The sequence below is a fragment of the Mytilus californianus genome, unplaced genomic scaffold (assembly GCF_021869535.1).
Source record: "Mytilus californianus isolate M0D057914Y unplaced genomic scaffold, xbMytCali1.0.p SCAF_6, whole genome shotgun sequence".
In the NCBI taxonomy this organism is placed as follows: domain Eukaryota; kingdom Metazoa; phylum Mollusca; class Bivalvia; order Mytilida; family Mytilidae; genus Mytilus; species Mytilus californianus.
In genome coordinates, this window is record NW_026262712.1 from 66725802 (window position 1) to 66869980 (window position 144179).

Sequence of the window (144179 nt, forward strand, 5' to 3'; positions counted from 1 at the left end):
TGTTACATACACGAGACAATCGAACAAGTTGAGATATATAAACACCATAATATGGTGACAAGGTAACGTCACCATCTAAAAATGGATAATTAACAATAGGAAATGAAAAATCATCTCTTTTATCATAAATTTTGGTATTAAGCTTCCCGTTAAAGATATAGATATCAAGATCCAGGAATTGGCAGTGTTTATTGTTAGTATTAGCTTTATTCAAAGTCAGTTCGGCAGGATAAATCTATTTAGTGTACATATTGAAGTCGTCATTATTGAGAGCTAATATATCATCCAAATATCTAAAAGTGTTATTAAATTTTTGAATAAGATGTTGTTTCGATTGGGTCTTTGCTGATTTTAGTCACAAATTGTAACTCGTAACAATACAGAAGCAGGTCCGCAATAAGTAGCGCACAGTTAGTCCCCATGGGAATTCCGATAACTTGACGGAATCTCCATTGCGAACAAAAATGTTATCTAGTAAAAATTCAAGGGCAGTTATAGTATCAAAGCAGGTCCAATTGACATAGTTCTTTTGTTTGTTGTTACTTAAAAATGACATAAAAGAGTTTGAACATATATATTCGCATTCTCATTAAATGCCCATTTATCAGGTGTGTGAATTTTTTCTTAATAAGATTATGAGGCAAAGTGGTATATAAGGTAGAAAAATCAAAACTTTGAACAGATTCGAAATCACCAAGTACTTCCAACGAATTTTTTACACTCCAAAAGTAATTAATTCCATTATTTTCAAAGGCCTTATTTGATCAATTTAGTACCAGGTTTTTGATTGTACCAAGTGTACTAGTAAGTAGAATAGATAGTTTAGTAGTGGAACAATGGCTTGAAGACGAAATAAATCTATATTTGTAAGGAGTTTTGTGCAGCTTTGGAAGCCAGTACATAGTTGGAACTTTCATTGTATTTGGTTCTGCTTGTAAAAAGGTAGCTAAAAGTTTATGTTTGTTACAGATGTCATTTCCCGAAAATGGAGTCAGTTGAAATGTTGATGAATTCTTGATTTCCTTTTTCAGAACCTCAATGTAAAATTTACGTCAAACAATAATGATATTATTAGCAGCCTTATCAGCCGGGACAAAAACAAATTCCTTTGGGAGTTGTTTTAGCTTATGTTTGATACGAGAAATAGGGCTATTATGGTTGTTGTTAGTAGTAAAATGTTCTTTAAAATGTTGAATACGTACATCAAATATGTTCATTACCGAATTAAAAAAACAATCTAATGATTTCTTGTCAGCTTTTTCTCGTTTTATCCATTTAGAGCAGTAATTACGGTGTGAGTCGTGGGTGATAATTAATAATTGACGGGGGACGATATTTAGGTCCTTTACTGAGGAATGATTTCAATTCTCGGTCACGAACGATGTGAAGGTCTCCTGTTATAACATGGGAACTGGGGCCATAAATGTATTCGGAATTACTGCAATTTTATGACGTAGGTGTATTGTCACTGATATTTACATCTTTACACACTTTGCTGTAATTAAACACATATTTCCGGGTAAACTTTTTATAAACATAACAAATAAGAGGGAGTTCAGTATTATCAAAATAGCCAGGAATTTGTTCTTAAACAGAATAATCATTAAAAATACCGGCAATATTTACAAAATCAAAACCTTTATTGACATATTTAATTTTAATAAAATGTTTTTTGTGATCTTCAGGGCGATCAATTTTGTGAATAACATTATGCAATTATAATTTGGACGATTTCATACTTAGGACTGCAGTACGGAATTGTGTTGCATTCCTCTAAAATTTGATGTAGTTTATTAACAGGTAAAGAACAAAACTTGGTTAATAGATAATGTCTACCGTTGTTTTTTCAAATAGAAATTAGGTCTGAAATATTTGTATTGTTGGTACGAAATTTTCTTTGATTGCGATTTATTCTAAGCCCATGAGAACGGTTTTTACGAACTGTATTAGAACAGTCAACTAGTACGGTTATTACAAAGTGGTACTGATTTAAGTGTTGAAACGGATTTCAGTGAGTATAAGTATTTTTATTTCAAGATAAACTTACAACCCCAATTAAGAATCTGTCTGACAAATGGGGACACGCTGCGCAGATGAAAGTATCTCATTGTTTCAAAACAATTGAATTTGACACAAGTTTTTTCAATTCTCAAGCCTTTTCGTCAGTATATAAAAATATTTGAACCAGCATTTGAAACTTAAATAGATTTTTTCTTTTCCTTTTTGCTACGTATAATAAGTGAAACATCTGAGTATTTGTTTTTTCTTTCGTGCTTAGTACGTGCTGATCTTTAATTAAAGTTAGTGTAAACCCTACATATATTTGCTCTAGATTAGGGGAATATTTAAATCATTCGAATTCTATCGAGAACTACGGAGTAATCATAGTCTTTGACATATTTATTAATATGTTTCGAGATCAAACATTAAAAATATTGTGTTGCTATACTGTTATCTATTGACGTTTACGCTATATATATTATTCCAGCGTAGAAAAAGGAAGAATATGTAATACCAAGAAAAAAGACACATATAAACGTTTGCTGTGTTTTAATCGGGAAACTGTACCAAATTTGTGGTAAGTAAGTACTAACTGTAAAGTCGTGATGAAATATGAAAAGCAATAATGAAAAGCAATAATGAAAAATGGACATTAAAAAATTAGGCATGGCAGAAAATGAAAAATGCTTTTCTAAATACACAACTTTAATCATTCCATATTGCATTTACGATTAAATTGATTGAAATATACTTTGTGACGGATAAACGTCATGCTAGCACACGGAAAGTGCACTTGACATATACATATATACATTATATTTAAAACATTTAAATGCTGTATCCGACTTGTTGCTGTCTTGATCCTAATGCTTATGAATAATTTTTTTTATAAACAAATGTATTACAAAAAAAGTAAAATCATAAAAATACTGAACTCCGAGGAAAATTCAAAATGGAAAGTCTCTAATCAAATGGCAAAATCAAAAGCTCAAACACATCAAATGAATGGATAACAACTGTCATATTCCTGACTTGGTACAGGCATTTTCTTATGTAGAAAATGGTGGATTGAACCTGGTTTTATAGCTAGCTAAACCTCTCACTTGTATGACGCATCAAATTCCATTATATTGACAACGATGCGTGAACAAAACAAACTGACACAATAGGTAAAAATGTTAAAAATAGGGGTACAGCAGTCAATATTGTGTTATCATCTTAATCACTATAAAAACAAACAAATGTAAAGAAGAAGCACAAAAGGCATACATCAAATTTAACATCCTCATTTTGCTTTTTTATTATACGATTTTATTTATCTATGTAAAATCAACCCATAAAGGATGGAAGGTTTTAAGTACTGGCGTAAAATCGCGCATTTAAAATTCGCACAGGTAGACATAAAATAATTTTGTCGTTCAAAGTATGACGGGATACATAAATACAGAGTCACGTAAAATGAATATCACAAAAAAACAGACTTAACAGTAAAAGTAATATTAATAAAATAAAATAATTTTGAGGTTCAAAGTATGACGGGATACATATGTACAGAATCACGTCAAATGGATATCTCAAAAAACAGACTTAACAGTGAAAGTAATATTAATAAAGACAAATAAAAGAATACTATAACACGTTATTAAGATGATAAATAACGTCAGTACGCAGAATCTATACTTCAAGACCATCGTGTATTATTTGTGTAGTTGATACGGAATATTTATCAACAAGGTCTTGGTACCTTCCGATGAACTTTTTTAGAAAAAGGACGAGACGTTCTTTGACATACCCCTAGTTCATCAACTTTCTGCTCAGACACTGGTGACGTTTTACAAAGTCTGAGTAGGAGCTGCAAGCTCTTGAATACCGAATAAGTTGGGAAATGTATATCCGATATGCAGGTGAAGTTGGTATATTGCTATTAAGGTGGGGGAAATTGATAATTTCAAAATTAAAATCGTCTCCTTTGTCATAGATTCTGGTACTGAGATGACTGTGTATGTCAAATTCGAGATATAAGTCTAAAAATGAGGCAGAGGAAGCCGTGTCTCTTGTTTCTTTAATTTCTAGTTCTGGTGGATATATTAATGGAACCCAATCAGAAAAGTTCGGATTGTTAATGGAAAGAACATCATCAATACATCTGAAAGAGAAATTAAATAACCTGGCTTCTTTGATCGTCTTGTTTTTGACAAAAGAGAGGCAAAAGATACCAATGGGACATTCAAACTCATAAGTCGAAAATAACTGACAACGGCATGGCAAAAAAAGAAAAGGACAAATAGACAAACAACAGTATACAAAACACAACATAGAAAACTAAAGTTTGAGCAACATGAACTCCATCAAAAGCTGGGGGTGATCTCATGTGGTAAGGAAGGGTAAGCAGATCCTGATCCACATGTGGCACCCATCGTGTTGCTCATGAAAGTACAAATCCGGTGATAAGTCTTATTCGGTAGGTGACATTCGAGGAAAAGAGGATGGGATTGTGGTTACAATGGAAAGTTCACAATTGGGAACAATACAGGTGTTTAAATATTGTTGCCGATCTTGCATAATCATAAAACGTATATCATTATCGCATACTACCCACTGTCAATTTTGATTTTTTTCATACAATTTGTGCTGGTGAAACAATCTATTTTCTTATACTTTACATATAACCAGAATATGGCATCAAGTGAAGTTGTGCAATGTGGACAGTGCAATTCAAAAGCAAAAAGCAAAAAAGCTGACATCTGGTGTGACAACTGTGAAAAGGGATTATGTGCATCATGTTCTAAGAGTCACAGGAAATCGAAATTAACACTACCTCACAAGACTGTCACTATAGAAACTTATATCAAAATCCCCAAATTCATCCGTTCTACCAGCACAGAATGTTGTAAACATCGACAACTTCTAATTTCTTACTGTCCAAATCACTTAAGACCTTGTTGTAAAGAATGCATATCAAGTGATCATACGAAATGCACTGGAATTGAGAGTATAACAAACACTCTCGAGAAAACTAATGTAGGAGATATAAAGCAAGCGTTGGAAAAAGATTCTAAAACAATTTTATGTTCCTTTGACAAAATCTCAGACAAAATAATGGACAATATGAAAAAGAGGGACAATCAATATAAAATTATTAAAGAGTCAGCTAAACAAATTCGAAAAGAAGTAAATGCCCAGATAGACCGATTAGAAACGAGACTTTGCCATGAAGTCGATTCTTTGATGGACCGAGAAAATGTGAAAACAATCGATTTTAAAAACCAAGTACACGAAGAAAAGCATCGAGTTGAAGAAATAGTAAAACAGTTACAAATGGTAGAAACTCATCATCCTAAGATGCAAACTTTTCTGGCGGTACATCAGATAGAACAACAACTACATCAATATCAACTATCCGTGCAGGATAAAGCAAAACACGACACATGTATAGAATTTGAAATCAGTGTTAAATATGACAAAATGTTGGAACAGGTACTATCCAGTTTTAGATCATTAGAATCATTCGGTGATATATCGGTGTGCACACAAGAGATTTCTACCACTGATATGGCAACGTTTGAAACGAAAGAGGCACAAGCACAAACAAGAGAACAAACGTTGATTCATAAAATGTCTTTGAAACTAGAATCAAAATCTAGCATTAAAGGTATTAAGACTGTTAGTGACATGATTTGCTTGATAGATGGTCGTTTCTTCGTGGTAGAAGAAAACGGTAGAATTTCTCTCCACTCGGCGGATGGAAGATTTCAGAAATATCTATCCGTTACTGGTAAGGCTTTCAGTGCAGCACGTATTGATCAAGACACCATCACCACCAGCTTTCCCGATGAGAAGGCGATTAAATTCATTAAAATATCAAGTGAAACTGTAACAAAAGTGATTACACTGGACAAACCTTGTCGTGGTTTATCTTATTGTAATGATACAATCGTCGTAGCATTATCCCATAACGATGATGAATATAAAGAAATACGAAAGATTAATTTGAAAGGAAATACTCTGAGTTCAATGTACATTCAGAGCGAATCAAACCTATACTATCTCACTCATTCGAATGATAGAGTATTTTTTAGCGATTATATCGACGATGCAGTGCGATGTATTGATATGTCGGGAAATCCAATCTGGGAATTCAAATGCGATGAAATGAAAGGTCCATGCGGACTCTGTAAAGATAATTATGGTAACATTTTTGTCGTAGCATTTGTTTCTGGCAATATTGTATTTATGTCTGTAGATGGCGGACAGAGCAAAGTTATGTTTACTGACAATGATACTATTTCAGAACCGCAGTGTATTTGTTTTAACAACAAAGATCGTGTTGTGTCAATTTGTCACTTTAGAGGGGAATATTTGGCGAACTACAAAGTATTGTTCAAATAACATATCGTTCGAAATAAAACAAAATATTGAAAAATAAATACTATATATTAATAATAATAATAATCTAAACACTAAACACCTCCCCCCCAAAAACAACCTTCTGGTAGGATTAATAGATTTTTTTTAAATTTTAATTTTATTGTATTTTTTGTCTCCAGTACATGTTCAATTCCAAATAAGAATCGGACAGACAACTAGACTAATATTATCCTGCAAAACATTGTTATAGAAAGATCCTAAATACAGCCGTGAAGAATACATTTCTTTTGGAAACATACTTTTTATGAAATATTTGTAGCAATTTATGCACATCGGAGAAGTGTTTTGGATACGGTTTTTTCTACTTAGTCTAAGAATGAAAAACAAAAATGTGCGCAGTGTCATGCTTAGATACACCAACACATAATTAAGGTATATGTAATCTAGAAGAAAGTGTCTGACACATAAGAAAAACTCCCCCAAATTACCACTCATCACTGCCAAGCTGTTGGCTAAATTTGAAGTTATTCTGGTCAGTGGTACTTTAGAAAAATGTAACGAATACTTTTTTCAGCTCCATCAATATATTGAAAACTTATATTGACTGAATATGAAGTTATTCTGAAAAGTAGTAGTACAGGAGAAATATGAGACAACACTTTTAAGTTCATTCAACACATTGAAAAATTCGTAGTGTAGGCATGCAGGAAGTATGTGTTTGGCAGATCAGAAAGTGATCAATGGCTTCACCTTATCATTGTCAAGCTGTTGGCCAAATATAAAGTCACTCTTTCAGTGGTACCTAAGAAAAGGGTGACGAAAATATTTGTTGGACGAACGGACGGACAAGGTAAATGTCATATACATGTAGCTTCCATTTTTAAATTGGGATATGTAAATTTGTTAAACTGACATACAGAACATACATTTTATTAAAAAGTAGATGGAAGATGCGGAAGTGGGCATAAACTGAATTGCAAAAGCTATTTATTGCTACTTTGACTTTCAACCTTAAAATAATTTGATGTATTTCTGTCCACAATGAATAGACTTCGTCCAGCCATGGAGAATATTAAATAAATAATTCAAGAGAATCCAGAGGAACAACAACATTTTTTTTTATTATATCCATATAGGTATTGTAACCTTTGACCCAGTGATCTTGATTTCAAATACGATCTGTCCTTTCCAACGAATCGCCAAATGGTTAATTATTGGATCTAGAAGTAGGATACAAAAGTTACCTTATAACGTTTAACAACAGGGTTAAACTATATTTTTGTTGCGAAGCAGTTATCCGACCGAGTGAACTTAAATTAAAAAGAAATGATAAAAAAAAGATATTGTTCAGTTCATGTTATTGTGATATCAATATGAGTCTTGAAGTGTAGAGTTTGTACAACAACGTCTTAGACAGTACTGGAATATCAGCTTTTCTTTTATATCCAGTTTTAAACTTTCATTTGTTTTCAATAAATAATAAGATTGACACAATAATAACACATGTTATGATAGTAATCGTAAACCATACATAAAAATCTGCATACTTTCTTTCTATGATAACCATTTTGGAAGATGAACAATGCGTCTAATTTGGTTATAATACATCAATGCCTTCTGGGATTACTCTTTATGAACCCTTCGCTATTGAATCAATTGCTTAATTTAAATCAGTGGAACAATCAACTGTCACATTCTCCTCTATTTTTCTGATATCAGTTGTGTTTAATTACCTGAGATATGTGATAATTATTTCCAGAAACATCAAGCCACGATAATGAAACCTATTACAAAATCTAAATGAAGTTACCTCGCTTTGACGACAAAGTATCATATATTATCCAAGCTTTCAATGAAGTACAAAATAAACAAAAACAGAGGTGTTAATGCAACACATTGCCACTAAATCCTGAATTAGACAATAATATGTAGATGCAACTACAGCCACTGACGAGATTTCTGGGTTAGGACAGCCAAATAAATATGTGTATGTCAAATAATTTTTTTTACAAAGACAACAAAATACAAACACGACAGAAAATAGAAACGTTTCAAAAGTCTTCGTTCATATACGGACATAAGATGAAATATTCCTGTTTTGCTGGCTTTTACGCTCCCAATAATACCTCAACGATAGTGTTAATCAAAAAATATTTTCTGGAACTCTCATCCGTTCTTATGTGTACACTTTCCAGTTTTTCATTGGATATCTGAAGCCTTTTACTAAACTTTGCAAGAACAATGTAGAGACTGTCCTTTACTCTTACAAATGATCTTCATTTGGTTTCTATCGAATTAAAACATGATGCCATCTTTTATTCTAATCGGTCAATTTTCAAATATCTTCTAAACTAAAAAGAAAAGGAATGAAAATAACACTTTATAAAGTGTATGCGTTCGTAGCCTTTCTGGATTTACCTTCATCAGAAACGCTCTAACCTAAATATGTGAAAGCCAAGGATGTAAAAAAATGACCACGTTAGTAGATATACTCTGTCTGACCAAAAGGTCACTAAAAGAATAGTCAAATTCTTCTAAGATCAAATTTGCCTGAAGAAGTTGGGACCTTAGTTTTGAAATGTACTGAAACTATAGAGGATTTACAATTTGAAGGCCCTCTACAAATAATCACAATTTGATATTGATGAAATGGTAATGAATACTACATTTGTGACACATAGTTTCCATTAAAAACTACAATTTCTACTTCTTCGTTAAAACTACATGTCTAACTTTATTCCAACTTGGGAGGATGGTCGTCATTTTATTTTGATAGGAAGAAAAACATGGCCACCTGAGGCAATATTTGGATTTTGATTGACCAATTAATAAATAATCATCTCCTAAATACCAAATGAACTTTACGGGACTGATGATAGGAAGACCCTCTATAAATGGTCCTTATTTAAAGGAGAACGAGTGGCAATCATAATGGTATTTTTATCCATATGAAAAATCATATTTGCAACTGCATGTCTGCAAATATCGCCAATTTTAACCACTGTAGGTAGGAATGAAGTACGGAAGTTCCTGTACGCAAACTATTCAATAGGTTTTGAAGAGAAGAACAAAACATATAAGTGACAGAAGTAATTATTACTCAAAAATAATTGACTCTATATCAAACTGCTGAATCTACCAATTTGAAGCTTAATTTCCAGACGTTATTTTCTAACGAGCAATTAAGGGGTAATTCTAACAGGTGAGCGATTCAGATTCTTAGTATTATCTAGTTTCACAATGTTATGTATTACCACTGCACTTCAAACAAAGTTCCATTTACATCTTTTACATCTTACTAATACTTCAAACATCCTCATTTTTCTGTATAACCATTACTGACATGGCAATGTGCTAGCTCCATTGTTTTGAAAAATACTTGTATGTTCTTATTCGTTCGTATGAGATATATGCACATTTTTCCCACAGATAAGGGAATAGATATTCTGTGAATATTTGTCTATCAATAAGGGAGGTTTGAACAATGCCATTATTAATTACATGTATCTGTTTCAGATGTTGAATACCTGAAAATATAGACGTGTTCTCTGCTTTTGGGTTTTGCAAAATAACCAAAACAAACAGTCAAACATAAAGCTTGTCTATAGTTTTAGGTATTCACAGGTTTTGTTTAATAAAACAGATGCTTTTGATAATTGTCGTTTTTAAAATAGATTGAAATAGGGGACGATTTTGCAGTCAATTATATATTACATGATAAGAGTGGAAATTCGACAGTAACACTAAAAAATCAAGCTTATTACACAACATTACGGATATCTTATAATTAGCTTTATGTTGTCTTGTTTATAGATGTATTTTCACTTGACGTTCATACCGTTTACAATGATAAGTCTAAACTGCACACATAGAGACTTCATGTGCCATCATTGCTTGGTTCACCACTATGAAAAATGTATGCCACAGAAGAACGCAGATATGTTCCATTGTCGTAGTCACAATATCGTCCTCCTTGCAAACTTCCGATACAATTGCATTCTATTGATATTTTATAGAATTTTTATTACGACGAATCTATCATTTTGAAAGGAGATGCGAGGTAATACGCCAAAGTGAGACAGCAACCGATCAAAATTAACATTTCAATTTTGAAGTAAAACTAGCACTGACTTCCAACTGCGATGGAATGAAACAACAAGACTAGAGAAAATATCGACAACCTATTTTTTGAAAATTGCAATTAGTTGTAATTAATTTCTGGCTTATTTCAGCAAATGATACGAATCTTCAACCGAAGACTGACATCTAAAATATTGTAAATAATAATACATGTTTTCGAAATATTTTGTATTACTGTAAAAGTCTATAAATTACGTTATTTCAATATCACATCCAATATCAATACGAGATCTTCAATAAGCATAATGTCCAATTTCATGATTTTATCTTAATTCAGAAAGAAATTAAAATATTTTGATTTGCGTCACAAGAATCATTTACCAGTACTGCGAAAGTGCATTAATTGCTATTTCTGTTTATTTTTACAGTTGATATCAGTAAATATAACATTTATTTTCTCGACAGTGTAATTTAATAACATTAACTCATTATTTACACGACAACAATTGTCATAAACAACTTACAAACAATGAAGTTTAAATTCGAAATTAATGCAACGTTTTTAATGTAAGTTTGATAAAAAAAAATTGTTCATTCATAACAATGATTTTTTTATTCACAGGTTTTGCCAGGTTCCTAAGTGGAAATACTATCACTTTTTTTTGAGTGTATACATTATTCATTTTTTCTCTCGCTCTTAACAGTATAGATCTTTCGTCTTGAGGAAAACCACAACGATGATGTCATGGATGCATGTTCGCCTCTAGTGCGAGAGGTCGTTTAAACGATATCCGACCGGGTAAAACTATAGGCTTTAAAATTGGAATGCGCTGCCTCTCCAATTAGCACGCGGCATTAGGAGTAAGAACTTAGTTGGCCGGTTCGTGTTCAGCATAAGGTGTATGTGGCCGTGATGTCTCAATAGATTTACCCATTTAGGTTATCCCCACTTTCATATAGGTTCAGGGTATTCTCAAGTCATAGAAAATTATAATGTGTACTCTGACTACCAGAATATTATATTGTTTGGCGTAGCGTCTGTATGGTTTCCAAAATCAATTGTCCCGTAGCCTTTTCCGAAGTTTCACCGACCGCCCTCACATTAAATAACTGCATATTGTTGTAAAACCATTTAAAGCTCAACCCACGATTCATGAGTGGTATATTGGTGATTCTTCCGATAGGAGTGATTCAGATCAAATATTTGTTCCAGTTGTTCAAATCTAGAAAATCTCCCATCTTGCATTTACTATTTGAAGGTTCGTTTCTTCACTTAGCAAAACTGTGTTCATCAGACAATTTATAGAATCTTTTAATACCCACTCCCCCATTTTCTATCGTTTTTTTTTTTTGCAGTTCTCCAATTCTTTTATCCCATCATATAATGCATTAACATTGTTTTGCAGTAAATATTACATAAAAACAATTTTGGGTGAATAAATGCCATTAATTGTATAATAATCTTGAGAAATAGTTGAGATAAGCATGTCCTATTTTATAATAAAACTGTAAAACCACAAAATGAACCACCATGAATATAATTACTCAAACTTTTCTCGTCTGTTATACCCTAGTTGTGATTAAACAAATTTTCTATAATATTTGAGTAAAATATGAAACAGCTATGTCATCGTGCCAACTATGGTAATCTTGCATGTATATGTATGCCATTAGCCTTTCGTCTATGTATTAAAATAGATTCTTCTTATTCTATATGCATTTTTCCTTTAATCTACATTATGTTCAGACACCAATCATCGTTTGTAATATTCTAAGATTGTTTGCAGACATACATCAAGCATTGTTCTCGCTGTATTTGTTAGTCGACGTCAGGTCCGAGTACATCAATCAAATTCTCCACGATAAAAGCTAGTGTCATTTTCTCACAAACAATTTGAACGCACGGATCTGTCTTCTTTTATACTCTTGATATCAAAATTCTTCATATTGATAAACACAATCTTCTAGTTTTCCCACGCAGAAAAATCGTTTACAGTTTGTATTTGACGTGAAAGCATGTACTATGTCTATTCTATGAATTTTTCATCAGACTGATAAATTTCCAGTTACCTTAATTAGAAAACTGGTTATTCGCCAAAAATTCTGATTATTTTTTTTTTTAAAACAGTACTTTTAACTGAAAAGGTCAAAATTCTATCAATAAGTCATCATGGTCATGTTCAGAAACGTTTATCTAACGTTTAGAAAAATTGATGGTAAAAAAATAATAATAAAAAGAACATAATATTAGATACCTAATACAGAAGATATAATCAACCAAAGGACAATCTAAAACTATAAGTCTAACATATAACACCAAAACAAATGGCGAAAAAAAAACCAACGGAAAGACTTAACCATTACCCACACAACCATCTTGTCTGTGGTCGTCTTTAATATCTTGATGTTTTTGTCCTTAAATAAATTTGGTGGTGATGGCAGATCTTTGATAGATTCTGTAGATTTGTTGACAGGATGACTGTGTAGACCTCGAGCGATTGATAGATTCTGTAGATTTGTTCACAGGATGACTGTCTAGACCCCGAACGAATGATAGATTCTGTAGATTTGTTCACAGGATGACTGTCTAGACCCAGGACGAATGATAGATTCTGTAGATTTTTTCACAGTACGACAGTCTATACCCCGAACGAATGATAGATTATGTAGATTTGTTTACAGGATTACTGACTAAACTCCGAACGATTGATAGATTCTGTAGATTTGTTCACAGGATGACTACATCTAGACTCCGAACGATTGATAGATTCTGTAGATTTTTTCACAGGATGACGGTCTAGACCTCGAACGATTGATAGATTCTGTAGATTTGTTCACAGGATGACTGTCTAGACTCCGAACGATTGATAGATTCTGTAGATTTGTTCACAGTATGACAGTCTATACCCCGAACGAATGATAGATTCTGTAGATTTGTTCACAGGATGACTGTCTAGACCCCGAACGATTGATAGATTCTGTAGATTTGTTCACAGGATGACTGTCTAGACCCCGAACTATTGATAGATTCTGTAGATTTGTTCACAGGATGACTGTCTAGACTCGGAACGATTGATAGATAGCCTTGCATAATGTATTATGATTAAACTACATAGACACTTTTCATTATGCGTTTTACGTTTCGCTCATGTAAAGGATATTAATGGTTATATTTAACGTGCAATGATAAACCATGTTGATAAAAAGGAGTTAATTCTTAAACTCATTTGAAATGGTTTAGTACAAATTGAGTTTAAATATTTCTTTTTGCTAAAATATGCAAAAGGGATAATACACAAGCTGATCAAACTTATAAAAACTTCTCCCAAATAAAGATCCAAATAAAGACAAGGAAATTGTTTGAGTCACAGGAAAAATTTTGAAGAAACAATGTTTATATTGTGGGACTCTCTCATTAATACATGTATCTCTTCTTATTTACTAAGTAACATTTAAAAGAACTGGCCGCAATATGATTATTATAGACACATTAAGATGATAGTTACATGTGTCAGTTTTATATATTTTATCATTTAAGAGAGGCAATCAAACTTTACGGATAGGTTTCAGTACAACTTATTTTGTGTCAGCCAATTACTTGTTAATATTAATCAGTAATCGAGTGCAATGTAAAGTTATATATCCTAGTATACAACTCTACATTTTGCAGTTTATATTATCCTCCGAATTTCGATTCATCTGCTCTCTCAGCTTAATGAATTTGTTTAATTAAAAATACTTTAATTGATGGCGCAATAGAAATTGGCATTTGAATCTGGAAAATTTGTGGACATGTTTGTGTGTTTAAATTATTTTTGTTATACATATGTGACGGTGCTAATAGACGTGTTACGAAAAGGTATATACTCGACGCTGAGGTTGACAAATTAGACTTTAAATATAGGGACTGTGTCAAACATTTATTATCGATTTAAACCGGCAAAATTTAAATCCAATGCGTGATGTTGACCAGCTATCCTACACTTAAATTATATTTATTTAGAACATCTTGTTTTACATCGAACATGTTAATTTTTTTAATAATAGCATTGCTTGTCATTATATGCCGGCAGAGATGTGCGTGTGGGCGGGAAATGCAAATATTCACTTCTAACTTGATAAAATTTACATAGTAAGTCAGTTTGAAATGTTTTATCACAGTTTTATGAAAAGTTAAATGTGTCACTCCACTAAACCCGCACATAGCACTGGAGTCTGGTAAATTTTTGTTTTGCTCTCATATTTCTGCATAGGCTGCCAATAACTTTTAAAATCTTTAAGGACCTACATATACCCGACACTCCGATAATAATATAATCTTTCTGCTCTTGCTTTGGCTCTAAGTTTTTAAATTTTGCATGACAATGGTATGTGTCTAGCCTGTATGTTAGTTTTATGCTTCGTGCTGATCTTTTGAGTCAGGTCATTTCCAACTAATTTTTACAGTTTGTTCTTACGTTGTGCTGTCACACCACTGGCTGCCTGAGGTTAGGTGAGGATTGAGCGCTCACTACCATGTTTAACCCAGCACTGTTATTCAGTCGTAGACATGTGTTTGTGTCTGATATTTGCTTTCTGTTTATTGTTTTGTCACAAATCAGGCCGTTTGTTTTTTCGTAGTTTTTGCCTTTATAACTTTTATTGTTGAAGGTCGAACGGTGACCTTTAATTGCTTTAATAAGCTTTATTTGGACTCTGTTGGACAATTTTTTCATTGGTAATTATACCACATCTCCTTATTTCATATATTAAAAAATGACAATGACAGGAAATGGCTTCTTCCACTTTTTTAAAGCTTACGTCTGGGCTCAGGATGGCCAAACCGATTTAGAGAAAAAGGCCAAAGACAAATGTCGATCAAGAAGAAGGGAAATTAATAAACAAAGACAAACCAAGTCATATAAACTGACATTTCCTCACTGAAACGAGAGACACATGAGAAAAACTGACCTCGTAAAAACTGGAACAGACATTCTCAGATATTCTCTGAAACTGCAATGCACCAAGTTTTAGAACACGGATCCCGCAAAACCTTGAATGGACGTTCTGAAACATTCTCTGCAATTCTCAATATCTCACGTTTAAACTGGATAAAAACTATTGAGTAGGTCCTTATACCAAAATATAGAGATATAATTTACATATACTCAATTCTTTCTTGTTATTAACATACATGTATGTAGTTAATGGAAACAAATATTGCAGATATATTCCCGAGTGGGTATTCAACAGGTTTTTATACTTTTAAAATAAGTTATATTTGGGTCATTTGCAAAGTCTAATAAGGACTCGCGGGTCTCAGAGTTGTTATATTGGTCATATGTTCATTTTAACCAAAAAATCACGAAGTTTCAAATTCTTTGCAAAATATTTCCAAAATGAATCGAATAAAGGCGGGTGGGCATGTTCTGTGTGTGAATATAGTACATTTATTGTGCAAAGTTTGAAAGCCGTTAGGTTAAAAACTGTGAAAGGAGTTTACTACACAAAATGGATACCATCTTTTACCGCTCGCCTCAATGCCTATCGGCCCACCCGCAAGATCTACTTTCATAATAACACATAAAATGTTTTGCATTTTTTGCAACTCGCTAAAAATTTTGTCCTCAAGTTAACCCCTCTTAAAATGAAAAGGTACGCCGAAACTGATTTGGAAAACGCATAAATTAAAAATACCAAGTACAGTGTATATATAGTTTCTAGGATTTACAAGGGTGGGCAGGATTTTGTTCTTTTCACTGACTCCATTCTCTCGACGTCCCTTCTCTCCTTTCTTAAGGACCTATTTCTTTTCTACGATCCGCTTTCCCACTGTCAGTGTTCCAAATGGAAAAAAAAATATTATGAAATTTATAATATGCATCCTCATGGATTAATCTTTCCATAAAAATATTTATAATGAAGTTGTCTATAATAATATTTCCATGGGGATATCCGTTATAACAACTATACGTTGATATCAGTACTGTGCAGTTAAAACACAAGATTCAATTTGTACACAGGTAATTTAAATCAAATCAAATTTCTGTTTTGATACGATACCCACATTTAAAGTCTAATTTGTCAACCTCAGCGTCGAGCATATACCTTTTCGTAACACGTCTAATTAAACGAATTCTTTCGGAGAACACGAGATCTGCTCCGGTTTTTTTTATATGATTCGTGTTGTTCAGTCTTTAATTTATTTTTCTTTATTGTGTTTTGTAGACTTTTTATCTTTTCCTCATTTTTCCTTTTTTGTCACTTTTTTTTCCGACTAATGAGTTTGAATATTCTTTTGGTATCTTCCGCCTCTCCTTCGCGCCAGAAAAATCATAATTTCTATATGTTACTTTAAAATGAACTGAAACTAACATTATCGCAATTCTAATACAGTTTTATTTAGATATTCACCTGTTGTTTCTAATCCGTTATAACCAATTATACAATTCGTTATAACGATTTTAATTCGTTATCACAAATTACAAAAAAATGTGATAACGTATTTAATTCGTAATAACGAATTACAAAATCTGTTATAACGATTTCCACCAATTCGTTATCACAAATTTAATCTGTTATAACGAATTATACAATTCGTGATAACGATTTAAATTCGTGATTTCGAATTCAAATTATATTTTTGGGGAGGTCCTAAATGGGCTTCCGTAGTTTCTCCTATCGATCAAATACAATAAAACAGAAAATGAACATTATTAGATCTATATGAAATGAATACTACAAATGTAAAAAGGCGTGATTCTGGCTTTCAGTAAGCATAAAGTTTGGCAATTAGTCAATAGGCTTTTAAGGTAAAGGCAGCAACCTACCTATTTTGCGCAACAATTACGAATATGACAAGCCTTAAAGATCTATCACCACTCAGCACAAGCCTTTGATAGAATTTCAAGTAGATGAAAACATAAAAGATAACACAAAAATTAACCGAGTATCAAGTCCACGAAGGACAAAACAACACCATGGGCAACCCCAATAAAGACGACAATACAAATAGGAACACATAAAAAAAAACTCAAAAAGAAAACAAAATATTGAGCAATAAAAAAATTTAAAAAAATATTAAAATTTCGTTTAACCAGGTTACAGCTATTAATTTTGAGATAATAAACACTGGGTTCTTTTGGTTCTATTGGTTTGTACTCTGTTGGTTTTCTTTTGAAATATGCTCCATTCAATACTGTCACTTTGAATTTTTATGCCTCATTTTTTTGCATTCTTAGTACTTTTGACAAAGTAATTTGATTATGAATCACAGATCATAACGTGCAACCGTATGCATTTGGTAATTCAGATCATGTAAGGCATGATTCAGCATTATGTAATACAAATTCCTTCAATTTACTGCACAGAAGTCCAATTAATGAAAAATGTTAAAATTATGTTTATCTAAATTCAATATCACGATTTTTAATTAGATTAAAGAAGCAAATAAAGTCTTCGATAATTTTAAATAGCGTTCTTTAAGTTGATGCTATTATGGAATTTAACAATGTATGATCATGAATGACGCAGGGTTAACCCGAACACTTGCTTAAAGGTTGCAATTCTGTAAATATAGATAATGAAGGGAATTCGCATAGAAACTCCTTCTACGACTAAAACTGTGCCACTTTTACTATGACGTTTCGTAAACAATTATATCCTGGAGTGGAAAGTTCACATGCACTTCTACTTTTGGCACAGGTCAAAACAGGTCTGTGCGGCATATTTTCAACGTGTATATGCCTTGAACTTGTAAGAGTTCAAACTGATACTAAAATTCTGCACTTCCCCTCGCTTTACTTTGAGTCTTTTAGAGAATTCAATTTCACTGCTATCCAACTGTATTTATACTGGTAACATTCCTAAGTTGTGTCGCTAAGAGAAGAAACAGGGAGATTATATCTAGGAACCAGTATGTAAACAAAACAAAATACCTATGAATATTAAGTATCTCCCCAAAAGAGCCGTGGTTTGTGATTCAGCTGTATTTACAAAGTGCAACTGAATACTTTTTATTTCCCTATATATCTGTCATGTCAAACTTTACCAATATGAAGATAACAACCACTGACCAAAATCTGGTCCTCAACACTTTGGAACACAAAATCTGGTCCTCAACACTTTGGAACACAAAATCTGGTCCTCAACACTTTGGAACACAAAATCTGGTCCTCAACACATCGGAACACAAAATCTGGTCCTCAACACATTGGAACACAAACTGACTTTATCTCAGATGTATTTTGGTTATTACATCTGTATCACTTTGATAAAAAAGTTCTGTTCAGGTTGTTCAAATTCGAGAGAGAAAAAACTCATTTGCCGGTAAAGCCAAAATCCAAATATGGAAAAATTTCCCTATATCTCTGTCATGTCAAACTTTACCAATATGAAGATAACAACCACTCACCCAAATCTGGTCCTCAACACTTTGGAACACAAAATCTGGTCCTCAACACAACGGAACACAAAATCTGGTCCTCAACACATCGGAACACAAAATCTGGTCCTCAACACATTGGACACAAACTGACTTTATCTCAGATGTTATTTTGGTTATTAAATCTGTATCACTTTAATAAAAAATTTATGTTCAGGTTGTTCAAATTCGAGAGAGAAAAAACTCATTTGCCGGTAAAGCCAAAATCAAAATATGGAAAACTCTACAGTGTTTGCAAAAAATAATGAATTTATTTCAACTTAACGCCATGGTGGTTTTAAATTATATCATTGTAAAAGTCCCTTGTTTCCTCAGACATACCATCAACACTTGTTTATGTCGTTTGAGACAATTCAGTATTTGTCTAGAAAAAAACTACACCTTTGATATATGATGATTTTAAATTATTACCTATGTCATGTACTGCATCATTTCTTTAGTTGACGAATGGGGATTTCCTTTTATAATTGTGGATACAGAATAAGGTTTCACCTTGTTTGGCCTGTATGCTATTTATTAGGTTTTAGTTATTAAACATTTTTCGCTGGGTCGATACTACTGCTAGTGGACTATTAGTCAGCGGGGCTATCATCAGCTAGTCAGTACTGACATGATTTACAACAAAGCTAACCTTTCTAGAATAATTTAATTGAGAATGATATCACTGTTCACTGTATTTTATATTGCCAGGAGTTACACGACGGGAACACGTATTTATCGTTATGTATCACGTGTGTTTACTCCCGTCAGTTTTTTTTGTAGAGCTCATGTTGCTCAGTCTTTAAGTTTTCAGTGTAATGTTTTGCGAAAACATCTTCTTTTGAAAAAAAAAACAAATTGGCCTTGTCGTTTGTCTGTAATGGCTGCCTTTACCAAGTTAGGATTATGTCAGTTGTTTTCCATTCGTTTCGTTTTTTGATAACGTTTGATTTTGTCAGTTTTTATGGACTTCCCCTTTTTGAATATACCTTGGAGATCGGTATTTTAGTTATACTTTATTTCTTCTCCGACATAAGATGTTACGACTATTTTGATACCATCTTATTTTTCATTTATTACTTCCGCATATGTATCCTCGAACCTGTTTGACGGTTATCAACGAGTTTCAAAGAATAATCGTAAAGATGACGCTATGGGTTGCAGTAAGTTGTAGACATTGAAACTCATTGATAAATACCTTTTAGCTTTTATAAGGATAAAGAACAGCATTTAAAAGCAAAAAAAAAAAAAAAAAAAAAAAAAATGAAAGTGTTTTCAACTACATGGACCGGCATGGTTTATTATTATCAAATTGATTGACTCTAAATTTCTTAAAAAAATACTTTGATTCCATGACTGTAAATTTCTTAGAAATACTTTGATTTCAAATAAAATAAGGGGAGGAACAATAATTACGACTTTGAGATTGGGTTGTTTTTTCTTGTTCCTGTATATATTGAATTTGTTTTTGAATAAAGTCGAACAAATTGTTTGTTCCGAAAAAAGACCTCTCCCTTTTCCGGTGCCTTATAGAATTCATTGACATTTTGATATTCTGAACGTATAAATTAAACAAGGTTTCATCAACTTTCGGGATTTGTGCTCCTGATGCAAACAAATTCAGGGGAAATAATCGTACTCCTTTTTTATAATAACCCCAAATAAATCTTCAGACTCGTCATGCTGAAGTAAGTTTTTTTAAGTAGGTATTCCGTCTGTAAATCAGGTTATTAACAATAAACTAACCATAGACACCGCGACTGAAATTTTGTACGCCAGACGCTCGTTTCGTCTACAAAAGACTCATAAGTGACGCTCATATAAAAAAGTAAAAAAAGTCCAATCAAAATACGAAATTGAAGAGCATTGAGGACCTAAAATTCGTAAGCTTTTGCCAAATACAGCTAAAGTAATCTTTTCCTTGGGTAGAACATCCTTTTTATTTCGAAAAATTCAAAGTATTGTAAACAGTAAATTTATAATTATGGCCATATCGGTGATAATTCATGTCAACACAGAAGTGCTGACTACTAGGCTGGTGATGCCAATGGGGAGGAAACCTCCACCAGCAGTGGTCCCAGCTGTTTTCATGGAATGACATGACGAGATCCATTCAACCATTTTTATTTTTCAAATCAAAATACCAACGTACTAGTATGTCGTTTCTGGTGACTAAACGAGGTCATTTTTGGTATTGACAATTTTTACTTTTGCATGACTGAAGTAATGGCCCTTGATTGATTGGAAAGTTACACTTTATTAGTTAATGTCGATTTCATGTGATAACTTGAGAATGCTTGGTCAAATCCTTTCCAAATTTCAATTTAGAATTAAGAAGATGTGGTATGATTGCAATGACTGAATGAGACAACTATCCAACAGAGACAAAATGACGATGTTGTTTCTAAGGAAAGATGGATCAATAAGTAAATTGCTGTTTGTTGTCTTTTGACAGCCTCTTGTTTTAAATGAATTGAAAAACAAAGTTGATAATTTTGATGAATTGTTAAAAGGATAGATCAAATGTTCAAATATATATATAATATGAAAATATGTAAATTATTTCTAATTTTAAAAATTTAGTTTTTTTTGCTGGTGAACGAAGATAGGGATGAAATTGACTGGATTTGTTGATATGGCACAGTTCGTTATTTATCAATCTTTGTCATTTTTCAATGGGACCACTGAGTGGAAGTTGTTGAACAGACTGGCTTCTCACCTTTATCATTGCGATTGATAGAACAGAAATATTCACATGAAAGCACATGGAACCATGACCCAATTTGGGTGTGGGTAAAACCTTTATTAAGCGGGGCACCAGCATACGATGTCCTTATTTGACGAGGCCGTAGACTAAGCATACTTTCCAAGTTCATTACAGTTTCTTACAAAAATTACATTCCGGCATGTATCAATTTCAAAAAGCTTTTTCTTACTTGAATTGTTAGTTACATAGTGTGAACCCCATATGGAATTTACTGACCCCATATATATTGTATTAGGTCACTAGCACACTGTTTAACGAATTTATCTTACCGACAATCTTAATACATTGTGTATGTGGCATTTAGACTAGTGGCCTATCAAAGTGATCAAGTCTTCAATATTAAGAACCAACTTCCATTGGTCTATACAAACACAAATTCCAACAATAGCAACTTGTTAGCTTTAAATGTGTTTTCTGCTTTTATTTCAATCGTTCATCATCAATTTCTTCGTCTGTTGACACCTTTCAGATTTTTTCTCAACACCGTGTTGTTTTGACAAAGGGTCTTACACCACTACTAATCGTGTATTGAAATAAACCACGCCTACTACCCCCTTATGAAATATACAAGGTCTCCAAGCGGTTGCTTTTAACCAATCATATCCCTAGAAATGTATAGGAGTTAACTTGAAGATAAGATATATTACCATTTCACTAACATTTTCTTTTAAAATTAAGGTTAAGAAACACATCTAAATTCGAGTCAGTAACTCTACATTTGTCTTGATATTTTTATTTAACTTATGACCAGGAACACAAAATTAAACGAAATCACAATAAGAATAAAACAAACTACAACAATAAAGACCGAATACTGTGTCACAAAAAAAACACTTTGATTAAGTAGAATTTGTATTAAACTTGACAATTATTGTACTTCTACAATAGGAAGAATATGCATATGTCGACCGGAAGTTTATAAAAACATAGAAGCCACGGAAATGGGTCGATAACAGTTTATTTGATAACTGAAGATACTTAGTCTAGTCAATATAACGTGGCATTTTTATGGATACAGCTTATATAGAAATTTGTTTTGCATGCACACGTATAAAAATTGCGGTTTTTATCCAACGCAATCATAGGTTTGAACGTTGTTTTCAATTTAGACTTATTAATATATATATATATATATATATATATATATATATATATATATATATATATATATATATATGTACTAGAACACACCCGCAACATCGCAGGTCCGTGAATAAAGTACCTACGCCTTATTTTAAGCCATGAATTTTAGTATTCGTATTGTCATCTGATAAAGTCATGCTGATTATAAGATACACAGTTTTCTGTGCTTTCAAGATCTTTCTGTTTGCACCCGTCCTGGTTTTCTTCCTACAACTGGAAACTACATGTAATATATTCTATTTGTATCGGTATCGGATTCGACCCGGAACTTGTTAATAATTGGTAATATTAATTATGTGGAAAACAAAAGGGCCTGGAATGGTGTAATTTGTAATCAACACCATTGTCCTATATTAGTTATATATAAAGTTGAATTCTTTGATTCGTCGTTTTTGCGTCATGTCAGCTAACAAATTGAACCTCGTTATTTACGTAGTATAGATATATGTTCCTCTGTTATGTCTTATTTTTTTAGAGGACAAATAAAAAAAAATATCCATAGGCAAATAGAAGTTGAAGTCAAATGATGGCATGACTATCTTCTTATGGAACTTGTTTTAGTATCCATGGCAAGCGTCGTTTAACATCAAATTTATGAAAATTTGGAAGCTTTTCGAATAATTTGCAAGAATTTTTTTTCCATGTGTTTCAAAATTTAAATTGTAAATATGCACACTTCAGTTATTCATAAATAAATTGAAAAAATATATATTATACCCATACATCCAATCACAACTTTCCAAAGTTAACTTCCATCTAGAAAAATGAAAAACTACTTTCTTCCTATAGTGGAGTATTGCGGAACACGAACGGAACGGATATGAAGTGTGTTCTTTCCACATGCTCTGATGTTACCAGGTTTAATGATAGCTTACTTATAAATATCATCAATAGCCCACTACCTGTAATATTTTAAGAATTTACGAACACATGTTTCTCCCTTCATGCTGCAAAATAGCCACACCTGACATCAAAATATGGATTATTGGATGATTTCAATTATTTAGCGGATTATTTTACAAAAGACAGTAAATGATTCTCGTGCTCATATATTCTAAAATCAGTACATTACATACTATCATGTCAGGCTATCTGTTTTTTGTTCGTGTGTTCGACTATTTTCTCGGAAACTCGATTGTATGTGACTGGTATGATGTAGTGTGGACTGCCCAGTATTTTTAATAATTTATGCTATCCTTTTTGATAAATAATTACTCCTTCAAAAAACGGAATTTCTACATCACTAAATGAAATTGTTGTAACATAACTGTTATTTGTATATTTTTGTTCACGGAATAAAAATCATTACAGAAGATCGGTCGTCACCAATTCTACAAGTTATTAAATCATTTCACATGCAGTGCAGCAGACGTGGAGAAATAGCAGCAAATCAGACCAATAAATACATTAATTCAAATGGTATTTGCATACTATATTATTTATTATTGTTTTTCTGTGGATGGAAAATCTAAGTCTCCCGCAAAATAATGACAAACATATGATCTTTCCTCCAATTTAAATAACAAACGACGGAATATCTGTTAAAATATTCAATTTTGCAACAAAACAAACTTGAAATCAACAACTGCAAACAGCTACACGAAGCAGTTATATACATTTCAAATTTTCTGAAGTGTAAAAAGCTTTGAAAAAGTAAACCCACGGGAATGTGACGAAATGTAACAGATAAATTTTGTACAATGTGCAGTTTTATATCATATATTTTGTCAGAGTGTTGTTTTTAAGAAGGTTTACATAGCAGAACACGGACTTTGTCATTTCTATACTCGAGCAACTTGATTTAAAATAAATGCTGTAGTTTGTAATTTAGTTGGAATGAAAATTCGAAGACATTTTTGGGGTGTTAATTCAATCTATTGAAATCTCAGATTTTTAACTGCAATGATATTGTGTATGCCAGTTTAGATTTATAGAAGTTGCATTATACAATAATTTGATTGCAATCATTTTATATGTACTTTATAATAGTTGTTTTATCTTTTCATATTGTTCATATTTTTATGCCCCACCTACGATAGTTATGTTTTCTGGTCTGTGCGTCCGTTCGTTCGTCCGTCCGCGCGTCTCTCCCGCTTCAGGTTAAAGGTTTTGGTCAAGGTAGTTTTTGATGAAGTTGAAGTCCAATCAACTTGAAACTTAGTACACATGTTTCCTATGATATGATCTTTCTAATTTTAATGCCAAATTAGAGTTTTGACCCCAATTTCACGGTCATAACTCATAAATATTTGACCTTTAAATGGCATAATACATAAAAAAACGATTATTGTTTGACCAGCTATTATCCTTGAACATGTAAAACATTGCATAATGATTATTTTGAGTTGTTTTAGAGAAGCTATTTGAAGATTGTAACATCATTCGATAAATGTCCTACAGTGAAAGAAAAAAAATATAATTGATAAATTTGCATACAAACTACATGCTTTTGGTTGGAGAAACCTCTTTGTTAAGTAGAATTTGTCATCCACATCACAAAACGGCAACTGCATTGCTTAGAGCTAGCTTATTGTGGGCATAAAAGAATAAATGCCTTAATATATACATGTCAATTTATTCAACATAATTTTTGATTTGATATTTGTTATAATTCGGTTATTCAAAGTACAGGCATCTCAAATTTGTACTTTTGTAAACGATTAGGAAGCAAATTGGATAATTGGTGAATATTTCATTTGTAATTACTGTGAGGAAAGTACAAATATAATAGTATTCATTAAAAATGATTAATATATCTTTATTTATAAATAAGATTGTCTTTTGATAACATTACATTAAAGGGTGGAAGAAACCAAAGGGAAATAAAAATTCATAAAGTGAAAGAGAGACAGACGAAATCATGCAAAAAAAAAAATCAACTGAAAAGCGACCAAAAGACAAACAGCTCTCTACAAAAACTATACAAAAAATGGAGACAGAGTAACACAAACCCTTCTGAAAACAGGGGTTGAACTTAGGTGCTCCCGCAGATTTAACAAATTATTTTCTATTTCAACTCTCTGTTATATATGTTTTCCTGTATTTAAATTACAAGGACGATCGAATTATAACTTATTCGTACGGTTTTCAATATATAAATAAGAAGATGGGAAATGATTGCCAATGAAACAAGTATCCACCAGAGTTCAAATGAAGTGGATGTTAGCAATTATAGACAATAATGAGAAAAAACCCATACAGAAGTTGCTTCTCAAAATTTCAGCTAACAAAGTATACAGAGCAAGCTTTTCTATATTTATGGAGATCATAATTGTCGTTTAAAATACAAGATTAGTTCTTATAGGATACAATGATAACAAAAAAAAAACAAACAAACAAAAAAACGATACTAGTCAATTTTTATTTTTTTTTTGTCGTTTTGCCTCATTGACGTATACACTACATCTCCAATAATTCGAACTACTTGTAAAAGACGATAAACATTTCACAATATACAGAGACAAAATTTAGTAGTATGTCCAAGCTCACAAAGTGCAAAACGTGTTCTAACTGGAATCATCAAGGTTTTCGTCTCTCGATTGAGACAATTGAGAAACGTGTTGTTAAGTCTTGTCCTGAATTACCCTCAATGTTGATTTGCAAATTTGGAAATCAAGTTATGAGGCAGATTTTACTGCAGCTGTTGTATGTGTTGTTTCAAGTTCGTTAGGATAGATTCAGTCACCAAGTTTAAGTGACTTGGCACGGGAATGCTTGTGTGTTTGAATGACACAACTTTTGAAGTTGTCCCCTACTGTCTGTTGGTGAGGGTATGTGTGTCTCGTAGGTAGTTTATTTACGTTAAATGTCATCTATATCTAATTGAAGATTTAGTGTACAGACTTTTAAAACAAGGAGACTTTTGAAATGATTGGCAATGAGACAACTATCAAACAGCGTCAAATTTAAGTCGATTTAAGCAACTATTATAGATCATCGTAAGGCCTTCAACAATGAGCAAAATATATACCGTATAGTCAGCTATAAATGACCTGACATGACAAAATGTGAAACAATTAAAAAAAAAACATACGGCCTGATTTTTGATAAAACAATATAAACGAAAAACAAATATGAATAGCAGCAACCAACATCAACCACTGAATAACAGGCTCCTGTCTCAGTTCATATACAAATTTATCTTACCTCCTATACACTTCTTGGAGTATAATTGGTTACAAGCGAACACGTGGAAACCGCGTATATTTAATATTTGGTCAGTGGGCGTGTTTTTTATGCCCCCGCCGTAGGCGAAGGGGCATTAAGTGTTATCATTGACCGTCCGTCCGCCGTCCATCCGTCCGTCCGTCCGTCCGTCCGTCCGTCCGTCCATCCGTCCGTCCGTCCGTCCGTCCGTCCATCCGTCCGTCCGTCCGTCCGTCTGTCCTTCAAGCCGTCCATTTTAGTTTCCACACTCTTTCTTAAGTTTGCCTCATGCAAATTTAAAAAAAATCATACACTATGCTCGGAACCAAAACTTTGCATTTAAGGATGTTCGCTACTCTGTTTCAAAATAATAAGCTTTTTAAAAGACTGTTATAAATTGATAGTATATAGATAAAGGAACTAAAAAAGCAGATAAAAATGAAGGGTCCGTGTGCTTGTTTTCGAGATATAAGCCATTGAAAATTTGGCAGGAAATGACTCTCTCTAGATTTTTCATACATTTAACATTGGCACCTTTTTCTTTCAAAAACAATGAAAAAATAACAACGAAGGATTTTATAAGATTTTCAAATATGGCTTTTTAAACTATATATAATAAAATTATGAAAAGAAAAGAAGGGGTTAGCGGGCAAAATTGTTAATGGCACTACATGTACATGGATAAAACCAGAGAATTCCGAATATCTAGCAAAAAATCAAAAACAAGAGGAGCGAACATCCTTAAAACTAAATCAAGAGATTTTACTGTATTTGAATCTATTGAAATAAGGCATATATGATGCATCTCGAAATTTAATTTCGTTCAAAGATGTTCATTCACTAATCTGTCTGTGATGGTAATTTTACTGGTGCTTAGCAGCATCTTCTGACTACATTTCCTTTAATATAATGATTCTTTTTTGTCTTAGTATCTTCGCAAATTACAAAGTTATAGCATTTTAAATGCCACCACCTTCAATTATTCATGAATTCTTGAATAACTTATATCCTATAACACCACATAAACGAAATTCAAATGTTAAAGTCAACTTTCCTTAGTGCAGTAAGTTAAATTAGTTAAATGATGAGTGCATGCAATTTTGAAACCCATAAATCCTTGTGACTTCATAAAGCAATCACTGCCGAAACAGTTTGTGTAGTATAAATACAACAAAGCTGTAACGTTTTGTTAAACAATTAAACATCTGTGCGGTGAATAATTTCTAAAAGTTGACTCTTTGAGACATTTTTGTAAACCACTTAGACGGATGTATATATTCCGTCAAGATGGTTTAGAAACGACGTTTTAATCAAATCAGTCATCGTATATGGTAACTTGTTGCTGAGCAATCACAACTATTTGTGTACAGGCTTCCTTTAATTGACTAACAGTTACAGGTTACTGACACGATCAAAAAATCGAAAAACACAAATTTTCCGACCCCTCTCATCCTTGATCTTGCTGGAAGTCGCTTTTAACACAAGTTGATTCTGTATTAGTCTTTTCTTTTGTCAAAGATTCGTATGTAGCGTTCTGTGCATTCGACGATACGATTTTCCATCCGATTTGATACCGTCGCCCATATAAATCGTACAGCTTTCTGTGCACTCGACGATACGATTTTCCATTTGATTAACCAAACGACAACCGATTTTAGTGTTCACATGACGCGATTTTTGTCGAAACGACATTATAGGTAAACATTCGAATGGAAATCGGATCGAAAATCGTACCGTATAAACCCACCTTTATAGTGTTATAAGTTGTGACGACGTCACTGTAGGCAGCCACTAGGTTTTCATTTTCCGCTAAGTTTTTAACTTATAATGGATATAGCTGAAAACTAGCATGGTTGCTAAAGATTTTCTTTTCACAAAACAATTCGATTCGTCGTTCATTTTTGAATCGTGTATCAATAAAATAAATCTGTCGACAAATAAAAAGGAGAATTCTGAAAATGTAAAATTTTCCTTACATATTCTTTGTATTGTTGGCATATCATGTCGTTTATTTCAACAGCTGTTAACTCAAAATCTAAAACGGTTACCCCTTCTTTTTATTTTATTTTATGGTGTATTTTTACAAGCAGGATTCATATGTGAAATTTCATCATATAAAAAGGGAAGTTTGTTATGACAAAGTTGGAATCGTCCGTATTTTTTGTTTTATTTTTTTTACATTTTGAACCATCACAGTTATGCCTAAAATAGACTAAGTAATGTTGTTTTTGCATCGGTTTTGTTGTCATTTTTGGGTATTTCTTGTTGGCTTTAGTTATTAACTATTATTTTAAAAAAACATTGAGGTAAAAAAAGGGGGTTGAGACCTATCTTAATAGACAATTCGTAATGATTATTGTGTCTTATTGGTTGATTTACTTCTGATATTATTTCAATTTTGTTATCGGTTCGGTAAAATTCTTTCAGAATATATTTCTAAATATGATTAAAGCTTTTCCCCCCTTGAAAAGGACAAAAATGAGTCACTTTAAAATATACATAATCAATAACCCTTTAACTTTATTTTGAATGATTAAATCGTCAAGTTTATCATATCAATTGCAAAATAAGACATTTTTCTTCTGAAAATCGGAAATTGCTGTATTTAAGGGTGCACGTTTCTGATTCGTAGATTTCGATAAATATGATGATTGCTTTACGAATTCAAATAGTAAATGAAGATAGTATGTTGGAATAGAAACAGACTGATTTATAAACAGGACTGAATGATTTGGATTAATAAGATTACCATAAAAGGTAAAGATGACATATTTTTGTATTTTGTAACTATAGATGTTCAATGCTAATATCTTCAATGAATTGTCACTACATAAAACTAAATAAAAGTTGTAAGCTCTTTTCATTAACATATTTTAGAAGCATATTTGTATTGTTGAATGCAAATGTAATGAGTAAATCAGATATACGATATGCGTTAATTTAAATTGGTAATCAGTTTTCGTAAAAACTTTGAGAATTATACTCTTATACAAAGTTTCAGTCTAATTTTACCCAATTTTCTTCAAATGTAGGTATTAATCTACATCCGCAGTGATTACTTATTTGCTATTTAATTTATGACCGAATCGTTCTTCATGCTTAGGACTTTCGTAATTTCATTTGACGGCGTCTTGCCAATCTTGCAATAGCTGACCCCATGCAGTATTTTAAATCAGAAAAAATCCATCTTCTTACTTATGGATACCCTCATATCGTGTGATTTGTACTAAACCAGATTTGTTAATGACTAATGAAAATGTTGTAATATTACAAGATTCACATCTATGAAATGACAGTTTACACAATGTCATTGTTGCAGTATATTCCAGTTTTTTCCTCAACAATTGACCTCATTCCAAAGTGTTCAAACTAAGAAAAAACTTTCAAGAAGCATAAAAATTGTCTCCTTTGTGGAATAGGTATCGAAAAAAAAGTAAATGTGATATTTGTGATATTTTCTTTAAAGAAATTCCAATTATTTTATAGATTAATGACGATATGTGATGTGGCTGTCAGCATATTAAAATGTTTTTCTTAACATTACCATTATTTAAGATCGATCCCATGGGCGTTGACTGTCGGACAACATAATCCGTTTAGTCCAGTTTCAAATGAATATGTCACTTGTAAATAATAATGTTCTAATACATTGAAAAACGACAGAGTGGGTAATTATACCAATGTGCTCATTCATCTATATACAACACAGAGTTAGAGTTTTTGTTTCTTTTTGCTTAGATCTGTCCGGAAACGGCTGTGTCTATATGCATCTACGTATAAAAGTAGTCTCGCGAGAAAAAGATATATCTGCATCAAATATTTGGATTATTAAGCGTATTGCCAATTCTTATTAACTTATTGTACATATACATCAATGGCTTTTGTAACTTTTTATTGTTAGCGTTCTTAATAAGGTAATTCCAGAAATGGGTATCGAACTCATTAATATGTTTTAATTTGATTTACATACAGCTGTAAGCCATGACATGATGCTCTGTGACCTTTGCTTGCTTTAATCCACGTCATTTGGCCTCTGGTGGATAGTTTTCTCCTTGATAATCATACCACGCTTCCTTGTTTTTTTAACAGCAAACGTCTGTCCCTTGATAGAATTCCGTGTGTAATAAATCAACGGGAACTAATCACATTTAATTTATAAAATTATTTAGATGCATATTAAAATCCTTTATTACCTTAACATTGGATAAATTTGATGGAATATAATTTATTATAGCGGATAAAAGCTCATTTATTATTCTTTATACCTTCCAATAAAAAAGCTGATGTGTTTACTTAAAATAGCAAAATGTTTTCAGGTGAAAAATGATGTCACATCAAACGTTCATTTTGATCAGTGTAATCGGAACGTAATCTTTAACTGAAACTGTGTATCCACCTTTCACGTGCAGTTAAAAAAAGCCCATACTTTTCGGATATACCCTTTTTAAATTAAAAAATACTCAAATAAAAGTATCCGATCTGATCAATTTTAATTGGAATTGAAAATTATTGTAAACTGGTTCCCTGTCCTTTATCTGTTTAGCTCTGATAACAAGGCTGACTCAGATACCCGTATGTTGCAAGGGAAAGAACCAGTCTGGAAATTAGTGTAACAACAAATAATTCATAGTCTAAAACAGAGGTAGAAGATACTAAGAGAGCAACCACAAGACAATACCATGATCAAGAAGAAAAACGACAAAAAAGAAAAAAAAACATGAGGACTGTTTAAGTTGTGTGGGACAATCGCTCAACAGGTTGTTCTAGAGAATCTCGTTCCCTTAAACAAACGATTGATACCGTCGGGCATTTTACAATCAGCCTTCCGGATTTTAGAAAAGCTTACATACAATGTATTGGAAGACTAGAGAGTAGTGTTGATTTTATCTGTTTACCAGACACTATAGAATAACATTCACCATGACAGTGGAAGTATAATAAAAAAAACTTGTTTTCAGCATTTTCAGAAATATAGGGTATATTTAGTGCTGTCAATTTCGAAAGAAATCGTTCATTTTTTTTATTTTGTGTTTTACTCGTTCGGAAGTCTATTCCTTTGGAGGAGTCGGGTGTTGGGAGTTGTTGTGGTTTATGATTATTTTTGATAATTCCTGTAATTCTTTTATTTAGTTTTCTTTACAAAAAGAAAAAAAAATGTGATATGATAACAAACGAAACAACTATCCACCAGAGTCCATCTGAAATAGATGTAAGCAATTTTAGGTCACCCTACGGCCTTCTGCAATGAGAAAATCCAATACCGTATAGTCGCCTACAAAAGGCACCTACATTACAAACTGTATAGAATGACATTAGTTCTTATTTACCTTTATTATAAGAAGGTTTTTTTTAACAAACGCAGACACTTTTTATATAACAACTCAATTTATTTGATTTATCATGGGAAGCAATATATTCCAATATAAATTTAACAAGCAAATAGCCCGCCATAGATGGCAGATTTCTGATAGTTTCTGATTAATTTATTAACGACTTTTTGAAACTCGAGACCATTTGGAGGTTGACACCTGTATATATAAGCGTTGAAGCCTGTATGTTATCATGTATATGTTGTACGATTATTTTTTTCGTTTGGTTGCTGTTCTTATCACGTATACCCCTTACCTTCTTTTATTCAGGCAAAATAGAAACAACAAAAACAAACAGACATAAAAATAAGCAAATAAACACATAATCATAATGCGCAAAAAACAAAATGTATGAAACTAATTTAAAAATAAAAACTTACACAACTGTATGATTTATTACCCTAAACGAAATCCGTGTTGAAAATGTTCATTCTTTTAAATTACTGGAATTGACATTAGTGAAAACTTAATATAGGAAGAACATGTTGATAGTATATGTGAGATAATCTCTTAATAATATGTAAAATTATCTCATAATATCATGTTAGATTATCTCATAATATCATGTAAGATTATCTCATAATAATATCTCTTTTGTATAAACTTAAAAGTAATACTATGTTTGCCAACTCTTATAAAATGTATATTTTTTACCTGACATACGGTTGCCTATAATTGCTAACATACATTTCATTTGAACTTTGGTGGATAGTTGTCTCATTGGCAATCATACCACCTTATTTTTATACAGACTATTGTAGTAAAGTTTAGGGGAATGCATTACAAAAAGATTATGAAAGATTCACAAAACTTCAGAAAAGAGCAAGAATTATGTTGGAATGCTATATTTTTGTTCCAACAAATTAAGTGTTTTTTTTTTCTTTAAAAAGTGTCATCTTTAAAAATCAAAGAAGAGTGAAATACCAACGGTCTGGTAAATTCTAACCCAGCAATAGGTTACCTCAGCTGTATTTAGCAAAATCTTTTGGAATTTTGGGTCCTCTATGCTCTCCAAGTTCGCACTTTATTTTACCTTTTTAATGTTTTGGTACGAGCGTCATTGGCGAGTCTTTTGTAGTCGAAACTCGCGTCTGGCGTACAAAATTTTAAGCTTGGTATCTGTAACGAGTTTACTCATTATCCTGAAGTCAATGCATACGGAGGGATGTCACAATACAAACATTGTCGTAATGTAGAATTATTCAAGTCTTAGAACACATTGTTACAATCATTTTCTTAGAAATGCTATGTAACACAAATAAAATCCAATGATATTACTTTTTTTTGTTGAAATACGTAAACTTTCATTATTGTAGCCATTTTGATAAATGAATGATTTTATTTATGTAGGTTGTATTTTTCTTTTGAATGCGTACTGAATGAAGTATTTGTTCGAGGGCTCCAATGGAAATTGGACAACTTCTAGTCAAGTTACCCTACTAAAATAAAGAATGCGTTCTTCTACTTCTTCCTCTTTCTTTTACATTTTCTTTCAATATTTTGGTCAGTAAGGTTTAAAAAAGTGATCTCTGAAGTTATATATCAAACTTCTTTCTTTTCACGTAGTAGTGCTTTTCACAAGGTAAAACCTAATTGTGTACAAAAGAAGGGAAACTTTAAGCAACTTGTTACTAAAAAACAAACTCTATAGCAACTGCTTTAGAATATAATACTTCGATTGAAATACAATGCAGTATGACGTAATTCACATTTTTGGATTTTTGGCAAAAGTTCTAAAAGTTTTGAATTCCGATTCTCGACCATTTAAAGCGTTATTGAAAACCCCACTGAAGTGGCTTAATTAGACTATGGACCAATCAATCGGTCCACCTCCACAGTTCCTTTAACACAATTTTAACAATGTTAAAATTCTAAAAACTGTTCTTTGTTTACCTATATTTCAGATGACTTTGAAAGTTAATGGTTTTGTTACGGACAAAACTTTCCATTATAATACATCATTGCGCTATCAATGTTTGCATTGCTATTATTTTTCATTCGATTCCCATATAAAGTGTACATAATGTAATATATTTTGTTTGTATTTTATTTTGAATAAGCTATTTTTGAAATCCTATCCGACGTCTTGTGTGCAAAAATAACTTCATTTTAATACATTTCCTGCAATAGTTCTTCAAATATTTGGACATTAATGCATCTTTGATTATATATAGGTTTTATTTCCCCCTATATCCCGTCGTAAATATTTATTTCTGCATCTGCCTCAAGCAGAATGTAAATCTATTGTCGGAAATTTTGCAATGATTTTCATTTATTAGAACATCATTTTCATGACCGTAATGAACATCATCAAGGAAACCTACAACATCGATTTTATTAAGATATGAAATGAACTTTTGCATGCGCAAAACTGTTTTTGTTATCATTTTCTATGGTTATATTTAAAAAAAATTAAATCAATAAATTTCCAAATTTATTGTTATTAGCCAATACTCTGTCACTTTTTTACATTAGAATAAGTTTATTCTATAAGACGGGGAACCGGTGTAAACGGTTGCCATTTTGAAAGTAACTGACAAATTTTGTCAAAGAAAAAATATATCGTGTCGGTCTTTCATCCAAATCACCGACTGTCGATACAAATCGTTTACTTGACGCGATGGCGGTAAGTTGAAGGTTTCTTTATACGTATAGGTATGTACTTGTAGTTCTATACTTTTATTAAGAAGAACCGAAATCTGCTTAATAATGTCTTTCATCCAACTGCTTTAAGTCGATTTTGAGATTCATTCGTGTAATCAAACACTGTTTTATCTTTATTTGCTCATCCATTTTCTCGAAGGAGTCGATTGTTCGTGATTGGTGCGGTCTGTTTGACCGTCTATTATTGGGAATTTATATTATTCGTTTTTAGGGAGTATTATATTGTTAAAAATAATCGTTTTATCTCATATCCTCAGACATGTGATTTACATAGAGGTTTTGTTTCAAGCAAAGGAAAACAAAATATGTATGATAAAATATATAATATAAAGGGAGAGTTTATACAAGTATAGTATTCTTATAATAAATGAAAACAACACGTTATTAATTTCATGCGTCCGAACCGCTTTTCTGGATTTACCTTCGTTCAAAGCCGAATATTTGAAAGCAGAGGATATATGAGAACCGAAACATTTGAAGAGCTATATGACAAAGAAGTACATGAAAAAAAGCTAATTTCATCTAAGGTCAACTTTGCCTGAGGGAGTTGAAATCTTATAGTTTCTTTATAATTTCAAAATTTATAAACGGACAATTTTAGAAAGGTTTGTTATAAATCATGTATGTACCGAAGTACTGACTACTAACCTGCTGATACCCTCGGGGACTGATAGTTCACCAGCAGAGGATATCTTAATGATAGGATATAGCCTACGATATGGAAAAAAGTATAAGAAAAATACCAAACTCCAAGGCAAATTCATAACGATAAACTCTATAAAAATTGACAAAATCAAACGTTATTTATCAATCTCAAGTAACGAAACAAGTGAAAAACAACTGCCATAATCCTGACTTGGTACAGTATATGGAACCCACGATATTAGAGAGGCATTCTGTTTTCTGGTCTGCGCCTGCGTCATTAAGTTCGTCCGTTCAGTATCATGGCAGGTTAAATTGTTTGGTACGTTTGAAGTTAGTTTACGATAAATTTGTAGTCACTATAACTTGAAACTTAGTAATATAGAAAAAGGAGATGTGGTACGATTGCCAATTAGACAACTATCCACCAAAGTTCAAATGAAGTGGATGTAAGCAATTATATGAAGCGTACGGCCGTCAACGACGAGAAAAAACCCATACCGTATAGTCGACTATAACATAACTGACAATTTTAAAACAATTCCAACGAGAAAACTAACGGCCTGATTTATGTACAAAACATTGAACGAAAAGCAGATATGATATTCAGATAAAAAAAGACAACACTGAATTACAGACTCTTGACTTGGGACAGGCGCAGACAGAATTATGGCAGGGTTGAACATGTTTGCTGGTGTCACCCCCCCCCCCCCCTTTTACCTGGGACAGTGGTGTAACAGCACAACAAATGAACAAACTATAAATATCAGTTGAAAAGGGCTTAACTTATCAGATTGAATGTTTATCATGATGTGAACATTTTAATTGTTTTGGCAAATAACCAGTATGACCCTAGTTTCTTGGTTTACAGAACATGTAAATGTGATAGTATATGCTGTAAGTTCAACTTGAAAATTATAACGCATGTTAAAAATCTTTCAAAATTATATACCAAATTACAGTTTCCCCCCTATTTCATTGTTTATTGAACAAACAAATGATAGTGCGAGCAGTGCATGGGGTCATGTGAATACATATTCTTATCAAAATGAATCTCAACGTATATAATGTACTTTTGCTTATTGCTTTTAAGAAAAATATAAATGCAGTGGTGAATGGAATGTTCAGTTATAATAATCAATTGTAAACTGTAATCAACAAAGGGACACTTTTAAGTTCACCGAACTTGAATATGCAAAATTCAAAAAATATAATATTAATGATTCAGTAACTTTTACCATAAAGCTTACTGGCGATTAAACACGTTCCTAAAATCCTGTGTATAGATTGAAAATAATTATTTGTGCTAACTGTGAAGGGAATGGAGAGTAAGAGAAAAGTGCATTAGATATTCTATATATTTTTTTCAAGAGCAATGTTTCAGGCGTGATATTTATTCATTAATGTTAAATGCTCATCATTGTCCATTTGCTAATTGTCTGTCTGCATCATTTTGATGAGACAATCTTGCATTTGAAGTGATAGATTAATATGACAGAAGTATATAGGAGACAAAGAAGAATATTGCATTATGAAGGGATAGATAACCATTACACGAGGAAACAGGAAACGGCTACAGATAGGTGTAGACTGAACATTCATCTCCGTCATGAACTTTAAATGCACTCTACAATCAATTCCTTGGGTTGATGTTTGTCTATTTGTTAATTACGATATGTCTTGTTCTTGTGTATATTTCACAATCTATCTAGTGTTGTTGTACTTGTAAGAACTATCAAGAGTGCACATACACCAGATTTGTATCATTGGTTCGAAAGTGTTAATATGTTCGCCGACATCAATTTGTGAACAATTACTAGGTATTTGTTTCACAACTTTATGAAGTTACATGCAAAATACCTTCCGTTCAGTTACTGGAGTAGACCAATCATTGTCTATGACTTCTTAACAAATATAAAAAGCGCATACGAGGCAAGATATTCTAGCCATTACAGAAACATATGTATCCCGGTTATAAGGCTGTTCACACTGCTCGAGCTAAACACCCTTTAGTGATGTTTTTATTGACACGGATAATCGAGTATAGTTTGTAAATCTGTTCTTATCTGTATTCAGATTGATTGCTTTTGAGTTATGTAACTTGGTTTTGATTTCTGACACTGTCTAATTCTGCTTCATTTGAGTAAATAGAATCAGTCAGAAGGGTTGTACAACTAGTACCCATTGGTACATCTTTTAATTTTGTTTGAATTGATTGGAAAAAAACTGTTCAAGACCTACATGTAATTGCTATAGAAATTTTACTGCGGTATATTCAGTTATTGAAATATATATGCATACGATACCAAAAGGACAATAAAAAATCATCCCAAAAAAAAATCGAAAAAAAACTGACAATACCATAGCAAAAAAAAAAACAAAAAAAAAAACAAAAAACGACGAACGAACACACCAGTCTACAAAACATAGCAAAATACGAATAAATTTGAAAAAAACCCACTTTATAAGGTTCATGCATCCAAAGCGCTTTTCTGGATATTTCTTCAGTGAGTTGAAGAGCCGCTATATGACCAAAATATGACCTAAAAATAATAACCAAATCCATCTAAGGTCAACTTTGCCTGAGAGAGTTGAAACCTAAGTGTCTTTATAATTTCTAAATTTATAAAAGGAAAACGACGAAAAGACAAAACAATCTATACACACTACTCTTCATAAAAAGCTAAAGTCTTGTGAATTCCCTTGCGGAGTAGATTAGTTCAATTTAGTCACTGTAATGAGATACCATTATTTACAGTGCTAAATAATAGGTATTCAATATCATGGAAATGACTGTACAGTTTTGACTAGAAGGCAAGGAAAATGTTAGAACACACCGAATTTTCCAAAATTATTATATTTGTACAAAAAAAAAACCGTTTACAAATCGCATTTAGATCAAAATGACCATTTCAATCTTAATATCATTTACTAGTGTAATTATGTAAAACTGTACACTGTAAATCACATTAAATAAGACTTAAAATATCACATTATAAATGGTAACTGTTACTGAAATTTAGCTCAACATTAATAAATTTCAGAAACATCTCTAATGGGTTATTGACAAAAACGTCGATCTATTAATTATTTTGGACGTCATAATAATTAATCATTTTGCAATTGCTTATTGTCTGGTTTTGAATGGAATAACTGATGCTTTTTGACAATTCAATGGACAAACAGGAAACAATTTCCTCCAAACATTGTATGTTAGTGGTCTTGCTTATAATTTTCCGATTTATTTGGAAGATTAACGTCTGTACCAGTCTGGACAACATCAACGTCTCATTCAGGATGTTGGTATAACAAAATATTAATATCGCTACAACTTGGTTGAAGAAATTAAGATCTAAAAGATTAATTTAAAGTCAGTCCATTGAAGTTATAAATAACTAAAAATTAAATTCCAATTAGAACACACTTTAATGTGTGTAGAAGTATAAGATTTAAAAGATTAATTTAAAGTCAGTCCAATGAAGTTATAAATAACTAAAAATTAAATTCCAATTAGAATTGCATTCTAGTGTGTGTAGAAGTATATAAAATATTGAACCTAAACAATCTTCATTGTATATTATCAAGATCATTCAGTTCCTATTATCTCAATTTATAATATATTTGTCATAAAAGTGTAAATGTTGAAAAGGTAAGCGAAATAAAATTATATATGAAAAAAATGGCATTTGAACATCGATCGTAACAATTTTTTTTTTTTTAATGTTTTCCCTTAATGCCAACGTGACTGCATTGTATTCCCTTGTCGAATTGATATACATTTATAATAAAATTTTAATCTTTTCGTTATTTCGACAAGTTGACATTTTATGACAGATGAAGGAGTATAAATTGGTAAAAAAAGGAAACATCCGAAGAAATCAACAACATTAATCCCTTCTAACGCTGGAGTTTAGAATATTATCTAATCTGAGAATTCCACAAATGTTAGTCGACCTCTTAGTACTAATTTTATGTCAAATATAATAAAAAACATTAACAGATTGTCTAAAAACCAAAGTGCAACAATAAGATATTTAATATAGAACAGCCACAATGCAACATGTTATTTTATACGCAAATGATATAGAATTGGCAATAATTTATAGTCTAACATAAAAGAGCAATCGATTCTATCAAATCATTTACAACATTCAAATAGGAGGCAATTTCATGGAACCCGATTTCCACTATTGTGTGTGATGTACACTATAACGCACAATTTAACTCTCAATTGAATTATATTAGATGAAAGTTGTCAAAATGAAAAGAAAACAGAATTAGATTTTCTTAAATTTACACAGTTTACATCTTACAGATATTTTGAAAATGTTTGAGGAAATTGCAACTCTTGATTTCATTCGAAAATGAGATTTGTAGAAGATTTATCTACTGCGATCGCTTTAAATCTAATACTTTCTATTTTAAACTAATATGTTCCTGACAAGACCTGCCATATACACATCAACAATCGTAACTAAGACTAGCTTATTGTTAAGTTGCTTAAAGCTTATGCAGGAAAACATCATATTTCTACTCGTCAAAATTGTTTCCCTTTTAAGATTATTTATTATATCCAGAAAAGTATAACCAGTATAGAAATCAAATATGAGAATCTGAGTCAAATCAGTGAAAATGAATTTGACAGCTAATGCCCCTTTAATGACCATGGTAACAGATGTAAATAATCCAAATCTAATCATTGCTGCTTTTAACCATTTCTTATAACGCCCGTCTGATGACTCAATGGCATTAGTTTGGTAAATCAAATGTTTATAGAAAGATCGAATGGTGTTGAACTCCACTTCATGGAGGTACTTTAATATGTTGCTAAATACAGCTTGATTAAATCAGATTTAGGAAAAAGAAAGGCAACCAGAACAACACATTTAAAAAAAAAGGCATTTAAAGATTTACATACCGACCTTCTTAAATAGCACGTTCCCGTATCCTGCCTCAAATAGGCTACCAAGCGCAATATCATTAACACTGTAAACTTAAAAAAAAAATTCCGGAGAAGGCGAAGTAAGTTTTGTGTGCAGAATTCGTGTTACTCAATCCGTAGTTTTCCGAGTAGTGTTTTGTAGACAGTTATTTGTTCATATTTTTTCGTATGGACACACTGTTATGTGTTTTATGTCTTTGTTCAGGTAATTATTTGTGATTTCCTGTAGGGATCTTCTCCTTTTTTGTACATATATTTATCTAAACAATGATGGAATCGTACTAACGAAGTATAACTGATCAGTACATCTCTTGTTGGTATTAATTGGAAAAAAAATAATTAGATAAATAAATTGAACATTTACCCTTGGGAGGAATCCCCCCACCCTCCCCGTTTTTTTTGGTGATGTTCGTGTTGCTCAATCTTTGGTTTCTATGGTTGTGTTTTGTATATTGTATATTGTCGTTTGATCGTTTTTATTTCTTACCATTTGTCATGTCATTGTCAGTTTGATTTCGACTAATAAGTTAGAATGTTCCTTTGGTATCGTTCACCTCTCTTTTACACTCATTGAATATACACCAATGTCATTCTATCGTCTTACTACGTATCGCCAAGCAATGAACTATTCTCCAAAAAAAAATGTCCAACTTTCGTTGGTAACTACATGTAATTAACAAATTTTCGATGAAACATCGTGGGTCATTGAATTTCAGCAACATTACAAAGAAAATATTTCAATTAATAACAAATAATTTCAACTGGTTCTTTCTTACCATTGGAACCACTTGCCAAAAGAAAAAAAAATGTTGATCTGTTTAATCTTTGAACTCTCAGTGGAATTTTCATATTTTTGTATATTTGAGATAAATATGCAGTGAACTTCAATTCCTGTTACTCTTTGTATTTGGGTTATTGTCTCAAGATCATCTATCCTTTATCTTTTCCCTTACATGTTCATATGATGTTTTTACTTATTTTTAACTATGGTTTGCCAGTATAAATGACATGTAATAAAAATAAATATCTGAAAAAGCTGAAACCCGCGTCCGGGTGCGGGATTTTCTCGCTGTGTTGAAGACCCATTGGTGGCCTTGGGCTGTTTTCTGTTTTTGGGTCTGGTTGTCTTTTTGACGCTTTCCCCGTTTCCATTCTTAACTTTACATTGTACCTGAATGCATAAAACCTTTTTTTTTGTGAACGAAAATCTGTTCATTATGATGAAATAATAAGTAGAGGAAATTCAGCCAAAGTCAATCTCTTTTTATCTTTATTTTTGATTTTTTACTCTGTAGTATATTGTCACTATAAAAAGATGCAGGTCATACTTAAAACATTTAAAACTTTTTAACCTTAGAAGTTATTATTAATCACTATAAAACATTGCAGAGCATAATAAAGTTTTATGTCTTTTTCATAGATGTAAACGGGAAATTAAAGAATGAAGTTCTGATTAGCCTGGATTTTACATCCCACGATTCTTCTTCATAAGAAAACCGCTTTTTTGTGCTTTGGATTATTTTTCAAAGAGATACAGTATTTAATTACAATTGATATCTCCCACTAAAACATACAATGCAATGTCAGACTTTTAATAAAAGACAAAACACAATCCCACAGCAACGTCATAATGTGTTCCACAAATTCCTGTAAAGTCGGTTTTTTTTTTTATCTCAGAAAGAATGCATTAAAAACTGTGCCCTGTTTTTCAAACGTGTCTAAGGACTATGACCTATCTAATTCGTATGTGATGTTTTGGAATGTGTCTTAATATAACAATAATAAGATGTTGTATGGTTGTCAATGATACAACTCTCCATCAGAGAACAAATGAAGTAGAAGGTTAGCAACCAAAGTCAAGTCATCGTTTTGCCTTCAACATTGAGCCAAACCATTACCGGATATCAAGCTATAAAAGGCCCCGAAATGACAAATGTAAACCATTAAAACGAGAAAACTAAATGGCCTGAATTATGTTCAAAAAGTAAGCTAAATATAATATACAAAAACAAACGATAACCACTGAATTACAGGCTTCTGACTTGGGACAGGCACATACAGAATGTAGGGTTATAATATATTAAGCTATGATAAATTGTAAAATGTATCGTAAAGTTAGAGCAAGTCTTAAGATAATCTTATGATAATCATAGAATTATGTCCTTTACCTTTATAATGATAAGACATTTGTTTTGCTTCATTCTGGCTTTTTGTGCTTTTAATGTGTTTTAGTATACTAGATCTATAGTATAAACAGACTGCCCTTTGATGAAGGTGTTAGGGTAGATTAAAACACGAGGGAAAAAAATATCAGCCAGGACGAAGTTTTCACCGAGTGTGTTAATCAGCCTAACACCTTCATCCGAGGGCAGTATGCTTTTTATTATACTGAATGCCTTATGATTCAAGTGTGCATTATGCTATTAGAAGGACAATTGTAGTCATAAATCAATATAGATTACTAATAACAACAACAAAATGACGGAAATGATGTAGATATAAGAATCGGTAAACCTCGGCCGGAGCGGGTATTAATTGTTCCGGATCGGCAAACTTCGGGCTCAGCGGGTGTTAATTGTAGGCATTAACTCCAGTTGCTAATATCACATGTTGCTATGGGTGGGCGGGGCTTATGAAAGGTTAATGAAAATTAACAAATGCCGCGTGTCCAATGAAATGAATGGATGATATATATAGTATATTAATTTGATATAGAAGAAGATAGTCTAAAATCATCTTAGGACAGCTTTGATTTACAACCAAAAAATTGAAATAACACTTTATATTTTTTTTTCGCCTGAAGTTCTGTTCTGGATTAACATTCATCAGGAACACTCAAAGCCAAATATTTGAAAGCAAAATATGGAGAACGTGAAGAACCGTTTGATCTAAAATAATAGAAATATCAATTTATGGTCGACTTTGCCTGAGGGAGCTGGAACCTTAGTTTCATGAAAAAACGTTAAAGACATATCATATGAAAGTCTGTCAAAAGATATATTTTAGAACATGTCTTTGGATACTTTCGAAAACAAGCCCACGATGTACAAATGTATACCGTTTGTTTCACACTGTCCTTGTCGTATATGTAATCTATTGAAATATAAACCGACTGTCTTAAATATTTTGCAATCGCAATTTTCGTTCAAAGAGGATGGATTGAGGTCAGAGTTCTTTTGCATCCGGCGAAAAACGACGATAAGAAAAACAACAGTACACAAAACACAAAATAAAAAACTAAAAACTGACAAGCAACACGAACCCCACCAAAAACCAGGGGGTGATCTCATACACTGGAAGGGTATACAGATCCTGCTCCACATATGGCATTGGTTGTGTTGCTCATATACAGGCTAACCCGGTAATACGTCTAATTCAGTAGGTCACATCTTGTGTGGGAGGTCGTGTTTCGATCCTCAGCCAAACATGCCAAACATGCCTCATTTAGAAGTAAGTTTTGTTTCTTATGAATTGTTAACTTTTTTTTTGTTTACAATCTGTTAGCAATAACAGATTGTTTTATCAGTGAATATACTTGTAATCTCGGAGATTAAAGTCTGTCAGCGGTCTGTTTTTTAGTTGTTGTTTGTTATTTTTCAATTTTAAACATACTTTAATAATTATCACCTGAAACATAAACCCTAAGTTGTCCAGGGAAGCAACTTATGGGTCCCCGCATTATTACAGTCTCATTTGTCAGTGAAAATGCAAATGAGAGAAAAACTCCCATTAAAAATAATCATCATCTGACTATATATCTATACATTACGCCTTCCAAATATCGTTTCGATCCCTAACATCACTGAAGAGACATTAATTGTCGAAATCAGGATATGGTGTACAAATTTTTGCACCTCGTGTTTGCGGTATACCATCTTCTCCGCAAGTTTGTTTTCTGTTTGGTATTAAATCATTAATTAAGATCTATGTTACATCTCGTGATCAATTTATTTGGCAATCGTCAATGGCAGTCAATAGGGGTTAAGAACATCAGTTGTTCGACCTGTTAGTCAAATGCGTTTTGTTAAAATATACTTTTCACTTGTTTTGTTTTTTGGAAAATGTTGTTTGTGCTATATTTAGACCCCTACCAAGAAATTTGTTTTACATGCACACGTATAAAAAATTGCGGTTTTTATCCAACGCAATCATAGGTTTGAACGTTGTTTCCAAATTAGACTTGTCTATACATTACGCCATATATAATCATTTGAAAAAAATACTCATTTTATCTGTTTATTTCTTCTCATAAGAGCTACCTGTATATTAAGCAGTTCTGATTAAAGCACTTCACTTCGTTCTTTTGTTATCATAATTTCTATTACATTCCGGTCAAATGATATTTTGCCACGTGTTACAGCGGTCAGTTCATTGACAATGAATGTCCTGCTATCGCTTCATAAGTTATAAACAGAGCAAACAATTGTAGGATCTCATAATAAGTGTGCAAAGAATCCTTGTCAAGAGAAATTAAAGACGGAATAAAAAAGTGAATAACCCTATGTAAAAGTTTCTACTGGTGAAACACAATTCATTAAAAGTGTGTAATTGTGTTCTTGTTAATTGACTTGTAGATTTTTCGTTAAATCTTTTCGGATATAAAAAATGTCATGGTGAAGCTTTTTGTCAGTTAATAAAAAAGAGGGACACACACAAAAACCTTCAAGAGATTATTTACATGACTGTTTTGTTTAAACGGTTGCTATATTTTCTAACTGTTTTTACGTTAAAATTATGGACGCATTTCTGGCGATCAAACTAAACAGATGGTCTCTTTTCATCTGCCAAAATGTAGTTTCTATAAAGTGATATCCAAGTGTAATAATTTATAAAATATTTGACACTAATCTTGTTTGAAGCTACGGCACATGCACAGTTTCATTCTTTGTAAACATTTTACAGTAACATTCGGTAAAAAAGAAAGTAAAATAGATAATAGAATTTTGAAATAGTATACAATTGGATGGCTTTCATTTGAAGTTTTTAGAACATAATAATGAAAAAAAGAATAGATAACCATCATCTGATCTTGCAACCTCTTATACTACATAATTTGTGTTTTTGTTTTTTCAGACACATGCACTGGTAATACTCATATTCGTAGCTAGCAACTTACGAGTATTAGCGGAATATATTTTTGTCGTACATAAGATTTCTGAGTATATTATATAAATACCACATAGCTGAGAGGGTGATAGAGCAGATTGTTACCCCGAAAAAAAAACATTGTCAACTGAGGCGAAGCAAAGGTTGACAATGTCTTTTCGAGGGGTAACAATCTGCTCTATCACCCTTTCAGATATGTGTTATTTAATTTATTATACTGAATGTTCTGTAGTATCTGTCTATTAAATTTCAAATTCAAAGTAATAAACTATGACGTCTTGAACCAAGTTCAATCCACCATTTTCTACATAAGAAAATGCCTGTACCAAGTCAGGAATATGACAGTTGTTGTCCATTCGTTTGATGTGTTTGTGTTTTTGATTTTGCCATTTGATTAGGGACTTTCCGTTTTGGATTTTCCTCGGAGTTCAGTATTTTTGTGATTTAACTTTTTTTTTTGTACATAACAATCATCCGTATTTAATACAGCGCACACTTCATCAAGCGTCTCCGTGAATGGTAATAGAGTATTTGCCATGGGATAGAGTAAATTGTCTTCCTCGTATTAACCAATCAAAATCTAACATTTTGACATGAAGTATAATAATTTGTATTGTATTCATAAATAATATTGTTTTGACGCTAAAAAGGTTTTAAAATTGTATAAACAGATTTATCGTTGGGGGCAAACTTCTTTAAACGTTAAATAAAACGCAAAGCAAATTCTATTTGTATTTTTATTTGACTGACATAAACTTATTGTTTAGTTAATAACTTGAGAGATTTTGTTAATTGTAACATTGATATATAGGTCTCCACAGTACCTATAACCCAACCGCTGGGTATCGATCGATAACTGGATCTCCAAAACGGATCCGCAGAATATATATACAAATGTGCTTTTCAACGATATATATATATAATACCTCGTAAAATGAGGAAGAGTATGGCATGGTATTGGTTGCAAAAATTTGATATTTTTCATTTATATGCAATATTTTTAATTTAATTGATATATTTCTTCATTTAAATCCAATATTTTTTTATTTGAATGGTATAATTTGTCATTTAAATGCAATATTTTTTATTCAAATGGTATAACTTGTCATTCAAATGCAATATTTTTTATTTGAATGGTATATTTTTTCATTTAAATGCAATATTTTTTATTCAGATGGTATAATTTGTCATTCAAATGCAATATTTTTTATTCAATTGGTATAGTAGATTTTCTATTTATATGCAATATTTGCATATGGGTAATTTTTTGACGTCACATGGTCAAATTTGCAACAACGTTTGTGATTGGTCGGTAATTGTTTGGATTTCTCCCCTTTCTTTCTAAACATGAGTGACCAAGAATTAAAAAAAAAAAACGCGTCGGAATATCGCCCCTCTAACTTAATTTGGCGTTCGTGCTGTTAATGCCAATAATGGCCAGGTCGAGCAAAAAATGCGAGTGACAAGTAACAATAATTAATTTGACAAGTAATAATAATTAATTTGACACACAACCTGTTCATGGATAGAAACAGATGCCCCCCTCTTTCCCCCTCTAAGTTCAGATACATGTAATCATGACGTTCTCTGATGCTATATCATGTTTTACTTTTCTTGATCCTCAGAGACGTTGCTGCAGGAAGGCAAACATTAAAAAGAATAAAAAGCCTTCCAGGACGTTATAATTATTTGGACTAAGCCCCCTCTTTTGTGCTATTTGTAGAAAAAAAATCACCTAATTACGACAGCAGAACCAGAGACCCACAAGAAGAGACCTGAGCTGTGATACTCCGGAACTAATTCTTCAATAAAGACAATTCGGGATAAATTGGAACCAGTAACTAACCCATGTTACAACAATAGTCCTATGACATAGGACGTACACTGTATAAGGCGTGAACTTCATATTTTGGACTATCTATAATATGTGCTCTCATGTCATATGCCGCAAATCATTTTACATTTAGGATTCGTTGCTGAGCATTTTTTACTGTTCCCATCTCCGAATCCCTTAAATAGATTTTTTTTTTCAAGCCCCACAGTAGTTCAATAGTTACTATATGTCTTTGCATAAATAAGTATGCAGGGCATATTTCAAAACACATTTTTCTTCAGGACTATTAAATGATTTACTTTTCAATGCTGCATTGGGAAAAGGGGGGGTATACAAGTTTATTTTGTGACACAGTATATAATATAATTAGATACAAATCTCTAATGATTTGTAATTTTGCATCCAACAAAGATCGTTTCTATAATTCTATATCTTTTAGTTTTTACCATTTCACTCTTTTCTTTATTCTTTGATCTCTATTATATTTGTCTTAAACATGCGTGAAATATTTGCCACTGGAAATAAGGTAACCAAAAAACAATCAACGTACTCTTTATATTTCATCATTTTTTCATTAAGTTATCTATAGGTTTGGTCCCGCCCCTTATCTATTTTTTTGCACATTATATTCTCTCTATGTGAACCCAATCCTGTCCTGATAAATGGTGACTCATGCATAGCATCATATGCGGTTATTAAAAATAGAAACATATTCATATTATAATAATTTACTGTATGCTTGTACTTATAGATAGATGTCATTAGTCCCAGATCATGTAATAAAGTAGATCTTATAAAAATACAATAGCATTTTAATGATGATTATATATATGTATATATATTTAACAATGCCATTTTTTTGGAAAAAAATGGTAGGGGCAAGGCGTTTTTAAAACATATTAATAGGGCGCGTTTGTTTGTTCTTCGGTAGTGAGCCAGAAGAAGTCCATTTCTGTTTTTCACATCGAGATGACCGTGAGAGTATTCCGATGTATTGCTATCGCCTAGATTTGCACACATAACTTTCGTTTTGGGTTTGTAACCGATCTATAAACATGATAAATACGCGGAAATTAACTAGTGCAAACTAACATTCCTTATCGTTTGTTATAAATACATCTCTTCAATGAATACTGATAAAAATATTTTTGTTTAGAACATAAATTAATAATATGAAAATGTATTGTCGTTAGATATATATATATATTATATATAAGTAAAAAATCATTAATAATATCTATGCACACGTACCTCAAAATTGTGTTAAAGCATGCGGAAGAATATCTCAAGAACGTTTTTGCGACAATCCCGGCAAGGACCGGTAACTCTGTAATTGTTTTTTACGGGAAAATATGAATGCCTACTCAAATCTAATCTTTTAGAAAAATCGAATTTTTACAGAAGAGTGTCCACCATGCACTTGCACTGCACTATTATTAGAATAGTTGAATAGAATGATATACAAATGGATGAAAATTATATATACATGTAACTGTTATATTAATATAATATATAACAACAAACCAGTGTATACTGATTTGTATCACCACAATATAATAGTTATTACTGTACGGTTGAATTTCATGTCATTTATTCATCATCCACGCACGAACTTGTCTCAGAAAAAAATATATCTCTGTACATTTACCTCAGTTTTAGGTATAGAGATGTGATCTTTTTCTGTGACTAGTGCTTTTGACCATCCACAAGAAATTGCAGTCATCCGATGTTCAGTACTTCAGTACTTTGATTTGCATTGGGAAGATGTTCTGGCTCTCTTCCACCTCTTCTGTTTTGATAGGTTGTTTAGAGGCACATAACAAACATGGCGTCGTTTAGCCTAAATGACGTTAATGAATTTATGAATGCTGATATATTAGAATGTGAGCTGTGTTATAAACGTTTTTATGGTATGCCAGCCTTAGTAGGATATCCCTATAGGACGATAAGCTGGATAAATATAAGAAGTACACGAACAATAAGTTAAGGGACGATTATTTGATATTCTAGGGAAGGGGTTTTGATTGATTGGTGTTTAACACTACTTTCAACACTATTGGGCTATTCCGTGGTGGTCAGTTTAAATTTATAGATGAAGGATGGGGAAGGGAAGAGAGGGTATTATTATTCATTTTAATCTGTCGCTAATCATGCCTATTTTCAGCTCTTTTACCAGGCAACCATATTCATATATTAAATCCTTCTGTCCCCCACCCCAACAAATAAATAAATATCAAATGGTTTTCCTCTTATTTAACACAAGTTTAAATTGATTGATTGTTTGTTGCTTTTTAACGCCCAGTGACAAATATTTCATGCTTGTTCAGGAAAACACGAGTTTAGAAATCATGTATATAATATAAAAAACGAAGAGATGGGATATCATTACTAATAAGGTAACTATCCACTGGATTTCAAATATGAAGTGAAAGTAAGCAATTATAGACAATCGTAAGGCCTTCAACAATGACAAAAACCTATTACTGTAAAGTCGTCTATAAAAGGCCCGACATGAAAAGTGTGAACAATTCAAACGAAAAACTAACGGCCTAATTATACATAACAAAACAATTTACAAAATATCAAATATGAGTCGAGACATGAACCAACGACAACCACTAAACTACAGGCTCCTGATCTTGGACAGGCAAATAAAGAAGATGGCAGGGTTAATATAAAAACGAATATGATTTCAAATGAGACAAATCTCCAAATTACACAGAAATCAACAGCTATAAGTCACCGTACAGCCTTCGACAATAAGCAAAGCCTACACCGCATAGTCAGCTATAAAAGGCCCCGAAATCACAAATGTAAAACAATTCAAACAAGAAAACTAACGGCCGAATTAATGTACAATAAAATGAACGAAACACAAATATGTATAACACAGAAACAAACGGCAACCACTGAATTACAGGCTCCTGACTTGGGACAAGCACATACATACAGAATGTGGCGGGGTTAAACATGTTAGCGGGATCTCAATCCCCCCTAACCTGGGACAGTAGTGTAACAGTACAACAACATGTTTGTGAGCACTCAACCCATCCCGAAGCTTGGACAGTGGTGTAGCAGTCCAATAAAAGAACAACCTGCACTTATCAGTTGCAATTAGATTAACTCAAAAGATCGGCACGAGACACACAAAAAAAAACTAACATTAAGACAATAGACACAAAGCATCGACATAAGAGTATTTGCAATTACTGGAAGTTTGCTCAAAGCTAATTACAACTAGTACTGAAATAAATCTTGTTCTCCCAGACTGAAGTATCAATCAGTACACAACGCGCGGCAAAGGATTTATTAAAAAAAGAAAACAATCTAAGAAACGTCTGGTTTACGTTGTATACAGATATAAGAAGATGTGGTATGAGTGTCAATGAGACGAATCTCCATCCAAATCATAATTTGTAAATGTAAACCATTATATAGGTCAAAGTACGGTTTTCAACACGTATTCTTTGCTCACACTGAACAACAAGATATAAAGGGCCCCAAAAAATGACTAGTGTAAAACCATTCAAACGGGAAAACGAACGGTGTCTAATCTATTAAATAAATAATGAAAGTTTTTGAAAAGTTGTGGTCAGAACGTTTTGACCATCGACATTTTGCAATAGAAATAATAGTTAGGACCAGAAGATTTGAACAGCCAGTGCAGAACTCGCACGAACGCCAGATTTAGTTAGAGGGGCGATATTCTGACGCGTTTTTTAATTCTTGGTCACTCATGTTTAGAAAGAAAGGGGAGAAATCCAAACAATTACCGACCAATCACAAACGTTGTTGCAAATTTGACCTTATGACGTCAAAGAATTTCCCATAATGCAATTATTGCATATAAATAAAAAAACTACTATACCAATTGAATAAAAAATATTGCATTTAAATGAAAAAATATACCATTCAAATAAAAAAATATTGCATTTAAATGAAAAAAATATACCATTCAAATAAAAATATTGCATTTAAATGAAAAAATATACCATTCAAATTAAAAATATTGCATTTGAATGACAAATTATACCATTTGAATAAAAAATATTGCATTTAAATGAAAAAAATATACCATTCAAATAAAAAATATTGCATTTAAATGAAAAAATATACCATTCAAATAAAAAAATATTGCATTTAAATGAAAAAAATATTGCATTTAAATGAAAAAATATACCATTCAAATAAAAAATATTGCATTTGAATGACAAATTATACCATTTGAATAAAAAATATTGCATTTAAATAAAAAAATATACCATTCAAATAAAAAAATATTGCATTTAAATGAAGAAATATACCAATTAAATTAAAAATATTGCATTTAAATGAAAAATATCAAATTTTTGCAACCAATACCATGCCATAGAAGAGTTTGAATGTGCTTACAATGGTTAAAGTTACTACTTACATTTCAATTTGTATTTTGTAAACCGAAATGTGCCTTATTCAATTAAATTAAAATAAAGCTTTATAATGGATAAAAAAAATCATAAAATATCATTTTAAGATTTAAAAATATAAATGGCCTTGCAATTTTTTGTCCCCAGCGTGCCATACAAAGGATATTCCGGAAACACGTGTAATGCGTTCAAAACTCGATAATATGCATTTTTTCACTATCAATTGATGACTCCTATTGATCGTTAATTTTTTTTTCATTGACTGCAACCACGCGGATTTAACATTTTGCAGGACAACCACGTGTATCAGAACTTCAGTGTTGACATGAATTATCATTGATATGGTCATGATTATAAATAAACTGTTTACAAAACTTGTAACTTTTTTGGAAATACTAAGACTTATCTATATCACAGGAATAGATATCCTTAGCTTTATTTGGAAAAACCTTCTGGGAGTTGGGGTCATCAATGCTCTTCAACTTCGTACATTATTATGCCTTTTTTCCTTTATTTACATCACTTCAAGGGTCAGTGATGAGTCTTTTGTAGATGAAACGCGCGTCTAGAGTACAATTTTTAAACCTGGTAGCTCTATGATGGGTTTATTAGAAAGTATGGATGCTTCCTAATTGAAAAGATCCAAAAACCGATAGGTAACCTCAATAACTCAGTTTACAATCCTTTTCAAGAGTTAATATTCCATGCTTTTGTTTTCAACAAGTTCCGTGTGCTACAGAATTGAGAATATCTTATATTAAATATTACAAGAAACAAAGCTTTAATCAAAATGAGGAAACAACTCTATATTTGTGACTGAGACTTGGGAATAATATGAATATAAAAACATATATTACAAAAAAAAAAAAAAATTAGGAAACAATTTTGAAATAATTGAAGGACGAGCGATCTTTAAAATAAACTTACAGTATTTACTACATTTCTTTTTTATAATAAGTTTGTCTATTTGAGATTAGAGATCGGGATAATTAGTATCCTTTATTGTTTTTTGTTTTGTTTGAAATATATGTCTGAAGTTTGTCCACAGAGCTTTGTTGATACAGTGATATATCCGGCTTTGAAAATGAAAATTCATACTATTTTCGGAATTTAAATATTAACTATAATTATGTTATTACTTTCCACAACTCATTTACTGGTTTTGAATATTATCTTTACCGTACATATGTATGTATTGTCAATTTAAACCTTGCCTTTCTTTATGTTCCGTTCAAATGTTTTGATGACACCTTATATGCTTCTGTATTTGTTCCTAATGCTACAACTCTGAGCTTTTATATCGAGTAAAGATGATATAGTTTAAGGAAGTTTTCAGTTGTTATTAATGTCAATTGGGGATAGTTCAAACAGTTCCCCCAAAGACGTCTATATGTTATAGATGAAAGTAAAAAAATGTGGCTATGGACGGTATTGTAAATTAACTGTTCATAAGATGTAGAATTGTTCGAAGTTTTTCTCCATCCCCGTACCAGACATAGATTGCCATAGCCATATTTAAAAATAGTAAAATAACAAAATTCTGAACTCCAAGGGAAATTGAAAACGGAAAGTCATTTATCAAATGGCAAAATCAAAAACTCAAACACATCAAACCAGCGGAAAACAACTCATATTCCTGACTTGGTATCGGCATTTCCTTACAGCTGTTTTGAATTTTTGGTTTTCAATGATAATTTTCTGAAAGCAATCACTAAATTTTAAAATTGTTATAAAAAACTTACACATTTGAACTTACTTTGAAAAAAAAAATATCTAATGTATGTTTAGATTTCGGTTTAATTTTTATTTCTTCAATAAATTCCATGTAAAAATGCAGAGACATTAATGTATTTTAAAGTACTTGTATATCAAAACCAAATATCGAATGATTTTTATTTTAAATTTTCGATATTTTTTTGCTATAAATGATATATTGAAAAACAATGTCATTTATGAAAAGTTCTTTTAATTGCAAAAGCAACCATTGCAGAACGTGTAGTTCCTATGCTATATATATCGGTATAGCTTGTACTTTTCTAAAACTGTCAAGTTTATTTGCCCTTATATATATCTTACATATATCTTTTATTTTACAATTGAATTGTTTATAACCATTATTAGTTCAATACGAGTACGTGTACTTTGTATCCTATCAAAAGAGTTTTAAGTAATTGAAGCGGTTTCTGGTACAATTAAATCCTGTTTACAGCTGAAATTAAAACAAGACACAAAAAGAAATAGGAGGATGTTTCCATTGAATACAAAAATGACCATTTGATCCCATTGAAAGCAGAATAAAAGCAACCATTAATTTTCCTGACTTTTTGTCCATAGTAATACCGTATGGTATACATGGTATAGATTTCATCAATTTGTTCATTGAACACGTACACTCATGTCATAAGTCTGCCTATACTTAAAAGTTTAATTTTGTTATAGTAATATCTTATGGTAGGTCTTCTTTAACAATTTTTTCCTGGGTTTTGCTCTAAATGCAAGTCTTGATCAGTGTACATAGACTAAGTAAATGCATAGGTTCATGCTTAAGTATACAATACAATGAGTTTACCTCCCACAGTTTTCACATTTGCAACGGGTTTTACATGTTTGAGGTAATCATGTGATCCACGTGTTATGAAATACTCTGGAAAGGAGACGAGGATATACGTCAAGAAACAGGAAACATAAAAACTAATAAGACATTACCGGACTTAAAACATAGACAAGTGACTATATAATATGTAAATCCCTTACTTGCCTTGGGTCTAAAATGTTGTTTTCCTTTACAAATGTCAATCATAAAATAAACAAGAAGCTTATACACCTGGTTGTTCCACGAAATTTAGTTTTTGTAATATAGCAACGCTAATTTGTTTTTCAGTAATAGAGCTGTAAAAATGCACTAATCGGACATGCAAGAAAACGATTGAAACTATTGTTTTTTTTCTTGATATCTCTTTAATACGTTTTGAAAATAACGTTTAGTGTTATCTTGATGGGAATTTACTGGGCTCTTCTCATTAATATTATTTTTTTTCCTTTTAATACTTACCTCCATGAAAACCAATTTAAATATAACTTGGATATTTTTAAAAACACCTGCAGATATATTCTGTATTAATAGAAATTATGATTCAGCATGAATTCGGTTACTAGTATAAGCATATTTGAATTTTTTGCCGTTTCTTTTCTTGTCAAATGTATGCTATTGGTAATCTCATATACAATGCGAGATAGGACTACACATTCGACCTCTTTCCTTCCTGTATTAGAAAGATACAGAGGATTATTATTAATTGATTGAAAAAGATTGAATTCACATTGTTCAGGTTTGGTATTACTCTTCCAATATCGGAACTCAGGTGGTATGACTAGAGTCCCCCCCCCCCCCCCCCCCCCCATGAACTTCAATTTAACCCATTAGCTAGAGATTGGACTAAAATATACACGAAATGCTGATATATATTATCGAATCCGTGCATTGTTAATTGTTTATTTCAGACTTATTGTAATTTGGATATACGTTTTAGTATGTTATAAATCAAATATGAGAATTTGAGTCAAATCGGTGAACATGAATTTGACAGCTAATGCCCCTTCAATATGTAAATGCTTGTTTTGTTTTAAATTTGTGGAATTTCCTTGTTTTTGCATCTGCAAGCATATGAATGATGTCTGGTGAGAAGCGGTGTGTGATCTAATTCATTATGACAAGTTACGTGCATAATGTACGGTGCCCGGTCTGATGATGGCAGATATTTAAGTGTGTTCAGCATATCAGAAACTGGTTTTGTCGTTCTTTATAGAGATACACCTAGCAGCATGCTTCTGGGGCTTATTGGGTATAGATTATGTGTTTGGGTCCAAAACTAAACACAATTTCTCAATGGCGAACCAGTGCTTGGTATGCCTGTATCTATATACTGGTTATGCAACTTTATTGAAGTCCGTATAGTGTGAAAATGCCCGAGAGCGTAACGTATCAATTAAGGTATATCAACGCCATAGGATTAGGAAATATAGAGAAAAAGGAAAATATACTAAGGAGGATTTTTAGTTTCGGTATCATCGTTAATCTTAAGTTCACTATAATATATGAGATGCAAGCACTCTCTGAAATGTCGGTCATTTAGTGACAGAGTATCATTAATTTATACATGAATGAAAGTGAAATTAAAGATTTTTACAGTATAATTTTTACTTTTTGTCTTCGAGAAGCTTTTGCATGAATTATGCTTCAAATGCGGGCAAACACAAGTCGCCCAGCAGGGGTGCACAATTAGTACTCATTGGAATACCTACTGACCGTTGAAAAGTCGAGCATTTTTAGGATTTCATCTTTGATGTATTTGACAAAAATCTAAACTAATGCAGAATTTGTAGTTTGCAATATATTCTTGAAGCAACGTGGGAGCAAGTTGGATATGTTTACACTAGAAAATCTAATCGCCAACACTTTATCCAAGTTGTTTAATTACACTCTAAATTACTAATGATACTAGCAAACCACAGAAAACTAATTTAAAAATTAACGCCACTTGTTAAAATTTTGAAAATCAATTGATTGGAATAATGTTTATTACAGAGGGTTCTTTAAAAAAGTATTCAGTATTCAAATTCTGCAATATAATGTCAAAAACTTGATCACCATCTAAAACCTGATGCCTTCAAATTCGTCTTTATCTAGTGACTTTCTGATTTCAGCCTCATAATTAAGGTATCAAAAAATAAATTACCTGTTAGAATACAAATGAATTCGATTTGAAAATGAAATAATTTTTGTTTCTCTCTTTAATCAGCTGTTATTAATACCATCCTTCAGTGTGTAGTAAAGGGTTAAAGCTCATAAAGATGTGACCGTCATTTGATTACAAATATTTATTGACGCGATTTGATTATTAATATTTGCTATCGCTAGAGTAATTTAAAGGGATCAATGTGCTGTGAAAGGACGTCGCTGGATTAATTTAGTGTGATTATTGTTCTTTACAAAGACTCTGTATTGAACGATGCATTTGTAGAACGTGTTACAGAACACATTTTTTTTCATAAAATCAATAATTACTATAGCATATACATATCTATTGCAAAGGACAAAAGAAGACTCCCAATTGTCTCTCTGCATTCTAAGAAGTCGTACGTCAGAGATAGGTAGCCCATGAAAATAAACATGTAAATAATTTGTTATCTTACCACGATTGGATATAAAATTAATACACGAAGCGTCCGGATTTTGGTGGGGTCCGTGATGCTCTGCCTCAGTTTTTTATATAGTTTTTATGGACTGTTGTTTTTCGCTTTTTCAATGATATCGTTTTTTTTCAATTTTTTATCTCTTTTGTGTCCCTTGTTTTGTTGGAATCAGTGGTGGAGTTCTTCCCAAAGTAAGATAAGATCAGATAATATTTGTTTCTAATGAGATAATAGTCGTTTTAGAGTGACATAACTCCGATTGTTCATATCTGTTACATGTAATCTCGCCTCGACTGAACACTAAACGTCACTCAGACGGTAAATAAAGATAAAGTCTACTCTTGTTCTGAGTATTAAAAAACACTAAAAATATGTATATAAACATAATAGGCATACACTTACAATGAGATTTGATTTAAAAACATACCATATTGAAACCTTAACCTGAAATACATCTTTTAAATTTAAGAAAGTATTTTCATTGAAAAAAAAAAAACATTGGTCAGAATGCTTCTACATACTGAGGATTTTCTAAATATAAAAATAAAAAGATGTGGTATAATTGCCAATGACACTACAAGCTGCATTTATATGCATTTATATGCATTCAATTAAGTTGAGCAGGAGTAACAAATGGTGGATTCATACAATGTTTCCCTTAGATGACGATAAAAATTTCAAATTGGATTTCGAAAATGCTATTAACATTTCAAAAATTTGTTCATCAGAAGAAATATTCCTGCATTCTAAATGTGAAATTGAATTGTCGGGAATTTTGCTTGGAAACTCAATAGACATATTAAGGAGACAGTAGTTTACCGATGCTCAAAAAGTCATTACTCTTATTATATTTTTATAGTGAAGTTTACTCAAGTTCGTTCACTTATTCAACATGAGTTACTGATGCTGGATAACTAATCAATAAATCAGAGAAAAAGGTTATGCTTTGGTATGGGAATCCCTCAAACATCTTTTTGATACTAGTATACAAAACTAAATGCTTGATTCATTGGGGATTTTCTTTTAGTCATCAATGAGTTTGAAGTGGATTTTTAAATGAGATGTATATTTAAATTTTAAACAACAAAAAGGTATTGGAAAAAAAAATCTATTTGAAAAAAAGACGTGAGAAGCACAATATAAAATAAGAACTAAGCGGTGAATGGGTAAAATTGAAGAGAAATAACAATTGTTTCTCTTTATTGAAACTTGAATTCATCAGGCTTTTACCGGATTTAAGGAAGATTTCATGTGCTTTTTTGGATGTGACGTAAGGATTCTCCCAAAATATTTTAAAAAATGACTGTTTGTTGGGCCATTAAAAAAACATGTGTTACATAACGCCTGATATCAACTGAGTTACTTTATAATATAATAATAAACGAGCCTGTCACGAGTTTATAACTGCTATAAAAATTAAATAACGAGAGTTGATATCAAGCCATATCAAATTCTCAAGAGTTGTTAAACCCTTTTCTCTTATGGAAAGCATTCCCTTTGTACGCGACTCGTTGATCTAGTCTTTTGCACATACCAGTATGACGTCATATGTCCTATTCCGGTGTCAATCGTTAACATCAGTCAAAATGTGTTGTACGTTTCAGAATGTAATAAATTTGACAAAATCAGATTATCAGTCAAAAAATGTGAATGTTTTGTATATTATTGAAAAAATCACATATCTCCGTTTCCATGAAAAAAAGTACATTGTTCTGACCTTTGAATATCATCAATGACCTAACGAATAACGAATGGAAATATTACATTATCTTTTCATAATGCTGGATAAGCCAATCAAATTAACGAATTTTTCATATTACTTTTTTGTAGCAGAATCCTTTGTGATATGAGAAATATCTCTTCATAAGAGAAATAGATAACAGTCTACAACCTCAAAGGAAATAGGATTTCCATGTTTCCTTTGTGATTATAATCTCTGTATCAATCAATTAAACCTATTTACCAGAGAACCCCCTTTTTTTCTGTTTCAGAAAAACTACCCGAGATAATATGTTTGAAAATCAAAATCTGAATTGAATGTTAAAGAGCTGATAAGAAATAAAAATACCAAACACAGGGCACGAAATCAGAGCTATACAAAAAGGAACTACATTTCTTAATTCCAAAATTCAGACCAGCAAGTTTTTAATAAAACAATATCCATATATGCCGCAGATCTGGTTATAAGGCTGCTAGTACCCACAAATATTGACAGCCTACCAGCAGACAAATGGACCAAATGGTAGTTAAAACATTAATGGGACCATTTTTTCTGCACCAAATGCGCATTCCGACAATTAATGTCTCTTAAATAATGCTCGAGGCCAAAACATAAATACTAAATACGGTAAAGATCTTTCATCTTCATAAAAGGGTCTATCTCAGTTTTGAAGTAAAAAGCAACTGTATAAAGTGGCAAAAAAGTGCAATCGTTTAATTTGTAAACAGTACAACCACTTAGTTTGATAAGGGGAATCCCTTTTGAATTTATTTTGCCCTTAATTAAAAAAAAGTCTTAAAATCGTCTCTAATTATAACAAGGTTTTTTAAGCTCAAACACCTTTAGGCGTATTCCTAAACATGTGATCAAAAGATAAAATACTTCAAGATGGTTAAAAAATTAGCTTTTCTGATTTTATCAGGAAATTAAGGTAAAACATGCAATATTGATGGCTTTGGAAACATTTTGAGTATGAATTCATAAAAGGTGAACAAGAAAAAGATTCTTAACCAATCACTATTCCTTTTGGGTGTATTGTATTCTAAATATAGATTAATTCCTTTTGTTAACTGATAACCTTAAATGCACAATTTTACAAAAAAACTGTTTTCAACAGCAATATTTACCTTTGAACACGATTTCTATTTCTATTAGATATATGTAAAATTATAGGAAGATCATTTATTTTAACATATTCCAATGTTCAAATAGCAGGGAGTTCTGTCAAATTTATGATTTTTATTATTTGAATGTAACAATATACTCTCTTCAAAAGTCGTCATTTGACGTACGCTTGTGGTATTGCATGATATAGAATAAGATTTATTTATTATATGATTTTTATGAAGTAATCATATAGATTGATCGAGTTAATTTGATAATGACCCTTATTGTAAGTGCAAGATCATTGGTTTATATTTGTCTGTACAATAAATGCCATATATATTGCAGTATTCTTTTCAACGGGCAATATAGTTTATTATTTACCAGTCATTTGATTAACTGAAATGTACTTTTTCTCCCACATTTAAATTAATTTGCAGATTGCATAAAACTCCTACATTAGTTATTTTTTCTTCCGGGGTCTTACATTTAGATTTTTGTTTGTGTTGAGTGTTTTGAGTAATACTAGTGGCTTCTACTGCAAAAATATGCCTTTAGTTTGTAAATCAGTTAAGGCGTTGGAGGTTTTCTACCCCGAGAATAGCTTACCATATCTTTATTTGGCAAAACCTTTCGAAATTTATGGTCCTCACTGCTTTTTAACATCGTACTTTGTTTGGTCTTTTAAATGTTTTTGATTCGAGCATAACTGATTATTTTGTAGACGAAACGCGCGTCATGCGTAAAATTGTTTTTAAACCTTGTACCTATGATGAGTTTATTTCTCACTAAATCAGGGGATGCTGTTTTCAATTTTTTTTTTTCAAACTGGAGATATTTTACATGGTACAGTTCTGTAAAGGATTTCAATACTTTGCATGATAATTTCAATGAGATAGCACATAACTTTAACAGTTATATTTTCTTGCTTCCGTTCGATAGTTTAAATTTGAATATATTTATACATAGGTCTATTTTACGCATTATAAGCTCAGAAGTTAGTGCTTCGGTATTGACATTATTTATAACACATTTAAGTGTTTATTTCATATGCAAATTCTAATAGAATTGATGAATCCATATTCTTGTATTTTTAGGATTATTATCTATTTACAAATCTAAAAAAATCCTTAACTACTTTCTATTTTCTTAATTGAATTGATATACATTTATGGACTTCGAGCATTGCAACATGTGGTGCTTATCAAACACTATTTTTTTGTAATTGTTTTTTTTATACAAATAGACAGAAACAGACAAGAAGCTTGAACACGTGTGTAAAGTTTCAAGTTGAGTTTTGAAGTCTATTCTATAACATCAACTCTAAGTAACAAATAAAAAGGAGTAGGTAAAAAGATCATTTTTATAACCAGTTATGCACTAATTTATAACAATTTCTAAATCGGCTCTTCTTTACACTAGCTATAGGAAAATTCACCACAGACAATCATGTATCAGTATTCTGATGTCTAAATTTTGACATTTTAAGCGTCATCTCAAAAGGCTGTTGGTTAATACATTTGGATAATAGCAAATCAAACAAACGTGTTATGCACATTGTCAATGTTTTTTTTAAACCTCTAGATGTCAAAATACAGTTATCATGCCGTATGCCAAACGTTAAATAGTCCTGAGTGAAGACAAATTTTTGAATGAATCCATAGAGATCACATGATACCTGTTATTAAAAGCAAGTTCCCAAATAAACACTTAAACCTCCAATATAATCCCAATCAATAGGAGAAGAAACTTATCATAAAAAATCTGTTGAGAAATGTACTTCTATGAATGATAAAGATTTTAAATGCGTCCAAAGCATCCAATATAAGAAACTTAACTTCTAAATAGATCTCTAGATAAATTAGTAAGGTGCATATTGAAATAACATTAAGTTCATTTTTGCAAAAAAAAACGATAATGACTCTAGTGGTATCTTGGTGATTAGTCTGAACGCCCCATTGCTTTCCGAAATTTTTAATATCTATATAGATATAAGAAGGTGTGGTATGAGTGCCAATGAGACAACTCTCCATCCATGTCACAATTTATAAAAGTAAACCATTATAGGTCAAAGTACGGTCACACCGCACAGCAAGCTATAAAGGGCCCCAAAAATTACTAGTGTAAAACCATTCAAACGGGAAAACCAACGGTCTAATCTATATAAAGCACGAGAAACGAGAAACACTTATGAACCACACCAACAAACGACAACTACTGAACATCAGATTCCTGACTAAGGACAGGTGCAAACAATTCCAGCGGGTTTAAACATTTTAATGGTACCAAACCTTCACCCTTATCTGAAACAATAGTGTAACATCACAACATAGAAAGACACACTATAAAATATCAATTGAAATGGCTTTACTCAATCAAAAGACATATTAACACAAGTGAACATACACTGAACGAATAAATTTGATCTATGATACAAAGTAAATACAAAATCAATAAAATAAGGGATGAATAATTAAAGTAACAGTATTATACCGCTGTGAAATGTTAAACAATTTCTGAAAAACAAACAATAACCTTAAACAAAAATCCGCCATTTACAATAATTTTATACACATAAATGAAAATAATTTTGTTGTTAGGTATACAGTTTAAAAGGAGAAAGGAAATATTTTTACAAAATAAATAATTTTAATGTTCATACTTCAAAGAAGTGAAAATTTATAGTAATACCATTCACTTATCAAAGCTGGTATATAGACCAGATATAATCCTGAATAAGTAAACATTAAATAACATAAAAACATAACAAATAGTATCAACAGGTCAAATTAACAAGTCAAATTAACAAGAAATTAACAGTTTACTTAGAAAATATTGTTACAAATGCCAAAGCATTAACTAAACCCCTATTCAAAATAATCTATATTTTATATCAAACATGCATGACCCTTACTATTGGCACAGTCATTTCGTAGTGCATTTCTTTTAGACAATAAATGAAAATAAAAAAAATCCCACCTCCGCTTTCTTAATAATATTTTTACAGTGTGGTGTACTACATTTGGGACAAATTATATCAAAATTATAGAAAACTTCATCACCTCTATCTCAAAATATGGACAATTTTATGTTAAGGGGGTCTGAATTCTTTGGACAACTTCCGAAATGCTAACTTTTAACCTTTTTAAACTGGACCAAATCACTACTTTTCTTTGAAATTCATGACCCAAATTTTTTTAAATTATAATTTCATCCCCCTACTTGCTATTTGAGGCATACATCTTGAAGAATTACATTTAGAAAGGGTTTTAAAAAAAATTGCAAGTAACAATAGGATAGAAAGACTTTACTAATCTTAATAAAACTTGGTATGACCAAAGCTTAATAAATTATAATACTGTTGACAAAGTTTCATTGCAATAGCATATATATCATAGACAATATGATTAATTTTATATTCAACTTTACGTGTTGAAATTTGACGTTAAAATTGAAGAATTTCAACTATCAACATTTGGGGCTCTAGAAATTTAAATATTGCAAACAATTCCTTTTTAAAAGCCCTAATATTTAATATATCATGTATTAAAAGCAATAAAATACTCATTTGATGTATCAGATTTATTAAAATTATTCAAATGTCAAATTTATATGAGCCTGTGCCTGAAAATAGAGGTTATCAAATGAAGGGGGGCCTTACATGAAGATGTAATATTTTCAGGCAATATTAAATTTTATAAGTTTTTTTGTTATAAATAATCCTTCCATATGTATTTAATGTACTTTAAATAGAAAGAAAAATTACAAATAGCATATCATATGAGTATAAATAAAGACAACAGTAGTATACCGCTGTTCAAAAGTCATAAAGCGACAAACTAAAACCGAGGGGAAACACATCAACTATGAGAGGAAAACAACAGAACAACAGAAACACTGAAGTGCAACAAAATCAAACGCCAACATACATAGAAACGGACTATTTGATAACAACTGTCATATTCCTGACTTGGTACAGGACATTTTAAGATAAAATGGTGGGTTGAACCTGGTTTTATGGCTAGCCAAACCTTCCGCTTATATGGCAATGTTAAAAATATCCCTTAAATGACAACACTACGTGACAGGAATACAGTACAAACAAACACAAGAACACTCAACACAGAAAAATGCATATATAAAAAAAAATCAATTAATAAGTTGAAGAACATTGAAAACAAAAATTCTCCAAAATCAAAAGCCATAAAAAGGTATCCAAAATCTGGCTAAGAACATTTATGCCTGGGATAATAAAAAACTTATTGTTTTGCATAAATTTAATCATTTTATGAGCGACGACTTAACGGAGAATAACCACATCGACTATATGTCATGTCAGTATAGAAGTGTAGACTACTGGGCTTGAAATACCTCTCGAACGAAACGTCCACCTGCAATTACATTCGCCAAGTGGTTGTGAAAACTCATCAAAGTTATGAGGCTTGAAATTTAGAATGCAAGACGCATGGGAAATATTTCAAGACACTTTTTATTGCTAATAATTGTATAACTACTTCAATTTTATGGCCAAATTATTGTATTGTTCTAGAACATTGCGGCTATTATTTCTTTGTATATTCTGTGCGCTAGTATTTTGCTTTACTTTTACATGAAATAGATATTTCTTCTTGAAAATTGTATTTCAAAATGCAAGGTATATTCACAATTATGTAAATGTTACTCTGAAATACTATGCATAAAAGCATACTTTTCATTTGTTTACTTGTACATATTTCATTATGCTTAATCATAGCAAAATCAGGTGTGCGTTAAAGAACAAATTAATTATTAATATCACGAAGTGTGGTTTAATGTTATTACTTTTGAATTATTTTCATATGATTTCAACGTTTTTTCATTTATTTCATCGAACTTACAATCAACCATGTTAACATTACTACAAATATAATTAGCACCTCGAAATTTCATGATGTATTCCTGTATTAACCAGAAAGTTCTTATTAACAAAAAAATCATAAATTTCAAATATAACCAAACAAAACAAAACAAAACAAAAACATGAACACAAGTAAAAATATCAAAGTAAGCAATAAACAGATTTATCATGTAATTCATTATGTTATGACTACGGTGAAGTCATTGTAGGTTGAACGGAATTAAAACGAAGAAAGTAATCGTGGGTGTGCATCGTACCAGCAACCCGTGCTTTATACTCTATGTTTCGTACTAACATGTTAATTTGTACTCTTATTATCTTGAGATCATCCTCCGTTTTTGGTGGGCTCGTGTTGCTCAGTCTGTAGTTTTCTATGTTGTGTTTTGTTTTGTCTTTATGTTGTTTTTGCCAAGACGTTGTCAGTTTGTTTTCCACTTATGAGTTTGAATAATCCTTTAGTATTGTTCGTCTCTCTTTGATCAATATTTAGTAAGGAACAGTATATACAATAAATGTTGAATACCAAAAGCTATATTATAGAGTTATACTTTTGCCGATTTCTGTCGCAATTAATTGTTTTTTGTCAGTTTTATTGATTTAAAATTTGTTAAAAAAACTGTTGCCTTCAATTTCTACATTATCTAATGATTACTTCAGTCTTACATACTTAAAAAAAATATAACAAAAATACCGAACTCCAAATCAAATTCAAAAAGGGGGAGGTCCATAAAAACTGACAAAAATAAACACTATCAATTAACGGATAAAGTGATAAACAACTGCCATATTCCTGACTTTTTACAGGAATTTTCCAAAGAAAACAGACGTAAAACTGTCTTTAAATGTGTTCTGTTCCAATATTGGAAAAGTTTAGTTATGACACTTGACAAATCTTTTAATCTAAATGAAAAAAAGAGCACTCATTACGTATTTATGACTAAAATGAACATTGTCAAAGTTATTGATTACACTGGTTAATAATTATTGTTCATTTAAAAGCCGTAAAAATGTTTCAAGTATATCCTTAATACAATAATCGCTGAAACTGTAACCGACAAATATTATCAATTTTTTGGTAAATAATTACCGGAAGTTGATGTCATTTCCTTAGTTTCTTTTCAAGCAGTATTATGAATGTCATAATGATAATTAATCATACCATATAAATTGTCCTTCCCAATTAAACCATCATGGGTTTGGCCGATTTCAGGAACAATTAATTGTTATGTAATCTGTTTTTTTATTGTTATTAACTGAGTAGGTACATGTTTGATTGATATGACCATGAATTAAATGTGGCACAAAATCGAGAAATCAAACTTTATTCCTACTCTTCCTCTTTCAAAGACAAAACTGAAATCTAATTGTAAAAGGCTTTGGATTTTTGAGATGCAAAGAAACTTTCAGAGTACTCTCAGATCTGTACTTCGTGTCGTTTTGTTGTGAGATGTATAAGTACCCTGCCACGTCCACTCTGTGTTTATGTTAGATGTATTTCTGCTTTGTATATATCTGAAAAGTTAAGCCTTTTTCAACTGATTTTTATAGTTTGTTCTTATGTTGTACTGTTACACCACTGTCCCAGGTTATGGGGAGGGTTGACGCCTTCAAACTAGTTTTGTACTGTTACACCACTGTCCCAGGTAAGGGGAGGGTTTACGCCTTCCAACTAGTTTAACCCTGCCACTTTCTATATATACCTTCCCCAGGTTATGAGCCTGTAATTCAGTGGTTGTCGTTTGTTGCTGTATATCATATTTGTTTTGGTTCATTATTTTGTACATAGATCAGGCCGTTAGTTTTCTCGTTTGAATTGTTTCACATTTGTCATTTCGGGACCTTTTATAGCCGACTATGCGATATGGGTTTACTCATTTTTGAAGGCCCTACGGTGACCTATAGTTGTTTCTGTGTCATTTGGTCTCTTGTGGAGAGTTATCTCATTAGCAAGCATACCACATCTTCTTTTTTTATATTTAAAAAATCGTACAAATAAGTTGTAGCATCTCATAAATAAACAATTCTTACACATAAATATAGATAAGGACATGTGGTATGATAGCAAATGAGATCATCCAACAAAGTCCTAAAGATGAGGATTTGTACAACTTTATGAAACTTTTACGGTCTTCAACAATGACAAAACCGTTTACGTATAGAAAGCTATAAAAGACCCCGAACAGAAAACCAACAGCCTAATTTTAGAATAGATTTATTTCAATGCTCCTGACTTTGAACAAGCGTTTACGAAATTCGGTGGGGTAAGACTTATATGCGGCTGTCATACAAGCGAGAGGTTTTGCCAGCTATAAAACCAGGTTTAATCCACCATTTTCTACATAAGCAAATACCTTTACCAAGTCAGGAATATGACAGTTGTTTTCCATTATTTTGATGTGATTGAGCTTTTGATGTTGCCATTTGATAAAGGATTTTCCGTTTTGAATTTTCCTTGGAGTTCGGTACTTTTATTACTTTACTTTTTAAACATGTCCTTCCCTAACCTAGGACAGTGGTGTCACCTCTCAACATAGTACAAACTATAAAAATCAGTTGGAAAAGGCTTGACTCATCATACAAGCATTTAGTTTAAAAAACTATAGTAAAAAGGCTAAATACACATGGTTCATGTATATAAAAGAAACAAAATCGATGTTTGTACCGTTGAAGGTGATATTCAAACATCTCACTACATTGTTAAATTGTACCCTTTAGGAATAAGTTTATCCAAAATTAGAATGGGATATCCCGTTTTTTGATAAGTTTTCGACAGGAACAGCCAAACTTCCAAAACATTATTTGTATCTCTGAAAGAATTTAGTAAAAGTACATGCACGTATTTTTTAAAGATTCAACGTAAATGTATGATCTATGCAAACATATTCTATAGCTTTTTTTCCTGCTTGGTTGAATTGGAGTAAAAAGCAAGTCACTACTTATTCGATATACCACTTTTGTGTACTGGCAATGACGATTCGATAAGTCAACTATCATAATGTCATCTTCATGTGATTTATGCCCTTGGTGGTTGCTACAATTTTTCACACACACCAAATATGACTTATCGATGTCAATTTATTAAATATATGATTGTGGTCAACAGGGGCAGTGCGGAAGCGGATATATCAATGAAATTAAAAAATAATGAACAAATTCCAATAAGATGAAGGGGGCATTAGCTACGCTTTAGAAAAAAAATTAAAATAAGATTCTTTTTGTTTCAAGCATAACTAAAAGCGGAATGTTGAAACAATATTTCGTAATAAGCAGTTAGTTTGGCCCAAATGTGTCAAAATAAATAAACCAATCATAGATACTAGGATTATAATTTTCTAAATAAGACGCGCGTTTCGTCTACAAAAGAGTCATTAGCGACGCTCGAGTAAATTAATTGGCCAAATGCTCAATAACATTGCTGATGTATTTAGTTCAATTTTGTCAAAATAAGCTAAGAAACATCGCTGATGAATTATTCACTTGCAAGTGAATAATTCGACTTCATATGAATCCGTATTCATGTAAACTTCAATTAAAACCCTTAGATTGAGATGGGTTACGCATGTACTAGGCTTGTTCAGCTATTAAAAGGAAAAATGTCAACATTGAAAGTGAAGAAGGGTTTACCATTTGGTTGACTGATTTAATCCACGAAAAATCATTCTTATACAGGCAAAAATGATTAACATATTTCTTTACCTAATAACATGAAATCAAGCAGACCTAGAAAAATCCATTTGCACGTGGTCGCTGTCTTTTTATATTTATTTGTACGACTTTGCCCCCAGCAGAGCTATAGAAAAACAGTACATTAACGGGTGTTACACGGACACTTTTTAGATGATACACGGACACTTTTTAGTTGTTACACGGACACTTTTTATGAATAGAATCACTCGTGCATGATCAGTGAGTTCATGGGCACTTTAAATTTCAATTAGATTTTAACTTTTTGTTTCACCGACATATTTCCTGTCTTTTTAATTAAAAATATTTACGTTAGCATCAATAACTATATTTTTTTTCAAACAATTCCAGTAACTATTCATATTAGTACACTAAGGGGTTGACCATTTAACTTCAAAAGGCCGGTTATGGTTTTTCCTAAAAAACACATTTTGATCCCCAATTTTATGGGAAAAAATATATAATGGTCAAGCAGATGACACTGAAAATAATGTTCTGGCTCCTGATTTTCCGAATACCGTATCTAATAGTGCTGATTTCGAAAAAAAAAATATTTGGGCGATAGCGTTGGAAAACTAAATAATTTTCTTACTCAGAAAAGAACACACCTCCTTTTGAAGCTAAATGGTCGGTCCGTAAATGTATTTTTTTTCAATATATGGACATGAATAGTATTCTGGACAATGCTGAAAGAAATGCTGGTACCAACGTTTATATTTCAATAAAAAGACAGGAAATATATATATAAAAATCAAATCTAATCAAAAGATAAAATCCCTATCAACTCACCAATGCACGATTGATCCTATAAATAAAAAGTGTCCGTGTAATACATGTTCAAATATGCAGCAAATCTTAAAGAAAATCATTCAACTTACGTCATCAATTTTGGACGGTAAGCTCTGATTGGATCATATAGTGACACGTGTTTAATCCTGATCAACACTATCAGAGACATAAAAACCTATAAGCATGAACATTTTTTTTTAATCCAAAACATATGCCTATATATATATATTATAACAAGACATGGACATGGCACATCCTGCATTTTTTCAACAAAAAAAGGATGAAGCCTGTTTATTTTAAATTTATTTTAACCCCCCCCCCCCTCCCAAATAAAATCAAATGGTAGCTTGCTTACCTCTGAAATCTTTTTTATACATTACTTACTTGCGAAGTTGCATTTCAAAAAGTCTCAAATGTGTATAACATTCACCTTTAACTTGAAATGGTTCTTTTTATAAAGTTATTAGATTCTTGAATTTTTTGAGAAAAAACTCTCGGCTGAAGGGAAGTGAGAAAAAAAATTGAGTTTAAACTGTAACTTACATTAACTGGTATATGGCCATTTAAGTTTCTAATATCTTTAGTTTTGCTACCTCTTCTAAATGCAAAATGTACTTCTTCCTTCTTGAAACGTCGTACAAGTCAGATACAAAACAAAGGTAACAAAAAACAGGCCGGAAACAACCTGCCGTATAGTTTGTCTGCACTTGTAGTCAGATCAAGGTCCTCGGCTATCGCCTCGGACCTTGACCTGACTACTCGTGCAGAAAAACTATCCGGCAACGGTTGTTACCGGCCTGTTTCTTTGTTACCTTTGTATTGTATCTACTACATGTATGTTTATATCGGGTTATATGACCGTCGTCAGTCTTCGGGGGTAATCTCGATGGTTAATTAGATGGCGTTTAGACTAAAATGCACACGAAATCCTGATATATATATTATCGAGTCCATGCATTGTCAACTGTATATTTGATACTTTTTGTATTTTGGATATACGTTTTAGATTGTTATAAATCATATATGAGAATTTGAGTCAAATTTGTGAACACATATTGTACAACTTTGCCCCTTTAAACAAAAAAGTAAACAGAAGGATCACCAGATATAGACATAAGTACTTTAGACATATAAACATATTGTTTATCCAATAAACAAAAGTTTTGAAACTCATAAACCATGGTTATGCCCTTCAAAAGTTTCACATTTTAGCATTCCAAATTTTGGTCTTATACACGGAAATCAATAATATTTTATATTTTCATTTCTCAATGTGTTAATAGATTATTCTGACTACGTGGAATTTTCAACTTCGACAGAGTTAAGTCTATACATACCATGTATTAAATTATTAAAGACGAACATTATATTCCCGTTTATCATAACGAACTTTACTTATTTAGATTACTTGTGGGTCCTAACGACAGGATTTACTACCATACGTTTAACAGTTTCCCTGCAAAGATCATGATAATGTGATAATGCTATATACAATAGATTATCCTTGTCAGGAATTTAATATTTTGTGTGTGTGCATTCAGTTATATTTTTATGTAATTGACTTATAAAAAGTAGAAAAAGCAATAATGATAATAATAAACTCTTCTTATTTAAAGGGTAAAACGATGCTCACAAATTGTTGTTGATATATTGGAATTATATGCGAATGTCATACAAGTGAGAGGTTTAGATAGCTATAAAACCAGGTTTAATCTACCATTTTCTACATAAGCAAATGCCTTTACCAAGTCAGGAATATGACAGTTGTTTTCCATTCGTTTGATGTGCTTGAGCTTTTGATGTTGCCATTTGATAAAGGATTTTCCGTTTTGAATTTTCCTTGGAGTTCGGTATTTTTGTTACTTTACTTTTTAAACATGTCCTTCCCTAACTTAGGACAGTGGTGTTACCTCTCAACATTAGCACAAACTATAAAAATCAGTCGGAAAAGGCTTAACCCATTATACAGGCATTTAGTTTAAAAAAAAATATATAGTAAAAAGGCTAAATACACATGGTTCATGTATGGGTGTACTCGCTTTTACTGAAAGAAGTTAGGTATAATTAAATTACAATTTATCAATAAATCATGTTTTTCTTGTAACAACAGATTGAGTGAATACGTCATATACATTATGAGAAGAGCATGCCTTTTTGCAATTTCAACATATAAGTATCGAAAGGATGTAGGACTAACAAAGTCCGGTATTTTTGTTATTTTACTCTTTAGAACCCTTAAACAAATACATGCATACTGTACAAAAACAATAGAAAATATATAACATACATATATAACATCATTCATACATTAAAATAGGAACAGTATTTCAAAGTCTAACCAACTAATTATTCTAACATTAGATTTTATAATGCATTACATAATATGGAAAAGTATCCCATTTACAGGATACATGCACATACACAGTACCCACGAATAAAGCCCTTTGATAAATCTACCATCTTTTAAATGGAATAATCTACCGAGACAAAAATTATGTAAAGGTTCTTAAATTTGTAGTTGATTTACCTTTCAACTTCTATTACATTTTGTGTGATTTTGAAATGTATATGGTGGATGATTGTCTGGGTAAATGGTCCAAATGTCATTTCCTATTAAACCAGGGAAGAACAAAATTACCATATTAATACTTGAAACAGTATTGCGTTCTAATTAACCTTTTAAAGATTCTTCCTAAAACCATGAAGGGGACTAAAACTATTAATTAAAATTTGGCAGTCAGATATTGGAATAAAAAGTCTTCCCTTCAATTAGGATAAAATTGTAATGGACTAATGGGGGAAACAATTGGGTCCCTGTTCTATATTTCCAAGAAAATGATGGAAACAGTAGGTCTTCAAAAATTCTACATTATGTCTTGTTTTCATTGTAAATGGTAAATCATTCAATTCTTTAAATGTCCTATATGTATCGCTATTTTCATTTTGACTTAAAAAGGGAGAATAAACATGTATTGTAGCAGTAAACCTTATATTGAAACTGTACAAATTAAAAGTTGAATTTCTGTATCTTTTTGTATCTTTTTGTCGTTTTGTCAAGAATAAACAAATTATTCAAATATTTTTTGCTACACGTTCTGAATTCTTTTTTTAGTGCAACCTAATTGTCTTTTTGTCAAGAATAAACAAATTATTTAAATGTTTTTTGCTACACGTTCTGAATTCTTTTTTTTAGTGCAACGTAATTGTCAACTTCTTGACAACTAAGTGCATCCATTGGTGAATGAAGTCAAAGGACTGAAATAACAGGACAGTTTTCATAATATTTGAAAAATAAATTTGGTTTGTGTACTGTACAATCAACATTGCAACTAATATATTAATAGCATATTAAAAGCATTTGTTATTATAAATTTTTATCTGAGCGTCACTGATGAGTCTTATGTAGACGGAACGCGCATCTGGCATATCAAATTATAAGCCTGGTACCTTTGATAAATATTGTCATATATTCCTTCAATAGGGAAATAAATATATGAATCTTCATGATCTTAAGAGGTGAACTTTTTGCATACGAATTGGTTCTTATAATAAATTACAAAAAAAAAAGTAAAAAAGAAATTAATTTCTTTTTGCTTGCATAAGGTATCATTTTGCTTTACGATTTAAAAAAATTCGTTATGTAAATTTTGCTAAATTGTGTGTTATAACATGACATCATTACACATATGACATCAATCAATGACCTTTAAATGTCAGATTATTATCAATAAAAGTGATTCGTTCAAAAATGTTTTATTAGAGAAAAATGAACATTTTGTATTCACTTTTAAGTTTCCTTTGCAAGCGCAACAGTATCATTATATAACTCAACACTTATAAATCCATAAAACTGTTGCTTTCGTAATTAAAATAAAACGGTCATATTAATTATTGACAAAAATACACCGTATAATTTTTAATTTCCGACACCCGGAAACACTTTTCCCGCCATTTTACAATGAAACAGACCATACTTTTAAATGATGCTATCGATACTCTTATCGAAATCTGTTTCCATGTATTGTTGCGCAAATAAAACAATTATTTAGCCATTTTCACCTCGTTTTTGACACCTACTTAATCTAATTGGAAAAAGACCGAATAATAAAAATGAGAAAATGATACGTCAATAGATGGAAAACATGGAACAAAAAAGTCAGTGTTATAGTTATATACAGCGATATCTTGTATCACGCTGTTATTTCGATGCAACGCCCGTGATATTCACAAAGCTATTGACATCTCTTCTGTTAACTCAATGAGTAATTCGTCTATACAAGTAATTGCTTGAAGAAAATTATTTTTACACAAACGAAAGTATGCGCAGCTGCATAAAAATTTTGCATCATCATTCCAACTTTTTTTGTAGTGGTAAAAAGTCATAATATTTGTTAACGGGTTGTTAAAAGAAATTGAACCGATGTTTTTGTCTTAATTTAAATTTGTATATTCATCGAAGTTAAATTTAATAGAATAACAAAGGGTTGCTTAAATGTTCTTATGTTGCTTACATTTTAATATTGCTTCATTAATATGAGTATGATTGGATATTTTTTCCTTATTATATTTAACTGGAGTGTTATACTTATAATACACGAATGTAAAAGTAATAGGTTTAAAGGAAATTAAAAAAAGTGCATTTGATGAGATACCAAGGCATGAAACAATGAAGAAACTAGTTTATGTTGTAAAATGTCATTATTTGTCTTGTTTTGTATCAAATTTCGAGTATATTAGAATTGAAAAAAAAGTGAGTGCACCAGAATGATAACTTTACAATTTGTAAATCTATGTAAATAGATATAGGAAAGTTTCTCTAAAAATTTGATGCTGTTATTTGCCAAAGCATAATGTTTCTACCAAGAAGATGTTGATGGAAAACTTTAAAAAAAAACAACATGTTCTTCTATTTCTTGAAATGTGCAGTAGCAGAATATGAGGTTATTCCTACGTTATAACTTAGTAAATCTTGTCTAATTCATTTGTGTGTCTTAATTCTATGCATTTCACTACATTATGTGAAAAACGAAGTATTTTTTAGAGAACTTCATTTTTGGGGCTAAAAAATGGGCCTTAATGTTCCTTCTCGTTTGCAAACCATAATACATTTGTGTTTCAACATTGTTTATTAGATGAAATATAAGGATGATTTCTTTGGGGAGGCATGTTTTAACGGTTTATGAGATAAAGTCAGGAATGTCGTCAGTGTTAGTCTCTTCTTCATTACGTTTGTTGCCTTTTTGTGAATTTGATTCTGATTTCGATCTTTTGTCGTCAATGTTGATTAAGTGATTGTGTCGGTGATTCGGAGTTCTTCGGTGTTGGATTTTGCGTTTTGTCGGTCGTATGGTTACAATGGATTAAAATTTTTATTTGTGTTACAGTAATTTGTGATGTTGCCGTCTTGTTTATGTTCATCCTTTGTTCATTAGTAAAATATTACATTTTTTACACGTTCCACGATTGTTTAATTGCCTGATGCCACAGGACTCACTGTTAAAAATCAGATTCTCAATTATAAGGACGGCTATGTAAAAATAATTTAAGATTAAATTGTTTCACCTAACCTGTTTATTTTAACTGGATTTGTTTGGATCATTCCTTTATAATCAGGATTCAATCAATCTTGACGAAAGGAAAAACAAGTCTTAAGTATTTCAGTGAAGCTCAAATGAACAGGAGTAAAAATTGTCTGCTTCTTTGAAATCGGAAGCTTAATTGCATAAAATGATAAAGCAGGTTTAACCCGCTGCATTTGTTTGCACCTGTTGTTCAGTGGTTGTCGTTTGTTGATGTGGTTCATAAGTGTTTCTCGTTTTTTTTTATATATATTAGACCGTTGATTTTCCTGTTTTAATGGTTTTACACTAGTCATTTTTGGGGCCCTTTATAGCTTGCTGTTCGGTGTGAGCCAAGGTTCCGTGTTGAAGACCGTACTTTGACCTATAATGGTTTAACTTTACAAATTGTGAATTGGATGGAGAGCTGTCTCATTGGCACTCATACCACATCTTCTAATATCTATTTACTTTTTGTTTGTGTTATTATTTGCTTTAAGATTTTAAACAACGACAGTCAAACTTTGACAGCAGTTTAGAAGTTCTAATTTGGAAGATTCCTTTGGTTACATTTAACTATTAATAGTTAATCAAATTTCTACCTGACCTATTTCTAAAGCTTATCTCTTATGCATACATGTATCATTATTGTTTTAACCTCAAATGTTTTTAAAATGTAAAATTAAGCAGTGTTTAAAACATATAGTCTCCAGCCCAGTAGTCAACACTTCTGTGTTGACATGACTTATCATTGATATGGTCAAAATTATAAATTAACTGTTGAAAAAACTTTGAATTTTTGAAATATTAAGGATTGTCTACCCCAGGAACAGATAACCTTAGCTGTATTTGGAAAGCCGTTCGGAATTTTGGGCCCTCAATGGTCTTTAACTTCTTACTTTATTTGGCCTTTCAAACTTTTTTGATTCAAGCATCACTGATGAGTCTTTTGCAGACGAAACACGTGTCAGGCGTACAAAATTTAAATCCTTGAAACTATGATGAGTTTGTTTTCCACAATGTATACTGACTTGAAAAGTTTAATATATCAGAAATCAGTCCTCCCCTTTTATGCTAGGTTACACATAAAGATATATAGGAATGATGACGGTCAGACAAAACATCTTTCTAAAGTGAGTACCAACATTCTTTCTTTAAAATATTGTGATGAGGTATATACAACAAGCGTTGTCAATCAAATTTGGATTTTTAAAATTTCTAAAGATGTACTCCAAAAATCATCAATCACAATCATAACAATTTTCAGGTTATATCAAATATTTAGGTTTTTCTACGCTTTACTCTTATTTTCTCCATATTCATTTGAAAGATCGACATTAAAACAGAGCTTTTTCTACAAAAATAGGAAATATTTTTTAGGTCATGAAAAATATTACTTTGTGATGAATCACACTGATTCTAACAAGTAGACCGAAGATGATATCATTCTTGTTGTATGGATCTGAAATTTGGGGTTATATACCATATAAGAAAGAAACACATATGGATAACTTTATATCAAACGATTATCTTGTACTAGAGAAAATCCATACTAAACTTTGTAAATTTTCACTTGGAGCTAACATAAAAGCATCAGATATGGCATGTGGAGGGGAACTAGGTTCACTCCCTACACTTTTTTTTATGTAATTATGAATATGATAAAATATTGGATTCATCTTCTGAAAGAAATTGAACCTTCAAATGTAATCCTATGGGAGGCCATAAATCTATCCCATTCTATGAACAAATCTAACCAGGAATCTTGGATAGGAAACATTAAACATATATTTAAATTCCTAGATTTAGATTATCTATTTGTAAACAGTCAAACTTTAAACAAAACCATATATTTAAAAAAAAAAGTAAAAAATTCTTTAACAATGAAATTTAATGAAATTTGGGTAGCTAGTTTAGAAAGCAATTCTGGGAAGAGTACCAATATACAGTCAGGCAATAAATTAAGAACTTACAGAAAATTCCAAAATATTTTTATTTTTTAACCATATTTAACAGTAAATTCAAAAAAAGGCAGGCAAATAATTACAAGATTTAGAACTAGCTGTCATGACCTTGAAATTGAAAGAGGGAGGTATATTGGTATAAAATTGAAGACACAAAGTGTAAGCTATGTAAGAACGCAGTTGAAGATGAACTTCATTTTCTTTTAAAATGTCCTGTTCTAAAAGATACAAGATCTAATCATCTGTCTAGTTCAAATTCTAGATTCAAAAAAATTTCAAAGTTATCTGATGAAATGAAATTTGTTTGGATTCTTTCATCTGAAGATTTATTTGTTACTTCAAATTTATCTAAATTATTGCACTCCCTATTGGAAGACGCAAGAAATTTCTAGAAAATATCAATGTAGTTTGAAAAATAGAAAATTAAAAAAGTCGATCAGAAGTTTTCTCCCATAGACCTAGGTCTATAAATAGATTAAGAAACGTATTTTCTCCAGGTCACAGTGGCTTCCAAAATGACTTAATGTTTTGTCAATGACATTGTTTATAATTATGTTACTTTGTTTTAATGTGTATACATGTTTTTGTTTAAATGTACTTAAATCACTCTAATCATTCTAATCATTTACTGTGCTTAATTTTGTAATTCATTTGATTGTATAGCTCAAATTTTGGGCATCATGAATGGTTAATAAAATATCTTGTATCTTGCGTCATTAAAACGCTGGATTTTTTTATCAACAACATATTTGTTAAGTTAAATGGATTGATATTTCAACCGACTGTCGGTATTTCAATGGGTATTCAATGTCATCCCCATTGGCAGTCTTGTTTTTACTCATTTGGAGCAGAATTCATATAGCACTTTCTTATAGTCATAAAGAAAAAGTATCTTATAAAGTGCTTTCATTTCACTTTCAGATATATTGATGATGTCGTCACTCAATAACCACACATTTCAATGAGTGCAGACATTTCATATATCGTATCGAACTTGAAATTAAGGATATTTCTGAAACTATGAGGTCTGTTTCATATTTTGATTTTTTTTTCTCGATATTGATAGAGATGGATGAGTTCCCATTTCTCAGCTGCAACATACCCCTGCCCAATCATATGGCGTTTGCATATCTCAATTGAAACGTCGCGCTCGTGCATGTTCACACAATACGGACTTCATTTACTGGGGTACTATTTACATAAAAAAACTCCTATAACAGAGTTGTGAAGAAAAAGGAAAGAAATGGACACTGAACCATCACAAAATGTGTCTCAACTCACCAGGGACATCTTTCGCGGCTGTAGATCTTTAGAAAGCAGAGTAGTCGTCTGATTTTATCGTTTTTCCGATAGTGTAATTTGAATGTGGATTCGCATGGCGGGGGATGGATGCATAGCAGGAAACGCTTAACCTGTCAATGTACAAGGTCTCGGCCTTTTTTGGAGTTCATTCGATTTTCTCAGAGATTATTTTGTTAATTGTACCTTGATTTGTATCTTCTTATTCGATTTACGAGATTTAAATATCGGTAAAATACTGTTGCCTTTATTTACAAATATCAACCTCCAAGATATTGCACCACGAGTTCTAAGAGGCATTCAAAGCGACATACCTTTGGAGGAAAAAAATAGTAATGTCTCCTAGGTGAAAAACATTTCCAATAATTTCCGTTACGAAATCACGTAGTTATAAGTATCTAAGATTCCAACTCCCTCATGTATGGTTGTGGCGATCCCTTTTATGCACTTTTTGGTCATATAGGTTGTTTAGTATTTTGTCATCCCTGGCTTTTATATTTTTGTATTTGAACTTTCCAAACACATGTAAATCAAGAAAAGCGCCTCGGTACCACAATTCATATAAATGATATTTTATAATAGAAAAACAAAGGATATGAAGTATCGATCCATGACACAAATTCAGTACATGCACAGCAAAAATTAAAAAAAAAACAAAAAATAAACAAAACAAAAAAACCACACACACACACACAAAAAACAAAGAAACAGCGCTTTAATTGCTGTTCTTAATCTCAAAGTCACAGTGAGGCCTTCAACACGAAGCGAAAAACGCTCACCTCACTGCAAGTTTAAGACGGGCCTTAGTACTTGGTTGAGCAGAATTCTTTGCAAACTGAAATCATTCGTTTATTTTACTTTGCAAGATGTAACACCACCAAATCGGACCCGGTCATAAAGAACATACAGGAAAGTAGTACATATTTTAAACAAAATCGTTCCTACGCATAGGTGTAAAAATAAAACTATGTAGAATATATTTTGGTAGTTTAGGTATCAAATGAAAGGTGAAGGACTGGTGATCCTTGTAAGAACACCTTTTTGATTGATCATTTTGAATAATTCAAAAAGGTTTGAACTAGTTTGAGTAAAGTCGTTTTTGATATATTTTAAAGCAGAAAATTAAGTCTAATTTACATCTCATTATTTCCTTGATAGAGGGTTGCCGCCATCACGAGTTGGTTTACTGTTATGGAATACCTGTTCCAGCTGTGGTAACTACAATTTCGTCCTTTTTACATAGAATGTGACATCATCAAATTAAACTTGTCACTGAGTTTGTACTTACACGAGTAACACAGTTGTGCAAGATCTGTATCTCCTTCCGAAGCACATGAAAGTCAACCTGGTTTTTGGTGGGGTTCGTGTTGCTCAGTCTATAGTTTTCTATGTTGAGTTTGTATATTGCTGATTGTCTTATGGTCGTTTTTCGTTTGTTTTTTTTTTGCCATAGCGTTATCAATTTGTCATCATTCATTGGTATCTTCAAATTCTCTTCTGTTACATGCGAGTCTCCCACATTAGCTACATTTGTTTTTCCTTTATTGAAATGGTTCCTATTTATGATCAAAAATGATCTTGATCGAATTCACTCACTACCGGTGACTGTTCAATTCATATACATTCTGATTTTGTATTGGCTGCAAGGGAAATAACTTGATTCCATTATATGTTTCCAATGTCTGTAAGCAATCAAAGAATATAATTATTAGCTCCTCCCACCAAATTAAATAACAACCTTCTAATTCATCATTCGGGAACTAGCGGCACTAACGGCAAATGATTTAAGCTAATGAAAAATGCATTTTTTTATTTGTTTGAAAAAATAGCATATATATCTTATGAACAATTGATATAAATATGAAACAATAAAACATTATCCTATGATGTAAAATAGTTATTGCAATTAAATCAATATTTTATTAGATCTATCTACCTAGAAATAGACATCTACATTATGCAAATTATAACTTTATGACGTACAGTTGATTTCAAGTGAGACAATACTGCTTTCAAATCATTACACAATGCCTGCTGAAGTTTTGTGAATAAAGGTTTACTTTCAGATTCAAAATATATTTTAAGATTATAATATTATAAGACCTGTTAATATAACAATTGAATGCTTCCATTTTTCGCGTTAGATTAGTCACTTGTTTTGATTTTGAATAAAATAAAAAAAAAGAAAACAGCAACATATGATGAATAATAGTACACAATGACATGTATTCTAGAATACACGCCAATAATATTATCTGAACTTTTGAACTATCATACCCTCCCTCTTAATGAGGTTCACGTTGGATGGGGTCTACAGATTAAAGAATAATGGGCAAAATATATAAAGAAAAGAGAAAAATGGACAAAAAAAAATAAAGAATAGAGAAAAATGAGGTGCTAAAATATAAAGAATAGAGAATAATGAGCAAAAAGTATAAAGAATAGAGAATAATGAGCAAAAAGTATAAAGAATAGAGAAAAATGGCCTAGAAATTAAAGAATAAAGAAATGAAGGACCCCCATCCAGATCCTCATTAATTGGTTGATTGTTGTTTGCTTAGCGTCCAGTGGCACTTCTTTAGTTTACGAAGATAAGATAGAAAAACATGTTTTCACCTATTCGTTTATATTTATTGAGTCGATTTTTTAATTGCATTTATTTTGCTTTCTTTTTAGTTAAGATCAGAAAATTTACTGCGGGATAGTTTCGTTTCCGGTAGAAATTGACAATATAAAAGTGACGTTTACTATAACGTTACAATTATTTACGTTATAGTCGTTAGAAACGAGCTAATTAAGAAAGATATTCGGATGATAACATAGAATTATATAATCAAGTTTATAGTCATGTTCTTTATTTTATTAAGAATGTCACACAATTAAACTTCCGCCATTTTGATTCTCTTCCAACGATGTTCCGATAAGCTTTGTAATGGAGCCAGCAATAATTTTCCTAATTTAATATTGATTTATAGACGTTTTGAATATAAAAAATCTAACACCGGACGGAATTTGATAAACTGGAATGGACAAATGGTTTTCATTAAGATAATATTGTTAATGTCGAACTGAAGGCGACAATAAAATTATAATTACCATGACGACCATGGTGAATAAAACACATACGGATATTTTGTTTAATGTTTCTATTTGTTTTAAATTTAAACCTTTCATGAAAATAACATTGTATTTGGGTAAATATCTTGAACATTCAATTTGTATCAGAAAGTATCTTAAATTAAATAAACTGTTTTAAGGTCCACGGGTACGTTTCCTTTTATCCAAGTCATAAATATGTCTTTAAAAAGGTTAAAGCTAATAGTACTTTATTATGTTATTCTTTTTATTTAACTTATATTCACAAAAAGTAAGTCAATCTATTCGGAACAACTTAGTAAGTTTAAATAATGAAAAATCGTAAAGAAATTTTCAAAGTGCTTGAATCTAAAACTCCTTGTTATGTCATTTGGAATATCATTATGGTTAGAAAGAAATGAAAGGATATGAATACAAAATTGCATAGCAAAAAAAAATTTATATTCTTATTTATTAAAGTAAATTTAGTGAACTAAAAGAAAATATTTCCCCTTAAAAACATAAATTCAGCACTTTTTTGTTTGTACAATACTGTAGACGCTTCATTGTTTAATAAATTGATTGATTGATTGGTTGGTGTTTAACGCCACTTTCAGCACTATTGGTCTATTTCGTGGCGGTCAGTTTTTATTGGTGGGGGACGACGGAGTACCCGGATAGAACTATCGATTTCGGTAAGAAAACTGACAGTCCTAGTTAATTAAGGTTGAGTCGAAGGCACCTGCCACGTGCCGGATTCTTACTCACAACCTCTGTGTTGACAGGCTGGTAATACAGTAGTTCGACTTCTTAGACCTCTCGGTCACCGAGGCCTCATTGTTTAAAATGTGTTATATCAAAGATAAAAAAAAATCAATTATTTCAATTCAATGAAACTGAATAAGATAAGATAATTTAAACTTTTGTTTTCAATAATTTAATAACAATGTGTCATGAAAATTGATTGGTCTGTAATTTAAATCCATGATTGATCATTTGACTTCACTATGTAGTCACTTGTAAAGAGACGCTGGGCGTGAAACATCATGATGTATGTTATCTACTCTTCCAGTACATATAAATAAACTCATCGTAGATACCTGGATTTAAATTTTGTACGTCAGGCGCGCGTTTCGTGTACAAAAGACTCATCAGTGTCACTCGAATCAAGTAAGTTAAAAAAGGCCAAATAAGTACAAAGTTTAAGAGCATTGAAGGCCCAAAATTCCGAAAAAAATTTGCTATATACAACTAAGGTAATCTTTTCCTGGGGTTGGAAATCCTTAGTATTTCGAAAAGTTCAGAGTTTTGTAAATAGTCAATTTATGATTAAGGCCATATCAATGATAATTCATGTCGACACAGAAGTGTTGACTACTGGGCTGGTGATACACTCGGGTAGAAAACTCTATCTGCAGTGGCATCGAACCAGTGGCTGTAAATAATCTCAAATACATCATAGATACCAGGATTGAAATTGTGTACGCCAGACCCGCCTTTCGGGTATAAAAGACTCATCAGTGAAGCTCGAATCAAATAATCCAAAAAGCGAAATAAAGTACCAAGTTGAAGAGCTTTGAAGGCCCCAAAATTCCGAAAAATGCAGCTAAAGTAAAATTCAGCACTGTCTTAAATAACGCTCAACGTACCCATTTTAAGTTTTGATATTCTTCAATGTTATTGTCCATTTCGTGTGTAAATTATTCGGGTTGGTTATTGTTTCGCCCTACCTCAGGAAAATACACCGAACATATGAAATATTTAGCTTAAAAGATTTCTACAAAGGGTTTACGTATTCACGGAGACAGCTTAGTGCTCCTTTTTACCAATACCTATAATTCTAATCTATTTAGTGGATATGGGTTCAAGAGTAAGAAACAAAACAAAAAAATAACAAGATACCATAGTTGCAGTCGAAGATTACATTATCGTCTGTGAACATTCAGTCATGTTGCAAAGAGCAAAATTTCTATTTTAATACTTGTCAGTTGTCTTTTTCTTAACTCGGTTTTGTTATAGATTTTACGCTTTTCAGGTTACGGCATACCTGTTTTACTTATTTCCCCATTTTCACTCGTGACTTTTTTTTCATGCGAATCACAACGGATGCCATTTATAAAACAGGGTCGAACACGTGACTTGAATTCACCGGAACTCGTGTGTACCATTCATCTGTTATTGTAAGCAACATGTTTGTCCTTGAAATAAGAAAGAAAACCTTTTACGTCAATTCTCAATTTGAATGGACATTATTTTTTACTATCTTTGATTTGTATTATATAACGATTATGATTTGGTTGTAGAAATCTATCTGGAAACTTACATTTCTTGCCAATTATCCTGTGGGATTCTTTAATTTTGTAGTAATTATCCTTATTAATATAATTATTGCTACTATTTAGTCGTACTGCCAATAAACAAATTAATTTGGCTCTCCATCTCTAAGTTCTGTAAATTACTAAAAATGCCAGAAAACATTAAAGTACTAATTCTAAGTGAAATAATGGACAACATACAGCTATCATTTTTTCGATATGAGATTAAATAAATTTGCCTAAAAGTTTATTTTTATGCGCGTAAATCACATCAAATCAACAAAATCTAACATGTTATAAGTCATATTTTCGTTTGGTTATTATTTTCCGCTAAGGAAGACATTTTGCTACAGTCATTGCACAATTTTATATTTAATTTCTCTCCTAAAGTAAGCAGACAGATTTTTATTTGTGGTCTCGCTTGAAAACAAATCTCAGAAAGAGACGTTTATAAATCTTTCTTATATAACTCCAAAGATTGAATTAGACCATGCGGAAAATTATAGAAGTCACTTGAAATGGAACTTGACAAGCAATGTATTTTTGCGATTAGTGTAATATATAAATTTGTCTGAGTGTATGCTTTTGACACCGCTGCTCATTGAATATCAAATTGTGTCGACCATTAAAAGTTTTATTGCTACTTTTAACTGAAAGTTCACCAATGAATGTTGCTCTTTATGAAATCAGAATGCATTTGATATGGTACTTTCAGTGATATATTAAGTTTATAAATTTCGTGTTGACTTGTTGTCATGACAATCAGAAGGCTGCACTAACTTGCATCAAAGTTTGTGTTGACTTGTTGCTATGATAACCAAAAGGCTGCACTAACTTGCATCAAATTTTGCGTTGACTTGTTGTCATGATAATCAGAAACTGCACTAACTTGCATCAAATTTTTTGACAGTGAGGAAATATATGCGTTCAAGGACATTCAAGGACAAATTCTTTCAATCAGCCGAAATGTTGTTACTTTGTCAGCAATTTTAAAGCATCAAGTCGGACTTTGATTAAACAAAAAAGGCACGAAAAATGGGCTGCACGTGAAAGGATTTTGTTTCTTGCACATTTATAAATATTTGAAAAAGGGTGAACCGAGTCTTTTTATAGATGAATACCAATGTGTGTTCCCTTCGGTCTTTGGAAGTATTTGTTCTAAATTGAACTTTTCTCCAATTTCTTCATAGATTTTTTTTCTAGCAGAAGATTGATTCAAAGTTAAACAATCAATGGTTTTGGTGACATTTATTTCGTATTTTCTAAATTGGATTGATTTTTGGAATGTGAAGGATGATAAAACATATCTAAATTGTAAATATTTATACTGAAAGATCTTAATCATTTATCTGTCATAGTGCGTGAACCATGAAAGTGACCACTACATGTATAATTATGATAATATGGAAATATGCTTAGTGATTCGAAATTGTCAGAGTAAATTATTTTTCAGATTTGTGAAACAGATACAACCCCCTCCCCCCACCCCTTTTCCCCCCATAAAAAAGTCCCCCTTCGAAAATATGCAGTTGTACCACAATCCTTTTAAACAGCATACTTGAAATTCTACCTTTATGTCGAAACGTAACACTATTTCAATTTACGTATATACATTTTCTGTCAATTTTTAAGATTTTTAAAATTTTGTCAAATAGTCATAATCATAGTACATGCATATCTTAATTTAATATTGTTTGTGTTCCTCTAGATTTTCGTTTGTTTTTTTTTTCATTTTCACAAAATTTACATATAACAGTAGTCAAGTAAATGATATATGTGTCAAAACCTTAATAGACGTCATAATAATTAGAGTGGGTTTTTTTCTCTAGTTTTTTAGGCGGTCGTTGTCATTTTTTGATGCCTTTTTGGTTTCCAAATTTTACTTCGTGGTGTCAATTAGTCTCTTCGTTTTTCTTCTAGCATATACAAATAGAAAGGACACGTTTATTTGTTAAATGAAATACTCTATTCAGATCCTGGACATGTCCGAGATTGCTCTGATGCCTTTTTAAGAACTGGCTAGGGCCGTGAAAAATTCCCAAGATTGCTTTCGGACTAATCCTGGAGCAAAAATTAGAAAGCATACTACGTAAAAAATTGAACAATTAATGTAACCAAAAGGGATTAAACATTAAAACAATTCTGTTGAAGGTCAGCGTTTGTCTGACCTATTTGCAATACGAAGAATGGGGTGCGAGGGAACAAACTAATAAAACAGCAACCAAAAGTCACAAAAATAGAGAGAAAGAACTCATGTATTTGTACATATTGCCATCCCCATTTGTCACTTAAATCATGTCAGTATTGAACCAATTACTTGCTCTCCGGACGGCACCATAATGGACAGACAGCTCAAAAGTGTTTCCGATCTAGCCTAATTGTACATTTGATTAAACAGATTTCTGCAATATAGAAAAAAATAGTTCAATTCCGAAAAAATGTCTTGATTAAACGCTATTGATCACAGTGTATTCTTGTCATATCAAAACGATAAGAGCATGGTGTAAATGCTTAAGTTGCATGTCGCTGCAAATGTAAAGCAAAATATTTTTCTACGAAATAATCTCCCTCAAGTCATTATTTCATTATAATGTATCATGAAATTTTATCCCTATCTATGAAAAATTGTCCACTGAATGTAATACTGAATTTGTCTTATTGGACATAATTTCATAGATTGAAAGTTCTGAAATTTTGTCTCGGTAAAGGAAGATAATCAAAATTTACATTTTGTGTATACTGAGACAGTACTTCATGGATGGAATGTCATGAAATTTTGTCTTATGAACAGGACATTATAAAAATATTACCTTTGACAATGATATAATTAAAGTGTTTTATTTCATTAATAATAAAAAAGCATATATTATAAGGGACTGTCAAGACTTTGCTTATATTAAAACAGTATAATATAGTACAATTATCATATTTGACTTTAATCATTTATAAATGCAAATTTGTATTTAGCTTATCATAAAATATATGTTTGTTTGTTATATAAAATACTTGCCTTACAAAATATTTTCAATCATAAATAAAAACATATGTGCATTTTTCATGTTTGTGACCTAAACATGTTAGTTGATGCAGCATATTTCAGAAACGCAATCACAATTTCATGGCGTATGATTCCTCAGGGAAGAAGTACTTAGGAAACATTATCATTAACAGTGTTTCACAGGGAATTATTGTCCGGGAGAACTTGACAAAATTTCATAGAGAAGGACACTATTTTATAATGGAAACATTGTCCTGGAAGTCTTTCATAATGAAATAATGTATGCATTACAAACGAAAGACCATGAGTTGAATGCGAATAAATACATGATATAGATCTATACATATATATACCTAGAGTTCTCCCATCCGGCATTAAAACAAATGCTATTGATGGGAGTCTCTTTGAATTTGAATAAATACGCATTCATGTTCAGTTGGTGGCGTTAAATATCATGCCTTAATGTATTTAGAGAGTGCAACGCTTCATGTTCAAGAATCTGCGCAACAACTTTTTGAGGGGTCTGTGGCCTTCATCAGGCAATAATCTTGCTCTTTTCCAAAATACCCTCAGTCTAACTTCCACGCCCTTAAACTTGGTCGACCAACTTTACAGAATCATTCTATAACTGTCTTTATTGTCGATTTTTGTTCTCGTTTTGTTATATTTGTCACTGGACGTTAATCAAACAATAATCAACAAACAAACAAAAAGACCAACCATAGCATAATTATTTGTCTAAGTATAAACATGCACTTGTTTTTATACACACATTTAAACGAGAATGGTCGCTACACCTGAAAATTGTATCATAGGATCGACTGGAAAAACGTTTCATCATACACGGATGTTATTTAGTGATAGAAATGTTCGCAGCAGTTCAGTTGACATGAGGAATATAAAGGAATAACGTATTGATACAAAATGATCAAGAATCAGATGACATGCCATTTCACAAAATAATACAAGTTGAGGGCATGTTTATGTGTCTTTCATGACTCTTTCTTCTAAAGTCGTTACTCGTTCTTATGATTCTAATTAATTGGTATAAATGATATGTATTAAGTAGAAAATTTCCCAATATTAGTTATTATGAGATAAAGTGTCGGTAATTTTTTGATTTCCCAAACGTATCGCTTCTAAGAAAGAGGTTTTATTCGTATGTTGATGAATTATTAGAAGTTTTTTTCTTAGAATGACTTGATATGATTAAACTTTTTCTAGTTGCATTTTCTATAAAGCATACAACAGCGAAGTACACCAACAGACATTGTAAATATACCTATGGAAAATCCGTCATGAAAATTATCAGTATAAGAAAACAGTTCCACTTGATATTTAATTAATCGCCTAACCGCAAATTGAGAGGGAATTTTATTGAATCAAATGACGGGTACGCCTTTTAAAATAATCCATGGTACACATCTCATTAGATCAGTTACTTATTTCGTTTGTTACGTGGTTTCGATTTTAGTGTTTTATTTTTAACCAAACACGATCATGACTTTATCATATAAAATCATTATATGTTGATCATGTATGAATATGTAATTGTTCATTAAGAGACGTGAAATCAACATCGCATTACTATTGGCAATATCCGGTTCTCTCTGTCGTGGGAGTTTGACGAAAGACGAATTATCATGTAAATTTCTGTTAGGATTTGTAGTAAGGGACTAGATTATTGAGTAACGCTTTAAAAGAGTAAAAAGTGGCATTAACTTTAAGTTAGTAAATTTGTTTATTTTATTAATGCTATAAAGATTGAAATTTTCTTTCTTTTTGTGACATAAACTTTTGGAATAAAATTTTCATATAGAACCAGAAAATACAGATACTATTGAAATAGGTTAAGGTAAGTGGTTGCTCATTTTCTAAACAAAATTAATAAAAATGATAGTAAGTATATGTTTATTAGTTATTTAGTTAAAATATTGTTTCGTGAAGTTATCATATTTAAGTAAAAATATTGTTTCGTGAAGTTATCATATTTAAGTAAAAATATTGTTTCGTGAAGTTATCATATTTAAGTTATAATATTGTTGTGTGAAGTTATAATTGCTGACTAAATAATGCAATACTTACTTTACTTAGTCCTTATTATGCCTGATGGCACATAGGGCAAGGATAAAAAATAATGCAATAGCTATATAGATAAAACAAAGAATTAATCAGCTTTTAAAAACTTTTTAATTCCACTAGAATATACTATTCGAAAAAAAAAGGATATGAAATGAATGTCTTTAAACAAAAAATCTAACGAAGATACTCAATTAATTACTGCGTAGAACAGAGTTGCATTTCATATTAAAACAAATATTTGAATTGGAAACACAATCGGACATCTATTGTTAACAATTGATAAGCCATAGAAATTAACTTATTTGCAGCATTATATTGTTTTACAGTTATTTGAAATGAATTTAATGATTGGAAGGATTACAGTGATTTATAAAAAGACACTACGCGTTCAGTTATATATAGACTAAGCGTACAGTTTTGATTAAAAACGACGTATACAGTTTCGTATATAAAGGTCTCATTTTTCTCTCCTCTCATTGCAATATGATTATATCAAATGATTCTAAATTATAGCATCAATTTTATCCTTAATTATTGGACCTGTGAATGTCGAAGGGAAGGAGGATGTATGATAAAAGCCATTGTTAGGCTTCAGAAATTTCTGTAACTTTTAATATTCTTAAGATACTCTCAAAAGTAATAATTGTATTGATAAATGAATAGGAAAACATCATTTTGACGCTTCAGTTCGTAAAAGTATTACTGTCACTATGACGTCATAAACTTGAAGAAATTAACATATTTAGAAATGGCAATGTTACCAAATGTTTTTGGCATCATTTTTATGAACCATAGCATTACTAAAAAAGATACTTATACCAATTCAGCAGCTTTCAATAAAGGATCTTGTAGCAAGAAAAATATGTTTTCAGTATGCTGTAGCTCGTATTATTGATATAACGTTATATGTCAATAGCTGAAATTCTTACTACTTTGGCATTTTTTTTTTCGTTCTTTATTATGAAAGAAGTGGAAGCCCTCAAGAAAAATATGTAAGTAAATCGAAGATATTTCACTCATACAATGTATCTGACAGATTAAAGCGGTTTGTTTCGGACATTTTACTGGATCTCGTCCTCATGTGCTGGTTATGGAAAGGCTATGTGAAATCTTTTATTGAGTACAACAACCGATAATAGCGTGTTGGATAGAATGATTTCAAATCAGCTGGTCGAGTACATTAAGATTGCTTTAAGTAACTGCGAGACCGCAATATGCTTTGATACGATAAATATAATAGATTTTTCTTTATTGTATATACTATATACCGTTATACCAGAGTTATTAATGCATTTCCTGTGCTGATTTTTTTTAAACATTCTTTTTGAAAGGGGGAGGGCTGATATCGAAAATACTCGCTGCTTTAGCATGTCCTAGGACAGGAAGCTCGTCAGTGGTTTTCGTGTCATATGTTAATGATTTGTTTTGTAAATTTGAGAATTTGGTGTTCAAAGCAGATCGTGGACAGTTCCTGTTTAATTTATTCAATACGGATACACAGAATAAAAATGAAAACGTGATCAGATGAAAAAATTTTACAAGCGATACGACATGGAATAAATGAATAGACAATGTAAAACGGAAAGAATATCTTATATGTACTAAGCAAATTCTTACATAGTGTGTTTCAAGTATATCATTGCATGTTAGATTCGTAAATGGGGGCGGTTCTGTGATTGATCGTTTAAGGAAAGAAAAGATTCAATCTTTTACCTATGATCAAATTTAAAACAAGTCAATTTTTAAAGAAAACACCAGCAAGACTGCATTTTCTAAACGAGTGATCATCCTTTTTAATATCATAAAAAAGACAGAAAATAATAGAAATGATCAACAAGTATAGATATTCAGATGTTTAGGACGGTTATTAGTATACCGTATTTCACACTTTTTACACTATCAGTAGACTTAGTAATAAATACCAATTTTGCAAAATGCAACTCAAAAAATAGTTATACAGAGGACAGGGGTGGATCCAGGTTTTTTCAAGGGATCGCATAATTTCATAAATTGGTAGAAATAGGTAGAATTTTTTTTGACAATTTTATACAACCATATTTTCCAACCAAAGGGAGGGGAGGGGTGGAACGTCCTGTACGCCCTCGTGAATCTGCCACTGGAGGATGAGTTATTAAAGTCGCCGTTAAACACAAATTAAATCCTATTTACAACATCAATTAACATGTAAAGGTTTAAGGTTGCACTTCTGTAAATATAGACAATGTGATTTCCCATAGGAACTCCTTTTAAGGCTAAAATTGTGCCATTTTCACTATGAAATTTCGTAAAAAATTATATCCTAAAATGGAAAGTTCATATGTACTACTATTTTTTTCAGAGGTTAAAACATATGGCTGTGCGACATATTTTCAACATTTATATGCCTCGAACTTCTTAAGAGTATAAACTTATACTAAAAGTAAAAACTATGTACAATCCCTGCCTTCACTTTGGGTCTTCCTCAGAATTCAATTTGTCCGCTATCCATGTGTATTTAAGCTGGTAAAGTTTCCAAGTTGTGTCTATGAGATGAAACATAGAGATCATATCTTGGAACCAGTAGGTAAACAAAACAAATTTCTATGAATATTATATATCTCCCCAAAAGAGTCGTAGTTTTTAAATCAGCTGTATTTACAAAGTGCAACCACAAAGTAAAATTAATGTGGTAGTTTGCATCAGTGGTGAATTTGTTCTCCATATCTCTTCTTAGGCAAAGGCAAAACTTCATGAAAAAAAGTTTGATATTAGTTAAACTGTAAAATCCACATGAATAAGCATCTTTATTAAAATTTCATCAATATCAAATTAGTTTGATTGATTGAGTGTTGGTTGCTCAACGTCCAGTCTCAAATGTTTCCTGCATGTTCAGGACGAGAAAAAATTAACAATATAGACAAGAGTTAGGTCCTGCAATAGAGTCCGGGATGAAGGTCGAGGAAACTTTGACAGCCACTGTAAAGTGAGGATATATTGGATATGGACAGATTTTTCAAAATTTCATTGATAACACTCAGACACATAAATGTGTTACACGAGGACAAAGTATAATACATAAACAATAAAATTTAATAGCAGAAGTTGCGATCTGTATTGATATAAGACTTATTATGAAGCAACATATCAGACACATATTTGTGTAACATGAGATACAAAAATTAATATACAATAATTAACATAAAATATTATTAAAAATATAATTAATTGAACATTTATAAAATTATACGAAACAAGGTATTAATACATCACCATAGATTATTGAGGTTTCCAATAAAAGATGACACCTGTCTATATAAATTAACATTGCAATGCGATTACATGACTGCTAACTTCTATTTACTTGGAAATTTCGTATAATAACTAAGGGATCATTTTTTTCCTCTAACGTTTACCAGTTGTTGAGACTAACATATGAAAAGATATTGAAATTCGTCTCCTATATTTTCGTTCTATAGATTACATTTTCGTTCCTCCGCCGGAATGTAATGCTAATGCCCAGTTTATATGGGAATCTTAAGTTAAAGTTACATGTTCCTCTGTCATTCAGATTCTTGCAATTTGCGGAATATTGTTTTTTTTTAATAATTGAAAGCCAAAGATCGTATTACAGATTTACATATAGAATTGATGTATAAAGGACAAAACACATAGGAAATAGCTGTGAAATTAAAATTTTATACATACTTAGACGTCCGATGACCTATAGTTAATTATCGTTGTCTCATTGGTAGTCATACCACATCTCCTTATTTTATATTAGGTGCATTGTAAAAAGATATTTTGTAGTAAAACGTCTTCATTTTGCTTCATTTAGAAAGAGGTTTCCCGAATGAATGCGTCTTATTACTTTAACAGACGTTTGAAAAATATATGTACTTGGAAGTAGATTGTTGTCAACTGCACATAAGGTCGTTGGTTCTCTCCACGCATTCCGGCTTTCCCAACCAATAAATACTGGCCGCTACGATATAGCCAAGAGTACTGAAAATAGCGTTAAACAACAACAATTATCACACAAGTGTTATCTAATCTTTTATTGTTATAGATTCGAACGCCAAATTCCGTTTACAAATACAAATACAGCATTAGGAACATAAAAAACCGTGAGAATATTACAAAAAAAGAAATTTCAACAGAAAGAATAGTTTAAACAATAAATAAAGGAAAAGTAATGAATTGGTTCCATTTTTTAATTCAATTTTTAGTAACAAAAAAGAGGCATGCCCTATATGTAGATGTCAACATAATCTTCAATAAACTGCTTTTCCAAAAGACAACAAAGTTCATGAAATAAGTAATAAAATTTATGTTTTGGGACAAGATACGGTTGTTCTTTTCATACTACAAATTTAAAACTGTTCCAAATCATTTTTGAATATGAAGCGTACGACATAAAGTTTCCGAAAACCTGCATTTTTTTCACAACGTCATAGATTGAACTATATACGGAAACACATATCAACGTCAGAAACAAGGCTTTTAACGGACAGTGACTGCATAGAAGGTATACGTTTATACGGTTTATGCTTTTTGGTTACTAAAATAGCAGTTTCAATATAAAAGTTTTTTTTTAATAATAAAGCAACGTATGCGGAAGCAGTCAGTTGTAAAAATATTAAAGAAAACCAATTCAATAATCTAAAAATATAAAAAGCAAACTTAGAATTCAGTTAGGTAATCTCCTAAATTGGTATAGAAATTACATCAAACAGATACTGGGTTATGCATTCCTGTTTCATAATTGGATATCAACGATTTATGTTTCTTTTCCAAAAGATTTCAAGCAGGAAATTGACTTGAAAAATTAAATTATTTATCTATGTCATCGTCTTTACTGTTACAACTTTAATTTTGATGAAATTCCAATTGAAAATAAGGAATATACAAATATAAATGAGTTTACCGTAGACAATTTACTAAACAAAATTTTATAATAGTAATTTGTTAAAAAAAAACTAAGATTACGATATTATTTTAAATGGTTAAATGGAGAATATTTCACGTTTCCAACATGAAAAATGTATAACCAGATTAGATTTTTGATGGCTAATTGAAACTTTTTTTTTTAAATCATTGAATATTGCATTTAAAATTGTATTGATAAAGGAATACCGCTACACCTTTTAAAAAGCAAAGTTAGTACCATTTTCAAAATAATAAACTTAATTAAAATAAGTAAATAGTGTTGACGAAGCGAGTATTCAGGTGTTGGGCCACACACACACACACAAACAAAAACAAAGTGTCGACAATTTGCTTAACGGTTAATAAACGAAATACAAAGAACAGCTGACTAAGTTGTAGTTATATGTTTAAATGAAACTAAGTGATAAAAAAACAAGGTCGTCATGTTAATAATAAACTGCTGAAGGGGGAAAGAATCTGTTACCATCATAATTCTTTTGACAAGTTAAAGATTGACAAACGGGTGATTATCATTTAAACAACTCAAAGGAGATAAATTTAAACATCTAAGTCCTTTCTCAGTTGTCCAGGACAGTTAGTCATATAAAATATCTCTGTCAAGCTATAAATGACCCCAAGTCTAAGAGATAGCAGTAAATAATCGAACAGTGAATATCAAAGACCTGTCCCAAAAACCAATATCCATAAAGGACAAATATTAAGATATGATAGAGGAAACACCTGACTAGATTCCCGATGTCGAGATGCACGTGAAAATTTGGCAGAGTTCTTCTATTCTTTTAGCGCTAATGGTATACTTGAGATTACCTATTGGTTGGTACAGAGTTCGTTTAATCTTTAAGATACATCCGTAACACTGACAATCCATTTCCTGTCGTTTAAACTGCATAGAATATCATCTACTGGTATTTTACAGTGAAGGCGGGGAGTGATTAAGTCTAATCGTGTTTTGGTATATAATAGATTCATTATGGACATTTAAAGTACCGGTCATATTTCTGTTGTGTCTGATTTTAATCATAAATAAGTCATATGTCACAAACGAAAACATATTTTATTTACATTACAAAGGTTTTTTGGTAAATTTACTAACAGTAAAACTTTTTTTTTTTATTGAAATGTGACAGATTACGAAATGGGTAAAAAGTCATATTTTTTTTCACTTATTGCTATTTTATGTGTCAGTGAACTTCATCTGTACAATTCAATGTAATGCATCAGAACTGATAGAATATATATAAAGAAGAAAGTATGATATTTAGTCAGGATATTCTTAAGTCAAAGTTAATTGTACTTTAAGTTTCTTTTTATTCTGTATATTTAAAAGTGATATGAATAGGGAAAGCCCTTCATGGAAGTATTTTTAATCTTTTTTCTTAGCAACAGAAGCTCAAATTCATTTTTTTTTTTGTTAATATGACGAAGTCCTAATAAAAACATATCGCCTTTTTTTAAATCTTAATATGAACAAAAGGATATATATTGTAAACAACCTCTATACTTATTCTCAAAACCAATGACCAAAAAATTATAAATCAAAAGTCCAGTTGTCCTAAAAACAACCACAATTGTCCATTAACTTACGTACAATGTATTCAAGTCATTAAGTTTTCCGAGACATATATATAGAGATATCTACTTTATATTCGTTGCCTTCACAGTTTATGATATTGGTATCTCCTAATAAACCAATTACTATTTAACTTCCTTATTTAAGTTTTGAAGACAAACTCATTTGAAAACTTAATTTTGGTAAGCCTGGTATCTATAATGAGTTATTGCAACATATGTCGTAACCAAGAACTTTATATGTTGAGTCCTCTGAATAATTGTAGTTCTTGCTGACTAGCACATATAAATTTAACGGATCTAAAGAGCCTGTATTACTCAACTGGAGATACATGTATGCCTAATGGTAACAATAGTCATTCTCAAAATTCGACTTAACTCAAGTAATCGTAGTATTTGTCCGAAACGAAAGTGAGAGAATTATTATTTATTATCTAAAGACTTCATATATTTTGTTCCTGCAAGGTTGGGTTAATTCGACCCATGAATATTGTACAAATAAAGAAACATTTAAAAAAGAGTGATTATGTACTCATACAATTAAAGACAACAATTTAGCATCACGGTAACTACGTTCGCCTCCATTTTGCACGAAATCAACATTCATTGTATAAATCATTATTCCTTTAATAGATCAAAAGTGTATTTAAAGAGGTATTATATAATAATTTAATCGAATGACACTTTAATTTAGCAGGTGTTTGATATCTTTATCAATAAGAATGCGGAAATCATCCTGATATATCAAGATATTCGTATGTAAAATTAGAATAAGGAAGATAACTACAAAGGGAAATTTCACTCGCATCAATTTCACGTGAATTTAAATTCATGTGAATCTCACGTGAAATTCATGTGAATTTCACCTCAAATGAGCTTATACGTGAAACTCACATGGAATTCACATGAAAATTTTCACGTGATTTTCATGTATAAGCTCGTTTGAGGTGAATCTCACGTGAAAATTTTGACGTGAATTTCATGTGAAATTCATGTGAGCAAATTTTGCATGTGTATTTATGAAATAAATTGTACCATGAGAGAATTATAGGTTGATATTTGATTTCTCGGTATTATGAAATAGAATAAAATGTAACAAATCACTGCATGTAACCAATTGTGTGTGAAGTGTATGGTGAGGGATGAAGGTACTAGTAATTAGATACAGTCAAATATGATTTTTATAGGATTTTAGTGCTTGGATCTTTTGGGGGTAAAATTAGTTCTTAAAAAAATATTTATCAACACAATATTTAAGACAATTAATAAGCTAGTATGCAGAATTAGACTAGGCTGAATTTATTGAATCTTCATTATACGGTTCGTGAGTTTATACATTAAAGTTGCATAATTGAGGGTATAAATATTCTATGTCCATTCAAATAATTGTTTTTGGATAATTGACTTGAAGTTTTGAATTATTTATACATGTTTTTCCACAGTTGTTTTGCTGAATTAATTACACATACCTTATCTATGGTTAATTCATAAGAGATTACAATTTTGATACTGGATTTCTATGTTCGAGTTCAAATACCAGAAACATATAAGTAGCTTATATATATTTGTTTTAATTTTTAAATGTTTAGATGATTACATAATCAAGATGTCTATACAATAATGACGGTAATATTTAATGTTTAAATTAAAACACCAGGAACGAAGCAGTTTATATCCCTTTTATGTCAAATGTTGTAGATGATTTATAAAATGTTTCAATATTCATAATCTGTTATTTGTAGAATTCGGTGTTGATTGCTTCTGCTTAAATTATTCATAACTTTTCAAATCAGTACGGGATAGTACTTTACACATTCTATAGACCATTGTCTACTGTTAAGAGCTGCATGTTGTCCTCTAGACGTTCTTTGGTTGTTTTTGTCGTTGGATTGATGTCTCTTATTCTTCATAAATATTATTTGTTATTTTTGTAACGAAATTGCATGTAACTTACAATGTATTAAGTCGTCTATACCAATCTGTACATTAACACCGATGTTTCGTTCCCAGAAAAGATCTTGCTGTTCGAAGAAGACGATGTTTTTATATTTCTGAATTGTATATTTAGGGGTTCAGTTTAGAAATCATTGAATTCAAAGGAAACTCGAATTCGATGCGACTGTCATACAAGTGAGAGGTTTAGCTAGCTATAAAACCAGGTTCCATCCACCATTTTCTACATAAGAAAATGCCTGTACCAAGTCAGGAATATGACAGTTGTTATCCCTTTGTTTGAGCTTTTGATTTTGCCATTTGATTAAGGCCTTCCTTTTTGATTTTTTCTCGGAGTTCAGTATTTTTGTGATTTTACCTTTTAACTACAATGTATATAAATAGGAGATGTTGTTTGATTGCTCTTCAGATAACTATCCAGTGGCGATCGAATCAAACTGAAAAAACCGAAGTGTCAAAATAATTTTGCCTCTTATTTACCATATGTACGAATTCTTCAAAACAATTTTATTTAGTATTCTTCTACTTGTATCTGAAGTTTTTTTAAATCTACTTTTCCTGCTTAATTGATTTTAATTGCCTTTTTGCATTTTTAATAGGATGTGGATAGGGAAGATAATTTATCTCAACTATTTCGTTATCAAAAACACCAGAAACGCAATGTTAACTAAAATATTTACTTATTAATACCGCATCAACGAAGGATTTCAATTACAATTAATAAAATCAACCTTAACGGTACTAGATTTATTGCACCAGCTGGTATTTAGACAATACATTTCTACAGTGAAGCTGGAGGCTTACATATTTGAAAATACAAAGCTTATATTATTAATATCAAAAAGGTAAAAAAAAAAGTAGACAAAGCCGAGCAAGGAACCGGAGCTTTGCAGTAGGGAAATATATTTCCAAAATTTATAACAACTTTCAATAAGACAATATCGGTATTTTGGGCTGGTGATACCCTCTGAGACTAACAGTCCAGCAGCAAAAGGTATCGACCAGTGACAGTAATATCATTAAAGTTACCAGTTTTTACTGCACCAGATGCACTTTTCGACAATACATGTCTTTTTAGTAATGCTCAGAGACAAAATAGTTACGACCCAGTTCATAGTATGCCCTCCTACAAACTAAGATTTGCTAACGTCTTTTCAAGATTGTACACATTGACGAGTAGTGCTTTAACACGATCTTTTGCAATGCTTAAATACATTTATATAAACGACTCTCAACTTGTGACCAAAGGACGAGGGAGTTAATTAAGACAACGATCGCTTACCGATGCTTAAGTCTCATTAATCGCCAAAAAAAAAACAAACCAAGGTAACAAACACAAACTGAGGGATTCGCATGAAATCCAAAAAGACCGTCGACAGGGTAATCATTCATCCCCGCTATGCGAATCCACACTCCGTCAAAATGTCACAATCGGTAAAATTACAGATTGGTCGACTATTGTGGTATCTTGTGATCTAAGAAAGCAAAAACATGTCGCTAGTGAGTTGAGACACAGTCATAACGTAATCGTAATCGGCATCGTAATAACAAATTCGTTATAGTGACTGCAATAGCGTCGATTTCGGTCCTTTTGTAACAACTATAATGGGTTAATGTAAGGCCTCTATGTAAGTAGTATCACAGAAGTTTACAGGAGCTGAATGAACGTTTAAGTTGTGCTCCGAACTATAAATGACTGAATTGATAACAATCCTGAAAAAACATGCACATTAACAGAAATATTATCAACCTGATTTTGAAGCTAAACAACAATTTTGGTATGGACCTATGTTAAAGGAACGATCGATTAGTATTTCAGTCAAACTAGGATATATTCAACTCGTATAATTCAGTCCTGTATAAACTGTTGCGATTAATAAATGAATAAAGTCCTGCTCAATCTATTTTGATGCATGTATAGCAGGAGACGCTTACCCTGTCGACGAAATCGGGCTCGCTCTTTATGTTCAAATGAATCCCTCAGGTTGTTTTTGGTTTGTTACCTTAATTTGTCTTCTTAATCAATTTATGAGATACAAACATGGATCGACCAAGTGACAGTAATATCATTAATATTACTAATTTTTACGACACCAGATGCACTTTTCGACAATACATGTCTCTTCAGTAATGCTCAGAAACAAAATAGTTACGACCCAGTTCATATCATGCCCACCTACAAACTAAGATCTTACACATTGACGAGTAGTGCTTTTACACGATCTTTTGCAATGCTTAAATAAATTTATATAAAAGTAAGGAGATATGGTATTATTGCCACTTAGACGACTCTCAATTGGTGACCAAAGGACGAGGGAGTTAATTAAGACAACGATCGCTTACCGATGCTTAAGTCTCATTAATCGACAAAAAAAACCCAAGGTAACAAACACAAACTGAGGGATTCGCATGAAATCCAAAAAGATCGTCGACAGGGTAATCATTCATCCCCCGTATGCGAATCCACACTCCGTCAATATGTCACAATCGATAAAATTACAGATTGGTCGACTATTGTGGTATCCTTTGATCTAAGAAAGCAAAAACATGTCGCTAGTGAGTTGAGACACAGTCATAACGTAATCGTAATCGGTATCGTAATAACAAATTTGTTATAGTGACTGCAATAGTGTCGATTTCTGTCATTTTGTAACAAATATAATGGGTAAATGTAAGGCATCTATGCAAGGAGTATCACAAAAATTTAAAGTTTACAGGAGCTGAATGAACGTTTAAGTTATGCTCCGAACTATAAATGACTGAATTGATAACAATCCTGAAAACACAGAGTGCACATTAACAGAAATATTATCAACCTGATTTTGAACCTAAACAACAATTTTGATATGGACCTATGTTAAAGGAACGATCGATTAGTATTTCAGTCAAACTAGGATATACTCACTGCGTATAATTCAGTACTGTATAAACTGTTGCGGTTAATGAATGAATAAAGTCCTGATCAATCTATTTTGATTCATGTATAGTAGGAGACGCTTACCCTATCGACGAAATCGGTCTCGCTCCTTATGTTTATACGAATCCCTCAGTCAGAGCTCAGTTATACTGAACTATTTTAAAGCTTTTGAAAAGTATATTTGATTTTTATCAACAAGAGTAGGTATCATTAACTGCGATCCATACTGGGTTAAGTAAAGTGCTGAGTCATCACGATAAGTCAAATTGATGCATGGGTACTGATATAAATCTTTATTCTAGGAATCCAATATAAGCTATATTGCATGAAATGCACCAAACTCTAGTTCTTTTGTATTTGTTTTACCCCTTCGCAATGATTGATTCAATTGGAAACAACAGGATTCAAGTCGCAACAAATATTTTTTACCGAAATATTTGCCTTTTTGGCTGTGTAATGCCCTAAATGTATCACTTAGATATATCCCAAGACATAATCTATCAAAATTGGAAACTGTATGGTTTAGTTTGTACTGTTTATGGAGTAAGGCAATATCATGGTAAAATAGAAGCATTTTCAGTGTAAAAGTTGTCCATCTAAGGAAAAAAGAGGCCTAATTGAGGCTGAATTAAGATAGAATTTATACTCTCCTGTGTAAAGAAATGTTCACATTCTTGGCAGTTCATACAGCAAATATTTCAACAGTGCTTCATTTTGTAGTTTCTATCTTTTATTTTATCAAACATGTCTAATTTTTCATTTTCTACTTTTTTAAAGGACTATTTTCAGAAATGAATACTCCCAAGGGACATAATTCAGCTTTCTTACAGATTAATAGAGGCGACAAATGCAATTTTACAGCTGTGTATTTTACTTATCTAATGTTTTAAGTGTCCAACAATTTGTCTTTATCATCTGAAGACAGAATAACAGAATAATGGATTTTATAACAAGCTCTGAAATTTTGAACCAAAATATGGCATAAACCAAAGCATGGAATGGAAATTAGTATAAAAAATCTTGAATTTGTGCTTATCTTGTAAATGTTGGATAAAATGAATACAAATTGAATAAAACAGCAATTTTTATCTGTTTAAATGGTACTGTTTACTATTCTTTTTAAATAAGATAAGATGTGATTGGATACAGATAGTGTATCATGCCTAATCTGAAAGATGTACAGAAAGAGGTAAACCAGCATGTAGGGGTGGGGACATAAAATGATCCATGTTCCTATAAGTAATGGGGACAGATAAGTATAATTTTTATGACGAATTGTTTCACAAATAATTCAGTATTGCATTGATGGTATCATAAGAATTCTTTATATATTTAGGTCACAGTATAGGGAAAAAAGTAGTATTACATCTTCCTAGCTCTAGGTTGGCCTTTCGTGTACCCACGACAGGTAAAGGAACGCTTAGGAGCGCTTTGATTGGATGTTAGGGTATATATATATATATTTTTTTTTAATTTTTGTCAGAGTTTTTATTATAAAAAGTGATAAATTTAGAAAATGTTAGTATTGTCGCCTATGGAAGAATAAATACTACCGTTTTCCTTCTAGTTAGTGTAATGTATGACTAAAAAAAGAAATCACATCGATAACAGCAGTCAAAATCACACAGAGATTAATGAAAAGGCAATTGTATGTAAAGTTACTTTATACAGAATTGCATTAATGTGGTGTGCAACGGTTAAGTTAAAGACAATTTTTCAACTGAAATATTTTTAAAACTATTGCTGGGTGATTGTAAAGAAAATCGAATTCATCTAAAGGAAAATAGTCTGTTTGTACAGTCAAACTTAAAGGTAATATTCAAGATTTATATAGTTGCTTTACGCATTACCACTTGTCCCTTTCTTATCTTATATTTCATTAAGAGATTTTATAACCAGCTTTCAGGTAGAAAATGTAGCCGTTGGTTTTCCTGTTTGAATGGTTTTACACTAGTCATTTTGGGGCCCTTTATAGCTTGCTGTTCGGTGTGAGCCAAGGCTCCGTGTGGAAGGCCGTACTTTGACCTATAATGGTTTACTTTTACAAATTGTGACTTGGATGGAGAGTTGTCTCATTGGCACTCATACCACATCTTCTTATATCTATTTATATTCGTTCATATAATGAAACTTGTCTTTTTTGTATATTTTGAAATAATATTTTAATATCATTGGATTGCCAAGTTAAAGTATACCCTACAAATACCATAAAGATATACTGTATATGCATTGTTTGTTACCTTTTATGTTTTAAAGAAATCAATAAGTCACCATTACGCCACATCCTATACAGTACACTAGTTTTATGACATGAAGTAACATTTCATAAGGTTAATTTATCTTTTAAATAGTTGAATTTCTAGTAAATCATATGGAGTGTATGTTTCCGAATGTTTATCTTGATCAGTTATTACAAAAATGTACTTTTTGGAGAGTGTTTTTTTTTTTTTAATTATCTTGACATTGCAAGATATCCTTAATCTAAATTTATTACTACATTTTACAAATAATTAGGAAGTTCCTTTAGGTACATTTTAAAATGTAAAACAAACATTTAATAATGAAATCGACCGATATTTTGTAGTTTATGAGAACAGTACTAACAACAATACAACTAATAAAATGACAAAAATGCAAAACGTATCGACCCAAGAGTACTAGATGTTACTAGCTTTTTGTTTTACAAGAAAATGAAATAGGCACGAAAGTGTATTGAATGTTCTTCATATCTACCAAAACATTAGACATTTGTAAAATTTAAAATAAAAAAAATACCGAACTCCAAGAAAAATTCAAAACGGAAAGTCCCGTATTAAATGGCAAAATCAAAAGCTCAAACTCATCAAACGAATGGAAAACAATTGTCATAATCCTGACTTGGTACAGGCATTTACTTATGAAAATGGTGAATTAAACCTGGTTTTAAAGCTAGCTAAATATCTCACTTGTATGACAGTCGCATAGAATTCCTTTTTATTGACAACAAAGTGATAGCAAAACTAACAGACATAATACGTAAAAATGCCAAAATTTGGGGTACAGAGGTCAACAATTTGTTATAATGTTATAATCTTAAACACTATAAAATCAACAACTATGTCAACAATGTAAAAAAAGGCATATAGAAACGTGTAAAAGTATGCAAAATCTCACAGCTATAAAACACTAAGTTTGAACGTCATAACAGTTTCCATGTTGATACGTATTGTAAGAATGCATAAAATTCTATTATAATCTTAGTGACAGCAATCCTTATTCCTTATCAAATGGCAAAACCAAACAAGCTCAAAACACCAAAAACGAATGGATAACAACTGTCATAATCCTAAATGATACACTCATTTCCTTATGTAGAAAATGGTAGATCAAACCTGGTTTTATAGCTAGCTAAACCGCTCACTTGTATGACAGTGGCTTATAATTCCATTATACTGACAACAATGTGTGAGCAAAACAAATATACATAATATGTACAAATGTGAAAAAAATTGGGTTACAGTAGTCAACATTATGTTATAATTTTTATCACTATAAAAACAATCAACTATGTCAACAAAGAAAAACGAAATGGCATATAGACACTCTATAGACAAAACACATACGCAAACATTAAACACAAGTATATAAAAATGACCATAGTACAATAACACAACGACCGCTACAACTTGTGAACGAATAGACCAAATAACTACTTATGACACTATATCTCTCTGAATCCACATTACAATAAAAAGTTTATCTGAAAATCTGAACACTTCCGAAGTATGTTTATATTAGTTGACGTAAATATTTACAATGTTTATACAAGATAGGACTAAATGGTTAATTGGGTTAAGTGGGCAGTTAAACAATGAATAAATAATAACAAAATTATGAATTCATATTATGAAACCTGACCTGAATAATTATACGATTGCCTTAATAAATATGTTGTGTATCAACGCCTGCATAGTATATATGAAAGAGCAGTTATTCCCTTTTATCACAATTTCACAAATTGATCGATTTATTTTCATAATCAAATGATTGCCACAAAATTCTGAAACTTACTTTTAAAACAACTAACCCATTTTGAAATTAACTAATTCTATAATAAAAAAAATTGCTTATCATACCACCTGTCCTATCGTAGGATGTTTATATATCTCAAATGACACGTTACGCTGTTGTATGTTAACGTTATACGGACTGCATTAGCAAAAGTGTGCTAATTACACAAAAACTGTTCAATCAGGGTCATGAGAAAGATCGACTGAAACCGACACTACAGAGGATTTACGGTGACCATCACGAATTGGTTGACTGATATATCTGTGTCCCAACTCATAAGCGACATGTCGTCGCAGTCTTACATCGTCATGTATCAGAAAAGTTGTAAAATTTGTATGTAACAATGTAATTTTTACCGATAATGTCTTATTCCTGATTGTGGATTCGCATGGCGGGTGATGCAAGCATGGCAGGATACGCTTACACCGTCTACGCACCCGGTCTCACTCCTTTTGGAGTTCAAGAGATTCCCTCAGTTTTTTATTGTTATCTTGATTAGTCTCTTCTTAGTCGATTCATAAAATTTGAAAATCGTTAAATTCCTGTTGCCTTAATTTAATTCATACTTAAAATCTAAGTTAAAATAAATCAACAAGTCAAAACAAAAATGTTTTAAGAGAAAGTTTTCTACTGTCATTTCCAAAAAAATCTATTCAAAAGTTCTCGCAAAAAATAAATGCACATTTACGACGTAATGTTTATAGTTTAAGAAATAATTCTAAACCCCTAACTACATGTATCAGACCTGAAATTCCTGTAAATGTAGCTATTCATGCGTGAAACAATATTCACTAGAAATCAATCAGATTATGAAATTTAAACACGGGATGGATTGCACGTGCTCAGTTTGATTTAATTATCACATTATAAAGTGAAATTAATGTTATCCATGTTTTTGAGTATATTTACATAACTTGTAGGTAGAAATAGACCACGAATCCTTTATTTTTCACTAAATAAATAAACAAAATATGTACATAAACAGAGAAAGGAAGATCCCTTCCTTAATCACACTTTGTGGTTAACCTTCTAAGTATTAGTTTAACTATACGGATTTTCCATGGAATGTTAGAAGTTTCTTGGCAGGGAAAGACGTTGACTAAACTAGGAAGAGCTTTACATTTCGAAGTATTATAAATTAAAAAAAAGTTGTGATTTTTGTATTTATTACCGCTTTAGATGTCAGACTGGTCAATCACGTTACAATGATCAAAACAGGTTAGTTGATAAAAATAAATTCATGGTATACTTATTGACTCTGGAAACAGCAATGGCGCGATTTGCATTAAAAAAAAATATCCGTTGTTTTCTGCAAGTGTGCGGTAAAAATGAATATGTTTGAGAGGACATGAATATCAAGATGCTACTTTATTATTTCCTGTACTGCTACAACAAGTACAAGATTTTACAATTTATAAAATTAGGATTGTTTCCATATATAGAAAAACTGAAATGTTACTATTGATATGTTTTAATGAACATAAGGATTAAAATATTGTTTAGTGTTGTCACCTTGGGTAAAGCGTTATTATGAGAGAACGAACAAATCGACTGACGAAAAACACAGGAAACAGATAACAATTTGGACTTTAATCGATTTTTTTTTTGTGCAATATCTTGATTTTTGAGAGACATTTACTTTATTATGGAATCCATTAATGAATTATTATAAATGAAATTCATCAAAGATATCAGGCTTATAATTGTGTACGCCAGACGCGCGTTTCGACTACAAAAGATACACCAGTGACGTGAATACAAGAGGATACACAAACTGTAGTATATTTAATTTTGAACAATGTCAGAAGTGTTTGTCCGTACATGTTTTTCTTCTTGCTTATGTTTTGCATCGATCGAAAGGGGTCATATAAGCTTACGTCCGAATTTAGATTTTCCTTACAAAATGGTGTAATATAGTTTAGCTTATAGTTGTATATGTATATTTACACGATCCAAAATAGCTTTCATTCGTATAAAGGTTATTTCTAGATAGACAATCGCAATAACGTAAGCAAAATTGCTGAAGATTTGAGAACAGCAAATCAAATAATTGTTTTTTATCTATAATACTTCAAAAGGACGTTATGACAAACATGAAACAATAATTAAAATACCAAAATACTCTTGAGTATATATGAAATATTATATTACGATGATGGCCGGTAATTTTTTTTTGTCCAATAAGTCCGTTAATTTAATATTATCCCGTTGAATGAAATAAATGGCCTTACAGGTCGAACGAAATGAGCAGACTTGGGGGTATAGCATTAGATACAAGATAGTACGTACAAAATCGATATCAGCATTTCTTCACGATACTAGAGTTATCGCGCCTAATTTGTAATAGATTTCAACTAATTAAAACAAATAATTATTTTGTTTGAATAGTATTTTCGCTCCATGTATAAATTCTTTTCTTACATATGTTTTATCATGGCTGATTCTTGATAAATATAAGAAGCAAGACGCTTTAAAGATCGTGAACTCGTGAAATAAAGTTATCATAAAATTCTTAGTGGCATTATTAATCATATGCTCATTAAATATTCAGTCAATTAAACATGAGGTGTATTTAATGTCTTGCACACACGACATATTTGGTCAATGTATACATAATTCATTACATGCCTGCTTATTTTATTCAGCTACGCTTTGTCTGCTCTTGGAAAAAAAATACTACTTCGATTCTTTTTGATTTGTTCGTTTATCGCATTATCCTTACAAAACTATAGTTCAATAATGTCTCCTGCGTAAATAAGGAATATAGTCACTTATGTTTACCATTTTTTCTTATACAAATTATGTTATCATGTAAGATATTGCATGTCGACTCGGATAAGATTTACGTTTATTAAAGAATGTTTTAGTCTTCAAGTCAATGTATGGTTGTTACATGACATTAAGTACGTTTATTTTCCTATTTCCATTTCTCTCTTTTTAAAAAAAATATCCCAAAAGTTTTTAAAACAGTTATTATCATAGTTTTAAAAAAGCCAATCTTGTTATTTTTGTGTTCTCTAAAAAATCATTTTAGGCACGTACCTGTAGTTGATTTCCTACAAATGATATGTTTTGAACAGATAATATTTCTTTTCTTGTTTTGTGTTATACACAATGCAGATTAATTTTACCTTAAATTACATTTTACAACGAATTTTTGCTACAATAGAGTAATTGATATATAAAAAAATAATTAAACTGACTTCCAAACTGAATAGAAGTAACAAAAAAGATGAATAAAAACAAACTGTATCAATAAATAAAAATAAACAAGTGTCATTGTCTGTTGACTGGGTGTTTGGTTGATGAATGCTTTGCATATATCTTTATTGATAATATTAACAAATATATATATATATTGTTCCGAAATCTGATTTCGTATACATGCATATCTTACTATCAAATTTTACTTATATTAACTCTGAGTTAATTATAGAATACTAATTAAAGAATTCAAACATATAAAACATTGTACGAGTGACAGAACAACACACAAATTTACGAATGCGCGCGGCACATGAGTAAATTTTCAGTGTTGTTCGGTCACGAGTTATTCTTTGTATTACCTTGACCGTGAGCTTTTTAATGGAAGTAAAGTATAAAACACAAAGGTCTTTTTGTTAACATTTCCAATTCGTTATGGTTCATCATATTTATTTTTTTTTCAGGAATGTTTTCACAGTTACTGATATTGGTATTATTAGACAGCGTTTTAGCAAAATCACTATCATCGAACGGCAACGAGCACATAGGAGTAGGTAGGTACGTATGTATGTACACATTTTTAACAATTTTAATCAAAGATGAGACAACTTTTCAGGGTTTTTTCAATATAGCCGTTATGACTAATTTTGCAGAGACACTATTGTGGTGTGTACTTTTATTATACATTTGCTTGCTCTGGTACCCATTATGCATCCGAAACTCCCTTTTGAGCCCTTCTTTTAATTGAAACTTTTTTTCAGAATCTTAACCGTGCAATCCCATTGCCATTTTTATATGTATTTTTATATTTGGATGGTGTAATATTTCATGAGCTTTGCTTAACCTTTAGCTTATTTCTAACATTACCCTCCCGGTGCACATATTTTCACATGCCAAATTTCTTCCTTATTAAATATCATTTTCATTATATTTTAATTCCTTAAAAAGCAACTGAATCAATAATGAAAGCCAGGAGTTTACACTGGTTTTCAGTGAGGGTCAATTCTTATTGTTCTGCAGGTATAGTGTTACGTGTGGTTGTGTTTCGTTCGGTAATGGTTTCCTTCTTCGACTTGGCTGCCGTCTTGGTATCTTTTTATTTTCTTTAAATAAAAGCTATTGATGACAGTCACATAGACCAGAGGAGAAATGTTGAAGACTTAAAGTAGGACGAGAACACACATGTACTTGTAAAAATATCACCAAGTTCTGTAAACCTACGCTTCCTTGTTGTGCACTTTTAAGTAATTGAAACTATAGGGTTTCGGGGACGGAAATTGCATACCAGATGCAGAGACAAAATGCCTGTAATATTAGGTCTTTGGTTTAAAGAATACTTTAAAATCCCAATAATTACTACTTGTATCATTTTTCATGTTACAACTAAGTAATTGAAGTGTAAAAGATTTTATCAAAATAAATAGATAACCTTTAAGCAGTAAAATTAACACATTATAATCATTATCTTTTTACAGTATAAAGAAAAGATACGGATAAAAAAGCATTTCATTTGTACCATACTGTCTAAAATTACGGTCGTGACATTAAACTTTACGCAAATTTGTCAGCTATCTCAAGCCACTGACAATCTATTTCTTTAACTAATTTAACAAAAGGTGTCCTAGTACTGCTTATCTTAAAAGAATCACGTTTATTCAATTGCAACGCAGAAAACAGTTTTATATTTGAATCAATAGACTATTTAGTATTTGCCGATTCTGTTATTCGCCGATTCATAATCTAATGCATTCTGGGTAATGTTTTCAAAAGCGTACATCAAAACGTTGTGATTGGTTTAAAACGTACTAAACAAAGGAATCTTTAAAGTTTTGCAAATCTTTGAATTATATTGAATCGTTTGCTAAGCTAAAACTGTTGATATCAATAGTTATAGTTTAAAAAGCGCCTATATATCTCTTTCAACTTAATATGCTCAACATGCAGGGAAGCCATTTTTAAGTTTTTCAAGAACAAGTTTACAATTTGCAACGGGAACAAAATGATGTTAAAAGTGTGAAATAACCAAAATCGGAAATCGCTCTTCAACTTCGTACTTTATTTTAAAGTAAATTTTAAATTAAATTTCAAAGAGTAGTATCGTGTTACAAATCAGCATATTGAATTGTTGACTGACAATGTGAGCAACTTTTCGTTTCCATTGATACCTTTTTATACTTCCCTTGACACATACGATATGCAACTGGTTTCCTGTTTGTAATTACGTATGGCTGATATAATACTCAAACTAATTGAATACAATTTACATAAATATGTGCACTGTTTTAAGGATCGTTAATCATCTGTTGTATATTACTTCTGCATTGCGTTCCAATATTATATGCAATTTATGCATATAACTTTATGCATAACTTGCTTAAACTTTATACAACAATTGTTTTCATAAACTATGAATATGCTTAGATTCTGACTTAAAATTTTTTTTAAAAAGTAAGTTGACAAGAGGCTCGCAGATATTGACGATATGAACCACAAACTCAGTAGTATTTCCCCAATAAGATAACAAGTTATACCTTCTTATTAAATTAGGTGGGTATATTTATATTAGGATACATATGTCCGTCGGTGTGTCACACTTTGGCTTGCAGTTGTTTAAAATAGAACCGCTTCATGAAATGGATTGAAATTTTCTTTGAGTATTTTTGGAATTTATTAACTGGGTTGTGCTTCTTGTACAAAAACTGCTCTAGTAGAGTTATGAGGAGAAATGACTGAAATCTACACAACGTAGGTTTACGGTCACCATCACAAACGTCTCAACTAACAAGCGACATGTTTTTGCTGTCTTAGAACTTTTTATAAACTTAGAATAATTGTCTAATCTGTAATGTTGTCAATAGTATCATATTCCCTTTTGTGACATTTTAATGTTGTGTGGATTCGCATGGAAAGTATTGCATGTATAGCAAAAGCCCTGACCGTCGACACACCGGAGTTCATGCGATTTCCTCTGTTGTTGTTTGGTAGCTTGATTTGACTTGTCTTTTTAATCGATTTATGTTCTCTAAGTAAACAATACAAAATTTGGCGACTATGTTGAACGAATCTATCCCATCCAACTAGAGATAAAGGATACTACAGATACAGTTAAGTCTGCCTCATATCTTGACTTACATCTAGAAAATTGACAATGAGGGTCGGTTGAGAACAAAACTTTATGACAAAAGAGATGATTTCAGCTTCCCAATTGTGAACTTTCCATTTCTATGTAGCAACATTCCAGCAGCCCCTGCATACGGAGTATATATCTCCCAATTGATACGATATTCCCGGGCTTGTATTTCCTATAATGATTTCTTTGATAGAGGATTGCTGCTCACAAGGAAGCTATTAAACTAAGAGTTCCAAATGGTGAAGTTGAAATCATCCCTTCGTAAATTTTACGGACGACATCACGAGTTGGTTGACCGTTAGCGAATATCCATTTCACAGATGATATCGGATATGTTCCTTATGTCGTAACTACAATACCCTTCCCTTTTCACGAATGTGACCTACCGAATTAGACTATTTACCGGATTTGTAATAACATAAGCAACACGACGGGTGCCACATGTGGAGCAGATTCTGCTTACCCTTCCGGAGCACCTGGGATCACCCCCGTTTTTGGAAGGGTTCGTGTTGCTTAGTCTTTAGTTTTCTATGTTGTGTCATCTGTACTATTATTTGTCTGTTTGTCTTTTTATTTTTGGCCATGGCGTTGTCAGTTTGTTTTCGATCTATGAGTTTGACTGTCCCTCTGGTATCTTTCGTCCCTCTGTTATGAGATTTAAAAATCGAACTACTGTTTCAATATTTTTGACCGCTTAAGGTTAAGTTTTCGCTATTACTGTTCCAGAGGTAGGAACCTTGATCGTTGGTAAATTACAGATTTACAAGATCTTTGAGCTATTTGTCAACTATTTATAATTTTGTTTTATTATGATCATTTAATGAGAAATTTTATGCGAAAAAAAAAAGATTACAAATGCAGGTTTATCTTTGTTCTTTCTGTGTGGTATACCAGTAATTTTGATTTACTAGTACTCCGAAGAAAATGAAGAAAGGAATGCGACAAATATCCATGTTAACCTTCTAAATGCCATAAAATCAATTATTCCTTCTAAAAATTTCTAGACGAAGAAATTAAAAATTTCTTTGTGGTGATTAATCAGTCAAGGAAAGAATCTTTAGAGCTACTAACAGCTATGGTCGGACTTTGATTCAATAAAACGTTTGATGGCCTTTCTTGGTCCTGATCATCGACATTAGTCTATTGCGCCGTACTTATAAACCTAGACCTTTAACCAAAAAAAAAAAAAAAAACAACGCATCGTTTACTGTATAGTAGACTTGCTTCAATTTCCTTCTTTTATTTCTTTCTTACTAATTTATATGTTTACTGACAACTGCCGTGATACTGAATGGACCAGTAAACAGATTGCCCTTGGAAAATTCTGTAAAGGTGTCAATAAAATGGCAATTTCTTATTTGTAGCAGTTGTTAAAGGGGTAAAATTGAAAAAATAATAATAAAATTAGGAAGGGACATGTAGCAGGTCGTACTGTATAGCAGTTGAATATACATTTGTAAATGTTATTTAGGAAAATCATGAGGTCATATTTTTAACAGAAAACACTTATCATTTTTCTCCATATATGACGAATAAAAGGAATATAAACTGGTTCAAGAAACCAAAAGGATATCAATACCAAGATTTAAAAGCTTGCCATCAACACCGTCGCCAAAAGAAATAAACTAAAACTAACAAAAAGCCCGAAAAAACAATACACTAAAAAAAGGTTGAGCAACACAAACACTTTTTAAAATTAGGGATAAGGTCACCCGTTTCGAAATGTATTTATGCCTGCTCTTCTATTGGCACACCGTTATGTGGATGATGACGAAAAGTCATAAACACGAAAGGGAGGACGGGATTATTATTAGGACAAATGACACATATCTGTTGTCATCTGTGACATAATTATTCCAAAATGGTCAGCCAACTTATCGAATGCTTAAAACATTTAACGTGTTGACATCGACTAAACCATTACGAATTGTTCGTTCATTATTGCCCTGAACTTGCACCAAATATACCTTACCACTGGACATTAAGCAACCAACAATCAGTCAATCTTGGTTCATTAGTTTCCTCATTGGTAGAAACCGTTTCCACAGAAATGCTAATAATGGACACAGGCTATGTAATATGGAATCAAAATAGAAGATGTGTACTCCACTTACAGCTGCAGCTAGAATAATCCTACATAGAAGGGAATATTTAGAATCAAAAGATTAATTCTGATGAGTATTTATTTACCTCAAATTAGATACAATCAACTACGTCATCAAAGGTTTAAATATTCAGTCAAAGTACATAGTCTCACATTTGATAGCAGAGGATACATCTTCTTGACTTCAACTTTGTACTTGTTTTGGCTTTCGAACTATTTTGATCTGAACGTCACTGATGGGTCTTATGTAGACGAAACGCGCGTCTAGCGTATTAAATTATAAGCCTGGTACCTTTTGATAGCTATTATATGTGTTTGTCTCTGTCCTGTATGTTCTCCCATTTATTTGTAATGTAGTCCTGTCATGTAATCTTGTCATTTTAATGTTATATTAAACATTGCCATAAAAGCGGGAGGTTTGGCTAGCCACAAAACCAGGTTCAACCCACCATTTTTTCTTAAAATATCCTGTACCAAGTCAGGATATGGCCATTGTTATATTATAGTTCGTTTCTGTGTGTGTTGCATTTTAGTGTTGTGTTTCTGTTGTGTCTTTGTTCTCCTCTTATATTTGATGTGTTTCCCTCAGTTTTAGTTTGTAACCCGGATTGTTTTTTTCTCAATCGATTTATGAATTTCGAATAGCGGTTTACTACTGTTGCCTTTATCTATGGAAGGGAAAGATTTTATATTTGGTGTGGAGCTTGATAATATTGAGTTGTAGCGTGTACATTTTTACATCAGCCGTGCAGTCACTTCCTGTTTGCCGATAGTTTGAAATTTTACAACACTCATTGAAAAAGGAAATTTGTCGTGAAACGTTTCATGACTTCTATGGAAGGGGAGGATTTAATATTTATTCTACACCTTGAAAATGTTGAGTTGTAGAGTGTAAGCAGTTTTTACATCTGTCATTCAGCCACCTTCTGTTAGCATCAGTTTGAAATTGTAAAAATACAATTGATGAAGGTAAAATTTCTTCAAATGTTTCTTGGCTTTTATAGATGAAATGAGTTTATATTTTGCCACAGCTTGATAATGTTGAGTTGTAGCGTGTAAGTAATTTTTACATCCTTTGAGCATCAACTTTTTGTTTGTCTATATTTTGAAATTTTACAACACTCTTTGTACAAGGAAACATTTCCTCAATATTTTTTATTTTGGCTTCTAGAGAAGGGAATGATTTAATATTTGATGTGGAGCTTGATAATGTTAAGTGGTAGCCTGTAATCAATTTTCCACCAGCTGTGCAACCAATTCCTGTTTGCTGTGAAACAGTCTGAAGTTTTAAAATACTCATTGTACAAGGAACAGTAGCCACTTTCTCTTTGTCTATTAAAGTTCGAAGTTTTACAACACTCTTCGTATAAGCAAAATGTTCCTCAAACATTGTTTCGCTTCTATGGGAGGCAATGATTTTATATTTGGTCTGGGGCTTGATGATGTTAAGTTGTAGCTTGTAAGCAAACACCCCCCCCCCCCCCCCCCCCCCCCACCACCACCAAATTGTGCAACCAATTCCTGTTTATTGAAATAGTCTGAAATTTTACAACACTCATTGTGCAAGGAACAGCAGCCACTTTCTACTTGCTTATAATTTGAAATTTTACAACACTGTTTTTACAAGGAAAATTTTCGCCAAATTTCTTTGGGCTTCTATTGATGAAAGGGAATGATTTGATATTTGGTCTGAGGCTTCACAATGTTGAGTTGTAGCTTGTAAGTAATTGTTCATCCTGCTATACAACCAATTCCTGTTTCTTGAAATAGTCTGAACTGTTTTCGAAACTCATTGTACAAGGAACACTTTCGTCAAATTTTTCTTAGCTTCTGTAGAAGGCACTGATCAGTATGGATCAGTTTTCATGTTACCTCAATCAGTTGCATGCAACAACGCAGGTCCAGACCCGGTTATGTTGACTATATTCTATTTAAAGAAGCAAAGTTATGTGTATCAGTCTTCAGAATAGGAAAAGAAATCTAAATTTCAAAAACTGTCTGTACATTTGAATTGATAAATTAACGCTAACATGTCAAAACACGTAGGGCTGTTGAAAGATTATCATTAGAATTATTAAGCAAGGCACACAGAGAAAAGAAAAGACAAACAATTATTTCCTTTTGATGAACAGTTACCATACTTGCATTGTTTTTTTATTTTCTGTACCCAAGTTTAACACATAATTTATTGACTACGAAATTTCATGTTAAAACTTTCCGAGATACAAAAATATTATCCGAGTTAATTATGTCATTTTAAATCATCTGTAGTAAACATTTTGCCAATATTTGCCAAATTTTGCCTGATGATGTTTTTACTCAAAGGAACACTATTGTTGGACTTTTTTTGTGATCTCTTAACTTTTTTTACTGGATGTAAAACAATTGGCCTTCCGGTTCTTTTCTGTGTTTTTTTTCAATGTTAGATGACTGTCACGCAAATTCTAACACTTGATCTTAGGAAAAGGTGTTTATGCTATGATCATGGAATTCTTTCATTTAACAAGATAATAAATTCCAAGAAAATTGCGTGAAAAATTTAATAAAGAATAAGTTGAATTATAAGGTGTTTATATAATTGGATAATTCTGAAATGAAATATCAAGATTTTGGATGAATATAGTACTTTCCAGAATGGAATGGAAAGGTTATCTATTGATATGTATTAAATAGTCCGGATTCTTTGTTCATATTTTAGCGTTGGTGGATTTAAGAAAAAATCCATGATTTTAGCATTTTACACATGAGCTAGTAGTATAAGTCGATCGGTTCATTTATGACGAGGTTACTAAACTTTCAAATTAAGGCGAATAATTCTGTAGCTTGTAATTATTTAAATGCAGCTCAGCTTTAAGCATTAATCAACGTAATCAATCAATTAGAATCAAGGAAAGCATATTAGTGAAGTGGGTTGGAATTATTGTGAATGTAACTTCAGTGTACAATATCGGGACACTAAATGGCCGTTCTTATATTCAATAAGAAATGAAAATTGACAGCGAAGCTCAAACACGATTGTTGGAGATTTACTTTTTTCACTGTAGAAAACTATTAGTATTAACCTTGTTTACACCTGTCTGCTTATCATCATGAAAACAATTGACTCCAATACACTAACAGAACACAATTAACAAGGAAATAATTTCAGCTTTGAGATACGCCCTACAGTTTTTTGTTGGTTTAAAATAATGTTGAAGCGAATTTTTTTTTTTTTTTATTTTTTGGGGGGAGATAAAAATCTTCATATTTTTCCTTTATTATTTTCTCCAACTTAAACTGTAACATAATGTAGAAAATGAACTTAGTCACGTTCTTTAACACAAAGATAATATATTGTTCAAAATAAAAGCAACCTGTTAGTAAATAATATTTTGTTCAAAATAAAAGCTAAATGAGGGCATCTTATAAAGAATTTAACAACAATTTGTTTCATTGTGTAGGAAAACTACAATCAACAGCAGCAAAACTAGTTATTATAGTAGCAATGCTTATGAGAAAATATAGAAATATATTTGATTTTATTTATAATTCAAACTTTTTGTATTATAACGAAGGACTACGTAGTATATTGCTTACGATCGTAACTTTGCCTTTGTTTGTTTTTTTTTCCAGATCTAAACGACATTTAAGTGAATTTAAAGTTGCAGAATACATGACACTATTAGGAAACAGCTGTGCATCAGTAAATTGTGGTCTCTACAACATAATGCAAAGGTATAAATTACAGATTAGAACAGAACAATGTGACATGTTTTTGTAGAAAACAATCAATTTCTTCTTGCGATGCAATTTCATATAGAGTTTAGATGTAATCAGTTATCAAACGTTTCTTGAGTTTATTATTTATACTTTGACAAGATTACATTAAATGGTGACATTTTCGAATTCTCTACCAACGAGAAAAAATATAATAAACAATTCTAGAAATGGTTTTGATGTGTTACAATACTAAACCTAAAAAAAAGCTTATAACATCTGACAAGAATTGTAGGATAAAATTCCTTTCTCGGATTCTATTACTTGAAACTATAACATCAGTAAAGGTGGATCATAGACACAACAATTGCAATCTGACTTTTACTATATACATGTATGTTAGCTCTATGATATTAGTTTTGCCCAATTGTCAAAGATATATTTCTAATTAAATCCATTATATATATATATATAAGACAAAATAGCTCTTGCCACTATACATCATGTACGGTTGAACAGCCCTAGATAAATCCGACGAGGAAAGGCATAACTCGACTAACGAAAGCTATGCTGTATAGCCGAGTTGGTCGAGTGGTCTAGGGCGCTGGACACATTGCAAGTGGTGTTGCTACGATGTCAAAAAAGTACGAGTTCGAATCCCGCTGAAGGAAGACCTAAAATTTTCTAACGCAAATTTGCTAATCTAACATTGTTGGGCTAAATTTGAGACGAAGTATATATAAATTATGGTGTTAGCCCTGTATAACCACATGTTATCCGATGGAGAACGTCTGTGGTAAAGTTGTCACATATTTAGGCGTATATATATATATATATATATACCTGTGTATGTTGACAAAAAGTGAGAAGATATCAAGGGGGAAAGCAATCAAAAAGCATAACTTCTATATAAAACTACAACATTGTCAAAAATAAAAAGGACGAAAAGACAACACCAATTAAAAACATCACACAGAAAACTACAGATTGGGTAACATGAACCCCACCAAAAAAAGGGGATATAATTGAACTCAAGTGCTCTGGAAGGGGAAATCAATTCCTGCTCGAAACAATTCGGGATTTAACAACGACAAACACGAATGACGTAGTTTTTACTGCATTTTGCCGTAGTATTGTCGGTTTCTCTGTGACTGTATTTTGATTGCCCCTTTGGTGTCTTCCACCTCTTTTTTTATTATTCAAAGGTTATTAAATATTATAAATTATCTGGTATTTTTTAGCGGGCGACGAAAAAGAAGGGCGCCTGTGGATTTTGGAACATATCTGGCATGTTGTGGATAGGGATTAATTTCCTTTTAAGATGCAACATTATAGATTATGGTAAGTCAGATTAAAATTTAAGGTACACTTCTATTTTAGCTACATGTGAATTACTGTGTGTAACAGATCGTGTTGGAATATCACAAAAAAATGTTAGGAATTTTTACACGTTCAAAAATGTAGTTAATATAGTTCAAAAATTCCATTGAAATTATTAGTCACCCTGCTTCTATTAATTTTGAAACGATTGTTCATGAGAAAATATATGGGCCAATCATTCATTTGCGATTAGAGAAGTAAAAGTAAATATCTCCATAATACCTTAAGATGACAATGTTGGACTGTTTATGTCGTCGTTGTCAGTCTTACTCGAACGTACAGCCACCGATATTAGAGTATATTAATGCGTGTTTGTTTACATCTGTCACCTGGAATTATTAACTAGCTATATCTCGTTGGTTTTCGTTATTCTTTAGGTACGATATAATTTGCTGATCATGGCAGATCTCTTAAGCTTCAATGTATTCACAACTTTTCTAAACTTGAGATGATTAAGAGCTTGATACACGAATAACGCTCTAGTATGAAGAGCTTATATTGACCTTTTAATTTGTTGTGTTTTGGGTCTGCTATCTCATTGACGTATATCTATTTTCATCTAATTAATGAGACCATAGCAGTATATATTTAGACTTTGATATAAATGATATAGACATATGTCAACCATCTAAGTTGTCTCGTAGTAGAATGTTATCAATAAGTGTGCATTTTTTATTTTGTCAAAATAACACTGGTAAATGGTCTCTGCTGTTAACTGCTCCATCATATATCCCGGATTGCACAAATTCTAGATATCTTTTTTTATCGAATTTATAATAAATGTTGCCAATATCTTATCAATGATATTTGAAGATTACGCGCTACTTTTTATACATACATTTATCCTCCTTGCCATTAGCATTGCCATTTGCCAGTTTAACAGCAGAATAATATCAACTGAGATGAAAGAGAAAGCTCAAAATTATCAAGAAGGCACATTTATATTTAACTAATAAACCACTGCTTTCCTCCTTTGTACTGACATTCACTATTTTGCTTTTTCTTACAGTTGCTGCAACCCAACAAAGACAGTTGTTAAAGCGATGTGTAAATATTTTGTACAGATAGTTTCCTCTACGTTGGATCTGGACATCGTCAAAAGAATCTCCACCTTATTTTCATGACATTTCATCATCAGGGAATAAAAATTAAATGAATTAGGAACTAAAGGCTGCGTTGGAATAAATCGAATTTTTTATCGCTTATTTAATATTTTTAACATGTACTTTTACAAATACACACATTCCAATGGTTAAAAGATGAAACTTAGATTGAAATAATAATAGAGTCTGGACTACATACTTTCAATGTCTTCTGGTCATAAATATAAAGCATTTTAATTACCCGTTATTGTAGTGATATTATGCACATTCCTAATATACATAAAATTAAAAGCATTCCAAGAAATATTTCTTTAAAAAAAAACAGCAAATCATCTAAAACTGGGTTCAGGGTCACCATAATTTGGCTAAATATCTTCATTAGAAATACGATACCGTTTCTTTTCTCGAGTACATTTTATCCTTTCTTTTAACTTTCAGAGAATAACGCTGTCAAATATTGATGGCCAGATCATGTATTACTGAAACTAAAACCATGCATATCATAGAGTTTGCTTGTTACTTAAGTAAAAACGTTTGACTTTTAGCCGTGCAATTTTATTTACTAACGCTTATTGTATCTATTCGTTCATTATCATACATTTTAGTAGTGTGCTATGTTATATCACTCCATCATTACCGAATTTTTACATATCGCGTCTAGCCTTTTCAAGTAACAAAAAATTTCACACAACATCTATAAATCAAGAGTAGGTCACGCAATAAAAGCTTACCATCACTAAATAAAGCTTACTTTAGCCAAGTCAAAGTTCATCTGAATGGACACTATTAACTTTGGATTCTGCATATAATCTTGAAATGACAAGTCCCTGTGTTTGATTTCATGAAAAATAAATCCTTTGCCGTCTTCTTGATTTTTATTTTTGAATTATTTAGTTAGCATATTTTAGATACATTTGTAACACTATAACAAAATGCATTCATTTAACACCAAATTTAGAGAAATAAATCTATAAATTTCAAGTCAAAGGAAATATGGTTAAAGATATCATGTTTTTTTCTAAACGTCTTATCGCAATTTGGCAACTTTACTGGACATCAAAGGCGTTCCAGAAAAAATTTGACTTTGAAATTACCAAAAAAGTGATTACTGTATGACGCCATTTGTTTCGCAAAATCTCGGATCAACTATCGTCAATAGTGATGAGATCTTTTGAAATTTTAAGGTTCAAGGTAGTATTAGAACTCGTATTATAATTTCTTATATAAAATGTCTTTACCACTGCACTGTATATGATACAGCATGGTGATATTATTGAAATAAAGCTGTGTCTGTAGATTTTTCCAAAATATTAATATCAGTTTCATAACAGAGCCCTCATATAATTTTACTAATCAATATATGGAGAGATAAAAGAGACGGAAAATACCAAACGGACGATCAAAATTCATAAGTCGAAGGGAAACCGAAAAAAATATGACAAAATGCGACAAAAATATAAACAACAGTCTATAAAATAGTATACAGAAAACTATTGACTGAGCAGCACGAACCCCACCAAAAAGAAATCAAAAACTATCGAATGAATCTCGGGTGCTTCAAACTGGTAAGCAGATCCTGCTCCAAACGTTGCACCCGTCGAGTTGCTCATTGTTAGTTCACATTCGGTGAAAAGTCTAACATGGAGCATGCTTTTCGATTTTAGCACCAGCCAATTCGATGACCGAATTTGTACTTTTAAAGCAAAGAGGCATTGAAATTTAGCTGTCTGTAGATTTACATACAGCTGTCAATATTGAAATTAAATATTTAAACAAACGAGAAAACCTATCGTTTTTCTTTGATCACCTATACCACTGGGTCGATACCACCGATCGTGGATTGTAAATCCTAAAGGATATCATTAACACAGAAGTCGGTGTAACGATATTGATACGTACTCTTTTTATAAATCATAACCTAATAAACTTTGTCAATTTTACCAAAAAATTAAAGAGTTTCAACTTTTTTAAGACAAAGTTTACCAAAGATGATGTTATAAAGACGCTGTTTTGTGCTTTTGTTGTCAAATACGAAGGTGTTTTTGTATCTCCAAATAGTCATAATACATTATTTATCCCTTCGTTTCCATTGGCTATTCTTTTTATGTTTCATTTTGTTTGTCAGTTCTCCATGCATTATCCCTTTTCAATTGTCTTGACTTTGGGTTTTTGTACATTTCGGACAAAGGTTTATCTAGAAATGATCGTTACACGCAACAATAAAAAAATGTTTACTTTAATGTACCGTTACTTGTTTTTAGTGTCATCAGAAAAGTATGATTGAAAAGTGCCATTCTAATAATCGTTCTTGCCTCATTATTTCCATATAGTTAATTCTATAATTTGACATTGATCTATTACTATGTACCATAGTTCATTCGACTTTCTGTTGTAAAAAGTGTGAGGTATCTACACATAACCCTGGACCGTGACATCTATCACAGTTAGACTTCTGAAGGTCATTGAAATTCAATGTTACATATACGTCTTTCTTATTTACAGATAATACACAATATATTTCCAGAAAAATGTTATGCAATCAACAAGAAGATTACCAATTACGTATAAAATAATAATTGTATGATATTTTGACACAGTGCTAACGAAGGAACATTTTACAAAATCACGATAATTTGAAATTTAAATTTCGAGACATTCTTTCAAACAATAAATTATTCAGCATCTGTTTTTAAAGTGTCAGTGTGCAGGTCTAACCCCAAACCTCCATCCTCTCTCAAAATTGTGCTTTTTTCAATTTGTTTATCAATTTACTTCGGTTATTGCATCAATTTGATTAAGAAATATTATAGCTGCTCGATGGGGTCAAGGAACAAGTTTTATACTTATTTCCCAATCGATTCGTTTAATAAAATATCAAAGTAAGCTGGCTATGAATGAAACATTGCTATGCAGTGCATTAACCGGCAAGTTTTTCTATTTGAACATTGCGATGTAGAATTTTGCATTTGGATCACATCTTTTGTATAAAACAATACAAGAAGAGGCTTAATCGGCCGATTTGTCTAGAAAGTTGGTCTTGGTTAAACCTACTACAGTTGGATGTTCAAGTTTGAATTGCTTCGGTCAATTCCAAAAATTTAAAAAAAAACTTGACCAACGAATATGTGATTATATATGATTATAATTATTCGTTATTCCGGTTTACGCTACATCAATCATTGGACATTTTAAAACCGGTTGCATGAAAGTACCTAAAATACGTTTTAACCAGAAACAAAACAAGATATGAAAATAAGGAGATCTGGTTTGATTGCCAATAGGACAACTATCCACAAGAGTCCAGATTACTTGGATTTAAGCAACTATATGTCACCATACGGCCTTTAATAATGAGCAAAAGTACACCTGGAAGTAGAAAACCATCGTTATCAGAATGATCATTATGCAAATGAAGTTAAGCACAAATAAATGAAAGATCAAATCAATTTTTTCAGAAATTTGAAAAATGATAACATATGAAACATCGATATTAAAGATATTTTGATATGAGAAAATATTCACCAAATGTTAACAAACATTAAGAAAGTTCTAAGTAAAGGACCTTTAAATCAATTTGCAAAACATTAACCTAAATAATGTTAAAATAGAAGAATTAAAAAACGCGCATGATTACGAGTAGATGGTCAGCCACAACTAGTAGGATATAAAAATGTAAAATATTCAGAAACTCGTATCGTTAGGGGGTACTGAAAAACTGAATTTCCAATGAAATATAATAGATGAGCATTTGAAGAAAAATTCGTGTGTTTTGATTTTAATCACTCACTGGAATTAAAAAGGAGATGTTTTAATAAATAAATAAGACAGCAATATAACGACACAAAAAAGGTTAGTATATTATAGTCTTCAACAATAGACATATGTTCATATAATATATCGTTGACTAAGTCTTTCGGAGTCTAAATATAAAAAAAAAACAGTTGTTAATATGACCATACTCGTAAATATGTATTATAGTTTCTTCACACTGTATCAATGTTGTTTTTCGTTTCGTTTGTTTGCTTTTAAAACATCATAAGGAAGTGAATCTCTATTATTCAACCTTTATTGTATTTCATGTTGAGCTCAATACGTTACATGTACTTTTTTCAACATTCACCCCGTGTCCCCATTTTTACAGGCAGCGTAACAAGGGTAACAGCGTTGTGAATAATACCACAGTCTCAGTCAATATTCCCTCGGAGTTGTTGAAGGGGGCTAGATTAAAGTTTAAAATGTTGTTCTGCCGCCTATGCAATCAATAGGACTTTTTACGGTTTAAAATATATTTTCACATAATCATATGGATACTTGAATAGGAATGTGAACCTCCTTTAGTTAAACAAATTGGAATAATCCAATATAATCCTTATTATCTAACAGAGGAGTGGTCACTTTGATCTGCATTTGTTAATAACAGTTAATCTTCAAAGATTTATGAAACCTTATGTCTTTATTATTAGTCAAATAACCTCAAAAGATTTTAAACATTTTCAAACATCCTTGAAATCAACATGTTTTGATCCCAAAAATTCAGTGGTTCTGGGAGAATGTTGTAATAAATATAGAAAATATTAAGAAACTTGGGTTCAAACTCCATCAGGCAAAGATGACGTAAGATGAATTTGGTTATTGTTAACTTTTATGTCCCTTTTGGTCATATAACTCTGTACAGTCCCTGTAACGTAAAAGTTAACACTTTTTTCATTCGGGAATCGTACGTACAGCGTTCGGGAATCGTTCGTATAGAGTTCGGTCATCGTACGTACATCATTCGTATAGCGTCCGTACAACGTTCGGTCAGCGTTCGTTCATCGTTCGTTCATCGTATGGTAAATGTCACCGTTTAGGGTTTTATATATCGTATGGTTCATGGTATCGTTAAGCGTTTTATTTGTCGTATGGTACATGGTATAGTTTAGCGTTTAGCGTTTAGCGTTTCGTTTATCGTATGGTATGTGATATCGTTTAGCGTTTCATCAATCGTATGGTATATCGTTTTGTTAAGCGTCTGATATATGTTAGGGTTTTATTTCAGAAAGTTATTTCAATTATTATTCTGAGTTAAAATAATTTAATATAAAAAGATGCGGGATAAAAAAAAAACAATTATTAGTTTGGATTAGATTAAATCTTCTACTAATATCATTATTTGACACTCAAATAAAATATATATTTATTTATTTATTTATTATGGAATATATATAAAACGAAGGGGAAACATTTCCTCCCATATCATTTTGACATGAATAACATGAGACCAAATACCGCGATATAAGTCTCTTTCTTTCTCTCTCTCTCTCCTCCACCAAATATTTCTCTGATCCAAATATTTCCTTGACACAATAAATTATATATAATGTTCTATAAATGAGGCTTTATATGAGATACATGTTTTATATCTAAATGTATTAAAAAAAAAAAGACAAGACATCCATGGTATTTGTTGCCCTCAATGTCAGAGTCTGATATAAACCGAAAATTGCCAGGGATATATAAAAATTCGTTGACGACATCTATGGAACCAGTGTCGCTTGTGATTCCTGTTGTCGGTGTTAAAACTATTATTTTGACATTAAAAAGTGCTTAAGTCCATGTATGAGTAAAATACCGAATTAAAAAATAACTCTGCCTTTTTTATATTTCTTTATTTTAGAGGTAAGCTTCTGGCCAAGTTTCACCAATTTTAACGCAAATCATTTACCTTAAATAACCAATCAATTGTATTCTAAAAGTTGTTGATTTGTTCTTTGTACGAATACATGAAATATTTGTCACTGGACGTTTTGCATGCAATCGACGATCAAATACAAATCTACAGTATTTATAAACATACTGCCATTGTATATATGAAATAGACTAAATAATTTAAATTTTAATTATTTTACACATATTTGAAGGATCGAAATAATCAGTTCTACAAATGGTTGTTATTGAAAGACTTGAAATTTTACAAATATCACATGCCTCTATGGAATTTCTTATCGACGCACCAAACATTTTCCTTTCATCGTGCATAGTTCATTTTCCGATTCACTTAAGGTTTCTAACGATCTTCTTACTTGTTCATTACATTCTAAAATTAAAATCCTACACAAGTTGCCAAAACTTTTATTCTCAGGCTAGACTGCGTAAAAGATGAATATTGTTTTGTTTGTGTACACACGGTGTTTTGAAGGCCGATATCCAGTTTCGCTGAAAAAGAATTAATTTGCGCCACAACTTAATTACGCCAATTCTTTTTTTGCATCATTTTATTTTAAAAAAAGGCAGCATTCATTTCCGCCAATAAAACAATCATTTAATTGCCCAAATGTTATAGACTTGTTTGCAAATGTTTGTTCTTAGTGCACTGAGGAGGTCCTTTCCGGTATTTACAGGTACAAGTAGAAATACCGCAAAGGGCCTCCTTAATGCACTAAGAACAAAATATTGAACCAAGGACCTGATGGAATGATAGAATTGACACAAAAAACATGGCATATAGAATGAGACTTTCTAAAAGTACATAATTTCAAATTTTATAATCATATCTTTAGTAATATTTAACAGTTGAAGTCAGTATTCTAATATTACATGTACGTGTAAATAGGTTAATCGTTTCGAGGTAAATATGGCACAGTTAAGTTCCATTTATTGGCGCAATTCATATTATAAGAAAAGAACAGATGGCCGCGATTCAAACCTTTTCAATATGATGGTAGTTGGCACAAATTACACCTAATCGTTCTGTCAACCTAGTAAATTCTTCGCCCGGGGATATGCATTTGACGTTAATCTTCCTTCAGTAACTTTACAATACCCAGTCGTGTCATTTCTGTATATTGTACATGTAGATAGCACGTGTGATACATGTATATACACCAGAAATACCCATTCAAGTGAATTTTATCTTTTAGAAGAACTCCATATCGGGTAACATTAAATATACATAAACATAAAATTACAATTAAAAAAAATGGTAATAATAAGTTCAAATGTTGCTTTATTAAATCATTAAATGCACCTAAGTACGTATTTGTAAACTTATGTTATTACTTTATTTCATGTATCTTTTTTGTATTCTTTTTTTTGGGTTTAAATTACCTTCTTTTTTTTTTTTGGTTATCTTATTGACTTATCCGTAAATCGAAAAACGCACAAACCTAAATAGAATCATATGGCATTTAAATGATTTCTCTAACTCAAAACTAGTTATAGATGCTTCTTAATTTTATTTTTCTCGTTGGGTTCCTTGTCCATTAATTGACGTATACGCCATATTCTTTTTTTTCGGTATTTGTGAAAAGCCGCTCATCGATCAATTTCAAAAGAAATCTTATACTCGTAAGTCATGAACATTGAAGTTCAACTTGCTATCAATTGTTCGTATACGCACAAAGATAAAATAAATGAAACACTTTTAAGCTGTTCTGGGAACAGTATATCTAATATATATGTTCCTGAGTTGTTTAAATCATGCAGTGAATTTTGAAAATATAGTTTTGCAAAACCGGTTATTTCTGTTTAATACTTTTCTGTCCCTTTTCTTAATAATTAGGACATGTGTCACTGGTTAATATAGAACTAGTCAACCATGAATAATCCCAAACAACAATTTTTTTATTGACTAGTCAACCATGAATAATCCCAAACAACAATTTTTTTATTGGTTTGTCCTGAGACTACTATAACACATAGTAGTCTCAGGTTTGTCATACTTGCTTATATTATCAATTACGTATTGTTTTCGGCTGAGACTACTACATGTATAACAGTTATAGTAGTCTCAGTTTTCGGAAATATTGTAACAATATCCTTTAGAATTTCAAATTGCTTTAGTTATTTAATATATATATATATATATATATATATATTGTTCATAATTAATAAATTAAGATTGATAATATAATTGCATCATTTTTTAAGCATTATTTATATGAAATTTTAATATTTATTTAACGTGCATACCGATTTGGTTGGCAAATAACTGTTTAAACACTTGACGCCATATTAATATTATATATGAACATTTCGGAAAAATTAGGCGGATATTTAAACATCGGCTCTCAGGAAGTTTTCTTGTAGGTTAAAAGAAGGGGGGAAATATACCTCCAAGTAGTTAAACTTTAAGATTGGTATTCTTTAAATTGTATAACTTTCATTTTCTTGCTTTCTCCTCAATTTTTAAATTATATGGAGAATCAAGTTTTAATGCCAGATCTTTTATTATTTGTTCTGTTAAATCAAAGACATGTAGTACATGTATTCTATTTTCCGGGATAACTTTATTCACAATGATAAAGAAATTAGGGATGATTAAGAAATTGGCATTTTGTGTATACACCTTTCTATTAGTAAATACTATATATGTTGCCCACTAGATGTCCTTGTGTGCTTTTTGTTGTTTGATTGCTGTCTCGTTGTCGTTAAACTCACTATGATCTCCTACAGTTTCAGTTCCGTTTGATGTACGTTTAATTCGGTTTAAAACAAACCATATTTGATAGGGTTATTCAATATATATTTCCCTTAAGACTTTGCTCAGAGGAAAGTAATAGAATAGGTTTGTATATACATTTTAGTGCAAAGTTAACAATACAAGAAAAAGTTTCACTTTTCAATTTTTAACTCCCCACAATTTTAAACTATTAATTTTGAAGACGTGTTTCATCTAAACGAAGTCTAAATGGTCACCAACTTACCAGTTTATTGTTTCCCTATTTGGCACACACCTACATATAAACCACATTGTAAATACAATTTAATTGGTCGTAGTAAATTATATTGAGCACAAAACAAATCCATTTTTTTTTAAATGAAGAAAAATAATATTTTTTTTTCTTTGAAAGACGGAGTTAATACTTTAAATTACATTGTGCAAAAAAAATCCTTAAATCTTCCTAGGAATGAGAAACGCTTTTCTTCATAGAAATGTTTAAAATAGTTTACACTGGACATTAAACACCTTACAATCAATCAACTAAAATATATCCAAGGGAATTTCATTATGCATGTACATGTATATAAATGCCGGATACCATATACATATATTGAATAATCAATAAAATATAGTGCTGTCAAAAAGAAACATTATCATTAGGATATCAAAATAATTCAGTTTTTCTTTCAAAATGATTTGCAAACAGTCCTCTTTCCAGAGCATTTTCTGTCTGTGCTATCGCTCTGTGTGGGATAATTATTTGAAGCATAAAGTTTATAAATCGATCTCTGAAACACATTATATATATATAGAAGTCAAAGTAAACATTAAACTTATACATGGCGGAAAAGAAATATACGAAAACGATAGGTGCAATGTGCATGCAGCCTTGCAAATGATATTTAAAAAAAATATATTTAATTTATAAAACTTAGGACTTTAATTTAAGTACTGTTGATGGGATGTTGAAGTTTCCAGAACATAGAAAATACACAAGAAAGTCTATCAGTACTACACTAGTCTATCAAAATGTGCTTGGTGTCTATTTTACAATATATTGTTTAAGAATTTAGTGTTTTCTTATTCATTCTGACATCTGTGTCCCTGGATCTGGACAAGAAATTGCGAAGACATGCTTATCAGTTTACCTTTAAAAAGATTTTTCAACAGAATATTATATATATATAATTTTTTTAAATTTTTTTTTCTGTGCGAAAACAAAATGGCCCTTAAACTAAATGTCATCGTCAGATGTATAATAGAAGGCGATAAACATTTTAGAATATACACCACCTGTTGGATCTGTTTACCTGGACACAGATCTTGTTACGTAACAAGTACGAATGTAAAATTATCGATATGGTATATTCAGTCGAATATACACGGTATCTCAGGACTGGGGTATTTAAAATATTTTGATCTGATAATGTATGTAAATTTATTTGTGCTTTATGTTAAAAAAAAAGCATTTAACCATTTTATTTTCAAAACTTCTTTAAAATGAGTTGACTTTGAGCATATATTTTTTTTTCAAAACCGGAGACAAATCACTAATTTCCAATTATAAACCAATCTCATTATTATCAGCAGTGGGCAAAGTATTTGAAAAAAAAAATGTATTTAAAAATGTATTTTATCACTTAATTAGTTATATTTCAAATATACAAAAAGCGTATTTGTTTCAAGTTAATATTCGCCTTTTGAGAATAATAATGCAGGAGTTCCACAAGGCTCTGTATTAGGTTCCCTACTATTCCTTATTCATGTATATGACATAGCTGGTAATTTGATGAGTCTAACTCGAGTGTGTGCTGATGAAACATCCCTTTCTTATTCAAGTAAAAGTCCTTACACAATAGAGGATGTCTTAAATAGCGATTTACGGTAGATCAAATTTCAGCATGGTCTAAGGATTGGTTTATTGATTTTAATCCTAACAAGACAATTACTATGCTATTCTCCTGTAATTCTTCTCCAGATGAAATAAAAATAGAACTTCAATATCAAGTAGTAGAATTGTCTCCTGTCATAAACACTTAGGTATTACTTTTGATTCCAATGGTAAATTCTATACAATATAGAAAAAGTTTTAAAGTGTGCAAGCACAAGATTAAATTTCTAAAAAAATTGAAATATGTATTGACTAGGAATTATCTTATTCGCATAAACTTAACACAGTCACTTATAAGACCAATTATGTCATATGCACGTGAGTCATGGGATGGTTGTACTCAACAAGATTCCGACAATCTAGAACATGACGTTTAGTTGGAAGCAGGAATATTAGTAACTGGGTTGCCCGTGTTTGCTAGTCCGGAAGTTATATATTTTCAGTGGTACAGGCCGACATTTGGTAGTGAACAGAAGAAAATCCAAAAAGCTCAATATGTTCTATTCTTCACATAAAGTGGGACAACCTCTACGATTTAATGCCACTTTTATCAGTTATAGATAGAATATCAGAAAATCCTTTTTTCATCTACTACTATCGAATGAAATGTCCTTAACCCCGACATATGTACGTCCAGAAATATGAATATATTTATCTAACTTGACACAGACACAATTGCACGCTAATCTTTATTATTAAGGACAGTTGGTTGGATAAAAGTGATGGATTGCCACGCCTATATTAAAACTGATAGGACTCTCAATGTAAATGTAGTCCTGCTTTTTTATTTTACACTCTATTCTGTCCTGCCTTTCTTAGTTATTAATTTTTCCTGAGTTGTTTTACATAAAGTCATCATGCCTTTTCTTTTTGGCAAGATGCCCATACTGCCTTTTTTTCTCTAAACTCCGGTCATGCCTTTTTTTCAATTTTCATACGTCAGACAAACTTCTGTGTGCATGTGACTTCATATTTCAAAAGGGATAAGAAATGTCTTCATTGATAAGTTCTACATTGCATTTAAAAATCCATTGAAAGAATATTGTATAATTAGAAATCATTGTCCGCTGTTGGAAGTCCAGTTTCGCCATTTTTGACAAGCACGATATTTCAGGGGTTTCGATTGTTAAACTCGTTAAATCAAATAACGAAAATATTCCATCTCAACATGAGAAAGAGTGGCTCGTTAACCTCTATCAATGTTTATCGTTTATAAGATGTTGTACCTTCAATGCTATTTATAAACGCAGAGTAAAATTTTAAATGTTTGGTATACAAATTTTAAACTAATCAACTTCAAAAATATTCAGAAGACAATAGGAAATATCGAAGAATCATTATTTATTTATTATATTGTAACAAGTTTTCTTCACAAAGGCTTATAATGATAAATGAAATCAATGTTTTTGCTGTCAATATTACAATTTATGTATTGCTCTCTGGTGATGAGTCTTTGAGTTCTGACGAAAATTTATACAGTGTTTTTCTATCTGTACAAAAGTATATAAAAAGTACCAAGCGTTTTTCTCAACTTTGACAACCTTATTCTGTAACAGATCTTACTAGAACATGATCAGTTTATGCTCTTAAGGATACGGTAATCGAATGATCTTTATGATTGACTATTGTATTCTGAAACGTTTCAATGGATTTAATTAAAAAAACAAAATTGATGCTTACAATTATGTGTAGATTTATTCCGTTTTCCTATTAATCCGTAACTAGAAAAGCGACTTAATATGTATCACATCATAAACTATGAGTGTATAATTTACATTTAAACAAATTCACACACATGACTTGTCATGTACACTAACATATTTTATTTTACACAGCTCGGTGTGTTTGTATTTATTTCTTCTGAAAATAGGCGCACTTGATTAGTTATATTAAGTGGAACATATGCAATGATTCGATTCTTAAAATTTATATGTAATTTATTTTTATATCTTCATGCTAAAATAAAAATTGTTAAAGTCAGATATATGTAATGTTCATTCATGTGTATATTTATGATGTATTGGAGAAGACGTTACTAAGTTGAAAAACTTGTGTCTAATCCATTTGTCATTTTGGAACAATAAAATACGTCCAAACTAAAGAATCATGATATGAATTTAAAGAAAAGAAGAAAACCAAACACATCTTTTTTTATTAAAATTGAAAACCCAACTGATTAAAAGTCGTATTGACCTCTAAAATTCTATCACAGAAAACAATTACTTATAGTATCTCAAAATGTCAAAATACAGCCCGTTTTATAATCGCGCATTGGACATAATTGTTATATTTCTATTCAGACATTCCACATTTTATCAACCGTTTCAGAACTATTTTTGAAGATAACGAATCCGTGGTTTCATTGCACATTTAACGCAAAATACATTTTTCAATTCTTTATTTACACTCAAACACAAGTATGTGTTACATGAGGACAAATTACAAATCAAATGCAATAAATGACAGAATAGACAGGAAACTAGTAACTTATAAGTTATAACTAATAATAATAAGTCTTTTGCCAATTCATGAGGGCGTGCCAAATTGTCACGAATGTCTAATCAGGTTTTTCAGTTGTTCAAAGTTTGACGTGCGGTGATGTTTGAACAGTGTTGAGTGTATTTTACATTTGTCATTTCGGAGCCTTTAATATCTTACTATGCTGTATGGATTTTGCTCATTGTTGAAGGCCGTACAGTGACCTTTGATTGGTCACTTCTACGTTATTCAGTTTCTGGTTAAATTCTCTCATTAGACATTATCCCATCATAGATGTTCAGATGTGTTATAAAAAAGAAAACTACATTATCGTATCTCGGATATATATCTATTAAATATAATAAAGAAAACTTTAGTAAGATTGAGTACAACAAAGGCTTTGCCTTATTAAATCCTTGATGCTGTCTCCTTCAGACTGTCAAACACCGTCTACCGTATTGTTAACGTGGTATTATATGTGATAAATTGCTGTAAATAATAGTAAACTGAGTATTCATTCACAGTACGCACTTCCTATTTTAGTTGTGGTGATAGAAATCTTAATGTCATTGATACACAGTTGAGAAATATGGCGCAATTATTCAAATGCAGATTTAAACCTTATTAATATTAAACCCAATCCCGCATGCAGCTGTGGAGAATAGTATTCACTATTTTTTAAATGCCCTTTTATCAACGAAGCAAGAGAAATATTGATTTCAAAATTAGAAAGATCTACTATATCCATTTTGCTTTTATTAGTGGCTGGTGACGGTGACCTTTCATTTCACCAAAACAAAGAAATTTTTGAGTCTGTACAATCATATATCAGAAATACACTAAGATGTAGAACATTCAATCAAAATTCGGAATTCGTACTTCCCAACTCTTTACTCTGGTCCAGTTTTATATATTACTCAATATTATATTATACTTTTTTGTTTTTGAGACAAGGCCATGCATAATTTGTCAAAAGACAAGCACAATAACCCCAAAGCGAATTGCGAGAAGTGGTTTCGTATTTCGTTATAGAAAAAATACTAATAGATTATGTAAAATAACGACTCTCGTACGGTGTCGCGTTTATATCTTTTTAAAACATTGGTGCAATTTGATGCAAAAAATAATGACCATAAAATGTCAGGTTTGCGAGATCAGACAGTAACCTAACAACTAAACAATTGAAAATCTAGGGATCAATGTTTAACATTCGTCAGCCATGAGCAATTTTCATAAATAAAACATGATTTAGTAGAATACTTTGCGAGTAAAAAAAAGAGACTACCATAGATTTGTTATTAACCACAAATGCTTAAGGGGTACAAATCAGTATTCAGGAGTTACCCTTTTTGCATTACACCACATTACAACAGAAATAAGAAAATAGGGCCTGGAAGTATTTCTAAGACATTGTTGTTTTCCTGTTCTATGTAGCTTTCTTTCTGGCAAACACGGTGTTAGATTTTATAAATGCTGACAGGCACCGACCATTGAAAAACCATCGATCTGTTTAAAATGAGAAATGAAAATAATTGTTTGTTTTTTGTTTTTTTTTATGGCAAATAAGAAAAATGACCGTTCGATTCAAAATTGTTTAAAATTATTTAGAAATAGATTTATGAAAATAATGTATTTTAATGCGAAAAGGCTAGACTTTAATTTGTGGTGTAGGGATGTGATTTTGTGGTTTTGTCTACAATTATTTCCCATGATTTCCGTAGTGAAAATCTGCAATAATTATTGTTTCATCATGTTGTTTGATTTTCACATTATAACAAAACTAAGAATATGACGGATGAATTTATAGTTAGCTGTTTAATGTCCAGTGGTAACTATTAGATGTATCATTAGGAGGACATTTACAATGTTATAAATATGAACAAGGTCAAGGTATCCTTTGTAATGCAAACATGTGTATCACGGTACAAGCGATGACCTATAGACCGTGTGTATCATATGTATATTTAGGGTGGGTTGCTCTGAATAAAGGAGGTATAGATACAGGAAAATAAAGAAAAACATTTTATAAAATTAGAATAGAGTATAACAGGCAAAATAAAGAACAGAGGAAAATGGTTTAAGAAAATTAAAGAATAGAGGGAAATGGTCTAGTTTTTTGCCGGACAATCGTTGATGATTGTTTAAAGTCAAGTGCATTTATAGGTAAAATAATACACAATCGTTTGTACATTGGTAGGGATTTATGTTTGAGGTTGATTAGGTACATAATGAGTAATTGTTTTTATTTGAAATTTCTCGAATATTTGGTTTTTTTTTCGTCTGATTTGAAAATGAATAAAAAAAATCTATAATCTAAAAAAAATCGTTTAATACTCAGCAGATAGAAGTTTACTCGCACATTCACCAAGTCCGTATTTCTACGGCTAAAAAAAAATCATAATTGTATCTTTTAATTTGTTTAAATTTATTTCAGTGTTTATTTTTCAAACTTTTTATGTAAATAATGTTGGATCAACATCGAGTCAGATTAAATTATAATTTATTAAATTATTAATTAAAAACTAAAACATGCATCCAATCTAAATTTTACGCATATTATCACCTATATAAAAAGATTTAACAGAACACAATTCATGTTTTATATTAAAAAAACATATACGCGAAACGAAACTATGCACTCCAAGAAACGATGTACGCTTAACGATACGATATACGCTAAACGAAACGATGTACGCTAAACGATACGGTATACGCTAAATGAAACGATGTACGCAAAACCATACGATTAACGATACAAGGGCGCTTATGTTATCGTTAATGGTATGGTTTATGGTACATGGTTTCGTTCGTACATCGTTCGTTCAGCGTCCGTACATCGTTCGTTCAGCGTCCGTACAACGTTCGGTCAGCGTTTCGTTTGCATTCGTACACCTTTCGGGAAGCGTACGTACATCGTTCGGGCATCGTCCGTACATGGTTCGGGCATCGTTCGTATTGTTAACTTTTACGTTTCACGGACTGTACATGTACATGTTTCAGTACTTATACATCATCTGCTTTAAAATATTTGTGATAAAGGTAAATTCAGAAGAGAACTTCGACGCGAAACATTTCTAAAGTTTTATTTTCATTTTTTTTTCTTTGTTAGAATAACTATGAATCAAATCTTATATGGACTGTAGGGTCTTGTTTCAAAGGACCAAAATGAATCTCTCTCAATTTATAGCTTTGATTTTGAAAGACTTTTGGTTCCTGGTCATCGCCCTTTTTTGAATAAATATATCATGCGTATTTCGCCAATTAGGGGGCGGTGTTCAGAAGAACGTCTCTCCGAAATTGTTTTTTTTTTCTTATCATTTTCCGGCATTTAAAATCCATCAAAGTTGCAGTAAATTGTTCTTCAACGTTTATAAGCATTTACATTTTCATTAAATGTTCAGAAATATGATGTTATGATGTTTTTAGAATCTAAATATATACACAATTACGTTCAAGCAAGTATAGATTCAAAGACTTTTTCATTAGGATTTTCCTAGTAGATAAATATAGGGGAAATTGGTCCTACCTCTTTGATAAGAAAATGATTCAGTTTTATGAATTACAATGCTAAAATAAGAAATCTTTAGATACACAATTTGAGAACTCAATAATATCAAATGTCCTTGTGTAATCTAAGCCATGGTATCTGACGTAAAATGATGCTTCATTCATTTAATCAAATAAATGAGATGGTAACTTAACCGAATAAAACAAATATTTGCATTGCTTGCACGATAAAGATGCGTAAAAGTGACAATTGAGAAAAAATGAACAAAAAGCTCTTTTCGATTTTAATATTCTATTCTAAAAGGATTGAAAGACAATCGATTACGCTATTGAAAATCAGATTCAATTACGGATGATTTGTGATTATAATTATTCCTGGTGTATGTTTTAGTATGGATCATTTAACTCGCACATTTCGAAGCGTCTTTTTTATTTTAGTAAACAAAATTCCATAGAAATCGTGTTTACATTTTTGACATTATACGAATAAATACCGTTGTGAGCAAATAAAGGGAACTCTTTGGTCTCCAAAATACCAATTGTTAATGTCCAAGGTAACCAGACAAATCGTTTGAATAGTAAAAGGAAGTAAATCTTGACAAGTTCAGAATAGAATTATTAATTTCACTTGGCAATCAAACAAAGATTAGTTGGTCGAACTCTATAACTTTTGTAACACAATTTTACATTTTATACACAAACAGAAGTTGTGTCAGCGGAAATGGCGCTTTGGTGAAAAAAGTATACGTTGAAAAGAAGTTAATTGATTCCGAGAACAAAGAGACAAATTCCTACAATAAGTGAGATGCTAAAAAAACAGTCATAAAAAATACATGAACACCTAATCCATATATAACAATAGTCAAAAGGTATTTTCGAGATCCAAATCATTAAAAATTTAAGGTTTATCAATCTCAATTCTTAAGAAAGTTTTATGAGAAGAAATGAAAAAATAAATCAACAAAATATAAGTAAATAAAGAACACAATAAAAACACATCTTTTGTTGGTGTTTTATCGTGCTGACTGTTCCAAAAAATGAATTGAAGCTCATACTTTAAAGCAAAATCCATATCCCTACGCAAAAAGACATCAAATTAAAGGCAACAATAGTTTATTCGATGTTCAAATCTCATAAATCTATTAGGAGTAAAAAAACAAAAATATAAAAAGAGCAATACCGGTTGCGTCGATAGGGTAGGCATACTACCATGCAATGCATGCATTAACCGCTATTCAAATCTAGTATACTCAGTCAGATGTGCAATAATAATTAAAGTCCTTCTATTCTCAAGGATTTTTCTGTTTTTTAAATGTTAAATCCTGTTGGTCAGAGTGTCCATTGGTAAGTCCGTAACATAATCACACAATCGCGCTATGTTGAGTATAAATACAAAACAAGAACATTAGAAAAACGAAAACGGAAAATGTGAAAAAATACAAAGATAAAAAAATTGAATGTACCTTAAAGATATTACGGCATTTGTATTAAATAGGTATCTAAAGGAAATATATGTACGAGACACAGAGATAAGGCCACTTTCTTCGAATTTGTATCACTCACGAATTCAAAAGATGCTGAAATCTAGTGGAATTCGAATACTATAGAGTCAGAATAATAAAGATGATGTGTAAAGTTCTTTGAAAGTCTCGTTTCAGTTCTCTTCTTTTTTAGACTCTATTCGATTTAGAGCTTTGACAAATTGTATAGTCATTTGTCTATTGTCGAAAATGGCATGTTGACCTCTAAGTGTTTTTTGGTTTCGACATTAGTGTTAGAACTAAGAAGTCACATAAGGCTATAACTTTAAGAAAGAGGGCTGCCATTCTTCTTATGATAAACGGATAGAACCTCTTGAACATACCGTCTGTGTATATTAAATTTAAGACGTAAGATCACATGAGATATCCAATTTTGTCTATGGAAGAATTTTGAAAACTATTGGCCCGAGAACATAGTTATTTTGTAATGCATTGCTTTGCTTTAGAACAATAAATGCAAATTAAATAAATCCCAACTACCTTTTCGCAGTGTAGTTTACTACTTTTGGAACAAATTATATCAAAATTATAGAAAAGTCTATGAGCTCTAACTCAACATATTGAAAATTTTATGTTTAGGAGTCTTTAATTCAGTTTGACAGCTATTGGGAAATGTTTTACCTTTTTTTTTTCAAATGGACCATAGTACTACTTTATCTTTAAAATCATGACACAAATTTCTGTTCATGTAATTTCAGTCACCTACTTACTATTTTATGGATAAAATATGACGAAATTAAATTAGAAGGTGTATGAAAGTAATACACTGTCCACAAAAGGGACTATATTTGTGCAGACAACGAAAATCAAAGGACATGTACAATAACTGTAGAAATAGAAAATAGAAAAGAAAAACTTTACCAATTTTATTCAAACTAGGCATGATCGTTAGTTACTACATGTAGTAATTATAAGACAGTTGACCAAGTTTTACGAAAATCAAAGGACAATATATAACTGTGTTCCCGGACTAATTCCCTTATATGTATTTCCATGAAATCAAAATGTTTTTTCAGTGTTAAACTTTGACGTTGAATACAATTTTGATGAAACATATATGATATTTGCTTTCGTAAAATTTTGCATCGAAAGACAAAATGATTTATTATTGTATTTAAAGCACTTATAGCTTTACTTCAGATAGTCATCTTTAGACGTTATTACTACAATACCAGTTTAGAAATACGACATTATGGTCTTACAAAAAACATCAGCGAAAATTGAAAATGAACAGACCATATATACTTTCTTATATTTCTTGTAATTATCAATATAGAACGATTATCCTGAACATTTGTGTATAACATAAGTCAGTTTTTGCAAAGCAACAATCGAGAAGGCTTATCAAATGTAGACAGAAAGAGAAATTGTTGCAAAAAACAGTCATAAGGGTAGTCATTTTTTACAATAAGTATTTAACATTGATTTCCCTTCAGTGTCTGTAAAAGATGCCTTAGATATGTCTATCCACGCAATATCAGATATACATTAACAACAAAAAATAAGAATATACAAATTAAAAATACTAGTATCAAAAATCACAAATCGAAGAAGGCAAAAAAAAAAATTAAAAGATAATAGTTCTCAAAATCGTAAACAGAAAACTATAAATTAAGCGACACAAATCTGGACGAAAACCGGGGATATTCTGAAATGTTTATGAGAGGCAAGAAGTATTATGTACATGGTCAGCTAGTGTTATAAGTCGTACATGTTACTTATGACAAGTACACATCAGGTAATAAAACATTTTTGGTGGTAAGCATGGACAAATAAAGGAGGATCACAGTACCCTAGTTAAATTTGAAGTTCAAGTTCAATTGAATAGTTTAGATGAACATTGCCACCGAATAATGGGTAATTCAGCGCAATAAGGTGTTTATAGTGGACTGCTAGATTTGTCTAATCTTACTTCAGAAGCATTTTGCTTTACAACTGGCAATAAACGTACAGACATGGGATAAATTAACATTCGGGCCTTTTATATCCGACTATGCGGTATGGGTTTAGCTCATTGTTGTAGGCCGCACGGTGACCTATAGTTGTAAACTTCTATGTCATTTTGTCTCTGGTGGAGAGTTGTCTCAATGGCAATCATACCACATCTTCTTATTTTTATATGTCTTTATTTTTTAAATAATAATAGATTGTGTATTCACATAGTAAGGAGACGACCATTTGATATTTGGGGGGAAGGGGATTACAGACGGATTTTTTTCGAATTGACTATTTATTTTCATTTTTTGCTACAAATGCTCATTTATTTTCACATTTGTACACAATTGTTTGCTTCAATTTGTTTTACTTTTTTTTTATCCTCTCTCATTCAATGTTATTTATTTTCAGCTCTTACCAGACAGGGTATTCACTTTAACCCTCCCCTTTCCAGAAAATCAGTCATCCCCTAAGCTATAAGTGGTCAGGGGATGGCAATATATGAAACAATATTACGTTACAGTACCCAAATTGCATCGCGTACCCAATTTCCACCTATTTTGCAAAAAAAAAGCAGCGGAAATCTTCAAAAGATCGGTTTTCTTACAGACAAAGCAATTCGTAATTTTATAATTTGACGTTTACTTACGTTTTTTTACATAGCTAAATATATTTAGAATGCACAAAACGTCCAAACTAAATATAAACAAATGAAGTATCCGGTGAAAAAAGTAAAATTTACGGAAAATGTGAAGAAATAAAACAAAACATCATGTGTTCAATTTTTTACGGAAGTGAAGTTAACTACGGAGTTCATTACACAATCTTAGGTCGTTTGAATTCGGTTTAAACCTATTTTTCTATTATTTAGTATGGATTCAAAATTAAATTTGTCGAACTATACAATAAATAAGTATACATCTACAAAATAAACGCATAATTGAAACTGGCATTTGTTTCTTGAATAAATGTACAATGTAGGTGAAAAAAATGTCAAAAAAGGTAAAATTTAGGTGCCTTCATGTTACATGACCCATATTCTTAGCAAAAACCGTTAATTTTCACCTACAGCCAATCTACATTCAATCTTCGGCAACTTATTTTTCAAAATTTAACTAGTAATCTAACACGGCTAATGAAAGAGGATCCTAAAGACATTTGTTTTTAGGTCTACAGATTAACGCATCTTGAGAAGAAATCGAGTTCGAGTATTCTGCATAGCACGAGGACACTTTTTCGCCGTAATCCATGACTCGATTCCTGTTATATTTAACATCATGTTAATGTGTGCAATTTGCTCGAAGCATTTAATGCACAATAGAGATCGAAAGCTGACATAAAATATTTGCTTGCTTAATGCGCATGCGTACTTTTCCAGATATTTTTATTTTGTCCATTAAACAGATTATATAAAAACATAATGGGCTGCATTTTTTTCTCAAAAGAAACGCCTTCTAATGAATAAATGACACATCCAGGGGCCATAGATTACCCCTTAGAAACTTATACGGTATATAACAACCACAACGCGCATGCGGTGAAGAAAATATAGTAGTGAAAGCCGTGAAAAGGAAAGACTTTGCATTTTAACGTTTATTTATATTATTTGTGCATAAACGAAGCTTTTAATGAGCAAAAGGAAACTTAATATCTGGATCATAATCAATGACATGATTGAAATCTTAACATGCATCTGAAAAAACACACTACTTTTCGCGAGAAAGTCGTTAAACGGCCGAAGTGTGTCCACGGCGAATATGGGTCCTCCATTCTACACACATTTCACATTGAATCTAATTAATTTATAAACGGTGACCGCTCCTACAATGACTTGTGTTAAGTTATATGTGCATTGAGTAGTATAATAATGTGAGTTGACTAGACATGTTCAACAGCGAAGAAAACCGAAGAAGATATGTGATAAATGGTCAAGATGAAACGAAATGTACACCTAACAATATAAGAATAAGAAGATTTGGTATGATTGCCAATGAGACAACTCTCCACCAGAGACTAAATGGCGCAGACAGTTAGCAACTACTGGTCACCGTATGGACTTCAACAAAGAACAAAACCCATATTGCATATGTTTTATTCAGCTCCAGTGTGCAGAGTATATGTAACAAAAAATTTGTTCCAGCGTGATATTTGTTCCAGTGGAACAAATTTCATAGGAAATATGTTCCACTGGAATTTATATCACAGAAAATATGTTCCAGCACTGTAAAATTTGTTCCGGAACTAATTTTTTCACCAAATGTGAAATAATTTCCGGAACAAAAGTCACAGCTCCATGAATTTTGTTCCAATATCAAAAGTTTTAAAAAAATGAAATAAGTTCCTGTGGTTTAAGTTTTGAACGAACATGTTTCATAGAAATCAATGAATAAGTTCCGCTCAATCCTATTTCTCAGAAAATAGATACCTTTGCAACATATTGGACAGCACGACATTTTCTTGTTTGAACAAGAAAACATAATTTTGTAAAGATCAGAAGAATTATTACTTTTATACATTTGAAAGAAGAAATATAAACTACATATTTCAAAAATAAAATTGGTGGCATCTCTACATTTCCAACCTCTTATTCAAATAGTATGGTCCTTACAGAGAATTGGTATTAGATATGAAAAGCTCCTGAAGTTTTATAAAACACGAACACGTTACGTTAATCGGCCAGTTTATTTTTTTATTTAGATTTGAAATCATCATGACCTAGGATAATGATACTTTCTTCATCGTTACTCTGCATGCTCTGGGCAAATTAGAGCTTGATATTTTATGCAGAAAATATCTGATAATGATTCACCATCAACGTAACTGATGACACAAATCGTAGCTGTATAAGTAACCCGACGGCACAAATAACTAAAAGACATCTAGAGGTCAAACATTCTTCAAAAACAGACAGGTGTCTTTACAATATTTCGAGCTCTAAATAGTCCAAAATCTAAAAATGTCATGAATAATTAAACTGAAACTATTGAATACATTTCTATCTGCAATCAACACCAAATTGTCCAAATAAAAAAACAACGAGCATAAAGATATGTAATGCAATGTTCCGGACAGGCTCATGAATATTTGGAAGAGGTTAAACTGTGCGATACGTGTTACGCCTAAAGCATCTATACTACACTGCCTGACAGACAGTGACTCCAAAAGTTGACATCCAGCAGCTATTACGCATAAGCTTTCGCTTGCAATTGCCAAAGGTGTAAAGTCCATAAATTCATCCAAAGCTTAAATTCTTCAAACTTATACAGTTTTCGGAAATATAACGAAATCCGTTATTAGATATATTTGTACAACCAGTAATATCTAGTGATGTCAGATTTCTCGACCTACTTGTTGCTGAACTTAAACCATCGTCATTAAAATCAAGGGCATCTTTTACTGACAAATCTGTTAAATCAAGTGGTTCTTCACTATCTGCAAATACTGAATTAGATATGCAGTCTTCCCCACAATGAAATTTTGTTATATTAGGACACCATTTGAACAAATCTTTAAACACATCATCTGCAAATATTTTCTCCGTAGTGACAACCAATTCCTGCAAGGCTGGTTGTTGCCTAATAAATAATGACATTGCACTGTTAAACTTTTCTTTCTCCCCGCGGTATTCAATGAGGAACCCTTTGAGCGTTATGCTTTCAAATATTTTCAAGCATTTTTCTATGTTCACTCGTGACGCATCCTTTATTGTGAGCCCAAATGTCTCAATAACTGGACATCTTTTGACGATTTCATGACAAAAGTCATAAGTGTCTAAACTGATATGGATCACTTTTAAATTTGAAAATTCCATGTTCCCGCCAAAATTTAAAACCTGCTGTAATCGGTGTTCTGCTATTGTCAGCTCCTGAATGTGTGTAGCAATGTTTGTGAATTGTTTTGTATATTTTGAAAAATCAATCCAAATGTGAAACGGGAAGTTAGTTTTTCTCCATAGTGATGGTTCATGCAATAACTGCTCCCTCCAATTTAAACATACTGGGTCAATTACTGTAAATAGTTCGTCTTGTGATAGATGTGAAAAGATCTTAACAAGAAGCTCTGGAGGAAGTTCACCAATATTCATGGTTTATATCTGAGAAAAAAAGAAATATATAAATATTTCTGTACTTATTCGACCGAGATAAATAAAAAATGAAAGTATAATAATCAGTACTTACGAGTGTTCACATGGTAAAATGTCTCCCATTTTTAAAGGATTGGAACGAGACAATATGCTGACAGTCTTTGAGATAAAGAACTTACTACCTGTATCAGTAAATTTTAATGTCAATCTATAAACTATGACAACGATTGGAGGGTTAAGTGCCGCACTTCAGAAACCTTACATTGATTAGAAAAAAAAAACAAAATATAATAATTGACATAGCTTAATATCATAGGAATTGAGAAACTGCATGATCAAAGAAAGAACACTTTGAAACATGAAATGAAATCAAGGTCGGCTTGCATCTCTCGCAGAAGGATATGTTTGATGAACAGCCATTCCAAGAACAAAATCACCTATATATTGCTCAATTACATTAACAGTACCAATTTTACTGCACCAGATGCGTATATCTCTTCAGTGATGCTCGATGCCAAAATATTTAAAATTCCAAATCTTAATACAAACGTTGAAGAGCTGATCGAACTATACAAAAGACCTAAAGTTTAGCCAAATCCGAACAAGGAATCAGAGCTTTGCATGAGGGAAATATATTTTTGTTTTAAAATGATTTCCGAAATTTAATAACGGCAAATTTCAATTAAACGATATCCGTATTTTCATGCCAGTACCAAAATACTGACTACTGGACTGGTGATGTCATCGGGTCCTAACAGTCCACCATCCAGTGGTAGTAAAAACATTAACAGTACTAATTTTATTGCATAGAATTATATAAAGATTGATTTTTTTAATTGAATTACCTTAATAAATATATGTCAAAGTTCCAACAAGCATAAACAACTTTCTCCCTCGAATCCTAAAATTCAGGTTAAAGATTTAAACTATACTATTTCATGGATATAATATATTCATCAATCTGATGGAAATACATATCCTTTGTCCATGGTTTGTAAGCAAAGCATGGACACACGATTTGTATTTAATTCAGACTGTTTATTTGGGAAAATTAAATATCGTCCGAAACATTTTATAAAGGGATCGAGACATTCTTTTGTAGATATGCATTTATATTGTCAACCCTTTACAAATTTGCGTTTGAACTTATATATCATTTAGAAATCGTCTGTGCATGTTGAACCAAAATCGGAAAATGCAATCAACAAGACATCTTGATTATCTGGTCTAGTAATTGTACCTAAAATGATGCGAGGAGACCAGAGAAGGCGTTGTTTAAACTGTTGCTTGTTGACTTTGTTTTGCGATGGATTAAACGTCAGCTTGAACTGGAAATATTTGTTTGGTGCAACATTATTTTAACTTAAAGGTTAGTTTTAGTAATGGCTGCCCCTCCCCTCCCCCCCCCAATTAAAATGTATTTATTTCATGGTTCGTAGTAACGAAAAAGGAATCCGGGAAGCACACCATTTCTGTAGCTCTTAAACATGTGTCAATCTTAATATTTAAATACTTCATTTAAAAGATAAACCTAGGTCAACAATAATTATAGTTAAGAGCTTTTGAGTAGACCTAAAACCAGTTTGTAAACATTTTGACTGAAAAAAAGAATCATATATATACTTTTTTGGAAGTTCCGAAATGAAGGTGGTGTTGTTTTTTTCTTCTCCCTTAGGTAATTTGATGTGTTTTCCCTGTCCTTTATGAAATTTTATTTGATTTAGATGACGGGTCATAAAAGC

General features: G+C 31.5%; 1 long non-coding RNA gene across 4 annotated transcripts; it reads left to right on the forward strand.

The window, feature by feature from the left end:
* Positions 1 to 29575: 29575 nt before the first annotated feature.
* Positions 29576 to 119874, forward strand: LOC127706936 (uncharacterized). Of its 4 annotated transcripts, none has more exons than XR_007984655.1 (5): positions 29576 to 29663; positions 107631 to 107724; positions 116013 to 116114; positions 117338 to 117437; positions 118486 to 119874. It is a non-coding gene; the product is annotated as an uncharacterized LOC127706936 (long non-coding RNA). The 4 variants fall into 4 exon arrangements; XR_007984656.1 differs by lacking the exon at positions 29576 to 29663 and adding an exon at positions 88038 to 88320 and having other exon boundaries at positions 107631 to 107720; XR_007984654.1 differs by lacking the exon at positions 29576 to 29663 and adding an exon at positions 88039 to 88320.
* Positions 119875 to 144179: the final 24305 nt, after the last annotated feature.